We start from the raw sequence: 144179 nt of genomic DNA, 5'->3' as shown, positions 1-144179 counted from the left end.
TACTGTAATGATAACATTTTGGATGCTACTAGGCAAATACTATGATATGTATGTATATGAAGGTGGACTGTTTTGAAATAAAAGAGAAACAAGTCATTCACAAAGACACAACACAGTAGAGTTGTTAGAGATGTTAACTAGCTTTGTGTCCTTGGGCTAGTTATTTACCCATTGTGTTTTAATCTTTTTTAATTTTTTTGTTTTAATGTTTATTTATTTATTTATTTGAGAGAAAGAGAGAGATACAGAATGTGAGCAGAGAGGGGCAGAGAGAGAAGGAGACACAGAATCCTAAGGAGGCTCCAGGCTCTGAGCTCTCAGCACAGAGCCTGACGTGGGGCTTGAACTCACGAACTGCGAAATCATGACCTGAGCCGAACTCGGAGGCCTAACTGACTGAGCCACCCTTTTGGCCCTTTAATCTTCTCATACATTGGTAAACAGGGATAAGCATGCTTACCTCAAAAGGTTGTTCTGAATCTTAGCACATGTAAAATCCTAAGAGAGCACCTGGAAGGTAGTAATTTCTGGCTAAATGCTAGCTATTATTATTTGAATTTTTGCTAATGTTGAAATTATTTTTGTGAAAGATCAAGACTTCCAAATGATATTTGGGAGTGCTTGCTGGAATATTGTATAGAGCCTTCAAAATCAATGGGTTCAGCATTAACACTCTTTCTCTTCATGTTGACTTTCAAATCCTCTCACCTAACTAACATCCAGGAAAACTTTTGATCAAGCAAAGCTGTTTATTACACCTAATGCAGTAATAGAACACTGCCTTGGCAGAATCTCTATGAGATTTCAGAATGGACAGTTTGGAGGAAGATATTGACTAAAAGGTGGGAAACTGATCAAAGCTGGATAAAGTTAATGGCATGATGGTTTAGTATTGATGGATGCATATGGAGGTGGGAATGTTTCAAATGAACCATGATAAACTACTGCCTGGTAAGCAAGCTCTTTGCCCAGGTGAGCAATCTATTCAAAAAAGGGAGCTGTTGGCTCAGATGAAAAACTGTTTCTAAAAATTAATTTTCAGAAATGTTATGCAGCAGTGAAATTGTTTATGGGTTGTAGGTTCAAATACCTGGCCAAGAGTTTCATGGATCAAGTGGTTAAGCCATTTTGACAAAAGTAGTGATATTAATTCTCATGCCTCAAATTCTGTATTAAATTAAGGATAGGTCCATCTTCTAGGTGACAAAGACGGAAGCAGATTATATCCCCAAGTTTTCCTCTTGTCCTCATTCACATGCTTTAATTTTCATTAGCTATTGGCCACGTGTTTCTTGAACACTTATCTCTTAACAATGTTTTCAGATAGCATTCCTGGACTGCCAGAGTATCCCATAAAGTCCATTTAGTGTCAGAACCTCATAGTCCCTAGGAGTGAGTGACTGGTGGATAAATTTACTCAAGAGTGGAAGGAAGAAAAGGAAGACAATGAGGATGGGACAGAGAGGCAAAGGAAGGAACATGTAGCTCTAAGTGCCAAATGAATCTGATCATCTAATTTTAACAAGTTGCATTGGTAAGAGTCTTTTCTGCTTGTGGAATGGGGGAATTGATATTATACCTTATGGTGATATCCCGATGTCTGGCTAGGAGTTAGAATGGCACAGTCACCTTCATAGATGAAAGCCTAGAAGATGATGGTCTTTCTCTTCTTTAGTATATCTCATAAGAAATGATAACTCACGTCAAATTGAATATAGCAAACTTCAACTTTAAGAAGGTAAAGTGATTTTTGTGACTCTTTACTCTTCCTCATAGGGAGGACAAAAGTGACATGAAGTGGCCTCTGTGTGTGTGTGTGTGTGTGTGTGTGTGTTAAACTTAGAGTTTTATTTCTCATCAGTTATTAAGTTTGGCTATTATTCTCTATCTCCTAGGAAGCACCACGTTTTTCACTATATTACACTTGAGGTCACCTGTAAAGTGAAGCAATAACTAATGTGATGCTTTCCTTGGATTTCCTCTTGCTGAGATAAAAAATTGCCCTCTGTAGTTCTGCATAGGAACTTGAGGTTGGAATCAAAGTGAGATGAGTTCTTTAATAGGATCAAATTAATATGGGTTTACCAGGGGTCCTCTAAGTGTGCTGTCCCACCAGCAATGCCAGCTGCTAGATGTTTATTAAAAATGAAAATTTGTAGGCTCCACTTTAGACCTATCAACCTGACTCTCGTGTTGAGGACCAGCCTATGTGTTTCATTATGCCCTTGAGGTGGTGGTGATGACTACCAACATTTGAGAACCAGTGGACTCTTGGATCTATATCATCGTGCTATCCATGGAGAGAGGGTTGGAGTTGGCAAAGTAACATTCTCTGCATCATCTCTTAGGAGAAATGGAGTAGGATACTTAAGTCTCAAACCACATAGTATGTGATGTAATAAAATCCATTATGATCCTTCTAATAAACTCTCACTCCAGTAATTCTTTATCCTTTCACCAGTTCCTCCCTCCGTTTCCCTCTCTTTCTGGTGCATACGTGATTCCACATAAGTAGACCATCGGACCTTGAAATATCAGTTTATGGGAGTTTTCATCTAGTAAGTGAATCTTCCCCTGAAGAGGTGCTGAGCATGAGAATTTCATAGTAGCTTCTGAAATAATTAGTTTTTCTCTAGATAGCTACACAACCATTTCAAATCAGCCACATCAGAATGTTGGAAGAATCTTTAGTAATATTGCAAAGCAGAGATGGTGGAGGAGGGCAAAAGACATGTGATAATAGCATGGTAAGGGGCATGGAAGAGGAGAGGGATTTAGGAGATGGATTGACTTTGGTAGAAAAAAATCTTAGGCACAGCTAGAACCTGGGCATGTTAGGCAAATCTGCTTTGCAAATTGGTTTTCATCTCACTTTCTTGAGGAGCATTTATGAAAGTTGTAAATCTAGGGACCACCTTGTAGATAGCCATCCCTACCACGTCAAGGGGTGTTCAGAAGGTAACGAATCCACCCATTTCGAATAATGAAAAGAAACTGACGATCTGGGGACCAAATGCCCCCTGAAATTTTCTACTTCTAGACAAAAGTCTGTGGTGTTTCCTAGACTGTGTAGCCCTTTGTAGGAACTTCCATCATCGACTGTCATTACCTGCTTCAAGGGAATTCATGTTTCCCTTTCACTTGGTGATAAAATGGGCAGTATGTGTGTGTGTGTGTGTGTGCACAATAGATAGGATAGAAATGGGGAATGGGTACAAAACTGGATCACTAGGATTTGACCTGGAAAACTGGATGGTTAACCCTGCCTTTTACAGAATAAGATGAAAATAACAAAGCATAGCTCATCTATTCATGTCAGTCTTACAAATCTTGGACAATTTAAGATAAGGTGGTACTGATTATTATAGCTAAGATTATTCATATCCTTCTAAATTAGGATGCATGTGCAATTTGCTTGAAATGTATCCAGTGTATAATAAATTGAAAGAATCCTTGCATTGCCATTAAATCCTATATGAGAATGTGTAATGACTGTCAGCTTTATCACTTTTCCTTTTTTTAATAACCATTTTTCTCATGAGTACCAACCTAGGGAAAAGAAGGTCATTCATTTGACTCTTGAAAACCACCTAAATGTGAGATGGGTAGACTTTGGGTTTCACGGCCTGTAATAGGACCATGCTAATGATTTGTAGTGGTTTGAACTTTGTGTTGAGTTCTTATCATCCTTGTCTGACTATTTCTGAGTCTTTAATACAGGACAGTTTAGAGCCATATTAGGTAACACTGGTTTGAAATATGGACAAAAGAGGAATCATTCTAAGTTTGGGTCGTTGCATATTTAAAGCCATGCAATGATGTTTAATAATGCAGACATACTAGAGTTAAGATGTTGAAAATAGTGCTCCCAGTATAGCTGTAAACTTGATGACGCTGCACACACAGCAAATGTCTATGATTTAGGAAGCCAACTCTATATGAAATAACTATATATAAATTGTTATTAGAGACATTTTTATGGGAATTATAATTCTAAAATTCGGTGCTTGGATACATATAAATTCTCAACCATAATATTTTTTTTGTGAACTTCTTCCATTTAAACTCATGGAAAGGAGAAATAATTTTTCTCTGTATCTAATGAAGTCCTCCAAATTATAAAGTTTTGATTTTAATACCGGGATAGAAAACAGGGGTGGACTTTGCACATTTAAAGATTTTAATAATGAGACAAGAGGTCAATCAACCAATCGAGGCAGCAAAATATAAAATACATTATTCATACTGACTTGCTATAAAAGTACTTTCATTTTGGGGGATTGTGAAAGCATGGAGTCTTCTACTGATTCCTGATGCAACTATTCATGTAGGGAAACTATGGTATGAATGTTACAGTTCACTTTTCCAAAGTGGTGTGGAGTAAAGTAGTGGGAAGTGGCTTTAAAACTGATGCAACAGAAGATGTACAAAGAGTGCTATTAAATCTCATAAAATGCACTTCAGAAGGCTCTCTCTGATTCCAATATGTGGTGTTGCTTTGGCCATCTTAGCCATTTCTGCAATTAGGCATGCAATCATTTTCAGAGTCAGCAACAGAACTTTTACGTTCCTTATTTTACTCAACATTTTCAGATTAAAACAGTAGATCTTAATTTCAGAAAATTTAGAGCATCCAGAGAAGCATAAAGAAATATTAAAAACTACTTACAAAATGTGCTTTGATGAATGGAGATAATATCTGTCAACATATTCATGTATTTCCCACGAGTATATTTTGCTAGCTACTTTTATTAATAGATCGTATATAATATTATATATGTGGGTATATGTGTGTTCATAGGTATAAGTGTGTGTATGTATATAACACTTAGGTCGTAGTACACATATATCCTGCTCATATTAACATTTTAAACATCTTTTTTTTAATGACTTCGTAATCCAATATAAGGCCATTTATAACCAGACTCGTTGATTGATTCTAAAATTTTTCTAGTGCAAAACATGGCTGTGTAGTCTTAAACATTCATTTTTGTATATATTTCTTATTTCCTTCAGATATTATCTCTGAGGGAAATTTAGGAGCGAAGTAGCATTAACTTTCTGTACGTCTCCTAAAACATAATACCACATGGTGTTTTGAAGGTTGCACTAAACTCTGCTGAGTGATAACCCAAGACCTGTTCTCAGCTATCTTACATTAAACAAGGATACAATGATTGCAGATATGACAAGTATCAGAAGGCCATCAGGGAGACCTACGTGAGCTGTAAAGTGGCCAGTCTTGACAACAGGGGCATCTGAAAGATCTCTAACAGAAATCATCTGACACACGATGAGAGAAAAAGAACCCCCCTACCTCTTGTAACTGTCTTTTAAGGGGCCTCTTTTCCTACCTTTTACCTTCTCATTTATTAGACAACTGAAATTATTTGTAACTCTTACAAAGATGCTTAGTAGGGGCAAATGATTTTTATTATTTGATGTGAAATAATAAACCTTATTTGGTATTAAGGCTAATGAATACTAGCAACTCTCATGTTAGAGAAAAGAACTTGGTTTGAAAGGTAGGCATAATTTTTCAATGGAAAAGACATGTTCTCCCAATACCCTCTAAACCACTTAGAAGTATTTTTGAAATAGAAGTTCCAGAAGTGTTTACGTTAGACTCCTAAAGCTAGCTGCTCTTTGGATAACCTTTCTCAGTTGGGATTTTAAATTCCAGGGAGGTACTGAGAGAGAGACAGATGGAGAATGACAGATATAGAAAGAGAGAGATAGAGATAGAGGGAGAGAGACAGACAGAGACAGAGACTGAGTCAGGCTCACACAGAGAGACTGAAGGTAAAGGACCATATTTTTAGTGATTCTGAAGATGTTATTGAAAAATAGTTTAGTTTTTCCGTATCACCTCACATGATCTTTACTGCTGTGAATCATTTTCAAAGTCATGTTTCTCTTCTTAGGAGAGGAACATTCTCCCTTACCTTAGCCTATCAACTCGCATAAGCCAGATAAATCCTTGACTCCAACAATTCACAAATGTACCGAGACCCAAAGTTTTCAAATTTAATTTTTTTGATGTTTATTTATTTATTTTTGACAGAGAAACAGAGAGAGAGAGAGAGAGAGAGAGAGAGACAGAGACAGAGAGACAGAGACAGAGACAGAGACAGCAAGGGAGGGGCAGAGAGAGATGGAGATAACGGAATTTGAAGCAGGCTCCAGGCTCTGCGCTGTCATCATGGAACCCCACACAGGCTCGAATGCATGAACCGGGAGATCATGACCTGAGCCTAAGTTGGACACTTAACCAACTGAGCCACCTGGGAGTCCTTCATATTTAAAATAAGGGAGAATTTGCTTCTTTTGCTGCTATTGAAACACGCTCTATTCTAAATGATTTCCTGTCCTAAATTCTAGCTATCATAAGACACTGATGCCATTCATCTGGAAAATGTAGAGAACCATATAACTGAGGGACAAGGCAGAAGAGCTGACGTAAACATAAATCAGGCACAGATTTGTGCATCAGCACTTTTCTGTATTTAGATAGAAAACACTGGGAGTGCAAACTATTCCATAATGTGTAAACTCTTCATCTGAGCAATATTTTAGTTTTATTCAAAGAACAAGTCCATATGAATGTCCTTCGTGCAAATTATTACACACTCGTCTTGGGATCAAGTCCAATTTCAACGTGGATTTACAATATCACTGCAGCCTCAAATCTCCTCCCTGGTGTTTTGTGTGCATCTGTCACAAAATATAACAAAATGTAACAGGTCTCTGTCCATCTAGATTCTTTTTAAATTCTAAACTCTCCTAACAGCATGGCTTCTTGAAAAGCCAAACAAGTTCTCAAATCACCTCTTTCTTTCTCTTGTGTACGTCATTTTCTTATTTCTGAGTTTACCTGTCTTTTCCAGAAATGTCTTAGCTTCATTAACACAACAGTGATGTCGCTTACACTCCTCATTTTCTCTCCTGTGCCACCTAAAAAGAAGTCATTCAGCAAATATTTTATGAATCTATTTATGGGTTAATTAATTTAGAAATTGACAAACACTGAGAATTCCAACAGTCATGTAAATATGTTAATAGCAAGAGACCATTTTCCCCTAACTTACAGTCTAATTTTAATCCCTCACATCAAATACTATAAATTTTGTATTACATTTTTGGGAGCTATTTCATACATATGCATTTATAGATGCATGGAGATGACATTTATCTATTTACTTTTCTTAAATTTAGCAACACTATGTTTGTGTAACAATATATAATCCACTTCAATTTTTAAAGTGCTTTATAATGTTCTATCATATGAAGGAACTGTAATTTCTTTAAGTACGTGCCTTATTAATGTACATGTAAGTAATTTCCACCTGTTGCTACTCTATGTGATTTTTCAACGAGCACTCCTACATATGCATCTTTGCTTAACTTAAGGTAATAACTCTAAAGGTCAAAAGGAAAGTGCATTTTAAATTTTGATAAGTATTACTTAGTCTTGCTTCATTCTAGGAAGCTTATAACTCTTTATTCTTTCATTGCAGTGTCTGGGAGTGTTTGTTTTCCAATATCCTTTCTAACATGCTCTTTATTTTACTTACTAATCTTTATATTTTATTAACCATATGTAAAAACAAACTCTTGATCCTCAAAGTCATTCTTGTGTTGGTAATGGCAACTTAACTTGTGCCATGGTTCTTCAGAGGCACAGCTTCTATGTTGCAATCTTGAGGCAGAATTCTTGTCCTTGTTGTTAAAGATTTCAACTGATTGGATGAGGCCCACACACACATTATGGTGGGTAATCTGCTTTACATAACGTCCACAGAATTAAATGTCGATCCCACCTGCAAAGTGGCTCTCAGTAACATCTAGGCTGGTGTTTTGCCAAATAATTAGATATCCTGGCCTAGTCAACTTGATGCATAAAATTAACCATCACAGCGATCTATACCCATTGCTCATAATTAGACTTGATTGTGGCAATACAGTCTCCACTCTAAAAATTTATAGATTTATTGGTTCGTTTGCAAAAGTTGTTTAATTTAAATGCCTCTTTTTTGAATGAATGCTAATGTATGGTAGGCTCATGCTCAACTAATTAAACAAAATATTTTTATTTCATACTTCCAAATACTTTGATGTGTATCTTTAATCTCCCTTGTATAAGTAGGAGGGCAGAATCAAATAATTTAACTCTTTGACTGTTACACAGCTAATAAGAGATAAAACTGTATTCAGATGCTGGGTTTTGTGACTCAAAGACTGTAATAAAAAAAAAAGATTCGTTTTGAGTAAAATAATGCTACATTTATAAAATAATGCTTTTATCCAAAGGTGTCAGAGGAAATTCACATACACACACAAATTCTAAAGTGTGCATTTTATAACTGTGTTTAAAATATGTAAAATCATCTGGACTATATACCCTGAAAATGATAGGACAATCCTAAAAGCCCTCTGGAAGATAGAAGAAAGTGTAGGGAACTCATAATTTGAGGGATGATGTGGCGGTGAGTTTCTTGGGCTTACTTTTATCCCTGTATTTCTGAGTGGGTTCCAGAAAGCTCTGTAAACTGCAACTGCCAATGGGCATAAACAAAAAAGCAGATAAAGAAAAAAAAAAGTCAATTCCATTCTCTCTGACCAAAGAAGTGCTAAAGGAGGAGGAGCCCTGTAGAGATTTAGTGGGGTAGTCCATGCCCAGTGGCAGTGGTGACCCAATCTGCCTGGTGCTCAATTGGCACCATAACCTGGAGAGAATAAGGCATCTTTTGTGTCATGCCCAGTGGTGATGAGACATTCTGCCTCCAATGGTGATGCAATGGAAACAGCGACAGTTGCCAAAATCCACATTCTATACCTACAGAGGCTGACAGCCAGTTAAAACTGGCTGAGATTTAAATAGGATCAAGAGTGTCCTAATGTAATATCCAATATATGTAGGACCTATTCAACTATCACTGATCAGATCAAAGGCCAGGAAAATCTCATATGAGTAAAAACCAGCTTATCCAGTCCTGGGATAAAATAGATATTGGAGGTACCTGGCGAAGATTTCAAAGACGCTATTATAATATTGATTCAGTAGATAATTACAAATGCCATGAAAGCAAGTAGAACATGAGAGACATCAAGAAAGAAATAAAAATTATTTAAAAAAACCAAATGGGAATGATGGAACAGCCACATTCAATAACCAAAATAAAAATTCATTGGTATGCCTCAATAGTACAGTGAATATGACAGAAGTTGGAGTGATGGACTTGTGAATAGACAATTCGAATTTACTCAGTCCGAAAAACAGAGGTATCAGAGTAAACCTAAAATGAACAAAGCCTCTGTGACCTCTGTCGTATTCACAGAAGATCTAAAATTCATGTCCCTGGAGTCCCAGGAGGAGAGGAGAAAGGGTGTGGGAATGAAAAAGTACAGATCTTCTTCAACTTACAATACCGTACAGATAAACCCATCGTAAGTGATAATATTGTAAGCCAAAAATGCCTTTAATGCACTTAACCTATGGAAGGTCAGAGCTTAGCCTAGGCTACCTTAAGCGTGCTCGGGACATTTACATGAGCCGACAGTTGGGCAAAATCATCTAACACAAAGCCTATTTGTAATGAAGAGTTAATTATTTCATGTAATTTATTTTATACTGTACTGAAAGTGGAAAACATAATGTTTGTGTGAGTACAGAATGGTTGGTGTAAGTGTATCGGCTGTTAGCAGCTGGGGGCTGCCCTGCTAGGCATCTCGAGAGAGGAGTGTGGTGCATATCACTGGCCTGGAAAAAGCTCAAACTTCAAATTTCAAAGTATGGTTTCTACCGAATGCCTGTCACTTCCACACCACTGTAGGTGAAAAAAATGCAAGTCGAACCACAGACTATCTGTAGTCAAAGAAATAATAGAGGAAAACTTCACAGTTTTGGCTACACAACTAAATCTACAACTTCTAGAAGCTATGTAAACTCCAAATAGGATAACTCAAAGAAATCTATGCCAAGATACGTCATAATTAGACCTCTAAAGACTGAAGACAAAAAAATCTTAAAAGCAACCAGAGTGACATGATATTATCTACAAAGGGACAGTAATTCAAATGACAGCTTTTCTCTCATCTGAAACCATAAAGGTAAGAGGAAGGGGCACAATATTTTTCAAGTACTGAAAAAAACATTTCAATCATCAATCATCAATTCTATATTCAGCAAAATATTCTCTGGGAATTAATGGCAGAAAAAAAAAAGCATCTGAAGGAAAATTAAGAGAATTTTTCTGTTATTTTTCTAAAGAAATATTTCCTAGAGGAAATTTTCCAGACAAAAAGAAAATAACAGAAGAATTGGAATTTCATAAAGGAAAAAACAAAAGAATGCATAACATTTTAGGGAAATATACTGGGTTATACTTTTCATGAATTTCTTAAATTGTATTTGATGGGTGAAGCAAAAATAAAACAGCTGTTGTGATAATCAAAGTCTGCATAGAAAATACTTGAGATAATTATAGTTTAAAAATTGTGGAAGTTAAAGGAGCCAAATATGTAAGTAAGTTCTCAATGCTTCTCTTGTAGTGGTAAAATGTTGACACCAATGAGCTGTGATGAATGACTTTGCTATAATATATTACAGTAAACACAAATTAAACTATACAAAATGATATACTCAAAAGAAGTATAATTAGAACAAAATGGGAAAAAAATGTTCAAGTAATTCTAGGAAGACAAAAGAGAAACAAGAAGAAAAAAAGAAACCCAGGAAACAAATGTAAAATAAATACTAAAGTGAAAGACTTAAGCTGTTATATATCAATAATTACATTAAATGAAACGTGATAAGTATACTAATTAAAAGAGATTGTAAGAAGCGGGTGCATGGTGGCTTCGTCGGTTAAGTGCCCACTTCGGCTCAGGTCATGGTTTCCTGGTTCAGTTTGTGAGTTCGAGCCCCGCTTACGGCTGTGCTGACAGCTCAGAGCCTGGAGCCTGCTTGAGATTCTCTGTCCCCCTCTCTCTTTGCCCTTCCCCCACTCCCACTCTGTCTCTGTCTCTCTCTGAAGAATAAATCAACATTAAAAATTAAAAAAAAAGATTATAAGAGTGGATGATTAAAAATCTGACTCAACATTACACTATAGTAAGCACATTTCCAACACAATGGTGTGGATAGTGGACTAAAAGTAAAAGGACAAAAAAAGGTATTTTATGCTAGCATTAAGAAAAAACAGGATGGTTGTATTAATGTCAGATAAAGTAGACTGCGAAGCAAAGAAAATAACAAGGCCAAAGAAGAAAACTATATAATAATAAAAATTTCCATCCTCCAAGATGACATAAAGATTTTAAATTTGTATGCACAAAACAAATTTTAAAATACCTTAAGTGAAAAAAAATATAGCTGAAGGTGGAAATAGAGAATACATTTATTAGTGGGGACTTCTCTACCTCTCTCTTAGCAAAGGAGTGAACTATTGGACAGTAGATCAGCAAATACAGAGAAGATCTGATGAACACAGCTAAAGGATCTGTCACTAGAATCTAATAGACATGTATAGACCACTTCACCCCAAACTACAGTGTGTATATATATATATATATATATATACACACACACACACATATATACATATATACATGTATATACATATATATATGTATACATATACATATATATATGCATATACAGACACATACATATATATACATATACATATATACATATACATATATACATGTACATATATGTATATATACATATATACGTATATATGTATATATGTATGTGTATATACATATATATATATGCTGTAGTTTGGGGTGAAGTGGTCTATACATGTCTATTAGATTCTAGTGACATATATAGTGTCTATATATATATATATATATATATATAGTGTATATATATATGTATATATATGTGTGTGTGTGTGTGTGTGTGTATATATATATATATATATATATATATATATATGCATCCCTTTTTGCACACATGGTCCATTTACCATGATATACCATATCCTGGGTCATAAAAACAAAACAAATGAAAAACCCTACAGCTAATATGGGAAAAGAAGGGATACCTTCTTCTATAATCAGGAACAAGGCAATGATGTGTTCTCTCACCATTCCTATTTAACATTGTGTTGGAAGTCCTCACTAGTGGACTATGGCAAGAAAATAAAATTAAAAAAACAAACAAACACATAGATTGGTATGGAGTAGTAAAGCTGATGACACTTCTGTCTACATTGGAAATCCCAAGGAATTTACCTCTTATAACTATTATTGAGTTCAATAAGGTCATACGATACAAGATCACCAAACAAAAATAAGTCTCATTCTATATACTAACAATAACCTTGTGGAAAATAAAACTTAAACTTGCATTTGCCTCGAAGAAAATGAAAAATTCTTAGGTACGATTATGCTTAAAATTGATGCTATAAATTATAATATACTAATAAAATAAACCAAAGAAAACCTATATAAATGGAATGGTTTATGATGTTTATAGAAAGGAAGATTCACTATGGGAAAGTTGCCAATACTCCCCAAATTGATACATAGTTTTAATGCAATTCTTATAAAAATTCCAGCAAGTTTTTTGTGGATCTAGTCATGCTTATTCTAAAATTTATGTGAAAAGGCACAAGCCCTAAAATAGCTAACAAAGTAAGACAAGTTAGCCTACCCAATATTGTGTCGTAATATATGACACAGTTATTAGGACAGTGTAGTCCTGGCCAAGGTTTAGACTATAGATCAAAGGAAAGGAATAGAAATCTTACAAAGACTTCTCACATAAATACGCCAATCTCATTTTTGGCAAAGGTGAAAAGGCAATTCAGATGTCTTATAGCAGGTGAATGATTAATCAAAGTGGTGCATACCATCATGGAGTACTGCTGAAAATAAAAGAACTGATACACTCAATGATTTGGATGAAACTCTGGCAAATTCTGTTAAGGAAAGGAATCCAAATCCAAAATGTTACATCTTTTGTTAATTCATTTATGTAAAAGTCTACGGAAGTGGGTAACATATTAGTGGCCACCAGAGATTCTTAATAAAGGGTGAGGGGTGAAAGACGATTTAATCCTAAGAGGGCTACATGGGGAATTCTTGGACTGATGATACTGTTTTGAATCTTGAATGCTGCTGAAGTCACACAAATTCAAGTATGTTTTAAATTTAAATAGAACTAAATACACACACATGTAAGCAAGCTCATGAAGTCTGAATAAGTTGGATGGACTCTATCAATGTAAATTTCCTGACTGGGATAGTGGACTATATCATACCAGAAGTTGCCTTTGGAGGAAACTGGTTGAAGGATATGTGGGATCTCTGCATTCATATTTTAACTCTGTGTGAATTTTGATTATCTCAAAATAAAAAATATTAAAAAATAAAATTGGAGCTGTCTGTGTGTTCCTCAACAATCCAATTCTTATCCCTCATGACCCTCTTGGTCTTAATCAGTTTTCTGAATTGAGTACTTAACAGTTCGTGCACTTATATGTTTTCTACGTTAAACTGTAAACGTTAACAATGCATAGTATTGACTTGTATCCTTTTCAGCTTTATATAAAGAAAAACACAGTATAATGAAGCCTTCATCTTCAGTTTTGCTGAACATTATGTTTACTATATTCATGGATTTGTTTGTATGTAATTCAATTATAGATTAATTCAATTATGTGAATACACATTTGATGTATCCATTTAGTTTTTTGGTGAATTTTTAAATATTACAAATAATGCTACAAAAATCTGGATATTATCCATATAAGTCTTGATCTCCCAAAGTGAGAAAAATTATGTTTATGGGGTTACGGTTAATTTTGTGTAATGTCCATGACTATCTTAGCCCCAGAATTCTTAGTATAAATTCTATATCTGTGATTATAATCCTTGACCATCCTTTACATCTACTATATTGTAGAACACTGACATCTTACAAATTTATTCAACAGAAAAGTAGAGGCTGGCTCCTGTGTCTCAACATCTAAAACAGAATTTTACTTAAAAGCACAAAGGTACGATACTTTGATTTCAGAGTCAGCCAGGGTAACACCTGGACTGCTAAATTGTAAGAATTTAATATTGCAGTTGTTGAAGCCCGTGTCATAGGAGAACAGATTTAATCATTTCTGGTGAGCCCAGTTTTTCTCAAGAGACCAGCATGCAGGAAATACCCACTTATTCAAGGGAAGAGACTATTGAGGTAAAGTACTCAGAGAGTGATTCTTATAAAAGTGTATATCCCAGTAAGTATAGCTCTTGGCCTTAAACAGTCCTGAAATAAGGAAAAAGAAGGCACCAGCTTGACTACATTCTCTGGCATTATTAGGTAAGTTGAGGTTAAATTAATATCATTCAAAGTAGTCTTTACTATTCATCTGTCTCCTGTGCAGGAGAAGGAATCTTTGTCCATGTCGTTTTCTTCTCACCCTAGGTAGGAGAGCTAATTTAAGAGCAAAGAAGGGAGAGTCCCATTGAATGTGAACCTGAGGCCGGCTTCAGAGAAAGTGAATCAGTAGTATCTTCTCTCTTTTGTTAAAGGGATACTTGCTTTCTCAAGGGAAAGTACATATTTACCCCTGGGATATCAAACTATTGACTGGAGATGACGGCGAGAGATTCTAGGTCAATGAAAACTCAGCTCTAGTATTAGGCATTCAAATTGAATTTATCTAGAATTTCTTTCCAACCCTGGAAACTATTAGCTATCATTTCCTCTGGTGTTTGAAAGTTCAGAAACAAAAGAAAACAGACTTACCAAATATTCATATCCTTCTTCATGTAGCATCTAAGAAATCAAGCTCTTCCACATCTAATGAACTCTTCTCCGTACGTCACGCCAACTATAGTTCCCAAACTATTTTTCATGAAATGTTTATGAGGATTTAGAAGACCTGCTTTGTTAAAATACATTTTAGAAAGAGTGTTGCATTAGATAGGTCAGGGCCTGATATGCTGTTACAACAAATAAACGCAGACACTTAGTTACTTAATGTCTACAAGTTAATTTGCCACATATACGTATTCCCCTGAGTACAAAGTTCACTTGCAATTGATGAATTAGGCTGATGCTGTCATGGCCTTTTAAAGATTTGGCATAGAGGTTAAAGAGAACTGGAAGAATGTGCATAGAACTTTAAATACTTCAGCCTGGAAGTAACATGGGATACTATTGTCAATAGACACAGTCATAGGAAATCATGTGGCATTTTCTAAATTAAGGGGACTGAGAAATGTGATTTTTCTATGTGCCTATGATGGAGAGAAGAGCTGGATGTTGTGAAGGCAATAGCAATCCCAACTATTTTGTGAACTTCATCTATTGGGCTCACGTTTTCCCCCTACACACAGGAAGAGCACATAAGCATGCCCTCTACAAGGAAGACACCTTAAAGCTTCATCTAATCCACTGTGCCAGCTCATGGTCTAAATTCCCTGAGTCACTTACTGTATGTAGCCTTCCATTAAATCTGAATATAACAACTCCTGGTGTTCATACTTATGAGTTAAAAAGACAAGACGTGTCCCTTAGGTATATACCCAGGCATACACACTAGTGTTGTTAAGTGGGACAGGTAACCAATGAAATTCTCTCCTTTGAACAGAAGAAATAAAGAAAACAAGGAAGTTGCTTGCACAAAGCAATTCTGAAATCTCACAGGGCAGAGAATTGGAAGGCTTTCCACCCTCAGGGCAGTTGGCCCTAATTCTAATTTGTCTTGTCCTCTCCTCAATCTGGGAGGTCTCTTTTTCCCCTTTTTCTTTGGCCAACATTTCTGTGAAATTGGTGAATATATACAAATTTTTTAGCCCTGTTCTCCCTTGAGTAAGGTTGGGGTACATTTTTGTTTTGATTCTTGATCAAAGTACTTTTGAGATTTCAACAGGTAAATACATTTGTATCAAATGAATAATAGATGGCTTCCCTATTTGTCTCTAGTAAACTCCATGTGACAGTAAATACATCAAAATTCATTTTAGATAAATGTATCTGCTTATTTCTTTGTTTTCTTGTTCCTTTTCTCCCCCTATATCTTAGTGTTGGCTGTTTCATAAGTATGGAGCACGAAGTGGGAAGATGTATCTTTGATCTGATCCTTACTCCAAGTTATTTTATCAACCATGGAGTTTCTGATGAACACCAATTTTTTTTTTTAATATATGAAATTTATCGTCAGATTGGTTTCCATACAACACCCAGTGCTCATCCCAAAAGGTGCCCTCCTCAATACCCATCACCCACCCTGCCCTCCCTCCCACCCCCCATCAACCCTCAGTTTGTTCTCAGTTTTTAAGAGTCTCTTATGCTTTGGCTCTCTCCCACTCTAACCTCTTTTTTTTTTTTTGTTTCCTTCCCCTCCCCCATGGGTTTCTGTTAAGTTTCTCAGGATCCACATAAGAGTGAAACCATATGGTATCTGTCTTTCTCTGGATGGCTTATTTCACTTAGCATCACACTCTCCAGTTCCATCCACGTTGCTACAAAGGGCCATATTTCCTTCTTTCTCATCGCCACGTAGTATTCCATTGTGTATATAAACCACAATTTCTTTATCCATTCATCAGTTGATGGACATTTAGGCTCTTTCCATAATTTGGCTATTGTTGAGAGTGCTGCTATAAACATTGGGGTACAAGTGCCCCTATGCATCAGTACTCCTGTATCCCTTGGATAAATTCCTAGCAGTGCTATTGCTGGGTCATAGGGTAGGTCTATTTTTAATTTTTTGAGGAACCTCCACACTGTCTTCCAGAGCGGCTGCACCAATTTGCATTCCCACCAACAGTGCAAGAGGGTTCCCGTTTCTCCACATCCTCTCCAGCATCTATAGTCTCCTGATTTGTTCATTTTGGCCACTCTGACTGGCGTGAGGTGATATCTGAGTGTGGTTTTGATTTGTATTTCCCTGATAAGGAGCGACATTGAACATCTTTTCATGTGCCTGTTGGCCATCCGGATGTCTTCTTTAGAGAAGTGTCTATTCATGTTTTCTGCCCATTTCTTCACTGGGTTATTTGTTTTTCAGGTGTGGAGTTTGGTGAGCTCTTTATAGATTTTGGATACTAGCCCTTTGTCCGATATGTCATTTGCAAATATCTTTTCCCATTCCGTTGGTTGCCTTTTAGTTTTGTTGGTTGTTTCCTTTGCTGTGCAGAAGCTTTTTATCTTCATAAGGTCCCAGTAATTCACTTTTGCTTTTAATTCCCTTGCCTTTGGGGATGTGTCAAGTAAGAGATTGCTACGGCTGAGGTCAGAGAGGTCTTTTCCTACTTTCTCCTCTAAGGTTTTGATGGTTTCCTGTTTCACATTCAGGTCCTTTATCCATTTTGAGTTTATTTTTGAACACCAAATTTTTAATCTGGCTTTTTGTTCAGTTTCAACCAAATGAAATGTTTTGTTAGTTTTTAACACGCGTGATATTTAAAAATCCCATCTGTACTCATTGGAAGCTAAGACCTCTTGCAAGACCCTGAAATTCTAGTTTATATCTTATACACTACGTACTTTGTAGCTGTTTTTAAGTTAGGTCTGATAAAGGTTAATCCATCAGGACAGAACCAATCAACAACTACTAAGGATATAATAAAACATTTTTTGTCACTGTGTGGATGACTAGACTGGATGAAACTAAAGGTCTTTGAGAACTGATGTTTGCTATTAGATTATATTTGGACATTTACATAATAAGAAATTCAGAATTTCAGTTTTCTGTTGAATACAGATTTAAAATTTCAAATAATTAATTCAAAATTAAACTTAAACCTACATTTGAAGAACCGACCCACAGGCAAAGTAATTTTTTTCTTTGGATTACTATTCAGTTTCCTTTTTTATAACCGTCGGTGTTTATATCACCAAGCATATAGGCATATTGATGGTGTTGCTTTGCTTTTATGTAGTGATTGGATGCTGCTATTTCCTGAATGTCTGCTTAGGGCACTCTAGCACTCGAAATATTTTCACACATAGATAACTTTTCTAATATATTTTGCAAGAAACAGGCATTGATTTCAGTGAACTATTTATCAGCTTATTAAAGAAACAAGAGTTTAAATATGCATATACCCTTGTGATTACTCTGTGTGTATTCAAATTAAAAAAAATTCAAAATACTTCAATGGCAATGTGTGTCATTGGTTACTTAGGCCCTAGTAATGTGGCCCTTTTCTGGGAAAATGTTTTCCCATTATCTTTCTCAGTCACAGAAACTAATATGTTCATTCTCTTCACCTCTAACCCTCCTCACTTGCTATTGCTGTAAAATATTGTTGATAAGCAATACTTGGAATCTTTATTTTTTTTTACATCAGCGAATTGAAACATAATCAGTGAAGCCAATATATTCTGCTGTTCTCAAAAAAATATAAAAGCTCAAATCACACAGATATATTCATCAGTATCAGTTGACTTAATATTTCAAATCTATGTACTTAAGCAGAAACCAAGCTGTCAAGAGGCATTCCCTTGTTACATGTACTTGACTTCTCTATTTTTAAAGCAATTTATCAGTAATAATGCTGCCTGTTACCATTATTTTTAAACTCAATAAGCATTATATAAATAATATGCATTATACAAATAATATAGACGTTTATGTAATTCTCAGTCAAAATAAAATTTTAGTTTATTTATTTGAGAGAGAAAGAGAGAGCAAGCATGGGTGTGTGTGTGTGTGTGGGGGGGTGGTATTAAGAGAGGGAGAGAGAGAATCCCATGTAGGTTCTGCACTGTCAGCACAGACTCATAAACCCTGAGATCGTGACCTGAGCCCAAACCAAGCATTGGATGTTTAACCAACTGACCCACCCAGAAGCCCCCCCAAAAATGATTTTTAAGGACTTGAGGATAATAATTGACAGAGAGTAATAATCAGCTTGATTTCCACTCAGATTTGGCAAAAAGAATTATTAATAGGTCTCGGGGATTTTCCCCAGCTTGATCTCCATTTGCTGGTCACACCAGGAATGAAAAAGGGACCAAACGCATGCTGCTGCTGCTTTAAGACCCTTGTCACTAAATGAACTCTCTGTGAGCAAGCCGGACTGAGATTCAAGAAACTGTTTATTCGGCAAAAACAAGTTGTACAGGCGCAGATCTCTGAATATGATTTTGGTCAATAGAGTTTAATTGCCTGTGTTTAAAGTATTAGTGATTGATTTGTTCACATGTATTCAAATGTCCCCTGGCAGGGAGCGCGCTGAATGGGGGGAGATTGATGGAGACCAGAGGACACAGTTGAGCAAAGTGAGCGATACTGAAATGTACTTCTGTGGCAACAGGGCTGTGAAATTGTGCCCCATGCATTGTTTGAAATGTTTCAACATAAAAATAATTTGAGATTCTCTGGGCGGGGGGAGAATTGCAAAGATCAGGGAATATAATATGGTGGAGTTTAGCTTTCTTTTTATAGCAAGGCATAAAGAGAAAAAAATAAAAAATTTTGTAGATAATTTAATAAATCCTTTAATTTTACTAGAAATTAAGAGTTGTCATGGACTGAAATTTGTCTTTACCAAAATTCATATGTGGAAGCCCTTACTCCTAGTTATCTTAGAATGTGACTCTGTTTGGGGAAGGGATCTCTAAAGCGGTAATTAAAGTTAATGAGGTTGTGTGAGTAAAGCCTAAATCTGAAATGACTAGTGACCTTATAACAGGAGCAAGAGACACCAGGGATGCTCAAGGACATAGGAGATGACAGTGTGCAGGCCAGAGAGGTCTCAGGAGTTACAGACCCCTACTGGCATTTAAATCTTGGACTTCAGTCCCCTTTTATGAAAAAATACATTTCTGTTCCTAAAGCGACCCAATCTATGACATTTCATTATGGCACCCCAAACAGACTAACACAAGGGGCCTCACGTTTCCCTAAAATGTCTAACATTTGGCTTTATTGGTAATATCCATTTACCCTATATGGACATGTTTTCAGACTGTCAGGGATCCTATAAACATTTAATAATTCTTTCCACAAAATACGTGACTCTTCACATCATGGTATGTTTTTCTTCACTTAGTGAGGCGATGACTTTTTATTAGACTAACTTCAGTTTCCACACTCCAAAGCTGTTTATATACAGCAAGTTATACTTTTATGTATGAAAAATACCTTGTCAGTACCCTTCCCCAAGGTTACCTTCAGGTTTCTTAATGAAGGGGAGGATTTCAATTCTTTTCTTTGCTGTGCTTCATAGATTTCAATTAGGTGGAATAGTGGTGTTGACAGAAATACTGGCATTTATTTATTTTTTTGTGAACATGAGTGTAATTTTTAATAAACATCTTTTGTTGAATGTGTTAACATTAGATCTTATTGCCATCATTACAATGAAGGACATTATGATCAAGGCACCTGAATGAAGTATTTTATATTTTGCATCCCTTACTGGAGGGGATTTAAAGAAAGACAGCACACATAGAAAGCATTAATACAAAGAACTGATTTTTTTTAAGGTTTATATTTGATAGGTTGCTAAAGATCTCCTTGCCAGAAAGCGAAAACCAGTTAAGGTTGGTTATTATGTTTTTAATCAGAGATTTTCTAATGTTCAATATGTTGAGATTAGGTGAAAGCAGATTTATTATTCTCTTTGAAAATAACTTATTAAAAATGTTTCAAGATATGCATATATTTGCATACGTATATATACACAATAAATTGTTCTTTGTGTCTCTAAAAACCTTGAACTGATTTTGTACAAGTTATTCATATAATTCTTATCTATGTTGTTTGTTCAGTATACATAAAAAGGAGAAAAAGAATAACAGAAAATAATTTTGCCTAATTTCACTTTACATTTAGAGTAATCCATCCACTATAAAAATTATTTACTGATTGGTTCATGTCACCTGTAATAATGCAGAAATAAAACTCTAAGAAAATATCAGCTAAACCTTATTGATATCACTTATATCACACTTTCAAAATAAATTTCTTTTAATGATTAATTGAAGCAAATAATATTCCTTCATTGGCATTCCAAATATCCCTTCATTCTTTCATATCAAGTTCATAAAATTTTCCTTTTAACTAAATTCAGTATTAATACAACAGATGAAATGTATAAAATTTCAAGGCAAACATCAGAGAAGCAATTGGTTAAGAAAGTATTATTTTTTGTCACACCATTATTAATGTGAATCATAGTTGGGACATGTCTGTTCCTTAATATATAGCTATTGTGGGCATTTTTGTGTTCTATAGAATATATATATATATCATTAAAATTTGACAGTTCCCTTGAAACTGATATTTTCATTGCCTTAGTGGCCTCAACTTCCTGCCTCCGTTATTTTCTGGTTGTTATACCTCTTTCTACACTGGCTTGATCTGTTACAAATATGGTATTTATATTTCACTTCCTTGGGTTATGAAGTTTTTCCCTTAAGAAGAGAAGATTCCTGTGATAAGAGAGTTTCTTAGGTTGCTTTTAAGAGACAATGGAGTCTTAAGACACAATTATTTGTCACCTAATTGCATTAAATTTAAATCCTCATTTTGAGTCTAAGGAGTTTAAAAGGTTTTCTACCTCTTCATTTATTTTTTTTATATATCCTTTCCACATATATGTGTATGTTTGTGTGTCTGTGCGTGTGCATGCGCGTGTGTGTATTTCTCATGTTTCTGTATTCCTCAACCTTATCCTAACCATGCTATCACAAATCTCATAGTTAAGCTGCTGTCCATGACTGTGCTAAACCCTTTTTTTTTTTTGATAATGAAATTCCTCAGAGCAGCTCTAAAGAAAGGTGAGACTTTTCAAGATTTTGTTCTTGTTGTTAGCACATGTAAGAACTTATTCCTCCAGAAGACTGAAATTCTGTGCCTGTTGAGAGATTTGACTCTAGAATTTCAGTAGTCCCCGCAAAACAAAGTAATTTAGGCCTAGAAATACGAGTTTCCAAATATTTTTTAGTCCGGTCCATTCTGTATGGAAAGAACAAACCCATCAAATTTTCTTCTACTTGCTGAGACAAAAGAGAAGTGCAAAGTAATCACGGCAAGCTTGTTTGGAAGCAACAATAGTGATAATTATAATAACATCTTCCTTTTGTATATAGGAAGTATTTTTTCCAAGAATTATTTAAAATAATTTTAATGATCATAGTAATTTTATCAAAGGTTTAAATAATACTATACACTGATGACTATGGAAATGAAATATTTTCTAGTTATTTTTTGCATGATCAAAATATTATTTCTTTCAAATTCATGTATTGTATCCACAGATGCTTCACATTTGCATTTCTAATTTATAGAGCTACATTTTGTTAAAAGTAGACGTTTTCATTGTGATGGTTGTCTTTGAAGGGAAAATATCTACTTTTAAGATCTACTTTTCTATTTATTTTGATGTATTTTGTTCCGAAAAAGCTTATCATATACTTGATAAAACACAAGCTAGTAAAATGAAAATCATCTTTCAGAAAAGAAAAAACTTAAGTATATTTGATGATCACACTTTTTTTCTTACCAAGAAATTTGTATCTCTTCTATGAACTTTAAGAAACCTGTCAGATTTACATTGTTCTAAAATGATATAAAGAAGATTTTCTATCAGTTCTTTGAATATGCCATAAATATGCTTTATTTCTTTAAATTCTTAAGTGATGATTTGTAGAATACCAACTCAGTCTAAGACTAGAATTGTCATATTTTCTAACTACATGGTCATAAAGAAGCAATAAAAAATTTTATGAAAATCTGACTCATATAACCCAATACCAAATAAAAATCTAAGCCAAGCCAACAAGTATTTGGAAATTACCTAGTGGAGAGCCAGCGTTGCGCTGAACTTGAATTAACAAAGAGATTGGATTCTTAATTTAAGGAATCAATAATCAGGGAGATATGTGTATATTTAATTAATTATCTAGAAAATATATATAATCAATTATATAACAACACATAATGATATTAGATGTAAATATCAAAATAAATTGGTATAATTTTATTTAGTATGCTTTGAAAGAACATAGGACAAGAGAGAGAGGAAAGAAAGATGAAAAGACAAAACTAGAAAGGAAGGATTGAAGCAGGAGCATAGGAAGAGTAGAAGGTCATCAAATTGAAGTCTAACAATAAACAAATGAAAACAAAGATGACTGGGATTGAGGGAAAAGTGGTTGATAAAAACATTAACATGGGAATGTTGGCCGGGTTTGATTTATCTTCTGTTTCTCCAAATTCCTTCTCCACCTTATATGTCCTTCTCTTCTCTCCTGTCTGTCCTGGGAGACTGACTTCTGCAGGTTGCGTGACCTGTTTCAGGTCCCTCTGCAACTCTGGTGTGCAGTGTGGTAGTGACAAAGGACCAACAACAGGAGACAGGAGGGCAGGAAGGACAATCATTGGGATATACGACTTCCTACTTTCCCCTTGCTGGTTCGTGGTTTGGAAGTGCCTGCATTTCTCCACAAATGGCCTCCGCTGCTGTGAGGCCACAAAATTACAGTGATAAGTGGTTTCTAATAGCACTGCTCTCTCTCTAAGCACCTACAGACCCAGGTGGCTCTCTATTTTTGCTACTTTCTTAAAGCTGTACCACTCCTTCTTAATTTCCTTAATCTTGTCCATACTTTGTAAGCTGTCCCTTTATGAATTATTTGAATTATCCTTTTAGATGTTGTTTTAGATGTTGTTATTAATATATTCATATATTTTTGAATATATATATACACATATACCCTAAAATTAATGTAGTGGCTGGTGGTAGAGTGGCCCCAAGGGAAAAAATCACAAAATTAGATGATGAGATACAAACTCATTTTATGAATCCTCAGAAACCCTCCATGCTAAAAGATACTGGGAAGTAGTAAAATGTGGCACAGAGTGATGTGTCACAGTGACACCCATTATCACCGATGATACCAGGGATGGAGTGCAAGTGAAGACTAAGGCATTGGGAAACAAGTGTTAACTTTTGCTTGATGGCTATGGTAAAAGTGTTGATTATTGTTGTTGATTGTACTAGAGGGTATATATGGAGAGCGGAAACAAGAGAAAGCTCTGAATTTCTTATCTCAAGACACAGGTTGACCTCTATCAGGCTACCTTTGTGGTAGATATAACCTTGGGGCATACATGGCTGAAGGTTGATGACAAGCATTAATTGTAAGAGTTGCAGACTTGGGAGCCAAATAAGTACTCAGCAGGGCACTGATTGAGAAGAAATGGAGGGTCTCCCAGGAGCAATACATATAAAGGACTGAAGAAGCAGGATACACATAGGGAGAAAATGAACTGCAGTGCTTTGTTACAGAGATTTCAACAGATCTTATGGGGAGTTCTGAAGCTAGGGTGATCTTTCAGAGGCTCTGAATTGAGGAAAAGGAGCCAGGTTTGTTATCCCAACATCAACCAGCTATTGGACTTAAGGTCCCCCTGGAAGGGGTTGTTTTTCAGTTAATATATTTCTGAATAACAAACCAGCCACAAGTTTATAAGCTTAAATAAAAATAATTTAATGCTTTTCATCATTCTGTCCATTTCCTGGTGATTCTTCTTTTAGTCTCACTTGATGTCACGTATGTAGTTGCATCCAAATGGTGGTTTCATTGTGGCCATTTGTTGTCGGGACTAATTTGGCTACCAGCTTTGGTGGATGGCCAAGATTTCAAAAGCAAAGGTCAATGTTAATATATGCTAGGTTACAAGTTCTAGAGTCCAAGGGTGTATGGACATAGTCATTGCTTTATTGAACTATTACTTTAATCACTTCTGTTTATTTATTTATTTTTAAATGTCTATTTATTTTGAGAGAGAGCGAGAGAGAGAGAGAACACGTGCACAAGCAGGGGAGGAGCAGAGAGAGGGAGGGAGAGAGAAAGAGAGAGTGGGAGGGAGGGAGTTTGAGGGAGGGAAGGACAGAGAGATAGGGAGAGAGAGAATCCTAAGCAGGCGTGGAGCCCAGTGCAGGGCTCAATCCTACGAACCGTGAGATCATGACCTGAGCCAAAATCAAGAGTCATACGCTTAACTAACTGAGCCACCGAGGTACCCCTTAACTCTATTTTTTTGTTCACTGCGTCCATAAGATAGCAATGAAAGGTATCATTATATTTGCCATGGCAGTTGGTTCCAATTACTAAGGGGAGTTTGGATCACTGCTATTTAATGGATGTAGTTCGGGAGACTTCTGGGAGTGTCCTTTAGATTTTTCCTATTCAATAATAATACCCAATGAGAAAATTTGCAGATACAGCACTGCTAATAGCTGAGAATATTTTGGTTTGATTAAAACCATAAAAATAAGAAAATAAAATAGCTGTGTTTCTGGAAAGTGTTCAAAGGAAAATGAGATGGGTGTTATCCAATCTGGCCTTTTTCACATATGTGTATGGATGGATTCTGGCAGCTACCGCATGTTAATTATTTGTATACCAGCCTCTCCTTTTTCAAATACCTTATGTGAAGAGGGCTAGAGTATGTTTTATAATTGCTAGAAGGATTTGTGTATTTTTAGTGCTTCAAATTCGACATATTCAAGCTTTGAGAATTGTAATTGTAATTTAAATTAAAATTGGCTGATTTATTTTACATTTGTGATTTTGTACTGAGCCACATGAGAAAAAAAATGTTCTATTTGTAACAATTAAAACCTGTTCAAGTGAGTTGGGCTTTATATTAATAATTTTAATTTACTGAATTTGAAAGTCCTACTTAATATATTTTAGAATATTTTGCTGATAAACCTTAAAGCTTGACCAGTAGGTTCCAAAGAGCTTTAAATGGCTGTTGAATATCTTATGTTTAAAAATTCTTTTGGGGGGTTCCGGAAGATGGCGGCGTAGGAGGACGCGGGGCTCACAGCGCGTCCTGCCGATCACTTAGATTCCACCTACACCTGCCTAAAGAACCCAGAAAACCGCCAGAGGATTAGCAGAAGGGAGTCTCCGGAGTCAAGCGCAGACCAGAGGCCCACGGAAGAGGGGAGGAAGGGCGGCGAGGCGGTGCGCGCTCCACGGACCGGCGGGAGGGAGCCGGGGCGGAGGGGCGGCTCGCCGGCCAAGCGGAGCCCCCGAGTCTGGCTGGCAAAAGCGGAGGGGCCGGACGGACTGTGTTCCGACAGCAAGCGCGACTTAGCGTCTGGGAGGTCAGAAGTGAACAGCTCTGCGCGGAAAGCGGGAAGGCCGGAGGACAAAGGGAGGGAGCGCTGCCGAGCCCCCGGACGGCAGAGCGCAGCTTGGCGGGGAACAAAGGCGCCAGCGCCATCTCCCCCGCCCATCCCCCAGCCAAAATCCCAAAGGGAACCTGTTCCCGCCAGGGAACTTGCTCGCTCCGCGCAAACACCCAACTCTGTGCTTCTGCGGAGCCAAACCTCCGGCAGCGGATCTGACTCCCTCCCGCTGCCACAGGGCTCCTCCTGAAGTCGATCACCTAAGGAGAAGCGAGCTAAGCCTGCCCCTCCACCCCCCGTGCCCCTTGCCTACCCACCCCAGCTAATACGCCAGATCCCCAGCAACACAAGTCTGGCAGTGTGCAAGTAGCCCAGATGGGACACGCCACCCCACAGTGAATCCCGCCCCTAGGAGAGGGGAAGAGAAGGCACACACCAGTCTGACTGTGGCCCCAGCGGTGGGCTGGGGGCAGACATTGGGTCGGACTGCGGCCCCGCCCACTAACTCCAGTTATACACCACAGCACAGGGGAAGTGCACTGCAGGTCCTCACCACGCCAGGGACTCTCCAAAATGACCAAACGGAAGAATTCCCCTCAGAAGAATCTCCAGGAAATAACAACAGCTAATGAACTGATCAAAAAGGATTTAAAAAATATAACAGAAAGTGAATTTAGAATAATAGTCATAAAATTAATCGCTGGGCTTGAAAACAGTATACAGGACAGCAGAGAATCTCTTGCCACAAAGATCGAGGGACTAAGGAACAGTCACGAGGAGTTGAAAAACGCTTTAAACGAAATGCAAAACAAAATGGAAACCACGATGGCTCGGCTTGAAGAGGCAGAGGAGAGAATAGGTGAACTAGAAGATAAAGTTATGGAGAAAGAGGAAGCTGAAAGAAAGAGAGATAAAAAAATCCAGGAGTATGAGGGGAAAATTAGAGAACTAAGTGATACACTAAAAAGAAATAATATACGCATAATTGGTATCCCAGAGGAGGAAGAGAGAGGGAAAGGTGCTGAAGGGGTACTTGAACAAATTATAGCTGAGAACTTCCCTGAACTGGGGAAGGAAAAAGGCATTGAAATCCAAGAGGCACAGAGAACTCCCTTCAGACGTAACTTGAATCGATCTTCTGCACGACATATCATAGTGAAACTGGCAAAATACAAGGATAAAGAGAGAATTCTGAAAGCAGCAAGGGATAAACGTGCCCTCACATATAAAGGGAGACCTATAAGACTCGTGACTGATCTCTCCTTTGAAACTTGGCAGGCCAGAAAGGCTTGGCACGATATCTACAGTGTGCTAAACAGAAAAAATATGCAGCCGAGAATCCTTTATCCAGCAAGTCTGTCATTTAGAATAGAAGGAGAGATAAAGGTCTTCCCAAACAAACAAAAACTGAGGGAATTTGTCACCACGAAACCAGCCCTACAAGAGATCCTAAGGGGGATCCTGTGAGACAAAGTACCAGAGACATCACTACAAGCATAAAACATACAGACATCACAATGACTCTAAACCCATATCTTTCTATAATAACACTGAATGTAAATGGATTAAATGCTCCAACTAAAAGACATAGGGTATCAGAATGGATAAAAAAACAAGACCCATCTATTTGCTGTCTACAAGAGACTCATTTTAGATCTGAGGACACCTTTAGATTGAGAGTGAGGGGATGGAGAACTATTTATCATGCTCCTGGAAGCCAAAAGAAAGCTGGAGTAGCCATACTTATATCAGACAAACTAGACTTTAAATTAAAGGCTGTAACAAGAGATGAAGAAGGGCATTATATAATAATCACAGGGTCTATCCACCAGGAAGAGCTAACTATTATAAATGTCTATGCGCCAAATACCCGAGCCCCCAGATATATAAAACAATTACTCATAAACATAAGCAACCTTATTGATAAGAATGTGGTCATTGCAGGGGACTTTAACACCCCACTTACAGAAATGGATAGATCATCTAGACACACAGTCAATAAAGAAACAAGGGCCCTGAATGATACATTGGATCAGATGGACTTGACAGATATATTTAGAACTCTGCATCCCAAAGCAACAGAATATACTTTCTTCTCGAGTGCACATGGAACATTCTCCAAGATAGATCATATACTGGGTCACAAAACAGCCCTTCATAAGTTTACAAGAATTGAAATTATACCATGCATACTTTCAGACCACAATGCTATGAAGCTTGAAATCAACCACAGGAAAAAGTCTGGAAAACCTCCAAAAGCATGGAGGTTAAAGAACACCCTACTAACGAATGAGTGGGTCAACCAGGCAATTAGAGAAGAAATTAAAATATATATGGAAACAAACGAAAATGAAAATACAACAATCCAAACGCTTTGGGATGCAGCGAAGGCAGTCCTGAGAGGAAAATACATTGCAATCCAGGCCTATCTCAAGAAACAAGAAAAATCCCAAATACAAAATCTAACAGCACACCTAAAGGAAATAGAAGCAGAACAGCAAAGGCAGCCTAAACCCAGCAGAAGAAGAGAAATAATAAAGATCAGAGCAGAAATAAACAATATAGAATCTAAAAAAACTGTAGAGCAGATCAACGAAACCAAGAGTTGGTTTTTTGAAAAAATAAACAAAATTGACAAACCTCTAGCCAGGCTTCTCAAAAAGAAAAGGGAGATGACCCAAATAGATAAAATCATGAATGAAAATGGAATGATTACAACCAATCCCTCAGAGATACAAACAATTATCAGGGAATACTATGAAAAATTATATGCCAGCAAATTGGACAACCTGGAAGAAATGGACAAATTCCTAAACACCCACACTCTTCCAAAACTCAATCAGGAGGAAATAGAAAGCTTGAACAGACCCATAACCAGCGAAGAAATTGAATCGGTTATCAAAAATCTCCCAACAAATAAGAGTCCAGGACCAGATGGCTTCCCAGGGGAGTTCTACCAGACATTTAAAGCAGAGATCATACCTATCCTTCTCAAGCTATTCCAAGAAATAGAAAGGGAAGGAAAACTTCCAGACTCATTCTATGAAGCCAGTATTACTTTGATTCCTAAACCAGACAGAGACCCAGTAAAAAAAGAGAACTACAGGCCAATATCCCTGATGAATATGGATGCAAAAATTCTTAATAAGATACTAGCAAATCAAATTCAACAGCATATAAAAAGAATTATTCACCATGATCAAGTGGGATTCATTCCTGGGATGCAGGGCTGGTTCAACATTCGCAAATCGATCAACGTGATACATCACATTAACAAAAAAAAAGAGAAGAACCATATGATCCTGTCAATCGATGCAGAAAAGGCCTTTGACAAAATCCAGCACGCTTTCTTAATAAAAACCCTTGAGAAAGTCGGGATAGAAGGAACATACTTAAAGATCATAAAGGCCATTTATGAAAAGCCCACAGCTAACATCATCCTCAACAGGGAAAAACTGAGAGCTTTTTCCCTGAGATCAGGAACACGACAGGGATGCCCACTGTCACCGCTGTTGTTCAATATAGTGCTGGAAGTTCTAGCATCAGCAATCAGACAACAAAAGGAAATCAAAGGCATCAAAATTGGCAAAGATGAAGTCAAGCTTTCGCTTTTTGCAGATGACATGATATTATACATGGAAAATCCGATGGACTCCACCAAAAGTCTGCTAGAACTGATACATGAATTCAGCAAAGTTGCAGGATACAAAATCAATGTGCAGAAATCAGTTGCATTCTTATACACTAACAATGAAGCAACAGAAAGACAAATGAAGAAACTGATCCCATTCACAATTGCACCAAGAAGCATAAAATACCTAGGAATAAATCTAACCAAAGATGTAAAAGATCTGTATGCTGAAAACTATAGAAAGCTTATGCAGGTAATTGAAGAAGATATAAAGAAATGGAAAGACATTCCCTGCTCATGGATTGGAAGAATAAATATTGTCAAAATGTCAATACTACCCAAAGCTATCTACACATTCAATGCAATCCCAATCAAAATTGCACCAGCATTCTTCTCGAAACTAGAACAAGCAATCCTAAAATTCATATGGAACCACAAAAGGCCCCGAATAGCCAAAGTAATTTTGAAGAAGAAGACCAAAGCAGGAGGCATCACAATCCCAGACTTTAGCCTCTACTACAAAGCTGTCATCATCAAGACAGCATGGTATTGGCATAAAAACAGACACATAGACCAATGGAATAGAATAGAAACCCCAGAACTAGACCCACAAACGTATGGCCAACTCATCTTTGACAAAGCAGGAAAGAACATCCAATGGAAAAAAGACAGTCTCTTTAACAAATGGTGCTGGGAGAACTGGACAGCAACATGCAGAAGGTTGAAACTAGACCACTTTCTCACACCGTTCACAAAAATAAACTCAAAATGGATCAAGGACCTGAATGTGAGACAGGAAACCATCAAAACCTTAGAGGAGAAAGCAGGAAAAGACCTCTCTGACCTCAGCCGTAGCAATCTCTTACTCGGCACATCCCCAAAGGCAAGGGAATTAAAAGCAAAAGTGAATTACTGGGACCTTATGAAGATAAAAAGCTTCTGCACAGCAAAGGAAACAACCAACAAAACTAAAAGGCAACCAACGGAATGGGAAAAGATATTTGCAAATGACACATCGGACAAAGGGCTAGTATCCAAAATCTATAAAGAGCTCATCAAACTCCACACCCGAAAAACAAATAACCCAGTGAAGAAATGGGCAGAAAACATGAATAGACACTTCTCTAAAGAAGACATCCGGATGGCCAACAGGCACATGAAAAGATGTTCAACGTCGCTCCTTATCAGGGAAATACAAATCAAAACCACACTCAGATACCACCTCACGCCAGTCAGAGTGGCCAAAATGAAGAAATCAGGAGACTATAGATGCTGGAGAGGATGTGGAGAAACAGGAACCCTCTTGCACTGTTGGTGGGAATGCAAATTGGTGCAGCCGCTCTGGAAAGCAGTGTGGAGGTTCCTCAGAAAATTAAAAATAGACCTACCCTATGACCCAGCAATAGCACTGCTAGGAATTTATCCAAGGGATACAGGAGTACTGATGCATAGGGGCACCTGTACCCCAATGTTTATAGCGGCACTCTCAACAATAGCCAAATTATGGAAAGAGCCTAAATGTCCATCAACTGATGAATGGATAAAGAAATTGTGGTGTATATACACAATGGAATACTACGTGGCAATGAGAAAAAATGAAATATGGCCTTTTGTAGCAACATGGATGGAACTGGAGAGTGTGATGCTAAGTGAAATAAGCCATCCAGAGAAAGACAGATACCATATGGTTTCACTCTTATGTGGATCCTGAGAAACATAACAGAAACCCATGGGGGAGGGAAAAAAAAAAAAAAAAAAAAAAGAGGTTAGAGTGGGAGAGAGCCAAAGCATAAGAGACTGTTAAAAACTGAGAACAAACTGAGGGTTGATGGGGGGTGGGAGGGAGGGCAGGGTGGGAGGGAGGGCAGGGTGGGTGATGGGTATTGAGGAGGGCACCTTTTGGGATGAGCACTGGGTGTTGTATGGAAACCAATTTGACAGTAAATTTCATATATTAAAAAATAAAAAAAAAAATTCTTTTAAAAATGATTAATGAAATTACATTAAGTCTTAAATGTGAGTGGAAACTGAGAAAGTTCCATCAGAGTATATAGAACATTAATCAAATTTCCTGAGAAAATGTCCTAGAATTATAAATAGAATAAAGTAACTTGTATGCCAAGTGCAAATAGATTTTAAAACTTGTTATTACAATAAATTAACTTGAATTTTACACCAAAGACACAAATAATGGTCATTCTGTGTACAAAAAAAAGTTCCTGGTATTAAAATATAATATCAATTCTTCAGAGAGCCCAAAACATTTTTTTTTTCTTCTTGCAGAAGAAAACTGAGGCTCATTACCATAGCCTAAAAGACCGCATGATGCAAGGTTGACTATATTTCTGCAATTAGGTCTCTTAGTTGCTTCGTCTCTTGACTTCTAACCCGAGGGTCTTGTTATCTTGGCTCAGTTGCTGGCAGTTTGCTCTTCCTGGTGGGTGTTATCCTCACATCTTCATAGGACTTGCCCCTTTCTTTTATTTAGGCCTCAACCTGAAAGTTGTCTTTTCCTGACCCCAATGTTTCAAAGCACTTTCTCTCTCTGTCATGTTGTTTCCCCCCTCCATACGAATGCCAGCCACTAGGTGGTCTTCTCTGTTTGGTTTTGGTTTATTGTATTCATCTGTCCATTGGAAGATCAATTGTGGGAGGGTTATGTTGCCGTCTCCCTATTTCAGGGCTGCATTTCTAAAAGTCCTTTGATCACAATATATACACAGTTAATATTTGTTAACTAAGGTTCACCTCCCCTCTCATTCCTTTTTATTAATATATCTTCTGACTCCAGAGTTTGAAGGTAACAAGATATGCTATATGTTGTTTTAAATTATACATATTAGTTGATAATGTTAAACAATATAATTTTATAAACCCAGGAAGTTCAATTTTAGTCCACAAAAGAAAAGAACTATCCAGGTGATCAAGACCTAGAAATAAAAAAACCTTAACATCCTCCTTGCCTCTATAGGAAGACTGACTTTGAACTACCATCAAAGTACTGAGCATCTAGCTCTGTTTGCATTTGTGAGTCTACCAATGTACTTAATATCAGATTTTTACTATTTAATCTATAAGATACCACTAATTAAGTTTTAAACAGTGTTTTGGCACTGTACACAACACAATAAAGTATGTAGGTTTATTTTTTGATCTCCAACAGTATTATTTGATTATTATACATGCATTGTAAGAAAAAAGTTTATACTCTCCTCATGTTTGTATTCATTTTTGTGACTTTAGTGATAGGTTATACATAACTTAATTCTATAAAACTTAGTTCCACAAAAGAATCCCAGCCAAATAGAATTTACATTGGCCATAAGATCCAGAAAGCCATGAAGAAATAATCTCAGCAATGAGCAAATGCCTTGTTCCATGTCATCCCTTGTCTACTTAAACCCTTATTGTACTGGGAGTTTCTACAAGGTTCTTTTCACAGAAACTTTCATGGAGTAATTTTCCCTCATTTCATATGATGGTTGTGTTTGGTATAAGACTAAACTATGAGCCAAATAACACTTCCAAAACTATATGGTTACTCATTTTCTAGTAAGAAATGGTGGAAGTCTTGAAAATTAAATCTGCACCCCTTCTTCCTTTAAGAACTTAAGCCATTTTGGAGAGCACATGGTCTGTGGTCTGCTTCGGTAATGAGATAGGGTAATCCGTGGTGAATCCTGTTGGAAGATGCATCTCAGTTCTGAATCTCACAGACAGCTCATCCTTTCCTACTTTCTCTGCCTCAACCAGACTTAGGGCCTGTTGAGAAGAAACCAGAGCATTTCTACAATCTGTGGCTTATATATTTGTAGCCTGATCATATTTTGTGGAGCACAGGGGAGATGTGTGGTGTGTAAGTGTGATACGTTTGAGTGGATGAAAAACCAATAAATAAACTTGGGACAAGTCAGAACAGTCTTCACAATTTGATAGTTTCAGCTGCCGAGGAAGACCCAATGATGTCAGGTTTTCCCCAAATTTTCAATCAGGTGAGAAGTATAGGTTGGAGGAAGGAACCAGATGAGTTACTTCAGTACATGTTCACATTATCAGTAGAATGGATTCCATTAATTGGGAAAAAAAAAAAACCCACAACTTTCCCATAGTGATGTAGCAACATCTATCTGTTTTTCACAAGGACTGGCCTAAATTGTTAAATGCAAAAAAAACAAAAACAAAAACAAACCAAAAAAATAAAAATAAAACAAACAAACAACAACAACAACAAAAACAAGCACACTTTCTTTAACACCAAACATGATAGAACAAAATGTCAAATGTGGAAACTTGTTGTTGATGGATGTAGGAAGCCTCAAACAGTGAATATGTATGTTCTGCATTTCCAGGTGAAAAACATAGTGGACAGAATACATGATTTTCATGAGTACTGGCTGGAAGATCCTTGGTTTTGTGTCAATAGAAAGTTCTTTCTTCAAGTATATTGCATGGTTATTTTGTTTTTGTTGCTGTTATGTGGTTTTTATTTTCCCCTATAAACATGTGGGTTTATAAATGATTGGTAGTATTGATAAAATTAAACATTTGAGTGATAGATTTTTTTAAGTGAGTGTCAATGGCATGTTGAAGCATCATTTGTGTCAAATCATGTCATCTAGTACAAATCATTAACAGTTTTGCTTATCAGGAAAGATTTGGAAACTTGTGGAAATGTCAAATATCAAAAAAATGTTCACTGCCAAGCAAAAGCTTAATTATGTGAGCATTGAAACACTTCTCAGTCTTGTGTATATGGTGGGCTTTGCTTTGTTGTTAGAAAGGATATTTACAGATAATATGACATGCCTTTCCATACGGGTTTGAAGTGACCTATGCTATACTTCCTAAAATACTAAGCTCGGAGAGAGGAAAATGTAATTCATTTAAAAAATCATCGTGCTGCTAACTTCTTAAGATTTGGGTCAGAGAATGGGTGCCAACTACTTTAAGAACTTTAAATCATATTTTTGTGTTTAAATATTTCTTGTTTTGTTTTTGAGAGAGAGGAAAGAGAAGACGCTATTTAAAACAATTATTTGACATAAGGAGTTTATTCATGGCTTCCTTCCTTGTTGGATATTTTTAGCTACATAAATGAGAAAAATATTTCAAGGCTCAGCAGGTACCATCAGGTATTTCACTTGGGGAAAGCAAACAAAACTCTAAATCGCACTTTGGTCAAAGGGCACTCTTTAAAAGGGTAAAGTCAGAGGATGAAGTAAACTTTCCAATACCTAGAGGATGAGCTGCTGCAGGCCCAAGTCAATAGTGATAAATCCTTGGAAATTTCTAGGCAGACTTATGATTGCAGGTATTGGAAATTACCACAGGATGTGTTCTTAAGGTCATTTTTTGTTTAATGTTACGTTTTACGTCTTCAGTGCTTCATTTTATTCTGCCTTTTGTTTATATGAGCCATGTTTTATTTGCTTACCTTGTGTGTGCATGTTTCAGTTCTGGTAGAATAAAAAAAAAGCCATCGCATCTGTTTTTAGTCATTGTATTGTTTACCTTTATGCCTTGAGGAAATAAATGAAGGTCAACCAAATGAGGAAAGTAAAGGCTATTCTGAACTTGCTACAGCAAGAGAGTTACCCATTGTCACTCTTGTTTTGGCAGAAACTCAAAGGCAGGCAGAAGAGTTGGGAAAACTTTCTAGTGGAAACCAGGGGAGGCTTCTTTGTGCCCTACTTGGGGCTGCGGGCATGGAGGAGACGGAGGCTGGCTAAGTGGGAGCAGGATATCCTATGTGTTTGTTTAGGGGGCACATTAGGCTTTTTCTGGTTAATCCTAAATTTGAAATGGGGAACAAAAAATGGGGAAACTGTCAGTTATTAACCATGTCCTGCCCATTTTGGCCAATTGTTACAGAGGACATATTTTGGCTTCCTGGACTGTCATTAGAGATAGCAATCCAGCTCCTAGGCAAGTTGCTGTAGGCATGGGTCAGAGTTCTAGCCTCATATACAGCCTGGCCATTGTCCACTCCATCTCTCAACTCTCATGGTATGTCTTCAAACCAAGGAGATCCTCTGTTCTCTGATCTTTGGTGATTCCTGCAGACTCACCTCTGTGCTGTTTTCCTTATTCACCCTGCCTGAGATGTGACAGCTTCCCTCACCTCAGGCCTTTGCATTTTTTGTTTTCCTTTAGAACCTTTTATTGCCAAAATATGTACATGGCTCTGTTGCATTCTTTATTCTGGTCTCTGCTCAAATATTACTTCCTCAGTAAGACTTTCCCTGATCATCCTACACAAACCACACCCAACTCAACTCAGTCTACTCAATTCACTTGAGTCCCCTTCTTGGAGATAACTTTACTATGAATTTTTTGGTTAATGTCTGTCTCTCTTTCTAGAATATAAACTATATGGCATCATGGATATTGCCTTTTGCTCACTGCTATATTCCTTTTCTTAATAGTAAAATGTACAAAGTAATTGGCCATGTATTTTCAGCTGAATGAATAAAGCCTGTATTCTTTGATTTAACAAATTTAGAAATAATTTGTCATCACGTTAACCATGAAAATCTTAGCATGTTGTTTCTCTACTTTCCCCTTTCTATTTCTCATAATTTGTATTTGTTTTATCACCTTGGGTTTTTTCTAGATGCCAAGTTTCTATCTCACAATTATCCTGAATTTGATGTTAAGAAAAATTCAATAACATACTATCATTTTAAAAGTCAGGGATGAAAAAAAAAACACTGGTGGCAGCCTTTTATAGCTCATTTGGTCTAAGTCTCTGTGCCTGTTTCTCTGTTTTAGGAAAGTCAGCTACATATCCTGTCATTGAGGGTAATGGCCTTATAAAGAAGTGGTCCTGTAGTGCCCTCGTGTGTAGTGTTTCTGGTTCCCCAGGACATGGTGCTTCCAGGAGTGTCTCTAATGTGTGCTGCATGTGCTCTGCTGCTTTGTCCTGGCTGCTTTGTCCTTCAGGCCAGTTGTATGAAGAGGTTCTCTGCCTGTTGTGAGCAAATTTTGGTCCCTGGCCTGAATGTGGCATGTTTTAACTAAATGTGCTCTGGTATGTTTGTGAAATGCGACCTGTCACCACCACCACCAGAACCAAGCCTTTGCAAAACTCCCATATCAGGAGACATGGTGTAAGTAGGAGTCTGGGCTGGTCTTCTTGGGGTAGGAGAAGGACTTGCTGGGACCGAGGCAAGTGTGACTAGGGGTGTTGGTTCCACCTGATTATAGGGGCATGGGGCATGGGGCATGTGAGGAAGTTAGGCATTAGTGTTGGCATTGTGCTTGTTCCCACAGGTTGCCCTGTGCTTATGCTGAAGGGTTGGAGAAGGAAATGGCCCCAGCCAGTTCCTTTGCTTCCAGAAGGGTCTCATGGTGAATGCTGCCCCTCTGGAATGCACTCCAAAATGAGCCAGTAACATCCCTGCTGTGTGCCCCAGGCATTCTTCAGGTCACTGTTTTCATGCTGCATGTCTGCACGTTGTTTGCCTTCTCTCCAAGAACAACACAGTGCCCTCTGACCTTTAAAATTCCAAATGTTAACCCCTGCTGGTTACAAGAACTCATGAAATTCAGACTGAATGGTTTTCAAAGTCAGTTGTGATGCAGACTCATTTTCCCCATATGCTCCAATATGTGCTACTCTGTCTCTTGTCTTTCTCTGTCACCTCAGCTCCTTCCCCACTGCAGCAGCCACAATCCATTTCTCTCCCAAATGGCACTTTTGCATTTCCTACCTTCTCTTCAGTGTGGCCTCTTCTTTACTTTTAGTTGTGGAGTTTGTTCGGCTGGCCTTCAGATCAATTTCTGGGGTGTTTAGGATGATTTGATAGTTATCTAGCTGTATTTGTGGGTCAAGGTGAGCCTAAGGTCCTCCTACTGCACTGCAATCTTCCAAACTCTAAAACACACATTCGAAAATTTATATAAAATTGACAAATTCTAAAAACTGACACAAGAAGAAATAGGAAATCTGAATTGCTGTATCTATGGGATAGAAACTGAATTTTATGTTAAAAGTCAAGTTTTAAAGCTTTCAATATTCAAGTCTTGTTCAAAGTGTTTTACATTTGTACATAATTGGAAATAGTATTTTTTCCATTTTTTATTATCTTCTATTTATAGAAGTACATTTTTTGCTTATTGATCTTGTATTCTGACTTCTTAAAGTCTTCATTTATTCTAGAAGATTTTTTTTTTGTAATTCTGTAAGATGTTGTATTCACAGAAGCGCATACTCATATTTGGGGAAAAAAGGGTTTATTTCTTGCTCTACAAATAGTGTGACTTTTATTTCATTTGGTTTCTGCATGACTTTGAACTCTTGGCATAATCTCTAATTGGTCATGATGGTTTTTATTTCATGTATGTTGCTGGATTTTATTGTTTAATATTTTGTTAAGAATTTTTTTCCCCATTGGGGCACCTGGCGAGCCCAATCAGGAGAGCATGCAACTCTTGATCTTAGGGTCATGAGTTCCAGTCCCCATGAAGCCTACTTTAAAAATTAATTAAAGAGCACCTGGGTGGCTCTGTCAGTTGAGCATCTGACTTCAGCTCAGTTCATGATCTCACGGTTTGTGAGTTCAAGCCCCACTTCGGGCTCTGTGCTGAAAACTCAGAGCCTGGAGCCTGCTTTGGATTCTGTCTCTCTCTCTCTCTCTCTCTCTCTCTCTCTCTCTCTCTCCCTCTCTGTGCCCCTCCCCCACTCATACTCTGTCTCACTCTCTCTTTCTCAAAAATAAATAAACATTAATTTTTTAAATTAATTTAATACAGCTATTAAAAAACTTAAAAAATTATTTTTCCCATTCATGTTCATGCAAATATTCATCTGTAGTTCTATTTTCTTTTAGTATATTTATTTCATTTTGGTCAAGGTAATTCAGACCTCATAGAGGAGTAAAAGGTATTCTCTTTGTTTCCCTAAGGAGTTACTTTGCTAGATGACATTTCCCTGTGGATTGTTCATTTAATTTATGCAGGTCACTAATGAAGTTCTAATGAGAAATAACATCCTTAACCACCCAATATAACAGAATTTCCTATATCAATGTCTGTTCCCATATCTGACATATTATACTTATATTTATTTATTTTACTAATTGTCTTCTGTCCTTAAAATTCACTAGAACAGAGGCACGCGTGTGTGTGTGTGTGTTTTCATTACTGCATATACCTAGAGAAATCCCAGGCACATACTAATTGTTTAATAAATATATGTTGAATGAATCAATGAATGATCTCCTCCCAATTTGGCAATCTGACCTTAAGATTGAAAAATAATAGTCATTGCAATATTATTGGACTTAGCAAATTATTGGCATAATCTTACGCCCTGGAACATGAAATATTTTAGTAAACTTTTGGCATAGGCACATAAACATATCATACACATTGAAATATTTAATGGTATTATGAAATTAGGTCAAATAATGTTATCTATGTTGTACCTATAATATGACTGAAACTGCAAAAGTACATTGGGATGAAATGGAACACAAATATCACTAGGATCATGGAGAAGTAGGTGACAAATTTCTCCTTTAAACATTCCTAATATAAAAATATCATGTTTTTGAAATAATTAGTAAGTCAACACTATTAATTAAATTGATCTGCAGGTAAATAAATGTGTTTTTTGTTGTTTTGTTTTGTTTCTAATCAAACATATATCTAATTCTCTCAAGGTTCTATTTTCTATGCCCTTTTGAAATTATTTTACGACCATAGACAGTGTTTTTATGCTTAATTATACACCTCACATATGTTCTTTTAGTTATGAGAGAAATTAAATTCTAAACTATGGATGAAAACAGCTTAATTCTATCAGCGCGGTCACATCAAAATTCATTGTAGGAATTCAATACATATCTTAGGTTTCAGACCTTAGGTTTTACCGAAAACACCACATCTCCACTTGTTTTCGGCATAAAGCTAATTCACAAAATGATTTACTGGAAATATATCTGAAATATACCAAATGTGGTTCATAGAGTCACAAGTAAGTTGTGTTTTGAGTACTCTGTGTTTATCTCAAGTTAAGAAACCTATCATATATAAATTTATGCCTGTTACCCAGACGAGATTTGAAATTATACGATTTTCTTGCTTCGCAGCACAGAAAAGGCAGTGTGGTGCAGTAGATTGACACATGACCTCTGCAGCCAGATGCTTGAGACTGAACCCTGGCATTACTATGGCCAGTGATGTCCCCTCCTGTGTCTCAGTGGCTTCATTTTTATAATAGGAGATAAGAATAGTAACTATCACCTGGGGTTTTGTGATATTTAAAACTGTAAGTTATGTGTGTAAAGATCTTAGAGCAGTATCTAACATCACATTATAGTTTGTTAGTTTTATTCATGGTTTAATTCAGTCTTTCTGACTTACTGCTTGGTCCTTCAGATTTTCCTATTCTACTTACTCCTCGTCAAGATGTCTAACAGATAAAAATAATGTTACTTATCTGTCACTGGGATGAGGGAGGCTCCAGGGCCCATGCTGGTCCTGGGATGTGTCCTGCCTCCTGTCCTCTGAATTGTAACCAGCAGTTAGCCACCTATGCATCCCACTGCCATGGTGGGCTGATTTCTGCAATTGGTAGCTTGTTGGCACTAAGTGTTTCCTGGAACCATATCCTTTGTGTGACACTAGCCTTGGCTGGACTTTCACCTTGTCACCACCCACTTTTCATCATCTGTTATGGACTGAATGTGTCTCCCCCTGGCCCAATTCATATGCTGAAATTCTAACTCCTAATGTGATGGTATGAGAAGGTGGGGACTTAGGGAGGTGATTAGGTCATGAGAGTGGAGTCTTTATGATCAGGATTAGTGTCCTTAAAAAAAAGAGATGCCAGAGAGATACCCCATCCCTTCTGTCACATGAAGACACAGCAAGAGGATGATCATTTATGAACCAGGAATTGGGCTCTCCCCAGACACCGGATCTGCAGGTCCCTTGATCTTGGACTTTCGAGCCTCTAGAACAAACAAATGTTTGATGTTTAGGCCACTCGGTCTACGGCAGTTTGTTATAGCAGCCTGAAGTGACTAAGGACATCATTTATATCCCAATATGAAGAGGGAATAAAAGAAGTTATTTTGTATTTACTATTCTTTGCCCTCTCCCAATGCAACTATTCTGCAACCACATTCTTTGAAACCTGGAGAGAGAGATTGGGACACACACCTCCAGCAGTCTTAGCATCCCCATAATATACAGGCGCAGAAGAGAAAGTGTTCCCGTATCTTCTACTCTGAGGACCTTGTACTTTCCTTGAAAGTTTAATAGTAGATATATGAGAGGGTGTGAAGAGAGAGAAGCTATCATACGAATAAAATGAATACATAAGAATATACTGTAGGCACAGCATATCTGTTATGCATGCATTCATATTGCACAGAAAATCACTCCTCTGTCTTCCTTTATGCTACTAAAGCTGATATCTATCAACACTTTGCACACATGTCAAGCAAAATTATCAAATCTATGTGTATGCAAGCTGTCCCTTAGCTAAGACCCTTAACTCATTGACAAATTCATATATACATTGTGCTATGAAAATACAATGTTAATTTAAATGTCAGTTATCAATGCTCCGATCAAAATTTCCCTGTTCTCAGGGAAGGGTCCCCTGCTTATGCCTACCAGATAAGGATGTCCTTAAGATTCTGGAAAAGAACAGCAGAATTTGCATGTATTGTTCTTTATTAGTGCTTCTCTCATTCAGTAGTGATGTCTCTTTAAGTCATATATTTGCACTTTATTGCTCAGGCAGTTAGGTATACTTTGCACATATTCTAAAAATGGTACACGAATGTTTGTGTAGTGAATTGATTGAATCCAATTCCTATCCTTGAATTTAGTAGGAACCCACCCTCTCTACCAAATTTTTGTAGGAAGAATGAATTTTGTTAATACTTCTGATTGTCACCGTGTTAGAAAAATAAATACAACTTTGCCGGTCATGATGCTATTTGAAGCTTACACGTGAACACATGGTAGAAACGTGGGATCAATAACATCCCACTGTTTGCCTGGAAATAAGTCTGTAAACATGCCCTTTCTGCTTTTAATATAGCCTCTAGAGATTTAGTCCCAGGAATAAAAAATTACCAAGTACAGTAGACCCTTTTCTGTGGGCTGTACCTATTGCAAAACACTTCCCATTGCAAATGACACTGACATACCATTTCTGTTTGTTATGAGATTTATTTCTTCATGCTTGGCAATTATGAATAACCTTTGAAGGGAAAAGAAAACACTTATAGCTTGGCAAGTCATGTGTACAGTTTCAGAAATTCTCCCTAAATTCAAAGAACAAGTAAATATCACTGACACCTACAGACTTAAAATTGTCTCCCAAAAAATAAATGATAAAAGGAATCTTCTTCTGTTTTCATATCACAGATTGCTTTATATAAGGTGTGTCCTAAGGAGAATGGGAGAATTTATGGCCTCAAATTGCCTTAATTTCTTAGAAATTTGAGAGTTCTTCCATCAATTTCATTTCTTGCTGCAGTACTTGTTCAAATGTTTTAAACTGATCGAATCACTTTGATAAAAAGAAAACCATCCTTCTGATATGACTAAAGCTAATGGTGATGCTTTAGGTCACCGGGAAATGGAAAAATGCAATTCACAAAGATAATCCAAAGCCCAAAAGACTGTTCTGTTCTTTCTGGGGCATTAATTACACAGAAGCTGAAAAGGACATTAAGAGTAAACATATTCTGTAAATTACTTAAAGTACATTCAATATTCTTATAACTCAGAATAAGTATATAGAAAAACCTTATTTTTCCCAAGCTCAACATTGAGTGGAAATGACACATTTAACAGATAAGGCGAAGGAAAAAATCTGATATGTCGGAAACGAAAATATTTTTAGAAATTTGACAGAGTACCAAAATAAAGACCCATAATAGAAGTGTATCCATCAAATATAAAATATAGAGAGAAATCCATTCCACTGACTTTCCAATTTTGTTCTCTATCAGGCTTATCCTCAGGCTTACTCGGGCACAGTGCAGTGTATCTTCCTCAGGAGCTCCTGTACAACCCCTAGTTAAGGATACAAAGAGGTAAATCAGAAGCTGTAAAAACAGACTGTATTCCTTACAAAAGAAGAGATTTCAGTTATTTCAGCTCCAAATAGAGAAGATATAAGGTGCTTATAATCCTGATGACAGACAGATATTTATGTGACTGGAATTTTCAATTTCAAACCATTAGGTCTGAAGCCAGGTTATAAACTTTGTGCTTGTCAGTATGGTTAGAACATCATGCACAACCTAGCATGTGGTTTGTCAGCCAATATACTGTGATTTAGGAAATGCAACAAAGAAAAATAGTCTATTAAAAAAAGCATGGTGCCATATATGCATGCAAATTTGTAATAGTACAACGCATATGTCCAGATTTTATCTGTTTGCTTGAGCAACTGATTCTATATTTCTTTGTTGCTATGGGTATTTTCTTTCAAGCATCTTAAATATGTCGTCAGAGGGTGACAAAAATGCAGCCTCCACAAATAACTTATTAAAATATAAAGATAATTTCCTGTATGTTGACTTGAGTTTTTTAATCTACCTTATTCTTTTTTAAGGTTTATTTATTTATTTTGAGAAAGAGAGAGAGAGAGTATATTAGCAGGAGAGGGGCAGAAAGGGAGGGAGAGAGAGAATCTGTCAGCATGGAGCCTAATCAGGCATGCGTTGATCCCATGAACTGTGCGATTATGACCTGAGACTAAATCAAGAATCTCATGCTTAAATGACTGAGCCACTCAGGCATCCCAAACCTACCCTTATTCTTAATAAAATATAATCTTGAATATGCTATCTAAGAATATACTATTGGCATATATTGGAACAATGAGTTTATGCATAGCTCCATAATATTTGCTCTGTGTGTGTGTGTGTGTGTGTGTGTGTGTGTCAGAGAGAGGTAGAGAGAAGGAGATATGTATCAATATTTCCATGTCTTAGTGGTTTATACAATAAAAGTTATATTCAGGGAATTGTAACAGACAAGTAAGTCACTAAGGAAGTATTTCACATCCCTTACTATAATATTTATAAAATATTAATTTCTTTGACCAGTGAATTACTTTCATAAATCATATTCATCTTCATGTATTTTCATGCGTATTACATATATGTAAATAACAATACTAAATACAAAAAGTTTTAAGGTGTATCAGATCACACTTATTCACCACTTATTTCCATGTGTATGTACTCACTAATGTCATACTAATATAATGATAAAAAGCATGGGATTTGCAGCCAGATGCTTGAGTTCAAATATGAATTTTGCCATGCATCACCTCTGTGGGGTGAATTACCAAATCTCTCTGTTTTCTTGAGTGTGAAATGGGTTAATAGCAATATCCATCTCTTAAGTTTGTTATGAGAATGAAATGTGTCAATATATGCAAAGTACTTAAAAGATGGTTTTTCTTAGAGTAAGTGTTAGTTATAAGACCAATAATTATATGTAACATTTTGTATTCATTTTAATAGTAATTCTTAATATTGATCTCAGGTTTAAAAGTTGCATCAATTGAGAATTTACTTTGCCACGTTAATATATGTGATCAATGTGAAAGAACTAACATTGTTGGAAGTTTTCTAGTGCTAACAGCATATGGAATTGCATGGGATATAGCTTTCATCACTAAAATGCCATGTGAATTCATATACTTATTTGCCATTTGCTCTTCTCACCAGAAATTTTGTCATGAAGTTACTTCCAGTTCACCAAACTCTATGGTGAACATACGCCACTTAGTTACCCAGTTGCATTTGTTACATCTGAGTGTGGGGGTTCCTTAGGGGCTGTCCGCAGATCGCTACTCTTGTGGGTCTTACGATTCAAACCCCATTGGCTTTCAAAGGTAGATGGTGTGGGGGCTCATCTCTCAGTTGCTGGTCCTAAAAGGTAAGGTTCTCAATGTCAGGTGCTAACCCTCTGCTTCTCAGGGAGAAGCTCTGGGTTTTGAGTTCCCTCCTGGTCGTGGGTTGATGTACCAGGGGAGGGGCTTATGGCAAGATTATGTCCCAGCTTCTTCTTCTACTTGGACATGGTTTTCTTCTCACTTGTTTATTGTGTAGTTTTCACTCAGTCAGCCTTTAGTTGTTATTTTTTTAAGCAGAAAATTGTTCCATATATAGCTCTAAGCTTGTGTGTCTGTAAAAATGAGTTCAGGATCATCCTATGTTACTTTCATCAAGAATAGATGGTGCTGGGAAAATAGGGCAGTTACATGCAAAAGAATGAAGTTTGACCACTATTTTTTTTGACCACTATTTTAAGCCATACTCAAAAATTAACTCAAAATGTATTAATGGTTTGAACATAGGCCTGAAACCATAAAACTCCCAGAAGAAAACATAGGAAGTTATCCAACTGACATAGGCCTTGGCAATGATGTTTTAATCTAACCACCAAAAGCAAAAACAACAATAGCAAAAATAAATAAGTGTGACTATATCATGCAAAAATGTTTCTGTGCAACAAAGGAAACCATCCACAAAATGAAAAGTCAATCTACTGAAAGGGGGAAAATGTTTGAAAATTGTGTATTTGGTAAGGGCTAGTATCCCAAGTATATAAACAACTTATACAATTCAATTGCAAAAAACATCTGATTAAAAAATGGGCAGAATACTTGTGGCAAGTATATGTTAGTAAAACCACTTTGGAAAAATTGGCAACGTTTAGCAAATTTGAAGACTAACATAACTATACGTTAACTAACATAACTATAACTAACATAAGCATACGTCCCAATTATCTCAAATGGTCTAAGTTTAAACATTTCCAATGTTTTACAAATTTGTCAATGGTGGTTATTACTTTTCTTGTTTGTTTGCTAGTTTTGTCAATCTTAGTGAGTGTAGTGGTTGCCTTTGTGGTTTAAATTTACATATACCTGAATAAAGACTTTGAGCACCTTTAAAAAAATTGGCAAAGATCTAAATAGATATTTTTCCAATCAAGACATGTAGATGGAAACAAGTATATAAGAAGATGTTCAACATCATTAATCATCAGGGAAATGCAAATAAAAGACAATGAGATATTACCTCACACCCATTGCAATGACTATTACCAAAAAGACAAGAAATAATAAGAATTGGTAAGGATGTGGAGAAAACGTTGTGCACTGTTGGTAGGAATATAAATGGGTAAACAACCAATGTAGAAAACAGTGTAAAGGTTTCTAAAAAGATTAAAAATGCAACTAGCGTATGATCCATCAATTCCACTTTGGGGTATTTATTCAAAGAAAATGAAAACATTAACTCAAAAATACATATTGCTATTTACAATAGCCAAGATATGGAAACAACCTAAGTGTTCATTGATGGATGAATGGATAAAGAAATTGTTACACACACACACTCACACACACTATGAAATATTACTCAGCCATAAAAAAAAGAATAAAATCTTGTCATTTGTAACAACATGGATGGACCTCAAGAACATTATTTAAGTGAAATAAGTTAGAGAAAGACAAATACTGTGTGACCTTTCTCACACGTGGAATTTAAACAAACAAAAGAAAACTCATAGATACAGGAATAATTTAGTGGAGAGGTGTGTTGTTCAGGGTGGGAAACATGGATGAAAATGGTAGAAAAAATTCAGCTACCATTGAAGAGTTAAATAAGAAAAAGCTTATAATTTATTAAGATTAGAACATTATACCCTGTTCATATATATATATATATATATATATATATACACACATATATATACATATGTATATATATATACACACATATATAATATGTGTATATATACTCATAAATATACCTTGATTAATTATTAACACAATATTGCAATAAACATACTATAAGCATGAAAAAAATACCCTAGAGTCTTGAATAAGATACTGGAAATACAAAAAAAGAGACAAACAATAGAATCAATAATATAACACTGTCTAATAAATCAAGAATAGAATGATAATTATCCAGTAGAAAAATAACGGGTAAATGACATGAGAAAGCATTTCAAAACGGAGAAAATACACATAGCCAAAACATCAGGAAAATGCTTAAACTCATTTACAGGCTAATTCCAATTAGGACCACACTGATTCAGTTGGTAAACACTAAGAAATGTGACAACAGAGTATATATAGTATAGTAACGTATACTGCAGGTAGGGGGTTAGCACAATGCAATCTTTTTGTGAAATTGTTTGGCATTACATTGTGAAGACCAAAGTTCACATATGCTGTGATTCCGTAAATCCTCACCCATGTCTATACCCCAGAGAATCTCTAGCACCTGCACCTCAAGAGAAAGCTACAAAGATACCTAAATTGGCACTGCCCTAGATATTAAAAAACAGGGGTGGGAGATCAACTAAAATCTTGACTGATAGGGAGAATGAATAAACAGCACCTTGCCATAGAATAATTATCTGCCTTATTGAGATAATTGAGCCATAACTATCCCTAGCAATATGGATGAACTGCCTTAATGCTGAGTTGGAACAACAACAACAACAACAAGCCAATTACAGAAGAATATACACACTATGGTACTATTTTTGTGGACTTCAACAATGTGTGCCTGTGTGTGTGTGTGTGTGTGTGTGTGTGTACATATACATTATATTAAGTGCATGTGTAAATCATAAGATACATTAAGAAGTGAGGAAGTGATATAATTTCATGGAAGGGGCAGTGAAGGAGACATGTGAGTTAGGATGGCAGGGTTGGTTAATGGACTTGAGGGTGTACGTTATACTATGGGCAGCATACATAAATGTCACTGTCTATAATTCAAGTTGTATCTCTTTCAATATCAATTAATAAAGCATTCTGCATGTTACTGGTTGCCTCTTTTTGTCTCTTTTCTATTTCTTGCAACATCTAGAATCTGACTTTTCTAAACTGCAATGCAAAGCTGGAATAGACTTTAGTTCTTGACATGGTAAGAGAAAATCCTGTAGGGAGGAACAAAGAAACAGGACTACTTTTGTTACAAAAGAAAAAGAAAAGAGAGAGAGAGAGAGAGAGAGAGAAAGAAAGAAGGAAAGAAAGAAAAAAGAGAAAGAAAGAAGAAATAAATATTTTAGTACTCTTTGTCCCACAAAAAAATTTGCCAAAATTTCCTCAGAGAATCCAGCATTCTGTTGGGAAAATCCAGTTCTTCTTCTCCCCCTCCTCCTCCCCCCCTCCTCCCCACCTCCTGCTCCTCCTTCTTTTTTTCTTCTCTTTCTTCTTCTCCTTCTCCTCCTCTTCCTCTTCCTCTTCTTCTTTCTTCTTTCTTCTTTCTTCTTTCTTCTTTCTTCTTTCTTCTTTCTTCTTTCTTCTTCTTTCCTTTTTCTAAATGAGTAGGTTATGCTCCTTTCCATTCAGGGAGAAAGTAAGTGAAATCCTGATGAAATAGTCCTCAGAAAGTGTTACTTTATATTTAGGTATAACAAGGAATTCCTAACATGTAAATATAAATTAGAAAATGATGCAGTGTCAAATGTGCTGTAAATGAGTTTAGACTTAGCAAGTAACTGTCATTTGGGATTTTTTTTTTCTGACTTTTGAGGGACATTTTACCAAGTAGCTAAACAATCAGACCTTAGATTCAGTACTAGACTCTATGTTTGAAATCTAAGAGCTGCTACTTACAAGCTCTGTGATCCAAAGCAAATTGTATACCTGTGTGTGCCTCAGTATCCTCAACCATAAAATGGAGACAGTAATACTCCATAAATCCCTTGGTTGTTTAAGGATTAAATTAATTAATGATGTAGACCACTTAAAACAATTTCTGACAACCTAGTGTATACTATTCAATCATTTGCTATTTTTTTCTTCATAACAAATATTTTTTCACCCACTCAAAATTGTATATTAAATAATTTATAAGTGTTATGTGTCTTGGTGAATGCCAGATCCAGTGTGATGCAAAATTGATACTAGTCTCTCTACATGGAGATTAACTAGTAATGAAGGTACTTTGACCAGCAAGCAGCAACAACAAAAGATAGACAACAAAAAATGAGAGATGATGGAATGTGTGAATTAATTTAGTTTGAGATGTGAGGTGAAGTTACTTTGAGCAAATAATATTTTAGGTTGCATCTAAAAAGTGAAATAGAGTAAGCACCTGGGCAAGGTATTTCCAATCACAGTAACTCAATGAGCAGACACCCTGATGGAGAGAGGGAAACACAGGAAAGTTGAAATTTGGGGGAAGAGGAATTCCTTTAGGAATAAAGAGAGGAAGTTGTCCTTCATCTGGCATTCTTTGCATTATTTTATAATTTCTTCAAGACTTGGGAAGAGAAGGATGTTATTTAGTGGCCCTCCTCAGAATTTCCTCCAAAGAACCTGAATGTATCTTGATTATTATCCATCAACTGAAAATCTGAAAATAAAACATGTACCTTCTAATGGTTTCAAAAACTTCATCAAGAATTTTCTAGTAGTGATTGGAAGGAAAGGAAAGTGAAGGGTGTAGATAAAGTTAGCTGATTCAAATATAAATAATTACATAATACTGATTATGGAACAAAAGGATGGGAAAATTTCCTTATCATGGAAAATATTACTGATAAGATACTTGAAAACTTTGCTCTATGAAAAAGGAGACATTTTACAGTACACGGGTTTGAGGCATTAAAGATAATAAAATATGAACAACACGAGCTAAAATAACATTTAGAATAAGTTGAAGGTACACTGGTACAATAAAAAAAAGAGCAAAGAGACAACAATAAAATGAAGAGATTTGATATTTGATATATTTACAGAAAAGAAAATTAAATCCTGCAAAATGGATTCTTCAGATAAAGTGGCAACAAGGAGAAACAATGAAGGCAAATGTGAGAATATTCCAGAGCAGTGACTGTAAGTTCAAGATTATTCTTTTGGATACATGCACTACAGCTACAAAATGGACGTAACTGATGTGTTTGAAAATGGATGTGTAGAACAGGAAAATTATATAGAAAGTATTCAGAATAAATACAAGAACTTTTCCTAAAAGAAAGAAAAAGTAGAAGTTCAAAATACTCACCGTATTTCAATGGCTCGAAAACCATTGACAAAGATCAAAAAGACTGAGAGATTTTCTGATAAACTCATTGATCTTCCAGGTTGAAGAAGAAAACCTGCAACTATTCAGGGAAAAGAAACAGGAGCCACTTTAAAAGGAAAATAAGATGATTTTAGATTTCTCAGCAACTTTAGGTGGCAAATTACAACAGAGAAATCTCTGGAATGATACTGGTGAAAAATGTCCATTTCAGCAGAATGATGTCTAATGAAGCATGGAAAACAGAAATATAAAATGTAATGCAAAAGCTATAATTTTTTAAAGATCCTTAATATGAATAATAATTTAACCCTAATACGCTGATTCAAAATGTATGTAGATATTTTACCCATCTATTTAGACAATAAAATGACTAAGTAATTGTGAACATATACTTATTCAAATATTCCTAAATTTAAAAAAAATGCACTGAATGTCTACAATGTCTGGTACTTCTTTAGATGCTGAGAATACTGAAGTGAAGAAAACCAAGAATTTCTTCCTAACGGAGCTTACATTCTAGAGGAATGAACATATATTTTAAAAATTAGGTAAATATATAATATGTTAGATGACAGTAAATGCTACATAAAAAACACAAGTAAAAAAGAAGCATAGGGAGTGATGAATAAAATGGAGGTTGCAGTTTTAAACTGGGTTGTCAGTGAATATCTAAGTAAAGTGTTACTTGGGCAGATGGGTGTGCATGACCTTCAGAATCCCTCGGGATCAGGATACCCAGATCCCAGCCTTACTCGTCATTATTTAAGTAGCTGAGGTTGGGGTGCAGAGGAAGAGGTGACTGGAGGGCATGGAGGGGGACAGCAGCCCCATGGAGGAAGCAACTTTTTGCATTTACTTTCAGTTCTGAATAGCTTCCCATTGGTGCAACTGTTTGTTAACTTGGGACAAATTTAAGCAGCGTAAAGCAAAGAGTATGGCACTTCATTGTCATGCCATGTACACTTCACCTCCTGCACTGGCACTTAGCTGTTGACCCTGAGCAGGAGAAGAGGAGAAGGTGGAGGGCTGGCTTATTTCTATGCAATGAGGAGTTCTTGATATATTAAGGCATTAAGCAAAACCTAGATAATAAGAGATAAGAACTGGTGAACACGTGTTTCTTCCTTCCACCTCCCAACAGGCTATCCCAACCATCATTTATACATTTTCTTAGAAGAGGGTCTTGAAAGATTAAGCAACCCATAGTGCTTGATACTAAGTGACGACCACTTGCATTGTTTTTCTCTTTTCCTTTGTCTCCCTCCCTCCTTCCATGTCTTTTTCATATTGGGAGTGCACTCCCTGAAATATAGTAGAATATGAGCCTATGCCACAGAATGTGCATTTGGGGAGACTCAGGGAAAAACACTCTTGATAACTTTACAAATTGTAACAAATATAAATTCGAGAGTCACAACTAGTTTGTGGAGCATGCTTTTCCACATTGGCATCATACATAACTCCCTAAGGAGTCGAAACTGACCCTTTATTTTTCTGGGAGACTAAGTGTATATAGATCTATTAGACAATGGGTTATGTCATAAAGAAATGTCCTGGCGATAAGGGTGTTAGGATCTTAGCAGACATTCTGAGACAATCACCTGCATCTCACAAAACTGGATGGTTTATGAATGATGGACTGTCCCTGTTTGCATCCTGGATGGAAGCTGCTTATTTTCTCTCAGGAATTAAGATGTCTCCCTTTGCTTCTTTTTGGTTCATGTGGTTCCACTTACGTTTCTTCATCTGGAGAAAAGAAAAATAACAAAAACAAACCAACAGTAAAAAAACCAAATTGCCATGTATTTACTTAGAATGTTTTTTGTATCTATAGACTTTCTTTTCCAGAGTGGGTGTCTCATGTATTAGGTAGAGGGGAAGGTAGTGTAGACTTAGGAAAATGTAGTTGACACTGAGGTCTGAAAGAGGGTAATAAATGTAGACACACACACACACACACACACACACACACACACACACACACATGCTCCTACAAAAAAAAATGATATAAATACCATTGTTATGGGTAGGGAAGTGGTGATCCAGATGAGACTGTACTGTATGTCTCATCTTCTCAGAATAACTCTGATGTCAACTGCTGTTGTAGGGGACAATTTTTGTGAAAGATCAGCCTGTGCTGATGGCATCCTGTCACATGCTACCTTATGAGTCTTATGACTTTCTACTCCAGAGCCCTTCCAAGGTATTTTCTAATACTTGCACATGTGACCCTGGAATGTAAAAAAGCTTATATCCAGGGTCATCCTTTATCCTTATGGATAAATGCTCCAGCTACTCTGTATTTCAGGAGGAACATTTTGAAAGGCAATTTATACACTTCCTGGGAGATGTTAGCAGAATCAAGTCCAGTTGCCTGCAGTTATGATCTGGGCACTCCCTTCATTGGCTTTTCCACCTTCTGTGTCTCTGTCTTTTGGCTCTCTCCCTCATTCCTGCAGTCGTCTTCCCAGTAAATACCTCCACCTACATCATGGATTCAAGCTTTGCTTGGAAGGGAAGTTCTTTTTTTACGTTTATTTATTTTTGAGAAAGAGAGAGACAGAGCATGAGCAGGGGAGGGGCAGAGAGAGAGGGAGACAGAATCTGAAGCAGGCTCCAGGCTCTAAGCTGTCAGCACAGAGCCCAACACGGGGCTCAAATTCACGGGCCATGAGATCATGACCTGAGCCAAACTCGGACACTTTGAGCCACCCAGGAACCCCTGGAAGGGAAGTTCTAATGAAATAAGGTTTCTATTTCTTAGGGGGAGCCTCACTTTTTCAGGTTATGACCTTTATGTTGCAGAGAAAGGGAAGATCTGACGGTAAGGAAGCAATTAGAAGAAATGAAATGTTTTGCAAGGGAAGAGGATAGCAAATAAACCACTAAAGGCAAGCGTCAGCTTCTACATAGTTTTATGAAAGGATGGCCTTATTTACGAGATTCAGACTCATAGATATTTCAAGTTGTTTCTCTAATTGCACATTAGTTTTCATGACATAGATGATCAAAATTTCTTTCTATATGCTGAATAAAAGTCACTCTTTGGGGACAAATTTACTAACCCTTTAGACAATGTGATATGTTTAGGTAACTGAAGGTAAACACCCCCTACTACCTACCGTGCAACCACCACTTCCACCATGGACTGGAATAAGGAAAGTAAAAGTTTATACAAAGGGCTTCAGAATAACGGAAATTAGTGGCAAGACAATTTTCTTCACAAAATTATTTTATGATCTAAGGGCACCCAGGGGAGCAAGATTTTAATATCGTCAGACTGAAGGTATTGCACACAAAGAAAAAGCAATCCCCGAAGTCCACTCAGTAAGAAAACTTAGAGAAGGAATCCCAGACACAAACCCCAAGGGCGGAAAACCAAGTCTCACTTACAGTTTTAATCATATTATGAAAATGGATACATCAGAATATTCTCTAACTCCTTTTATTTTTACGTCATGCTTAAAACATAGCTATAGCCTTGGGATTCAAGTGTGAGAGTAAACTGAGAAAAGAACCAATTTTCTGTCATGAATCAGCAGACAGGAGATATTGTGTTACTAGAGGGAAATGTGGAAAAATGTCCATAAATTCAACAATATAAATTTGTCAGACTTAGGTTGTGGTTTAATCTGTTTGAAAAAACAGAATTTTTATCCTTTTAGATATGAATGTGAGATATTGCATAACAAAAAGCAGAATTATAGGCTAAAAATTAGTTGTGTTTAAGGGAATCATAGTTTATAAAGATCATAGATTTAGGAACCTCTTTTTCCTTTAATTTTTAATTTCAAGCTAAAACTCAAGTTTATATAAAATAGTCGATCACTTTATAGTCTTTGATTCATGTTCACATGTATACATTTCTCATAAGTAAATTAGTTCTACTTTTATGCTTAATTTATGATCTTCCTTTAAGCATTTTAAACTATTTATTAATTTACAAGTCTTGATTTTATTTTAAAGAATTAATTGCTTCTGGATTGAACACATTTATAAATTCATAAAAATCTCTGCATACTTAAACAACATATGTCAATCTAGTAAGTTAAATATATAAAAATAGTAAAAATAGTTTCCTAAAAATCAAAACCCCTTATGCATCAATTAAAAATGTCTTATATCTTTCAAATTAAATTCAAAAGTCTAAAATCAGTTTCATTCTCTAAGATTGAGATCATAGGTCTGACTTACTGTTTTTTTTTAATAAGCTAAAATTTTTCAAAGGTAAGAAGTACTTCAAATAATAACCAGATTATGCCTAATTTAACAAAAAAAAAATGTTAGTGTGATATATTTAATCTTCTTATTCACCTCTGTATTTATTTCCCTGTTTAAACAAACCTGGAAACTCATTTATCCCCTTGGGTAATCAGATTTTTCCATATCAAATAGTTATGAGTTATCAGGTCAAATATTTAGGACCACATGATATTCAAGATGTGGTGAATATATGTTGAAGTAAGGCCCTGTAAGCTGCATTTCTTAGGGATAATCATTTCCTATTACACATGAACTCGCTGGGGGAATTTTGTCATTTGATGACAGAAGGAATATCCATTGCTAATGGCTCCATCACTACATTGAGATTGATTTCAAATATTCATTTTTCAGTTCAAATTACTTCCATACGTAATATGTTCATCTGATTAGGTTAGATGTAAATTTGCACACACTGTTGCAGATAACTAGCTTTACAACTTATTCAGATTATTTATTACATGAGAATTTAATATATTTTTCAACATTTAAAAAAATTTAATGACATTCTCTTGAATTCTAAAAACCCAATAACTTTATCTGACTGTCTGTTAATAATTTGAATGTCAGGCAAATGAAATAAAAAACAGAAATAGAATTGGAAAATCAAATTATCTCTCTGGGTCCAATAAAGCTGTATCAAACCATCTCTCAATCATTTTAGACAAGCTATATCTATGTTCTCTTAGTAAAATTAAAATAATAATTTGTATTCTCATGTAGCCTTCAAAAGGAAAAGAATAGTGGTATTATCATTGTCATAAAGACGTTAGAATGGCAATTCACTTTATATACTTCAACTTACTGTGTCTTGTGCAGAATTTCCAAATATTTTAAGCAGATGAATTATATGGTCATAATTGCATATCTGAAAGAAAATCCTTGAGGCTATCTGGAGAGAAATGGAAGGTGTGTTGGCCCTGGAAGCAGGAAGATTGCTTAGGAGGCTCCTGCAGAGGAATAGGCATAAATAATGCACTTAAGTGGGTTTGGAACCCATTTGGCAGATATTTAGGAGACAGAATTATTGGGAAATGTTTGAAAAATGGTCGTCGTCCAGCATAGCCGTGAGATTTTGGTTTGAGTTGTGGGGATATTGTCAAAGAGAGTCATTTTAATTTTGTATTTCTTGTGACAAATGCGACTTCTACTTCTCAAAAGTGTTTGGTGAAGGGAAGGAAGGAAGGAAGGAAAGAAAGGAGGACAGAAGGATGAAACATGGAGAGAGGGAAAGAGTGTGGAAGAGAGGGAAGGAAGGAAATGAAGGAGAGTCAAACTCTAGATAGAGTAACATGGACATTATTCTGTAAACCACCAGTAAGAACGATTGAAGAAGCTATAAACTGTGACTTTTGAGCTCAGAGGCCAGCTCTCAACTAAAGAGGATAATTTAGGAATCACCAGCTATGGGTATAGATGTAATTTCCAGAGATAACTCATGGATTATAAAGAGAATACAGAAAATAGGCAGGGGAAGGGAAAATAACCATCATGAGTGGTAGAAACATCTGTGGTAGAAACAGAGAGAGGAATACTTCTCACACCAACACGGTTGCACTAATAGACTTCTTTTTCCGTTCCACAAAAACACTGAATGGATGCCTTCTTTCAAAATGCCCATAGCCTCTCTGTTGACACCACACATTAATGCTGTTGTGGCTGCTGCTGCATCATAGTTCACACAAAAAATAAAGGCAAGGTGTAATATACCTATTTCTCTCATCAGCAAATCTGCAAATCACTCTGTATTTGTCCTCTTTTCTTTTTGCCTCCTTTTGTAGTGAAGAAATCACTGTTCATGTACTTTGCCTTCTACGTTTTCAACTCCTTGTTGTCCAGGAGGTTGAGCCTCTTGTAACTTTATCTGTTTTGGATCATCATTCTCTCCCTTTCTGTTGGTTGAATATATATCCCTTAAATGCCCCCAAGACAAATAACCCAATTCCAAATGAGCAGAAGACATGAATAGACATTTCTCCAAAGACATACAGATGGCCAACAGACACATGAAAATAATCTCATCATCACTTACTATCAGGAAATGCAAATCAAAACTGCAGTGAGGTATCACCTCACACTCGTCAGAATGGCTGAAATCTACAACACAAGAAACAACAAGTGTTGGGAGGATGTGGAGAAAAAGGAACCTTGCACTTTTGGTGGGAATGAAAACTGGTGTCATCACTCTTTCAAACAATATAGAGTTTCCTTAAAAAGTTAAAAATAGAACTACCCTATGAACCAGTAATTGCACTACTACGTATTTGTCTAAAGAAGAGAAAAATACTGATTCAAAGGGACACATGTACCCCTGTGTTTATGGCAGCATTATCAACAATAGCCAAATTATGGAAAGAGCCCAAATGTCCATTGACGGATGGCTAAAGCAGATGTCGGTGTATATTTAAATATATATTACATATATATGTAATACATATGTAATAGATATTTAAATATTAAATAAATTTAATACATATGTAATATATATTTAAACATATAATAAATATATAATAAATATTAAATATATTTAAATATATATTGAGTATGTATATATTTAAATATATATCTAAATATATTTAAATAAATACGCATATATTTAAATATATAAATTAATATTAAATATTAATACATTGTAATAAATATTTAAATATATTAAATATATATTTAAATACATACATATATACATATATGTAATACATATGTAATATATATTTAAATATATATGTGTTATATATAATATACAATATAATATATATAATGCTAAGGGAAATAAATCAGTCAAAAAAGACAAATACCATATGATTTCACTCATGTGGAAATTTTAGAAATGGAACAGAGAAATATAGGGAAAAAAAGAAACAGACTCTTAACTATAGAGAACAAACTGATGGCTACCAGAGGAGAAGTAGGTGGGGAGATGAGTGAATTAGGTGATGGGGACTAAAGACAAGATGAAAAAAAGAAAAAATTTCAATGCCAGAATGTATCCTACCTTAATAGGATTTTTCCTATTGGTGACAAAATCCAAGACTTAGAGTAAGTTAGAAAACAGTGTATTTTTCCAGAAATCAAGAGGACTGGAGACGGACTATTGCTGCAAGGTTCCATGGTTACACAATGCCTGGGCCATTGTCTCTGAAATTGTTTTGGACACTCCTTAATTCTGGATCTCTGTGATCCCAAGATGCATCACACAGCACAGAAACCATTTTTATGTATAAGGCATGACAAAGAGCAAAGGTTGGATTCAGAAAGCTGCCGTCGCCATTGGAGCTGTTGTGAGGATTTGAGGTATACAATTTATAAAGCTCTTGGAACCGTGTCTGGCTTATCATAAATACCATTCAGAAAAGTGAATAAATTAAAACAATCAAACAAACATAGAAATAGTCTCTATTCCACTCTATTCCACTTGAATAGCTTTTAAAATTATTTCTATGACTCATTTTCTGATCCCTTATGGACTAACATCAAAAATAATTGCATAATAATTTGCATTTCGTCACCCCCCTTTTCTCTGTGCATTTCATTCCAATTGGCCTTCTATCCTAATCATTCAAAAATGTCCTTATCGAGAACTGATGGACACATTTCCCTCATCATTTTTCTCAGTCCTTCATTACTAACATTTGACTGAGGTGATAAAACCCTCTCCTTTCACACATATGCTTCTTGGCTTCCTTGATAGTACACTTTCCTTCTGCCTCAAAAGTCTCTCCTCTTCAGTCTCCTGCACTGTTATATTTGACCACTAATTATAGATACTCTTTGGACTCGTCCTATGAGGGTTCAGTCCTTCTACAACTTCCTATGTATCTCCAAAATCTCAAATCTAAATAATTCTCTATTTCCCCAGTCTATTTCATACACTAATATTGATCAGAATTTGAACTCACCCTCTTTATTGACCTACCCTGTGCTAAATGTGGACACAGTGACCTCCTTTATGCTCTCTAAACATGATTGAGTCCTTATCAGTTAGGGCCTCCTCTCTTTGCAGGGCAGCTTCTTCTTCTTACTAGACCTTAACTTAAATGTGCTTTATAAAGCATCTGCCCTTTCTTCATTTTGGGGTTAGCAACCTAATTGTTTCCTCCATAGTCTATGTCACCATTTTTTATTTGTGTATTTTTCCTCTGTAGACCATATGTTCCCTGGGCTTATTATTGCTTAAATTCTAACTTACCTTAAACATGAAGTTCAGAAGTTATTTTTCTGGACTTACAATACTAGTTAATGGAAGACGAACACTAAGTTAAGGGTCCCTAACACCCAGTTTGTCATTCTCTCTCTCCTTTTTCTGTACCCACAGGTACTTAATAATTAAGGAAGTGGACACTGTAAAGATTTATAATGGATTATTCTAACTCTTTTAAATTTGATATTAAATTATTTAGATTTCCACAGGTGGACTTATTTGTAAGTCCAACATATCATTGCACTGTAGACAATGATATCGTACTCAAGAAACATACAAATGTTTCTCATTTTTCTCCACTGTTTTCAAACTTCCCTGTATTGCACTTCCATTTCATTTCATTTGTATGTGACATCCCAACACCTCTCAGAAATTAACTTTCAACCATGATTACATTGTAAATATGATTTTGATTTTCACAAATCAAATTGGAATGGAACCTCAAGTCTCTGCAAAGAGGAGCGCTTCCTAAACAAGTTATTGTATGCAGGTAAAACTTTCACACTATAGATCTTATGGTCAGAGATATTGTTTATGTTCTACAATTGTATTTTGTATAAGAAAGAGAAAAGCTAATGTAAATATTTAAGGATAACAATACTGGAAAATAAACAAAGCTATTACTTCTTAGTTTTATACTTTTATTATTTTGTATATTGATTTAGAAAAATAAAACCCAAATTTTCATTTAAATATGTGAACATAAATTAGATGATGTGACCATTAAGGAGGTAATACAAAGAGTTGTTTATCTGGTTTTCCAAGAAAGTATAGTTTCTTTTTTCTGCTTGTCTACTTTGGCTATAATGTTCCATTAGGAGTCTCTGAGGATTAAAATGTTAGGTTTTATTAATTCTTTAGAGACTAGCATTTGAATTTCCAGATTATTTAATGGGAATTTAAATTTAAATTTCCATGTTAAATACTTCCAAGATTAAGACAACTGATTTAAAAAAGTCATGAGAAACTTTTTTTTTTCAAATAGAGATTAGTACTAAATTCACGACTGCTTATTTGGAACTAAACTCACCATATAGTCGTGCAGCTCGATATGCATGGAATATTGTCGACTCTGAGATTAGAGGCTTGACTTTTGGCACAAAACTAGCAGTGCAATCTCCCAGAGAAGAGAACTATTTATCATGAACCTTGTGCTTTGGATATCGTCTATGCTCTCAAAGATATTAGGTTGAATTTGATCAAAACTAAACACAAGATTGTGTTTAGTACCAAAGAGATAATGCACTATTGGTATCCTCATCATTTGAGCCTCTGTACCTGGCCCTCACCATGGGTATTTTTTACGTGCGTCGTTTTTTTGCCATTTGTCTTTTACCGTTTTGCTAGATACAGATTGGGTCAGGTATCTTGTAGCATGTAAACAACATCAACATGTACGAGTTTTGTAGGACATTGTGTTATGCTAGGCAGGAGCCTTTTTCTGAATTGTATTTTGAATTTGGGAAGAGGAATGTATGTACTGGGCAGCTGACGTGCACAAACGGAGCACAGACTAAGATTCCCCAATGTACGCCAGAATCTCAGTCCAGCACATCAGTGTCTATGATATGCCTTCACAAAATTTCTAGATGAATCTTCTTTTATTCTTTACGCTAACATTATTACTTGCACAAATTTTCTTCTTACTGAGTTAATGTTGAATTTCTGTTCTTGCCAACCAAAAGACCCTTGACGAATTCAAATAGGTTGGTAAATATTTTCACCAGATATCCTGTGCCTGTCTCAGCTCATCCATAACTCCTGTTGTGGTTGGATCTGCCTTTGTGGTTCTTCTTATTAATTATTAATGCAAGATACCCTCAGCAATAATCATCAGCAAACTTTGAAAAAAAAGATTTATTGCTTACAAGTCCTGAAAATTACATGGCACACCAGAAATGTCACAAGGAGACAGAGAGGGCACAGGCCTGGGGTTCTGCCTTTTTGGGGTTGAGGATGGGGCCCACGGTTTTGAGGGCTCACTATTGCCGAATTTAAACCGTTAGAGTGAATACCATTGATTTCACTCATATGTGGAATCTAAAAAACAAAACAAATGAATAAACAAACAAAAAGCAAAATCAGACCTGTGAGTACAGAGAACAAAATGATGGTTGCCAGAGGGGAGGAGAAGGGGATGGGCACAATGGGTGAAGGGGAGAGTGAGGTACAGGCTTCCAGTGGTGGATGAGTAAGTCAGGGGAATAAAAAATACAGCATAGGGCATATAGCCAATGATATCATAATGACAATGTATGACAAGAGATGAAAGGTACACCCGAGGTGGGCATAGTGTCCGTAACCTGTGGGGAATGCAAATCGCCACCTGCACGCTTGAAAGGAACGTGATGCTGCAGGTCAACTATATTCAACTTTTTTTTTAATTAAAAAAATTTTTTTTAATATTTATTTTTGAGAGAGAGAGAGAGAGAGAGCGAGCTGGGGAGGGGCAGAGAGAGAGAGGGAGACACAGAATGTGAAGCAGGCTCCAGGCTCTGAGCTGTCAGCACAGAGCCCAACATGGGGCTGGAACTCACAAACTTTGAGATCCTGACCTGAGCCGAAGTCAGACCCTCAACCAACTGAGCCACCCAGGGGCTCCAATTATATTCAACTTAAAAAAAAAAAACACACAAAATAAAACATAAGAGAGGGAGTTACAGCATAAGAAAGAGAAAAGAAAACAAAACAAAAAACCAAAAAAAAAAACAACAGGTGGCCCCAAATCAACCATGATTTCTAAAACAAAGGAGCCTCAGGTTGGGGAGGCAGCCTGGCTTTTTATCAAGTCCTGCAGCTGGGAGTGTGCTTCCTGGAGACAAACCTCTTTGAAGAGTATGACTCAGCGATGGAAGCTTAAATCAGGCACTTGCCTTACCAGAAAAGGGAAACCGACTGGCGGGGCTTACACTACACGGGGGCATTTGTAAAAGTCCTTGTAAATGAATGACATATGAATAATTACCTTTATGGAGAAATGGATAAAAACAAGAATTAGGAAAATCATGGCTATAAAGTAAAACAATAAAATAAGATACACAAAGTGTATTTCCATCAAATCAGAAATACATAATAAAATATCTCTGCAGATGCTTATAATGGAAGTTGTGTTGATTCAAGCTAAAAAAAGACCAAGTTTTTAGACCCTATAGTATAAAAGTATGTGATTGTGATCTCAGGACACAGTCTGCTATTTGGAACAATAGTATTTTAAGGCCATATATGCTAATATAATCTAACTTTCTTCCTTGACAAATAATGAAATTAAAATTCTGTAATGTGACATGACTATTACTAGAATTATTTTGTTTTATTTTATTAATTTATTTTTTAAATGATTATTTATTTCGAGAGAGAGCAAGCATGTGCTCGCGTGTGAGTTGGGGAGGGGCAGAGAGAGAAGGAGAGAGAGAATCCCAAGCAGGCTCTATGCTGTCAGTTGCTGGCACAGAACCCAGTGTGGGGCTAGATCTCAGAACCATGAGATCATGACCTGAGCTGAAATCATGAGTCAGACACTTAACCAACTGAGCCACCCAGGCACCCCTACTTATTTTAGACAAACCAATATTTAGGGTCAAATACTGGACTTTCATAAATATACGTTCTTTTGGAGAAAACCCAATTAGTTTTCATTGATACAATGACCACCACATCCCACTCCCATAATAAATTCGATATGAGGAGTGAACATACCTATGACAAAGGGGCATCTAACAAAGATGTTTCCAGATGACCATTAAATTATTTAAAACAGAGGGTCATATAAATTTTCAGTGTTTGTCACATCATTCCAGCTACAAATAGTAAGTGAGAAATTATCAGGTAAGTAGTTGATGCACAATAAATTACATCTGCAAGATCTATGTGTCACTTTTCAGACAGAAAATGGAAACTAGGCACTGATGCTACTTTCATTTTTTGGCTTTGTTTTGTCATAATACAGAAGAGAGACTTCTTAAATATTAATGATAGTTTCTCCTCCAAACCTATTTTGACATGATCTTGAGAGACTATAATGCCTTAAATTCTTTTAGGCAGTAGATAATATCTCAATTATTCATATATCTATTATACTGCACAGATGAATGCACAGGACACAAAAACAGTTTTAATAATGCCAACTAGAAATATGTTTCTTATAATTGAAGATTTACATAAAAATATTTAACAGGTAGCTGATATTTTTATGATACTTAAGTACATAATTTCTATTTACACTTTTGTTTCCTAGTGTGTATTTTAATGTCTTTGTTTCACTATGAATTTAAAGTACATTGTTGAAATTTCTTAGAAGTCTACACAGGCACTTGTGTCTTAGTTAATATGTAAAATGAAACTTCAACTTATGAGTTGTATTTCAAATGAATATTCATTATGAGGATACTGTTTGCAAATCTCAAAGACCTTGGGGTATTTCAATGATGCATTAGATAACACAATAGAAAATTATCTCAACCAAGAATACTCCTCAATATTGCTGAGATTTTCTGCATATTTTCAGTCATTGAGATGTGGATTGCTGGATGATAGAAGCAAGATAGGAGGGCAGGTATGTCTGTCCTGATGTGAAAAGAGTCTTCTAATTTGGAAGACTAAGTGAACTACGTGTGTTTTCATTTATTAACGATGATTAAAGTTTATTGTCACATGAGGCATCGATGATGGTTCTTCTGCAGAGACGGCTTGGTATGCACTGGCCGCCAAACCCAGATCGCTGTATTGACGTTGCTGCTGTTCTGTCTGGTTTCAGTTCCTGCCTCTGCCACTCAGACATGGATAAGTTACTCCAACCGTGTTCTCTAAGATGGCGACCACTGCTTATATTACAGTATTGTATGTTAATATCTGAGCTGATATACAGCAGTAACATTATTTTCATTACATAAAATGCGTAATATGATTTGTCCTTTATTTTCAGAGTCAGAGATTTGCATTTTGTTTTTCAATTTAATTTTATTTATATTATTTTCTTCTCTACATAGCTTACTCTTGATTCAGCTGATTTGTTGTCGAAACAGCAACTCTTGCCTTATTATGCCTTTAAGTTTCTCTTAAGTTATTTTAAATTAAACCAAATGGGAGTGGATCAGGACATATATAGAATACCATGAGTGTTGTTTCAATTTTACTCTTATTAAGAGATTGGGAATGTTTATATTGCCACATATGTCATGCCTGATTGTCTAGTTACCTAAATTATGCTATATAAAAAATAATAACTTCCTTCTCTTGAGTTCTGAAATCTGTGCTCCTATAAACCTGTTAACTCAGAGATGATTGTGGTGATAATGATTGAGGGTATGGTTTGCAGGCAAGAAAATGCCATTCTTTTTTATTATTTCTAACTACAAATGCAAATTAACCCACTTCATTTTTATTAGATTTAATAACACCGTTATTATTGCTTACATATTTATACTTCAACCCAATCTATTAAATTTAAATAAGTACTCTACAGACCTGGGTTTATAGAATCATCTGTAGAATGTTAAAATTCTCTAATGTTATTTTTTCTTCCTAATGTTACTTTTGAAGCTAGTTCGCAAACCCCAATTTCCTACTTAAATTCTTATAAACCAGTATTCATGAATCATATAAATTTATTTTTTGACAAAGACTGAGTTAATAAAGTGTATCTATCAGAAACTATCTATGAGTGACACTTGGGTGGCTCCGTCGATTAGGCATCCAACTCTTGATCTTGGCTCAGGTCATGATCTCACAGTTCATGAATTCAAGCCCTGCATCTGGATCTGCGCTGATGATGCGGAACCTGTTTGGGATTCTGTCTGTCCTTCTCTCTGTCCCTCACCTGTGTGCTCTCTCTCTCTCAAAATAAGTAAATAAGTTTTTTAAAAAAGAAACTATGGAAAAATTTTACAGGCAGATGGCTCCATAACTGTTAGTTCTGAAAGAAATCTCAAACCATCAACCCCAAATCACTATATACTTCTAGTACCTACCTGTGCTCATCTTATAAGGGTATTATGTGTGTGTGTGCATGTGACAAATAGGAATTATCTAAAACTTTCAGTGCCCTTTGGTTTCCAAATATTGACACTTATTTGATGAAAAACATGAAGGTGATTTTATTCTTTTATTTTAATTTTTTTAATCTAAAATTTTTTTCAGTTTATTTATTTTTGAGAGAGCATGCAAGTAGGGTAGGGGGAGAGAGAGAGAGGGAGAGAGAATCCCAAGCAGGCTCCGCACTGTCAACACAGAGCCCAATGTGGGGCTCAAACTCACAAACTGTGAGATCAAGACCTGAGTCGAAACCAAGAGTCAGAGTCTTAACCGACTGTGCCACCCAGGTGCCCCCACAATAGTAATTTTAAATAGTATAATAATTTCTCAAAAGTTGGATATTCACTTATAACATCTAAGTTATAGAGGTGTTTCTCATGCCTATGCACTAAGTTTTATAAATGTTATTATGTCATTAATATTATTTTGCATAACAAAAATAATGCTATCACTCTTCTGAGAAGATTAAGGGACTCAAAAATATTAAATGAAGTGAACGAAGTTAAATGCTACCTCATATGGACATTTTTGTTTTTTAGCAGAAATTGCTTTAATCTAAGGAGTGAAGTCTTCTATGGGGAGGACCTTGGGGTCTCAGTCTACCACCCACATGCCCTGAGGTTCTATAGGGAGGACCTAGGGGTCTCAGTCTACCCCCCCCCCACATGCCCTGAGGGCCCTCTGGAAGGAGCAGCTGAGCAGCAAATTCTGGAAGAGGCCAGGGAATGGAAATAGGGGAACCCAAGGCAAGGGGCAGGGCACTGGCAGGTGGAAGTGAAGCTAAACAGGGCAGGAGCAGCTGTGCACATACAGTTCTAAAACTCAGACTAGCTGGGGTGGTTGTGCTTCAGGCAGAGTGGCCCCAGGTGAGCTGAGGTAGAAGTGGCCGCCTGGGATGGGGCTGGGGGTGGGGGGGAGAGGAGGCAGGGGGAGGACACCTTAGGAGATGAGGCGACCATGAAGCTGGTGCAGCTGCTCCTGGGTCAGCACCAGGTGGTGTCACTGTCCAAGACCAACTGCGCCCAAGAAGGTCACTTGGCCCATGTAGACGGTGTCGCTCTGATGCTCCTCCTTGGCCCTGAGGAAGTACTACATCTAAAATCTTGAACATCTTATTTTCTGACTATATTGACGAATCCAGCCCCCATTCTCAACTTTATACTATTTGGCCATCCAATCAATCTCTCTCTTTTCTCTCTCCTATTCCCACTTACATCTCTGTCCAACTTAAATTTCATGGTCTATTATTTGTATTGCCATTTCCAGAAAGAATCTTTGTCACTTCCTTCTGACAAAACTATAACTGTAGGAAACCATGTTACCTAAATTTCTATACAAGCAGCTAAGAGTTGGAGATGAGAATCATATAGGGACTGCCTGCTGCTACTGTCCCCCCCCCCGCCCGCCCCCGCCCAAGATACATCCCATACTCTTTGGATTTCAAAGTTGATAGATAATGCCTTTTGGGGGTTATTCTCTATTTGTGCTAATGAAATCATTTTCTGTTTTTCTGTGCCATGCTCTGCTCTGCTTCCATGGAGACTGACTCTGTGGCTCTACAACCCAAACCACTTTCCCCTTGAGTTTGCAGTTGGCTTTGGAAAATGACAGGAGTTACTCACAGCATGTCAGAGACAGAAGAAGGAGAGAGAGTTTGTAGCGTTTAAGCCACAGTGACTTCCTACTACACCAGTCTTGACAATGGCTCTGTGCATTTCTTAAGTGTACAGATCCTGGCTGATTATACTCCTCCTGAGATATAATTCTTGCTTCATTCAAAGAGTCCTACTTTCTATACCCACTATAGCCACTTCAAGGCTAAGATGTTGGAGACTTATTGTTGCTAGACCCTGAGTGTTTCACCAACCTTTATCTGTCGTCTTTACTGGGATCTCCTCTCTGCAAACAGTTTTCCATATTAATCACTCTCAAGTTAGTTCTTTTAAGGACACTACTGTTTAATGTTTAATGTCACAACTTTGAACACAAAATATCCTTTTTTTTCTGCTTCAGTTGTTTGAGCAAGAATTAAGGAATGACATGTTATATTTAAAGCTATGTTTTTCATTTGAGAGATATCAAAACTGCTGAAAGTTTTGCAGATAATGTTTTTAGGAACATGTATATTTCCAGGGCCTTAAAAATATGTTTTTCTTTGGATAACATTGATGGGGTAAAAATTATATGCTCCCAATTAAAGATTGTTTTCAGAGAATTTGGAATTCTGTTAATAATGTGCCTCATTGAATCAAAGATATCCAGTGCAATGCCTGAAGCCTCTCAGTAGTTCTATGTACAACCCAATCTTAGTAATCATGGCTTTATTGACATGTAATTTGTATACCATATAATTCACTTAGGTAATATGTCCAACTCAATGTTTTTTAGAAAAATCACCACTATGTGTAAGCATCATCACAGTTTATATCAGAAGAGTTTTATTAGCTCATAAAGAAACCCTGTACCCTTTAGTTACCACCTTCTTAAATCCCTGGGCCCTCAGCCCTAATCAACCAGTAAACTACTCTTTCTGTTACCATATATTCTTTTATTCTGGACATTTAATAAAGATGGAACATGTAATACATGGTCTTTTGTGACTATTTTTTAAAATGTTAATTTATTTATTTTGAGAGAGACAGAGAGGCAGAGAGAGTAGAGAGAGAGAGAATCCCAAGAACACGAGTGTGGAGCCTGACTCAGGGCTCGACCTCACAACTGCGAGATCATGACTGGAGCCAAAATCAAGAGTCAGACGCTCAACCGACTGAGCCAACTAGGCGCCCCTCTTTTGTAACTATTTTTATGAAGCATGAAATTTTCAGCATTCAACCATGTTGTGTATATCAGTATCCAATTCCTTTCTATGGCCAAATAATATTGCATTGTATGTGTATACCACATTTTGTTTATCCATTCATCAATTGATAGATGTTAGACTATTTCCACCTTTTGGCTATTATGAATAATTCCACCATAAACAAAAACATACAAATATTACACAAGTTTTTGCATGGATTTCAGTTTTCATTTCTCTTGGAAATACACCTAGGTCTTATGGTAACTCTGCATTTACCGTCTGAGGAACTGAGCAACTACCAGACTGTTTTCCAAAGTAGCTGCACCATTTTACATCCCCACATGCAGTGTCTGAGAGTTTCTCCACATCCTAGCCAATACTTGTTGTCTCATTTTATAATTATAATTATGTAATATAATTTTATAATTGTATCAGTTATACAAAACCATCCTAGTCACACACACACATGCACAGTAGGTATAAAGTGGTATGTTATCATGATTTTGATTTGTATCCTCTTGAAGAGTAATGGCATGCAGCATTGTTATATGCTTATTGGCCATTTATATATCTTTTACATTTAAAAAAAATTTTAATGTTTATTTTGAGAGAGAGGAGGGGGAAGGGGTGGACAGGGAAAGAGACAGAAAATCTGAAGCAGGCTTCTCTGCACTGTCAGCGCAAAGCCTGACATGGGACCAGAACCCACCAACCTTGAGAATATGATCTGAGCCGAAGTCAGTGGCTTAACTGACTGAGCCACCCAGGGGTCCCCATTTGTATATCTAATTAGATAGTTTGCTCATTTTAAAAATTGGTTTAATTTTAGGGGCTCCTGGATGACTCGGTCAGTCAAGTGTCAGACTCTTGATTTCTACTCAGGTGAGATCATGACCTCACAGTCGTGAGATGGAGCCCCAAGTCAGGCTTCATGCTGAGCATGGACCCTACTTAAGATTTTCTCTCTTTCTCCCTCTGTTCCACCTCCCCACTCGTGCTGTCTCTCTCCTTCTAAAATAAAGAAAAAATGTTTAAAAACTGAGTTTATTTTTATTGAGTTGTAGATTCTTTAAATAGACACAGATCCCTTGTAAGATATATGATTTGCAGCTATTTTCTTCCCTTTGTGGGGTCACTTTCTTGATAGTGTTCCATATAGTCCCATATACATATTTGGGTCAGCTACAATTTCTACAAAGGAACAAGTTGAGACTCTGATAGGGATTGTGTTGAATCTGTAAATTAATTTGGGGAATATTGCCATTTTAATAATATTATGTCTTCTGATCCATGAATATCAGACTTTTTCCATTTATTTAGATTTTTAAAAATTTCTTTCAACAACGTTTTGTAGTTTTCAGAGTGTAAGTATTGCATTTTTATTGAATTTATTCCTGAATATGTTATTTTTGATGCTATTTCAAATGGACATTTCATTTCATTTCCGTATTGATCACTGCAATGTGCGGAATTACAACTGATTATTTTATATTAATCTTTTCTCTTGCATTCGTGCTGAACTTGTTTATTAGTGATAATAGTTTTTAATGGATTCTGTAGGATATTTTTATATACAAGGTCATACCATCAGTGACTAAGATAGTTTTACTTCTTCCTTTTCAATATGCAGTTTTTAATTTTGTTTTCTTGCCTAATTGCCTCAGCCAGAACTTCTAACACAATGTTGAGTAGAAGTGGCAAGACCAAATATCCTTGTTTTGTTCCTGATTTCAGAGGCAAAGCATCCAGGCTTTCACCACTAGGTGTGATGTTAGCTGTGGATTTTTCATAGCTGCCTTTTGTGATGATTACACCTTTTAATAAAGCATTCTTCTGTAATTTCATATGATAACACGCAGGACATGAAATTGCCCAGTTTGAAAGGTTAGCTTTTCTATTCCATTTTCTCTGAGGCCGCTGTTGAGTAAATAAGTCAATCAAGATTTTCTCAGTAGAACTGGTCATTTTATCTAGAGAAAGAGAAAGACAAAAAAAAAAATAACAAATACTTACAGACCTAGGCTACCTTCTCCATTGCAACACTTATTGGATCTCTAAATTGGACAGAGGAGAAGGGCTCATGTATTTTCCCAACCATGTAAGTACTAAATTGTTCCCCTTTGCATATTGTTTCTTATGGAGATACTTTCAGTCAAGAACAGGTGGCCAAAGTGTGAATAGTGAGATTTATCATTATAGCGAAAAAAAAAAATGAACAAATCGATAGCAACAACAAATTCAAAAACCTCATATCAGCCATTAAAGAGCAAATATTTTGAATATTTTTGTGTTTAAGAAACTATAGAATTTGAATGTGCTTTGGTTTTGTCTGTATATATCCAAGAAGCCAGAGGATTTCTGAACTTCACTTTTTTTTTTACATTATAATGATAAAATTTGATTTGCACATATTTTGTCCCACAGTGAAAGGAATTATATACCAAGTGGAGTAATGATTTCCATTTAATTTACGAACAATCTTTTATTCTTTCAAAATTTTTATCAGGGTTTTACAAGTTACAAAAGTTTACATTTAAGTAGTTTTAGCAAAAAATTTGTGGTTTTTTTGTCCTTTTTAAAAAATATGACACACATGAAAAATAAAACACATAAGGCAGATTCAATTTTACTGCTTGAGGGGAGAATTTTATACTCTGTCACTTTCTACAGAGTCAAAGAAGAGAATCACGATCATAGTAGGAAGTGAAAGTATTCTTAGAAATTTTATGGGTACTAAGGAGGGCACTTGTGATGAGAATTGGGTGTTACATGTAAGTGATGAATCACTAAATTCTACTTCTGAAACTAATGTCACTCTATATGTTTTCTAACTAGAATTTCAATAAAAACTTGAAACATTAAACAAATTGTTAAAAAAAGAAATTTTATCCGAAATATTTGAAGGAGGACATGATGTCTGAATAAATATTTTATCATATTTCTCATTAAAGCACACTTGTATTCATTGGATTATTCTAATTAAATTTTGTTTCCATTTGGGTAGATGCAATGCTATTATCAATAATGTGTATGGTCTCTAGGGATAGCAGAAGAATGAAAGATAATGATTCACTACTGTTAGGTGAATCAGCACAGTGTGGAAACCAGATTGCTTGTGTGCGAGGCACATTTCCTTATGAGAAATGATACATTTCTCATAGCAATAAACTTTCCTTTCTCTTTCCCACACCCACGTTATTCTCAGCTTCCCAAATGTAATTTCAATTTTAACGTTGTATTTTCAACCTGGTAGGAAAAAATATATTTCAAAAGAAATTCTTTTTTCTAACCTTTACATTTTTAAAATATAATATGACTCACATTCTGTTATTTATACCTCAAATAATAATTCAGAATGATTTGGAGCACTGCAATTTATTTTTAAAAACTTGTCTCCCATTGAAGCTCAGTTGTCATGGTTTAATTGCCACATCACCGGGCTTAACCAACTGTTCTTTAACATGTTAATTGGAGGCCATGTACATCTTACCATCCCAAGATCTCTTGAATTGAATTAAAGTTATTGGCATCAGGGACACCTGGGTGGCTTAGTCAGTTAAGCGTCTGACTTCGGCTCAGGTCATGATCTCACGGTTTGTGAGTTCCAGCCCCGTGTCGGGCTCTGTGCTGACAGCTCAAAGTCTGGAGCCTGCTTTGGATTCTGTGTCTCCCTCTCTCTCTGCCCCTCCCCGACTAGTGCTCTGCCTCTCTCTATCTCTCAAAAATAAATAAATGTATAAAAAAAAGTTATTGGCATCATCCACCAGAATGAAAATTTGGGGTGATTAATTATCACCTTACTAAATTCTCTTTTGACAAAAGACAAGGGCTCAACAAAAATTCATTAAAATTTACTGAATAGGACTACACCAAAAGTTTATTTCATATTTTTGCATGAATCTTAATTCTTATAATTTTGCCCAAAGGAAATGAATAAAAGTATAAGAAAAGCCTTAAGCAATACAAATAAAAATTAAATATAAAATAACTACTAATATTTTTCTATTTTATTTATCCTTCTCAGTTTTTCCAAAGCCAAGTTGGTGATCTAAATTTGGCAATGGGCGTTACTTACAAGCAGTACAGCTTGGATGTAGGCATGTTTAGACCTTTTTTTTTTTTTTCCCCTAAAGGGAGTAGGGTTTACATAGAGATTTTCCTCTTAACGTGGCCTCAGAGATATGAATGTTTAGCTTTGAATTTTACCTAAATGGTACCATAGACATTCTTTGGTGCCTTTTTTCTAATTAATATGTTTGTTAAATGTATTTATGTTCTTGCATAAATACATCTGTCAATGTTCATTGCTACATAACACTGCATTATACGAATACACTGCATAATATTTTTTTCATTCCTAAGTGGAATGTCATTTATGTTGCTATCAGGTTTAGGATGTTATAAATATATCTGTACTTTGCTATGATAAACATGAAGACAATCCATCTAGAACTCTCTTCGAGGAAGAGCTTTTTTTTTTTTTAAAGGATATTTTAATGTTTATTTATTTTTGAGACAGAGAGAGACAGAGCATGAACGGGGGAGAGTCAGAGAGAGGGAGACACAGAATCTGAAACAGGCTTCAGGCTCTGAGCTGTCAGCACAGAGCCCAGCGCGGGGCTCGAACTCACGGACCGCGAGATCATGACCTGAGCTGAAGTCGGCCGCTTAACTGACTGAGCCACCCAGGCACCCCTTCAAGGAAGAGCTTTATGTCAGGCTTCAGGGAGTCCATGGACAGTCTTCAGCATCAGCTCCCTTGGGGGCAGCCTCAGGTGTAGAGAGCCAGCCTGCCCCAGGCTATAATAGCTTGGTGAATTTGTTCCCATGTGGGGCAAAGATCAAGGACAGGTTTAAGCCATTGCCTCTTGGGTCGACAGAGGCGTTTTTTGGTTCTGCCCTGTAACCCAGGCGCTTTTACTTCATTCCCATTCTCTTTGCTGATGTCGAGGTTTAAAAAACAAAACAAAACATCTTGCACTCTGACTCATTGCCTTCGGCAGAAAAACCATTTGTTTCTGAGGACAATTTGGTTTCTCACAGGGGAAGATAACTCATGAAACATGTAAACCTCTGGCACTTACTCTATCCCTAGGAGAATTGAAAGACGATTTCTCCGTGGAATACCTTAAGAATTAGAGGAACACCTCTTAATTCTTATATTTTGCCTCCAAACAATTGAAGTGCCTGTAACAATTAACTGATCACAACTTTCCTTTTCCATTCTTGATCCTATTGATTAGTAAATGAATCCAGTGTCAACCTATGTGCTTTTTTTCTTAGAAATTTTCGATATGATCCTTTTCCATTCATAAAAATAAACTTGGCAGAATTCACAGGTGATTCACTTGCCTTTTAATTTCTATTTCACAAAATACTCCTGGCTCCAGGCAATAAATAATTTGGATGATCATTTAAGTTACATAGTAGATGAAACTGTTAAGTTCTGGGTTTTTTAAATTATTATTTACAAAGTGGTCGGTGGTTAAATCTTTGATTCAGACGACTTCTTCTTTGTTATCCCAGTGTAGACAGCCTTAGAGCTATTGGTCAATGTGCTTGTCTGTAACTAATAATGCAGATTCCAGTGATGATTGTACTAGTTTATCAGCTGAGATTAAATGGACCCAATAGGAAACTCTATCCTTGAGCCTAATGAACCTAACGAAGTCTGTGATGCTTTGAATATTTTTGTAAAATCAAGTGCGTGTGTATCTGTGCACTTGACTGATCAAAAGGGTCTCTGAACCTCAAAATGCAAAGAATCCTGTTAATACAAGATATAATTTGAGAACACAAAAGCAAAACCTTGTTACCAAATTTCAGGTTGAGCATTTTAAAATGTTAGTTCTTGTCGGGATCCGATGAGAAGAGAGGGCTCAAGGCAGTTGGGGGCTTATATTTTACAGGAAGAAAACCATCATCCTACACACGTGTGTGCACACACACACACCCCATGACGACCGTACTGTGGATTCTGGAGTTGTACTGGTGGGAGGGATTTGAGCCACACAACTCCAGGGTGTGTGCACGTACAGTCTACTCATCTCTTTCCCAAATGACCATGGTCCTGAAATGGGAAACCTGTTACCAATTAGGGAAATGCGGTAATTACTGTTTTGTAAAGATTGGTATATGTGGGGGGAAATGTGAATATCAAACTAAAAGTGTACCACGAAGTCTGCAATGTCAAAAAGAATCAGAGAAGAAATAAGACATGATGATTTCCCGTGTCCTTAAGAGAAAAATATTTTCATTCGACGCTAATATTTGCGGTACGATCGTGAGGTGGAATTTATGACTCAAAGGAAGAAAAAGAAAAACAGCAAGACAACCTTTTGATATATATACCTGCCCATACAAATCATAAATGCATATACTTCCATGTGGTAGTATTTAGTATTTATAAGGCCCTCAATCTATATTCCATAATGGATTTTTTTTTCTTTTTATTGCAATGTGGTGGTAAAGGCAGGAGAAGAAATTATTTATTGTCCATGAAGTTTGACAAGTTTAGATGAATACTTTTTGGGCAATGAAGAAATACATCCAAAGTAGTAATTCAGAATTTAAAGACATCCTAATGACAACCAACACCACTAACATACCACAGATGTTGATTGTGCCACTTTGTTAAATCACCAGCTGGAAAGAGGCACACTTAATGCAGTGACTTAAATGTCCAAACAAAATATGAAGAAAACTGCAAAACCCTTAATTGTTACAGAGTTTGAGCCCTGCATCCAGCTCTGTGCTGACAGCTCAGAGCCTGGAGCCTGTTTCGAATTCTGTGTCTCCCTCTCTCTCTGCCCCTTCCCTGGCCGCTCTCTGTTTGTCTCTCTCTCTCTCAAAACTAAATAAATATTAAAAAAATTTAAATAAAAAAAGAAAAAGGTGATTTACTCAAAAGTATGGCAAAGTTCTTATACATGGCCTTTTCCCCCTGCACAGGAAGTTAACTATGCTGTATGTAAATCATGTGATTCCTAAGCTTTCCTCTAAGAGAGATAGACTTAGTAGTGAGATCTTAGGTAATTAGTAACTCTTTGAATATTGTTGGAACCAAAACTATAAGACCTCTTTTAATATCAAGGAGATCCACACAGACAGACCGCATGTTCTTGCAGGACACTTTTATTCCTACACACAAGAGACATATTGTAAGAGAATGATATTTTGTTTCTCTTCCCTATCACTTATGTGGATTGGAATGAACTACTATTCATCATTCTATTGTTACCATCATCCTCTGAATCCTTTTGTTGAAAATCGACTGTGATTTGTCCAGTTTGAGTTTTTAAATGTTAGTCTATTTGTTGTTATACCCTGCTTACTAAAATTCAATGAGCGGTAAGCCAGAAGTATTTTGAATTAAGAACATATTTGCCACATTACTCCATAGAAAATAAATCATCCTGACACAGAGGACATGTAAATCTCATGAATACCAGTTAATTATAAATTGTTATTTTGCAAAGTGGAAAGACTATGTATATATAGTCGGTAATACTCTGTGATGATTATAAATTTCAGGTTGGTTTATGCTAATTTTTATTATCTGAAAATACTCATGATAAATTCAGTTAGAATTCTACCCAGTAACTTCTATGAGTCACTATTCTCATGAGATGTGAGTTAGAATCTAAATGTACATTTCCAGGCTTATCTACAACTGGAATTCTCATAGGTCATACAAATTTGCTACAAATAATAGGTAGTCCATACTGAGTGTTTTTTTCTGCTTCAGTGAATTTCCTCAGAACTTACTTATGTGATGAAAAATACAGTTTTGAGCTCTCTTGAAATGGTTCATGCTCTTCCCATTCACAATCACTGATAAAACAGTTATCAAGACCACCGACCAATTTTGATGCACAGAAAAATTCGAATGGCTTAAAATTTTTATTTGCTGACAGAAGATGTAAATAGCACAAGCCTTATTTCTCTTCAATTGGACCTTGCGCTTGGAGGGATAATAAATAGAAACCACAATCAAAAGTCGTTTTTTTAATACACTTAAATATTGGAGACAATTTTTGATACAAAATTTACTTAATTTTCCAAAATAGGTCTTGTTGCATCCAATGGTGCAATTCCCAATTCATAAGACCAAACACAAGTTAGCTGTGGTCTAGTAAATAATTTGTAAATTTCTTCTTTATAGGCAATGATGTATCTTAGAGGAATATGAGACATTTAGTTTTATATCTTGTTAAAATTTAATATCAACATAATATCAACAACTGTCTCAAAACAATCCTAAAAGGGGTAAGCTGTTACCTCCAACTCCAGTTTTTATGCATAAATAGTACATACAATAACAGTACACATAAGAATTTTACTCATGATCAAAGAATTGATTCAAATCCTACCTTATCCACAATGGATCTTAAATGTAAGGAACACCCAGGATATCTGTCCTGTATCCTTGTAGGATTTAAAAACCTGCCGAGTTCCATATAGAAAAAAAAAATGATGAACACTTACTGATTGATAAGCAGTCATAATTACAGAGTTTCCATCTGTAATGGAACTATAACCATGAAGTATAGTTAGGCTCTTATTTTGTGATACTTCTTTTTGATGTTAATGTTGAAGAAATATTGTTCTTATCAGGATCTATTGCAATGTTTACTTACGGTAATGTTAGGGGTGCTTCTGCATTGAAAAAAAATTTCTGAGGATGCCTGGGTGGCTCAGTCGGTTAAGTGTCTGACTCAGGCTCAGGTCACGATCTTATGGGTCATGAGTTCGAGCCCCATATTGAGCTTTTTGCTGACAGTGAGGAGCCTGCTTGGGATTCTCACTCTTGCCTTTCTCTCTGCCCCTCCCCTGCTCACACATCCCCCTCTCTCAAAATAAAAATATAAAAATCTTTTAAAAAAAAGAAAAATATTTTTCTTCTACATTTGGAAAATCAATCCAACCTAATATAATTTAAACACTGAAAACAAAAATAAGGGTGCCTGGGTGGCTGAGTCGGTTGAGAGCCCACTTCAGCTTAGGTCATGATCTCCCTGTTCATGGGTTCAAGACCCACACTGCACTCTGTGCAGACAGCTCAGAGCCTGGAGCCTGCTTCACATTTTGTGGTTCCTTCTCTCTCTTCTCCTCCCCTACTCCCACTCTGTCCCTCTCTCTAAAAAATAAATAAACATTAAAACATTTTTAAAAAACGAAAATAAATTTATTAGAAATGTATGCAAGTTTACATAGCAAAACCATTTATGGTTAAGTAATTATAACTAGATTAATGGAGCAATGAGTTCTACATTTAAATGTACAAATAAATTTTCTCTAACTCAATCGGTTTTACTGCAGATATATACTCGCCCCTGACAAATGGAGAGGCCCATACCACATGTCAAAATTTTAAAGTTGTGAATTGTGAATACACAATCGTGAATATACAAATATATGAATAGAATACACGTCTCTTCCTGCCTTGGCAAACAAATATTCATAATGTCCAAATTGAAAAATGTATGTAAAGCGATTTGTGTTTAAGAATTTAAGAGTGCTGGTCAACCACATTTAAGGATGATTGAACTTAAATAGTATTGCCCTTGTCAGTCATTCTACTCTTTGACCAACGAGGATATAACTGATAGATCACATTGTATTTATTAATAGATTATATTTTTCTTATATTCTATTCCTTTCAGCATAAGCACTAATTAGATTGCTAAATCAAGTCTATTTTCATATAGCTTTAATTCTATTTATAGCATTAATCTAAGTGATCGAAAATATAATTGCATAAAGGTGTATATAATTAATTTTTATCCAAAATATAAATTGAAAAAATATTAAAAATTAACATTATTTTATGTGTATTTTCATAAAACCTAATGTTAGTATAAATATTCTTAATTAACACTGAAATACAGTCAACTAAAGCAGGTTTTTTAAAGAAATTTAAATACCACTAAATATTTTTTCTAAATGAATCCCAGTTGCTTAAATTTTGAAGTTTTTGAAGCAATCTATTTAAAGAAATATGTTAATGTTATGTGCATATTTAATTATAAAGAAAATAAATGTGGGATAACTACATATCAATTACTTCTTTAACTTGATATGTTAGAGTATTAGCAAATTAATATGTGCAAATTAGCCTTTTAACATGATCTCTGTTTTACAAACACTTCATGGGCATATCATTGACTGTACATGCAGGTCAAATATGAATGGTATAACGCCAAAATTTCCAGTCAACATTATCACTTAGCAGAGAGTAAGCAAGTATAAACATAGGTTTAAGGAGGAGATTTCTAGCAAAATATATATGAGGAGACAAATGATGACAAGTGATAACTAGCCAGAGGTTCAGTTGCACTGGAAGGTATGATCCATGAGGATAGCTGAAAAAATTCTGCTGTTATCTTCTACAAGATCAAATTTATGAGAATATTTTAAACACATTGTTCTAAGATTGTTCACAGGCATCACACTCTTTTTTCTCTGAAAGTAACTATTTTGTGACTTTCAAATATAATAAAAACCCATCATACATGTTAAAAAAATTATGTCAACGTTTGTAATGTCTCCATAATTTAGTAAGCTACCATTTTACAAATGGCCCAGGCATGATTTTTGTAAAATAATGTGTGGCTAAAACATTCATTCAATGTACAAGAAAGGACATATCATTTTAACAGAGTTTACTAATATGATTTAAGATTCTGCTTTCAATTAATCTGTTAAAAACTTCCATTTGTTGAGTTTTAACATAATATCAAAGAATATCCACAATTACCTAAAAGGGCTATTAAAATACCTGTTCATCTTCCAACTAAAGGTCACTGTTCTTCCCATACTTCAACCAAAAGAACATATCACAACAGAAAGGCTTCAAAAGAAGATATGAAATCCAAGTTATCTTTTATTAAGCCAGATCTTAAGAAGATTTCCAAAAAGTAAATCAATGCAACTTTTTTTTTTACTATTTTTTTGTTTTTCCATTAAAAATGTCATGTATGTTCAAGCATGTAATAAGTTTGTAATACCTTTTTAAAAAAATAAATATTTTAAAAGAAAAAAGGAAATCAAATATGATTTTGTACTCCACTCCTCTATGAAATAGTTAGATAATTTCTGCATTTGGTTGCTTCTTTATACATTTTTTTTTTTGGTCAGTGTATTAGAAGCAGTGAAGCTAATAGTAGATAAGTAGATATCTAGATTGTTTTGAATTGAATTGAATCCTCTACTTTGACATAATTTTAAAATATCAAAGCCCTGCCTAAAAAATAAAATAAGTAAAATAAAATAAAGTAAAATAAAATAAAATATCAAAGCCAGATATAGAAAGCTATTAAAATTTTAACAATTTATTATAATCTGATGATTTCAGCTAATTAGGGCAGAAATTATGCTTATTCTGTTTTTGTAATTTGAAAATATAAGATAATGTCTACTAACCCTTAAATGACTTGTACATAGAGAACAAATAAAAAACAAGCAAATAGCAAAAAATAATTAATACATTATCTTCTATTGAGATAGTAGTTTTTTCCAAATTTTATTAATTTGACAAAGCATTTTTTTAAGTTTATTTATTTACTTTGAAGGAAAGAGAGAGTCCATGAGTGGGAGAGGGGCAGAGAGAGAGAGAGAGAGAGAGAGAGAGAGAGAATCCCAAGCAGGCCCCACACACCAGTGCATAGCCCGATGTGGGGTTCAAACTCATCATGAGATCATGACCCGAGCCAGCCAAAGTGGGATGGTTAACTGACTGAATCACCGAGGCACCCAACAGAGAATTTCAAATAAAAGCTCATTAAGATATTGAAACAGGATTTCTTGAGAGAAAAAATAAAAATGGTGCTGCACCTCTTCCGTTTCAGTGTCTGAGACCTACTGTAAAGGAATTATTTCTTCTAGTAAATTATCTATTCTAGGAATATTAATATTGCGAGAGTATAGAGTATTTTCTCTTAAAGAAGCATGAAATGTAACTAAACTTTCAACATTTAACTTTATTTAATATTTAATGCAAAATCCTAATCAAAGGCTGTATTCAAATTAAAGTCTATATTAAGTAATAACATATTGAACAGGAAAATCAATAGTAACATAATATACTATGAAACATTTGCTCCTAATATATAACAGGCATGTAATATTTTTCATTTTTAAAAAATGCATGTGAATAGTTTCAGTCACTATGATGCAAATTTGTCTTATGAGACAATATAAGTGAGACATAGATGATGTTAAAATTTCTTAATTAATTATGCACATCTTTTAGAGCTATAGTTATGAAACCGGAGTAAGATATGAAAATGAATGAATATGCAGAAACAGGTTAGAAAGCTGCCACAGGAATTGAAGGCACATAGTTTTCCCATGGTATGTGTAAAGCAGATTTAAAAAGATCAGGAGATAGGGAGGATATCCCAGAGAAAAATGTGACAAGACCTAATGACTGACTACGAGACAAATAGAAAAGTGTGTAAATCCAAGTAACCTCCAGGTTTCTGACCTAGACAATTGGATTGTTGGTGGTATCATTCACTTGGGAATGTGGTGTGCAGGTGGAAGCCTGAATGCTTTTCACATGGGGTAGCACAGTCTAATTTTTAACAAAATTTATTTAAAAAAATGGTTTAACATTGTAATAGCATATGCGACCTATAAGGAAGTATCGAATGGAAATGCTGGAAACACAGAACAAAATAAAAGAAATAATCATTCCTTCTGCCTTCTCATTAGTGGATTTCACATGACTATAGTGAATATATTAACTTGAAAATGAGGTTAGAAAATACCCGAATGTAACACAAAGCAAAACAAGGGTGAAAATTATAAGAGAACAAAGAATAGAGCATCCAAGAATTGTGCAACAATTTTAAGCTCTCTGATCTCTATGTATAGTAATTTGAATTCAAGAAGAAGTGAGAAAGAGAACAGGGCATTAAAATAGTTCAGTCAATATGGGCCAAGAAGGTTCCAAAAGTAAAACCAGATACTAAAACAATGATCCAAAACTGACAACACAATGCAGTCTAAGTTCCAAATGAAACCAAAACATCCTGAGAAAAAACCTATCGGAGGCATCACACGTCCTGATTTCAAACTGTATTTATGAAGCTCTAGTCATCATAACAATATGGTTCTGGCATAAAAATAGACACATAAACCCATGAAGAGCCTAGAAATAAATACCCACATACATGGCCAAGTAATAGCCAAGAACATCCAATGTGGAAACCACAGTCCCTTCAATAGATGGTGTTGGGAAAACTGGATAACCATATGCAGAAAATGGAATTGGAGCCCTCTCTTATTCCACTTACAAAATTAACTCTAAGTAGATTAAAAAAAAAAAAAAAACAAAGAAAAGAAAAGAAACCTTAATCTAAGGCCTGAAACTATAACACTCCTAGAATAAAATATAGGGCAAAAAAAAATCTCCTTGACATTGATCTTAGCCATGATTTTTTTTATATGATCCCCAAAGCACAAGAAACAAAAGCAAAAATCAACAAGGGAAATCACATCAAAACCAAAACTTCTGCACAGTAAAAGAAACAATTACCAAAATGAAAAGGTAGTCTATGCAATGGAAGAAAATATTTGAAAAACGTCTAGCTAATAAGGAGTGAACATTCTAAAATATATAGGGAATTCATACAACTTAGCAACAACAACAAAAAGCCTTCTAAAATCTAATTAAAAATGGACAGAGAACCTGAACAAACTTTTTTTTTCTTTTAACAAGACATACAATGGCCCACAGGTACATGAAAAGACGCTCAACATCACTAATCATCAGGAAAATGCAAATCAAAACTACAGTGAGATATCACCTAACACCTGTTAGAATGACCGTGATCAAAAAGACAAAAATTAACAAGTGTTGGCGAGGATGTAGAGAAAAGGGAACCCTGGTGTACTGTTGATGGGAGTTTGAATAGCTACTATGAAAAAAAACAGTATGTAGTTGCTTCAAAACCATTAAAAATAGAACTAACATATGATCTAGCAATCCCACTTCTGGGTATATATCAAAAGGAAATAAAATCATTTATTACAACAAAAGGAAATAAAATCTCTATTTCAATGAAATACCTGTGCGCCTGGGTGGTTCAGTATGTAGAGCGTATGACTTTGACTTAGGTCATGATCTCAAAGTTTGTGAAGTACAACCCCGCCTCGGGCTCCCTGCTGTCAGGGCAAGGCCGGCTTCTCATCCTCTATCTCACTCTCTCTCTCTTCCCCTGCCCTGCTCTTTGTGTCAAAAATAAGTAAACATTAAAAAACGAGAGAGAGAAATACCGGCGTTCCCATGTCCATGGTGGCATTGTTTACAGTAGTCAAAATGTAGAAATAACCTAAGTGTTGACTGAGGGATGAAAGAATAAAGAAAATGTGATGTATATTTTATGTTATACTCAGTGTGTATTTGTATAGATATGCATGTGTGAGTGTAATGTGTATGTATGTGTGTGCATATGTACACAATGTGGTGTAACTATACATTATATATACATATAGTATATATAGTAGACTATATATTATATATATTATATATTATATATAGTAGAATATACAATGAGCAAGAAGGAAATACTGCCATTTGTGGCATTTGTGACAACCTTGAAAGCATTATGTCAAGAGAGACAGAAAAAGATAATTACTATGTAATTTCACATATGTGGAATCTAAAAGCTGAGCTAATAGAAACAGAGTAGAATAATAGTTGCCAGTGGCTGGGGTGGTGGGAGGGGGAAATGTGAAGATGTTGGTCAAAGGTGACAAATTCCCAGGTACAAGAGCAACAAACTCTGAGGATCCAATGTACAATGTATAGTTAACAATCTGGTGTTATCACATACTTGAAGGTTACTAAAGCTGTGAGTAAGAAATGTTTTCACCACAAGGGCACCTGAGTGGCTCCATCAGCTGAGTGTCTGACTCTTGATTTCGGCTCAGGCCATGATCCCAGGGTCGTGGGATCGAGCCCTGCATAGGGCTCTGCGCTGACAGTGTGGAGCCTGCTTGGGATTCCCTCTCACTCTCCTTTGCCCTTTCCCTGCTTGCTCTCTCCCTCTCTCCCTCTCTCTCTCAACATAAATAAACACTTAAAATAAATAAATAAATGCTTTCACCACAAACACACACAAAGGTAATTGTGTGTGGTGATGGAAACGTTAACTACTGTTTGAATCATTTCACAATATATACATTATCAAATCATCACATCGGATGCCGTGGAACTTACACAGTGTCATATATCTTATCTCAGTAAAGCTGGGTGAGGGGAAGCTTAAACTTTTATTTCAAACTTGTTTTCTTGAATATATACATTTCTTTTAAGTAAGCCATGATCTAGGCACAATTATAACATTTTAAACTTATCTAATTTTCACTTCACAAGGTGAAAGAAAACTCAGATTTTAATTTTCAGGGAAACATTGTATTAAATACAAATAAATCTTCATTCACCCTGTGGTCTAATTTATCCTTATCATTGTAAAAACTTATGTTTTCCAATAACCTCCACCAGATCATGGAAAAATTAAAAACTGCAAAAAGAAATTAGGAAATTTCAGAAAACATTAAAAGTTGCAGTATATTCCTGTGACTAAAAAAATCCCATTTTGTTCCATTTTCTCCTGATTTTCCAAGAAATTAAGTGAATTTAATTAGGAAAAATATCTTATTAAATAGTCATCATCTTCTTGGGACGCCTGGGTGGCTCAGTCGGTTAAGCGACCAACTTTGGCTCAGGCCATGATCTCGCGGTTTCAAACCCTGCATCGGGCCCTGTGCTGACAGCTCAGAGCCTGGAGCCTGCTTTGGATTCTGTGTCTCCCTCTTTCTCTCTGCCCCTCCCCCGCTTGTGCTCTGTCTCTCTCTCTCTCTCTCTCTCTCTCTCTCAAAAATAAATAAGATTAAAAAAAAATGTAAATAGCCATGTTCTTTCATAAACATGCCTTGAGAGATTTATTTCCCCAACAGCAAGAACATGACTAATACAATTTAAGAACTGATGATTGATATTTCTACTTTTATTCTAATTAATTATTAAACTTAATTTGTATCAATGTTTCCCATTTTTAATTGTTATATATATGTTTGTGCTTTTGAATTCTCTTTAAGTTTGCTTTCTTAAAAGTAGTCAATAATTAAACACAATAAATTGATGACATCTTTGAGCATAGCATAAATGAACATAAAATACCAAAATTGGTTGCCTAAAAGACTGTTTAGTTTAGAAACAATATCACCATGCTGTAGATAAAATATTTCTGTGGGATAGCTATGCTATTATTATAAATGTCTTTATCTTGTTACATTTTGCTTATGTATCTAGGTATTAGATAATCCACCAATGCCCGTGTTGTATGAATTTGTAAAAAGTAGCATAAGCTCCCAAATACATATTGTCATGTATCTGTGCTTAGTGACAATTTATCTTGAAACCATTTCTTTCACTCATAGATTGTTAAGACCGTTTTACTTGAAGAAGATTCTTTTCTGTACTTTGGAATCTCCCATACAAATTAATCAACTGTGATTAACTAAATGATAATGACAGTCTGGTGGACGTCCTGCTTTGTCTTGACTCCAAGAGAAATCTGTAATTAATGAGGACAAACTTTTAACAATCATTACAAAGATAAGCAGCATATGCTGAAGTGCAGACAGAAAGGCACAGATTTTAGATTTCTCTGTCTTAATCCTGACAGTCAGATACTCTAACCTGATCTCAGTACTTCTCTCCTGTGAAGCTCCCCATCAAGTCTTTTGTCAGTCTGTCATTCTATTCAACACCTTCTTCTACGTTTTCTAAAGGTCTGTGTAAACTCTCTATTGTCTATATTGCTCACCTGAGATTTCTTCTAGACCTGATTTGAGTTCCCATTAATCCCCATTTGTCTTCATTTGCAACAGGCAGAGAAATATACCTTCGAAATACTGAGTCTAAATAAATAGTTTTCTGAGAGATGTTTGCTTGGATATATGATATTTGCCATAGATTTGCTTCTGAATTTATAGAGAAGTATAGTTTGAATTAAAAATAAGGGTACGGATAATGTATTTGGTTGACAGACGATATTGATAAATCAACATTTATTTGACATGTGTTATTATACTTGTAACTATAAGTGATTCAAAATATAACTGTTCAGTCCTTCCTTGCAGAGCTCATTTTCTAGATAGAAAGACAATGTATACCTTTACAGAAGCAGCAATTATGTTACCAGTTTATACATATAAGTATCAAATTAACATGTGATTTTTAAGTGCTACAGATCTAAATAAGGAAGAAGCTACTATACATTTTTAATTCATTATTAAATTAACACATATTTATGATTATCACATTACCATTTACAGAGGAATAGAAGACACTTCCAAATTCCAGGCTTTAAAATTGATTTTGTATTTTATTTTTTACAAACTCCTTTAAAACACTGTCCAGTAGTGTGTAAAATTTCTAAAAATTTAAGTAATGAATGACCAAAACAGAGCTCTTAAGACAAGAGGAAAGAAAGACCACACAGGAGTGGTGATTTCTAATTGCTCTTCCGGTGTTAAGTTTGATGCTTGCAAATATGCTCCCAGGGACATATCACAATCAGTAACGATAATCTTGTACAAATAAGATTGGGAATAATAAGAACTAAATTTACTATGTTTTCTTATTTTCATATTAAAAAGTAACTTCAGACTATTGTAGTGATTTAGAGCACTAGTTATGCAGCTAGACCACTGAGTTCAAAACTGAGCACGTACTGCCTGTGTGACTTTGAGTGAATCAGCTAACCTCTCTGTATCATGGTTTCCTCATGTTTAGACGGTGTTAATAATAATGCCAATCTCCTAAGCTTCTTGTGAAGTTTAATGAGTTAATACATGGCAAACACTTAGAAGATTTTGTGGCTGACCATGAATGTTCCATTAGTTCTAACAGTAGTAGTAGCAGTAATAATAATAATAATAATAATAATAACAATAATATAGCTTTCATAATCTGTGACATTGACAAACATTTGGGAGTATTTATTGTGGCTTGGGTTTAGAAAGTTAAATGGATTACTGTTTTTTTCTGTTAGCATGGTTGGAACTTTTCTAATGCTAAATACATAGTGAATAATGTGGAATTTTTATTTCTTTAGCAAAAGGCCATATTAATTCACAGATTGATTTGACATTCACTTTTCTCACTGGAAGTTATATCATGAAGTTATTTCACTGAAGTATGTAGTGCGCATACTGTATTTAGTATTAATTCCCAATATTGGTCATATTAAGGTGTTTCCAATATTGCAAATAATGTTTCAATAAATAACCACTTATATATGACATATGTAAATATTCTCTATTATTTTCTTTTTAAAAACTCATGGAAAATTGCTATAGAGCACCATTTTTTTTTACTTTTTGAAAGAAAGAGAATGCACACACCTGAGCAGGGGAGGGGCAGAGGGAGAGAGAAAGAATCTCAAGCAGGCTCCAGGCTCAGCACTGAGTCCAACTCAGCCTTGATCCCATGACCCTAGGATCATCACCTGAGACGAAATCAGGAGTCAGATTCTCAACCAACTGAGCCACCCAGGTACTCTGAGCACCATTTTATAATTCATATAGGTGGTTAAATCATCCCCCAGAGACTGTGTATCATCTTTTGTTATTTTCTTACTTTCTTTCCTTCTCCTCCCCCTCCTCCTTCTTCTCCCTCAATTTCTCTTTCAGTTTCCCTTTCTTTCTCTTTCTCGAGAAAAAGAGAGATTGAGAATTAGTCACTGTATAAAAATTGAATGTTTGCCAGATTCTTACTAACTGGAATGTACTTAATCTACCTAGAGTTCAGTTTTGCTCTTATGCAAAAGGGTAAGGATAAAAGCTTTTCTAGAGAGTAACGTGTATGAAAACTGCAATCATTATTAGACTGGGCAACTCTTTTAGGGAAATGGTCTGAAAAGTAAAAATACTAGCATATAAAAGATTTAATGATTTTGGGTAAAGGAGAAAATGTTTCTCACAAGAATTTTCCAGAAGCAATGAAAAGTAAACCAAGAACTCTTCCATATTAAAAAGGTTCCAAAAATCCAAAAGTAATTCCTCTGGGCAATACATCACACATAGTATATTTTGACACAAAAATCAATAAGAGAAAAATGAACATAAATTCCTTATGGCTTTAGAATACTATGTCAAAATTTATATATAGTTTATCACACACAAATTAAAGAATCACCAGCACCTCCAAATGTCTTTCAAAATATCATAATAAATGCACTATAGTTCAGATGCTTAATACATTTTAGAATGACATAATTTACCTTTAATATGTGTAACAAAAGTAGTAATTTTTGACAAAGTAGACAATGATGAGGTCATATATCGAATTGAATATAACGGGTAGCCTATGTTATGGACAGTGAAGTACTCAAATGCCTAGAAAAGGATTCTCCAATTGACAATGAGAATTGATAAAATGACACTTGGATATAATTTTCCAAGAATTAAATAGAAGCTGAGGTGGAGTCTCATTACATAAAAAAAAAACATGTGTGTCTTGATAAGCAGTGTAATAAGTCAGTAGTTGGGAGTCTCAGAAAGAACACTGGAGAACTTGCAGGGGAAAATTCAAGAGATAATACCCGTAACTCTAATGTGTCCAATGTCTTCACCTGGAAATCGAACACAATACGTGGAATGACATATGCTCCCAATTTCAGTTTTATTTATTTTGAGCAATATGTAGGTATTAATGTTAGTTATCTTGAGTATACCATGGTTTTCAAAATATAGCAAAAGTGATAAAGGTCTGGTGAATAAAGAAAATGAGCCATGAAAAAGTAATAATTAAAAAACAACAAATAATAAGATCTATCAGTAAATTGCTCCCCTGCCCCGGATAATATAGCTTTAATTACTGAATGGGAGCGAGTATGTTCATTTATATTTATTTCCAACACCACAACCACAGGGATATTTTGGAACAATGTTTTTGCATGGAATTTGCAGCTTCTTTATATCTGAAATAGACAGTAAGTGTGTGTGTGTGTGTATGTGTGTGTGTGTGTGTGTGTGTGAATTTAGATTCCTCCAGGAAAAGAGTGCTACTAAGTTTGAAGAAAGGTTCTGTCAAGGAGAGCAAAATTGTTAACAAAAAGTATGACAAAGGAGAAAAAAAGAAAAAAAAAGGCAGCCATAGGTAAAAATTTCAAAAGAGCTTTATTAGGAAACATGAAGAAACAGGGTTTTAAGAATTGTGGAATAATTTCCAAAGTCCCATTAAAGCCTTAATTAGCCTTTAGGGGATATACTTACTACATACTTACTATAATGATATACTTACTACATTAAGAGTCACTTTGGGGAGCCTGGGTGGCTCAGTTGGTTAAGTGTCAGACTTCAGCTCGGGTCATGATCTCACAGTTCGTGACTTCGAGCCCTGTGTCAGGCTCTGTGCTCACAGCTCAGAGCCTGGAGCCTGCTTCAGATCTCTGTCTCTCTGCCCCACCCCTCCTCTCTCGTGCTCTCTCTCTCTCTCTCTCAAAAATAAATAGACATTAAAAAAAAGAGTCACCTTAATATTTTAATGAAACTAGTATGTAATTGTGGTAACTAAAGGCAGGCCATCGGGGCTTGAAATATATATTCAAGGCAATATTATATATTGCCTTAGAGTAAATAATGATGAAATACATTTCATTTAAAAAAATCCATGAGATTTATAGGTTATATGAAATATAGCTAGTTATATCAAATTGACAAAATAATCTATTCATGTAAAAATATTTAGTGATTTTAGCTTTCAGTGTTGCATAATTTTTACTTTGAAAAAGAAGCTCTACATTAGAATTTTGAGGAGGATTTGAATTAAATAGTGATTCACAAATAAGTGGGTTTTTTCAAAGATATTCTAAAATGCATTAGGGGAAAAACCCTAAAACATATAGGGATAAGAGAGAAATATTACTTACCCATCTAAGACACATCACTTGATGTTAGCAAACTTTTCACTTTAGAACCCACAAATATGAAATCTGACTAATAAGACTAAATATCTGCTGATTGCTTTGAGGAACCTCTTTATTTCATCATTATTAATTAATTAATTAATTAATTAATTTAGAGAAAGAGCACAAGAGGGGAGGAGCAGAGGGAGAGGTAGAAAGAAAATCTCAAGCAGGCTCCATGCCGAACACAGAGCCCAACACGGTGCTCAGTCTTACAACCCTGAGATCATGACCTGAGCCAAAATCCCGAGTCAGACGTTTAACCAACTGAGCCACCTGGGTGACCCAGAGGTACCTATTTTATTGGCCACATAAAGGAAAATGAAAACACTCTATGGTACAGATGAAATGAGTTTGCTTCTGTAATTCTGGGGCATTCTCAACATGTAGCAAACACACAGTAAGTATTTGTTCTTCTAATTAATGTTTTATTATAATAAACATTATATTTTAGAAAAATAGTTTACAGCATGGATTCCTTGAGTTGTTTGTAGTATTTTGTAAGTTAATAATTCTAGTACCTGGTAAGTGAATCAAATTCAACTGATCTCCTTACTACATTACTACAAGCTTCCTATATATATATATATATATATATAGAGAGAGAGAGAGAGAGAGAGAGAGAGAGAATATATATATATATATATATATATATATATAGTATAGTATATATATAGTGTGTGACACTATATATATATATATATATATATATATACTTATTTGAAGCCAGGTATACACTATTTTTTTTACTCTGAAAATCTGTTGATATATAATGCAACATACACTCTTCATTGTATACTTAGAGTGCATTCCTAACTATGTAAGTGCTTGTTATTAATCTCTGTGATCTTTTTAAAAACCTTTGAAACAAACGTTTAACTAAACAGTCTATATTCCTTAGCATTGCAAAGGTAAAAAAATTTAAGTTATAACCCTGATGCAATCACTTTAATTCTCAACCAGTATAAACTAGAGGCTATATATACTTTGTCATTTTTAACTTGAAAGGAAATGATTCATAATAGCTCTTTCAGTTTTTGGAAGCTCAGTTTTCTTAAAGCCAAAACCAAATGAATTAAATAGCAATTCATTTTCATGAATATTGAGAGTTTTCAAAAGAATGATCAAGCTATGGATAAGGAAAAGTCTTTAAAATAAACCAGACGATGATCTAGATCTAATTTCTGGGCTTAAAGAGTGTATGGTATCTCACCATCACTGTTCACATTAGAATAAGTCACTTAGAAAGGTATATTTGAGCCACTAAAAATTATGTAATCAGTCCAGGAAACTACTTTAATTTTTTAACTCAATTTCTTTGTCTGTAAGCACTTTAATTAGGACAGATTTTTTAAATCAATTTCAATAGGTTAAGGAAGCCATTATCTGATTATAAAAGATTAACTACTTTTCTAAAAAGTATACTGTATCACATAATGTGATTATTGAATTGAATGTGAATATCACAGGGATATACACAGTTGATTTGTTGTATCTTCAGTTTTTAACCAGCTTCTTATCTTTATAATGCAATGTCATATTAAATACAACCAGATATTTTTCTAAGCAAGGAATAAGAAAATCAACAGTAGTATTTTGAAAAAAAAAATTAAATGATAGTCTGACTCATTCTCATCAATACCTGTCTGCAATTCAAAATTATTTTAAAAGCAACATACAATTTTGTTGTCTGTATCAATAATTAGGCATTCAATAGAGCTGCTGCTTAGTTTTTGTTTCTAAATTTCCAAAATTGAATTAGGAAAACACAAGTGATTTTGTTCTGTTTTGTGTTTGTAAATGTTTGTGGTATTGTAAATATTAAATAGAACATGGGGAAGCTCTTAAAATACTTGCTCTGTTTTTCATACCCTAATAATTTCTTGTGATTCTGTCTTCAGTAGTCTTGCAAACATATGTAAATCTATAATATCAAGGTCAAGAAGAAGAAATATGGTAACTGTATCACATTAGATGAGGAAAATTTATATTCTTTTCATTCTTGATTTAAGAACATCTAGTACCCAAAACATGATAGGTGTTAAATTGCTTGGTGAGTCTATAAGCAAAAGAATGAATCAATGAAACATAATTTTTTTCTGATTATTTGAACAAAGTAGTGTTGTATCCTTATTCATTTATGTTTCTGATTATACCTGCTTTATGTGTACATCTTTAATATATGTTAAATACCATCAGTCTTTTTTCTAAAACACTAAATAGTCAGGATGTGGGTTGTGCTGGGCTTATAAACTATGAGATCCCTTAAAATCATATCACATCCTGATTTTTCTCACAAGGAGCACGGCCACATCACACGACTATACATCAAGCCATGATGTTGTGTCAGCAAAACCACTTATTTTATTAAAAAGACATTCAATGTCTTCACAAAAATTGAAACTCTTAAAGGGCAATGGAAAATATAGATTTTTAATATTTTTTGTCTTGAGTAAGAGAAGTGTGAAAAGATTTTATATTTTGTTTCTCTTAACAGATGCTTTGGATTAGCTGATAAAGTAATTAATTTTTTTGAAGCACCTCCGTGTATTTCCATCTTATAAACTACTCTCTGAGGTTAAAAAATATCAACTTCAGTGCATGTCTCATGACTCTAAGGAGTATTTTATGTTCCTTAACTAGACACTGTAGATTCCATGATGTACCATTACAAGTAATGGCTCGATCATGCATTATAGACTTTCAGCTTAATGTCCTCATTCAACACTGGTCTGAGGAAATATCCACTCTGGTTTGATACACTTGTGTTGGCCTTTTCCATGTTTGAGAATTTCTCTCAGTCTGATAGATTCATGGTCATGGACTAGAGTGGGGAATTGCACACTGCCAAACAGTCTTGCTATTTCACTTTAAAACTTCACTAAGTTTTCTCCAACTTCACAGCACAATATATTTCCACTTGACGGATGGTTCTGCCACTCAGACCACATAGAAAAGAAAAAAGTGTGCAAATGCCCTGGGCTATTTCTTAGTCTCCATTGTGATGGGTTTGTATGGTTGCCGTGAAACTTCATGTGGCCAGAGGAATTCTGAGGTTGAGTTTGGAATTGAGGGCACAGGGTAGTGCTGTCCTCTGAACCCATAGCTTTGGGTTCCAATCCATCTGTTTCCAGGCCAGCTTGACCAGTGAGATCTGTAGTTTGAGGTGTAGATTTTCTCCCATTGACACCTAATGCTTGATTCCCATCACATCCACCACTTTGTCTATGGTTGGAACTTGCTTGAAAGGAGAGGGGGATTTTACTGAACAGTTATCAAAATAATTACAAATCATTGTCAAATCCCTTTTAAAATGCTGCAAAGGCCAAAAGGTAAGAGCTTCTGGAAAATCTTAAATCCCCTTTATGATCTTCAAGTACTTACATACATTATTATATGCGTTGGAATAAATCAACCCTTGAAATGGATCACTGCACAGAGATGCTTCCTTTTGTTTTTTGTTCTTTTTTTTTCTTTTTCTGTATCATTTTCTTGCTCACATTTGGAAGTAGGAAATATTTTACATGTGAGACTGTTTTCAAGAAGCCAGACAGGCTATTGACGAAGTGTTAGGTGGTCATTGTGAGGCTAAGTCTTAGAGACTCTCTTATGATGAGTATATATGAAGATGGGGCCAAAAAATCCTATATATTCCAGGTTGAAAAAAATATATAAAATGTGTAAGAAAATTTCTTAAAACAAACTCTGGTGGACCTGAAAAATCTGGGTCTCTTTACTGCTTTTGCATTTTTCTTGGAAAACAGATAAATCACCTGTAATTGTTTATTTCTAATTTGAAGGGAACAAAATCAAGGCCTTTTGAATCCCCATTTTTAAGGGTTCATTAGTGGCTTACTTGGAAAACCCATTCAGTATTATATAAAATGAAAAACACCCTCAAACCTCATTTGATATTGGTGCCAGTATAATTTTTTCTCAAGTACCAAACAATTACATAGGAGTTTGAAAAGTTCCTGCTCCCTAAGAATCACAGTGAAAGTGTTTGAGGGGTAAAATGGGCTGGGATCAAAGCAAGGAGTTCTCAGCAGAGTGGAGACATCATGGGGAGGGGTTTACTCACCATCTTGGAGGTTCTGTTTAAGGTCCCAAATAACATTTGAATATCTCAATGGGTCAAGTCATTGTGAGGTTCTGGGTATGAGAAAATTCTTTAGAACAAGTACTGTTTCTACATCAGTGAATCACTGGTTGTAATAAGGACTGGATTCCACATGTAGCACATGATGTAAACCTCTGCTTTTCAGTGTCAGGGCACCAGAAGCTTGTCTGAGCACTGATGGTTATATGTTTTAATCTTGGATCTATCCATAATGCACCCGACACACATCCTCCCATAACATTTTATCTACTTCCATACAATGTGATTTTACATATATTCCTTTCTCATTTTAAAATTTGCACTTTTGAAATAACATCTGGTTGTATGGCATATTGAATTTATCCATATCAAGTCTAAAATTAGATTTAGAATATTTACACGTTGACTGTTTTATGATTTATCTGTAATTTTATATAATACCAAAAATATTTAAGTACCAATATTTGCATACCAATAAACTGCCAAGGATACTCTATTATTTCCCTAAAATTAGTTTATTAGATGATAATAATATGACACAAATTTTCAAGTATTCATTTTAAGATATATGCATCATAATACATGATAGAGTTACTTCTTTAATTGAAACTTACAAAGATCCTTTCTTAAACTACTCATATTTCTTGTTTTTTGTGATTCTACACTCTCTTGGTTCTCATTCAGTTTCTTTTTTTTTTCTTACCATTCTTTTCTATTTCAATTTTCTCTTCCTGACCCAAAATATATTAGAGAAAAAGTTTAGTTCTGAACCCAGATCTACACTTTGTATCCTGTAATTCAAAAACCTCATTCACTCTGATGGCTTTGTCTTACTGCTTCAGATTTATATGTCTATATCTGGCCTCTCTCCTGAGTTCCATTAGCTCAGCCTGCTTGGGAGATGTCTCCATTTGGATGCCCTTCTGTCAATTTAAATCCGTCTTTGTTCTCAAAGCTGTTATTCTTCTGGACTTTTCAATTTTCAGTTTTGAAATGATTATTTTCCCATATCTCAAGTTTAAATTTCTCTGGCCATCCTTGACTCTTTCTACTTCGTATTTTTACGTTCACGTATCTACTTACCATCCTCTCTGAGACTAGTCCCATGTAGGGTCCTCATAACCTTGCATCTGCTTATTCCATTATTCTTCGAAAGGCCTTCTTGTCCCTTTCTGTTGCAAAGAAATTTCAGAAACATATTACTAACGGATGGTGCTTTTGTGCATTTAGGTCTCTAAGCTCCTACTACCAAACATTCAAGAATGGCTTAGTAAATGTTTGATATCTATTGGGCTTGGTGTCAGTTGAGAGTTTGTCCTCTCAGAGCTCTGCCAATTTCCAATTCCAAGGAATTATCAAGGAATTCTTGAGACTCCTTTGTTCATCTGAAAGTTGATAACAAACCTCTATAAAAGATTAACAAACAACTTTCCTAATACTTTCTCCTTCATTCTAGCAATTTAACTTTAATCTGTACTCTCTGAAGGGATCAATGGGGGTCCATTTAATCTTTGCAATCCATGATTAAGTTATTTTCTTTTTTAAACAAATATTCTTTATCGTACAATGATATGCATGAGGATAAACAACAGTAAATAAAGAACAGGTCCTTTTTCTATGTTCTTCAAACTCTCTTTGCTTGGCATTGTATACTTCTTATCCTACCATAAGATCTTTCTTATTCTCTTCAGAATAAAATTTCTTTCAATCGATTTATTTTTTATGTCACTAAAGTCTGAAGTCAATCCCCTCCAGTTTACTGAATTTATTTACTCATATATCATCAGTAACCATTAAAGCTGATGTCATGTTCTCAAATAAACCTTGATTAATACTCATGTTCAAATTATGGTCACATCTATTACTCATTTTATTCTGAATACAATACTGAATATATAAAATGATAAAATACTATTCTACCCATTTTACATACGGAGAATATGAGCAATAAGATTTCTTTTTTCTCTGGTATTTTTACCATTCTTATTCTTGTGTTTCGGTCTATGTGTGTACATTTGTGGATGTACATAATGATCTGCTAATTGCTATAAAATTTTGACTCTTATAACGATGATTTTTTTCCAACCGCCTGACCAAATAAACTTTTTTTTTCCTTTTACCCAGAAAAAAAAGCACAATAACTGCAAAAGATTTTTCATCTCAAGACACTGTTTTTTTTCTTCTGTGATTGAGAAAAGGTTTAATCTCAGCACCTTGAATATCAGATATGTAAATTAAATTTATTCATATTATTTTTAAAATATACATTTGAAATTCATGCTGAACTAAGAGATGAAAATTAAAATACTGTGGATTAGCTGACAAAGATAACCTTAGTTAAAGACACAATGTGTGACTTTCTGTCCCACTGAAATTAAACAATTCAAAACTCACTTCTAAATTAAATGTCAATTCTGTGTTGTCAAAGAAAGATAATAATTCTGTGAAAGTTTGATATCACAAATATTTAAGAACTCTAGCAGCAATTACAAGATCTGTGAAAAAGCGATAAAAAATAGAGTATTTTTTTGAAAACTTCAATGGGCATAAACATATTTGTTTTGAAATAATCTCTGTCACTTCAGACTGACTGGCTTACAAACAACAGAAATGTATTTCTTACAGATATGGAAAGTTGAAGTCCAAGATGGGGACTTGGATGCATGATTACATTCTTGTGAGAGCCCTCTTCTGGTTTTCAGGTTGCCGGCTTCTCACTGTATCTTCTCCTGGCTAGAGAGGCAAAGCAAGTTCTTTCATGACTAATAAAGATGCTAATTGCATTCATGGGGGCTTCATCTTCATGACTTTACCTAATCCTAATTCCTACCACTATCACATTGGGGAATAACATAGGAGTTTGGGGAGGGCACAAACATGCAATCAGGAACAATCACGACAGAGTTGGTCTTCCTACTTTGTTTAGCTGATGATTAGATATTTAAAAAGTTTTAGAGCAGTCGGTTGAGCGTCCGACTTCGGCTCAGGTCATGATCTCACAGTTTGTGGGTTCAAGCCCCGCATCAGGCTCTGTGCTGACCACTTGCTCAGAGCCTGGAGCCTGCTTCAGATTCTGTGTCTCCTTCTCTCTCTGCCCCTCCCTCACTCATGCTTTGTCTCACTCTGTTTCTCAAAAATAAATAAATGTAAAAAAAATTTTAAAAAGTTTAGTAAGCATTGGCTGTGATTGTCAAATGGACAACATGTGTGTATTTTCTCTGCCAACTCTCCTTTTTGGGAAATGTCCTTCAATCCCATACATCAACCCTGTTTTATCTCCTTCTTTCTCTTAGAAATGAATAAAGTGAGTTGTCTTTTTCATGTCATTGAGAATCAAAACATTCATTGTTTAGTTGAGACATATTTGAGTAATGTTCAAACTTGGAAAGACATTTAAAAGGTAATAAACCCATTCAAATAAATATAAAGCTATTGCATAGAATGGCAGGAGTATGATGGATGACGTTACCCGGAGCCTCGAACCACGTGTCCTCTCAAGTGATAGTGATAGCTACATACCTCACTACCTACTTGGATGGGAGTTTTCCTTGGAATGTTTCATCATAAGTATGAGTACAACTACATCTTGTCAGTCATTTGAGTCAGGAATTGTGCATTCTTTGTCAAATGAGTATCTTGAAAACACCCTACTCATTGAATCTTATTTGTATTCTAAAGAGAAAATCAAATTGAATGCTGTCTGTGAAGAAAGGTTTTGCAGACACCCTTTGCCGATTTTGATGTACCAGATCAACATTTGCAACCTCAGTCTCCTTTCGGTTTCTGGGGGGTCGCTTAATGCACACATGTAGAAGACTGGTCATCTCTTTTCCATTTTCCATCTGTTTGCTGCCCTGTGTATTCTTGTGTGTTCCTGGATCCCATTTCAATGTGTTTGTGTATATGTGGAAGATTATTACCTCCACATACAACAAGCAATCCTCAGAGACCAACTGGGTGTCCCAGAATCCAACTCAATTCTGACATTACTAGATTCCACAGGGAGAGGGCCCAGTCCTACAAGGCTGCCCATCTTACCTCCACCCATCAGATGCCAGTTGCAACTCCAGACTGTCACCTGTGTTTCTGACCAACTGGTTATACACATCAAAGATTCCTATGAGTCTGTCCTTGGGTTTGATTACTTTGCTAGAGGAGTTTACATAACTCAGAGAATTTTACTTACTACACCACTTTTTTTTTTTTTTTTTTTTTTTTTAATATAAAAGGCTATAACTCAGGAACAGCCAGATGAAAGAGATGCAAGGTATGGAGAAAGGACTTGGTGCTTTAGTGCCGTCTCTCAGTCACCACTCTCTGGGAGTCTCTATGTGTGTTCACCAACCTGGAAGCTCTCTGACCTACATCATTTTGGGTTCCAGAGCCTTCGTTACACAGGCATGATTAATTAAATCATTGGCCATTGGCAAGTGATTCAACCTGCAATCCCTCACCCATCCCAGGATGTCAAGTGGCTGATGGAAAGTTCCAACCCTCTAATCCCAAGGTTATGGTTAGCCCCCATCCTGAGACAGAGTCCAAAAGTTATCTCTTTAACATAACAAAAGACACCTTTATTGCTCTCATCACTTAGGAAATTCCAAAGATTTTAGGAGCTCTATGCCAGAAAAGAGCAGAAGGCCAATCCCAATATCACACACATGGACATGTTTAAAGCTAATGGTGTTATCCTTTAACAAGCATGAGAGAAAGACCAAGTAATAGCTCTACATTGAACACTGTTAAACTAGTGAGTCATCGGCTTCCACTGCCTCTGTCTATATATTTACAGGAGACAAATCATCACTTATTTAAGTTGCTGTTAATTGCTTTTTAAAAATATTTGCAGGGGTGGCTCAGTCAGTTAAATGTCTGACTTTGGCTCAGGTCATGATCTCACGGTTTGTGGGTTTGAGCCCCGCATCGGACTCTGTGCTGATAGCTCAGAGCCTGGAGCTGGCTTTGGATTCTGTTTCTTCCTCTCTCTCTCTCTGCCCCTCCTCTGCTTGTGCTCTATCTATCTCTATCTATCTCTCTGTCTCTCTCTCTCAAAAATAAATAAACATTAACAAAATGAAAAAAACAAACATTTAAGGGGCGCCTGGGTGGCTCAGTCGGTTAGGCATCCGACTTCGGCTCAGGTCATGATCTCGCGGTCTGTGGGTTCGAGCCCCGCATCGGGCTTTGTGCTGACAGCTCAGAGCCTGGAGCCCGTTTCAGATTCTGTGTCTCACTCTCTCTCTGCCCCTCCCCTGTTCATGCTCTGTCTCTCTCTGTCTCATAAATAAATGTTAAAAAAATTTTTAATAAATAAATAAAACATTTAAAAATGAAAATATTTGCAGTAATAAACATTCATAGCAGATATTGAAGTGTGCTACTGTATATAGAAAATTGTTATTGTTTTCCATCAAAAATAACATATGGGGGCGCCTGGGTGGCTCCGTCGGTTGAGCGTCCGGCTTCGCTCGGGTCATGATCTCGCGGTCTGCGGGTTCGAGCCCCGCGTGGGGCTCTGTGCTGATAGCTCGGGGCCTGGGGCCTGCTTCGGGTTCTGTGTCCCCCTCTCTCTCTTCCCCTCCCCCACTCGTGCTCTGTCTCTCTCTGTCAGAAATAAACATTAAAAAAAATTTTAAAAAAATAACGTATGGGTTCAGCTAAAAATATTATAAGAGATAATATAGACATAGCAGATAATTAATTTTAGATCTACAGCAGTCACATATTTTGTGACATGTATTCCTTATAAATAAAATATATAATTAATTGTACATATTTGTATTTACCAATAAAATTAACTGTAAAGTAAGATAATATTAGCCACGGTGAGGTTGGAGTTACTGTTTTTGTTTAACATTTGGATTTTTTCCTTAAAAAAAAACTCAGAAAATAAGAATTCAACCTTTCTGTACATTCTTACTCAAAATATCATATAAGGGGGACATAATTCTGGTAAACTATATCTAGGTAACCTAGTGACATATGACTAGCTATTCATAGTCTAAACTTCATACAGAGGTACAGTCATCGTAGAGAATTTAGGGACCTACTAGATAAAGGCATCACCTCTCATTTGCTGTAATTGGTTTTATTTGATATGACAGCAAAGACAAATCATTCATGATTGACAGACAGGGAAATAGCATTTATTTTAAACATCAGAAAGGGAATATAATAAACCTGGCATAGGGGAAACTGAAAGAGGAAAATTCTGTGATTTTCTTTACAAGATACAAAAAATAATAATAAAACAAGCTGAACTCCAATAAATAACAATAAGGTAGTTTAGAAATATAAAGATAATGTCAATATAAACTTTTGTTGAAAAAAAAGTTTGCGAGACATGGATTTTTTCCCCAAATATATGGAAAAATTTTGTAACTAGAGATTTCTTTGTTACCATTAATAATGATACATTTGTAATTTATGAGCACATCTTCAAATGGATCAAGTTTAACAAAAGAAAATGGACATGTGGACACACATCTCCAGAGAGTATTTACAAAGACTTAACTGAAAATATAAGTTAACTAATTTCACTGTTAAGCATTCATTTAGAAAATGTGTAGAGTATGTGAATACTTAAATTTATAAACTGTTGAAAACATGTGACAGTTACTGGTATTGTATGATTTTAATAAAGAACTGTGGAATGACTGCTTCTTTCTCCCAAATACAAAGTGAAAGTTTGATAAAACAGAAAAAATAAAACAAACAAACAAAACAAACAAAGAACCCCCAAAACACTTGAAGGCATTGGACAGCAAGGATCAATAAATGTTAAAATTTCAGGCATTAGCCTTCTGTTTTTCTCCTTGGGGCATTTGCCAATTCATTATTGGCAATTGTATGGGTCTGAGGAGACAAAGGTTAAGAGTCTGAAGCTGCCAAGTAGTTGAGAAACGCTGAGATATCTAGAAAAAGACAATCTCGGGGAAGTGAGCCCCAAATTCCATACATAATTTACTCCCGGGCTACTCCGTGGATGCAAAGATGTGAGACTCCTAGGAATCAAACAGAAAAGAGCAGAAAAGAATCTAAAGAAAAGAACACAGTAGAGACAGCAGCAGGTATATAACACAGGGAAGGCAGAGGTTGGAGATCATGATAAATACTAATGGAGTGAAGCTCTACTGAAGGGCTTCAACTGAGAACACAGACGGTTCAAACCGCTGGAGTAAAGGCACAACTGAAATAGCCTTTAAAATACTTGTATAATTTTTTATGCATGATGTCCAGTATTCAGTGAAAATTTTTGTGCAAAGCAAGTAGAGAAACACAGAAAAAGTAAATCACAGACATCAGGGGCACAGATAAGATTTCTAACATATATTAACTTGAGTTTAAAAAGGATAGAGAAGATGATGGAAGCAATATTTTAAGAGTGCTAACGGATAATTTTCTAAGACTGATAAAAGTTATTAAGCTAAAAGCAAGGTTAAAAATAACTCCCCGGGATCAGAACAACAACAGCAAAAACATAAATCTTAGAAAATGAGAGGGGAACCTTCAAAAAAAAGAAAAGAAAGAGAAAAACATTTTTAAAAAGACAGAGATACAAGGGCACCTGGGTGGCTCCATCGATTAAACGGCTGACTTCCCCTCAGGTCATGATCTCACAGTCCATGGGTTCGAGCCCCGCATCAGACTCTGTGATGACAGCTTAGAGCCTGGAGCCTGCTTCCAATTCTCTGTCTCCCTCTCTTTCTCCCTCTCTCCCACTCATGCTCTATCTCTCTCACTCTCAAAAATAAATAAACATAAAAAAAAAGACAGAAGTACAATCCAGATTACTCTTAAGGGATCAGTGATAAGGTAGTCAAGTTCTCAAGAGGAATGATAAAACCTTGTTGATGAGAGAAGACAGTAGAATGACGTTCTTAAAGTGCTGAAATACAATAACTTCTAGGCCATAATTTTATACCCACTAATATATCTTTCAAAAATGAATTCAAAATTGATACATATTCATAATGGAAATTTGTGAGATTCACTTGTCCACATTGTTATACTGAGAGAACTACTACAGAGAATTCTTTGGGTTGAAAATACATCATCACAGATGGAATCATGGAGCAAGAAAAAATAAAATATTATAATGGTAAATACATGGATAAATGTAAATGAGTATTAACTAGTAATATATGGGGGCGCTAAATATATGTAGAATTATAATACATTAAAATAATAGTAAAAAATGAAATCAAATGAGATACCACCTCACACCCATTAGGTATCTATTACTGAAGGAAAGAGGGGTGCCTGGGTGGCTCAGTTGGTTGAGCATCTGACTTTGGCTCAGGTCATGATCTTGTGGTTTATAAGTTCAAGACCTGCATTGGGCTCTGTGCTGACAGCTCAGAGCCTGGAGCCTGCTTCAGATTCTGTGTCTTCCTCTCTCTCTCTCTGTCCCTCCCCTGCTTTTGCATGCTAACTCTCTCTCTTTCAGAAATAATAAATGAATAAACTTAAAAGAAGGAAAGAAGGAAAGAAAGAGAAATAACTAGAAAACAAAATAAACAGTACATTAAACCCAAATATCATATTTACATTATATATAAATGGAATAAACTTGTGATTAAAATACAATTATCAGATGATTCATAAACAAAAGACAACAGTATCATATAAGAAAGGATGATATCAAAGTGATAAAAAAGAGATATAGTTACACAAACACTAACAAAACAGATAAATATGTTACTTTTTTAACAACAGAAAATGTACGTTAAGATATTTTAAGAGACCTAGAGAGGGATTTATCACAGTAGTAATAAATCTAAGTTCAAGAGAGCATGACAATGTAAAAAGAGCTCGTCCAGGTCTCCCATGTTGTGGAAACCTGACACCCTAGCTGCTCTGCCTCAGGGCTCAAACCATGGAAATGCTCAGATCTGGACCACACTAAACACTATCGGCCAGGTGGACCAGACATCAGCAGGTGGTTAATAGCAGCAGATCAGAGCCTCAATGGGTGGCAGGTGTGTGAACCACTATAAGTATCCTGGCCCTATATCTATATGTAGGGCCAGGATACTTATAGGAACCCTATATATATATATATATATATATATATATATATACACCCTATATATATATATATATATCCTGGCCCTATATGTGTGTATAGTTCTATATACAGACTATATATATATATATATATATATATATATATATCAGAACTATATATATATATATAGAAATATATATTATATAATAATACATAATATACTATATATTATAATATATATATAACTATATATATAACTATATATAGTTCTTGGCCCACTAGACTTTGATATTGGAGGAGAGAAATGGTAGAACAAGGACCACATACTGCCCACTACCTTTTGGCATGATTTATTGGCCACTTATGGAAATCCTGTGCAAGTAACATGAAAATGTTCCTGTCAAGTTCCCTCTACTCCTGGATCTTTTAAAAGGATACTTATATTGCAACATCTATGCCGTAGATGTAAAGGTGTTGCTGACATATGATAAAATAGAGTTATAAGATCACAGGTCTTCTAAATGCCCTTAACAACAAAACAGCATGGAAAAGAAATGTCTCTGGGAATAACATTTAGATAGTGGAGCTGTTGGACCACCTCTAGAAATGAATCGGAAACGACACATCCAATATACTCATTTTTTGGAGGTGGAGAGAAAGCACGAGAAAGAGAAGAAGGTGCTATGCCAGATAGGCAATATTTAGAAGATAATTCATATGACAACCAATGTTTTGTGTGTACATTTATTTCTTGCTTCTGTATATATTGACAATGCTACGTCCTAAATGCCCAAAGAATTTTAAAAGTAGAGGTAATAATATGACCTCTCTATAAATCTCTCTCTCTCTCTCTCTCTCTCTCTCTCTCTTTTAGTTTAGTTTATTAGGAGGGACTATTTTCAGGGAATGACCTGTGTTAATTCTCCTCTCGGAGCCAGACTCATTTCTGTACTTAGTCATGGGATAGTGAAGGAGGAAGTGGAGAATGAGTGTAAGGCAAGGCTTTCTATGTGCATTTTTAAAAATAAAGTGCTTGCATTTATTGTGACAAAGTTCATTCTTTATTTTGCAACTTTTAAGCTTTTTAAGTATCTTGAGTTAACAGCATGTGCTGAAATGTAGAGCTGGTAAATAAACCAACTCGTAATTAATTAATTTTTAATTTATAGAAAAAAAATGACCTTGGATATAGCATTTTTGAATTACTTCTGAGTAGTATACATCAAGACTTGTTCACTGAGTTTCCAGAAGAGGGAGAAAAAGAAGTGTAAGAGAGAGAATCCATGCTGACCTGTTCATATTTACTTTTTGATTTTAACCATAGTTGTACGTGGCTTTATGATATGAATACATTGTTCAATAATTCACCTGAAACATGTTTTTGCTAATACTTAATTATATATATTTGATAGTGAATTCTCTGGGAAGCTTTATACTTATTGCATTCTAGTTCTTTATGAGCCGTTTAAAATTGAGAATTATTATAGGCAGTATTTTATTACAACTCTGCCAATATTCTTGTTCAGAGACTTGTTGCTGTTCCAAGATTTTTTTTTCCCATAAAAGGCATAATGACATCTTTTCCTGATTGTGTTGATGTACCATAATTTTAGTTATCAGAATACTCATGGGTTTCAGAGTTTAAATAGGTAAATATTTTTGATGTATGGAAAAGGAATGATATACTTTCCCATCTTAACCACATAAAAATGAATGCTCAGTTACTGGTGTCTCTATACATACAAGGACTTAGCCAGATAAACTGTTATGATAATAGATTATTTTTTCTTGTTTGTCCCTACAATGCACATATTACCTTCTGTGGAAGATCTTTTTTAAAAAAAATTCATTGTTTATTTTGAGAGAGACAGAGTCAGCACGAGTTGGGGAGGGACAGAGAGAAAGAGAGACAGAGAATTCCAAGTAGGCTCTACAAGATCAGCACTGAGCCCAGTGCAGGGCTCGAACTCACAAAAGCATGAGATCAGGACCTGAGCTGAAACCAAGAGTCAGTTGTGTAACAGACTAAGCCACCCAGGCACCCCATATTAACTTAAAATTTTTTTTAATGTTTATTTATTTTTGAGAGAGAGAGAAACAGAGCACAAATGGGGGAAGGGAAGAGAGAGAGAGAGACCACGACCTGAAGTGAAGTCAGACACAACTGACTGAACCACCCAGGTGCCTCTGTTTATTTTAGTTTTCAGAGACAGAGAGAGAGAGAGAGAGAGAGAGAGAGAGAGAGAGAGAGAGGAAGCAGGGGAGGGGCAGAGAGAGAGGGAGACACAGAATCCGAAGCAGTCTCCACTGATGCAGGTTTCAAACTTATGAACCATGAAATTATGACCTGAGCTTAAGTCAGACGCTTCACTGACTGAGCCATCCAGGCACCCCAATATTAACTTTTTAAAGTTTGAAATAAAGTTATAAAAATAAAAGGTTTATCAAAATTCTGTAACATTCCTTAATTTATATAAACTCCATAATGTAACCTTGAAATGCACAAAGAAGTGGGGCACCTGGGTGGCTCAGTAGGTTAAGCCTCTGACTTCAGCTCAGGTCATGGTCTCACTGCTCGTAGGTTCGAGCCCCACGTCAGGCTCTGTGCTGACAGCTCAGAGCCTGGAGCCTGCTTCGGATTCTGTGTCTCCCTCTCTCTCTGTTCCTCCCCCACTCATGCTCTGTCTCTCTCTGTCTCTCACAAATAAATAAATGTTAAAAAAAATTTTTTAAAACAATGTACAAAGAAGAACCTAAAAAGTAAGAGGAGAAATAGACAAATCCCTAAATGTCACTGAAAATGAAATGCAGGACACCTTTCTGAATATACGCAAGACAGTAGACAAATACAGCCAATAGCAATGGAGTCAGTAGACGGAATAAAGAAGATCGCCCTTCCTGGCTTGGTGGATGCTATTCAATCTGTTGAGGGCCTAAAGAGAGCAAAATGACGAAGAAAGAACACATTTTCTCTCTCTACTTGAACTGAGATATCCATCTTCTGCCCTCAGACTTTAGCACTTCTGGTTCTTGTGTCTTGAACTGGCTTTCCAGGGTCTCCAATTGCACGCAGTAGATCATGAGACTTCTCAGCTTCCATTGTCACATGAGCCATCCCTGGTAATACATTTCTCTTATATGTGTTTGTGTGGAGAGCCCTAATGCACATCCCATTAACAGACGCATTTTGCTTTCAGACTCAGCTGTACCCTCCCCATTTGTAAAATTTATTATTATTATTACTATTACTATTATTATTATTTTGGCTTACATCTGTCACTTCTACACCTTATTTCTTAAATTTGTTCAAAAGACCGGTGTGGACAACTATGCTTACAGTGACTCATAACATAGGAAGTAGAATTTGCAGACTACATGACCATATAGAGACTCTTTTTGCAGGACCATCATGTACATGCCTTGGTCTTTGAGGTGCAGTCAAGTGTTTAGACTTTGGTGGTTTGTGAAGAATTATGCTATGTCGGCAGGACCTTACCTTGGTGAAGTTGCCTTGTTACTGCTCAAACCTTACAATAGGTCTTCAGCCTTATTAGGGTACACAATATTTAGACTTTGGCTGGAGGACAGCAGCTTGTGGCAATCTGATCGTTGTTACCAGCATCAGTCATCAGGAGTAGTATATCTCCATCCAGTCCCTTCCTTTATATCTGGAACATATCCCCCCCTCCACTCATAGGTAATAGAAGAAGGAAATGAGAGTAATAGATGGTAAAATATCAGAGAAGTCAAAGTAATGCAGAAATAATGGGTTTGAGGTTGAAAGTCAAGAAGAGAATGATGTGTCTACTTGAATTATGTGTACCCGACTGTTTTGATCACTACAGCTTTATAGTATGCCTTGAAATATGGAATTGTAATACCTCCAACTTTGTTCTTTTTCCTCAGAATAGTTTTGTCTATTTGTGGTCTTTTGTGGTTCATATAAATTTTAGTATTATTTGTTCTAGTTTTGCAAAAAAAAAGGTTGTTTGTATTTTGATAGGAATTGCATTGACTTTGCAGATTGCCTTGGTTAGTGTGGACATTTTGATTATATTAATTCTTCAATCCATGAACATGGAATGTCTTCCCATTTGTTTGTGTCAACTTCAATTTCTCTTATCAGTGTTTTATAATATTCACAGTATAGGTCTTTCATTTCTTTGGTTAAGTTTATTTTTAGGTATTGTATTCTTTTTGGTACAGTTGTAAATGCAGTTGATTTCTCTTTCATGTTCTTATAAACTTCATTGTTAGTGTACAGAAACACTACTTATTTCTAGGCATTTTGTATCCATCTACTCTGAATATGTGTATTACTCTTAAGTTGTTTTTTTGTTTTTGGTGGAATCTTTAGGATTTTCTAGGTATAGTATGCTGTCTGTAAATAGTGACAGTTTAACTTATTTACCAATATGGATGCCTCTTATTTCTTTTTCTTGTCTGCAAAATGAGTGAAGGGGACAGGGAGATATAGGCTTCCAGTTATGGAATGAGGAAGTCATGGGAATAAAAAAAAAAAAAGCAGAGCATAATGAATATAGTCCCTGAGATTGTAGTAATTGTGTAATGGGAGAGATGGTAGTGGTCCTTCACTGGTGGTGAACACAGCATAATGTGTAAATTTATCAAATTTGTCAAATCATGACGTTGTAAACCTGGAAATAAGTAACATTGTGTGTCAACTATACTCAAATTAACAAAAAAAATTAACAAAAAAAGAAGAGGACAATGAATAAAATGAGAAGTAGAAAAATGAAGGATGAAAAAAATGAAGTATCTAACATTAAGTATCTTATGAGGGGGCATCTGGGTGGCTCAGTCAGTTAAGCGTCAAACACTTGATCTCGGCTCAGGCCATGATCTCACCATCGTGAGATCGAGCCCCCGACATGGGGCTTTGCCCTGAACATGGAGTCTGCTTGGGATTTTGCTCTCCCTCTCCCTCTCTCTCTGCCCCTCCCTTGCACATGTATGCGCTCTCTCTCTCTCTCTCTCTCTCTCTCTCTCTCACCTCAAAATAAATAAACATTAAAAAATAAATATCTTATGAGTCTCAGGTGTACTCATAGTATCAGCTATGAGTATCCTTGCTATAAGGCTGCCATGCTAACCTCTAAATGATTTCATAGGAAAACGTGAACCAAATCATTTACTTGCAAACACAGCAGTATGAAATAGGGACACAAGCAGAGATACAACACTTCTACCTGTTTGATAAACATGGGGTTTATATTTCTCAGATGTGCTTTTCTTGGAAATGAATTGGCATCAAGATTTTTCTATCGCTTGTGATGTAGACTTTTCATCTTCTACAAGCCTATGTTTTTCATTATTATGAAAACAGATCTTTGCCATAATATGTTATGCTATTCTTAACATGTTGCTGTTGATGATTCCCTTTTCCACCTTTTTTTGTTCCCCTCAACCTTAGTGAGACCTAAAGTTAGAACAGAGACAGAGCAGCAACTTCTACAAAATACTGTTTTACTTTTGTAGTAACAAATGTGAGTTAGTTTGATGCAGTGGGGAAACTTTGAGGCAGGTGTAGACTGCTGTTTAATACCTTAACAATGCTTTAAATTCTGATCTTTTATTTTATTCCTGGGGGAGGGTTGTGGAAATAAGAAACTGTACATTTGGATGGTAACTTTGAAATCTTAAATTCCATTTTTAAATATATAATTCAATCAGAATCTTGTGTATCATCTTTCTACCTTTTATAAGGGGTACCCTTTGGAGTCACACTCAGTATTAAAATATACATTGTGACAAAATGGAAACCAATAGATACAAAAAGTGCAAGGTGGAGGTTTTGCAAGTTGACTTTGATTTCATGATTATCTCCTTGTATCTTAAGACAATGCACTGTGGATTTTCCAGTGGAGAATTGATGTGAAAGGTCAAACTGGAAATTGCGCTGATAATATTCCTTCTGCAAGAATGAAACCCACATATATGTATTACCGTCTGTGCATTTATAGTCTGTCTAGGAAAGGTGTTTGAGAAGAGATTTTAGGAGGAAAACAAGATAAGGGCCACCTTCATCAGAAGCCTGAGAACCTCTAGTAAGTGATTAAATCACAACATCGAGAAGTCTTGAACAAATCAGTGAATCTTATCAGGTATATGTGTGTGAGGGCTTCTTGTAATTGTTTTAATAAGACCACGTGTCTTAAATTTATGAGATGGGCATGCTGCTGATAATGACAATGATTCTGTAACATTTAATATGTTCCAGCCACTGTTAGAATCAGTTAACAGATTTAATCTTTAAAAGTCCCCTTCTTTTAAACACAAATAATGAGAGGCAGAGAAGTTCGGAAATGTGTCCGAAGTTACAAGACTAGGACATTTTGTGTCCTGGTTTCGAGTCTAGTAAATATCCTATTTACCTCTCATGTTCTGATAAATGAGGATCCACAGTAAGAACACACAGTCAGTGCTTTCTATGTAAAATTTATCTGTTCTGGTTCAGTGGGTTACTCGTATTTTTTTCACTTTTCACTTTTTCTGACCCACATATTTTAAGCTATCTATTGAGAAATCATGAACCAATATAGTTAAATTAAAGCTGTGAATATATGAATATTTCATTATGAAATTATAGGAGGAAGAACTTAATGGGGCTTAGCAGACATCACATGTGGGTTTGGCAGAAACTCAGAAGAGGACATTCTAGATATATGGTAATCATTTACATATTAAACTATTGACATTGGAAGAGAATTGAAAGCCTTGAGTCAGCTCCACATTGAAGGTACAGATGGATATTAGATACCATCGTTAAGGTGGAGTTGATGTATAAACAGAAAAATAATGTTGAAGATCAGCCTTTACATGTATCATAAATTCTTCAGAAATATCAAAATCTGATCTTCTCCAATTGAGCAAAACTTGTTGTAGCAAGGAGATACCAAATGTCTTCTTTCAAAAAGTAGAATTTGGGCTGCATGTTCTGTCTGCCTAGTAAGGAATAACATGAGATGCGTTATCTGGGCCAAGTAGAACTCTCAGGCTCTTAGCTGTTTGAATCAGTCACCACTGGGTTTGGAGTGAATTAAATATCTTCTCGAACGGGGGTCTCTTCCATCTGGTCTTTTTTCCAACTGTTTATGATTAGTAAGGTTCAGGAACCAATGATCGTGGCCTGAATAGAACAGTGAATGGAGCATAAGCAGGTCTAAATAGGAGACTATGACCCAGAGAACATTAACATGCTGCCATTGAATGTTGGTTTATTGCTTAAAATTTTTTTTGACACATCCAGGATATTGTGAGACACCACCTGTACTATGCAGATGCCCTGTAGGCATACTGAGAAAAAAAAGGTGTGAATACATACAGGAGACTGTTTCGCTTTCTTATTAACCATTCAGGAATTTTGTAAAAATGTTATAATCAGCAGTATGGCAAATGGGCTGATTGAATTGTTAGTTAAAATAATAATGATAGCATATTGTACACAGAAGAGAAAGAGAATAAAATTTTTAAAAATACCTCTATGACCACAGACTATTACAGATGTTAACATGCTTTGTGTCTGAATTAGTGTTTTTAATGAGAAGTTTACAGATTTAATGGAGCATTGTTTTCTTCCGCTCTCTCTTTCCCTCCCAAGAGGTAATCATAACCTTTAAATGTAAGGTGAAATGTATCCTTTAAATGTATCCTTGGGGTGCCTGGGTGGCTCAGTCAGTTAAGCGTCGGACTTCGACTCAGGTCATGATCTCACAGTTTGTGAGTTCGAGCCCCGCATCGGGCTCTGTGCTGACAGCTCAGAGCCTGGAGCCTGCTTCAGATTCTGTGTCTCCCTCTCTCTTTGCCCTTCCTCTGCTCATGCTCTGTCTCTCTGTTTCTCAAAAATAAATAAACATTAAAAAAAATTTTTAAGAATGTATATATATCTTCATGTGTATATTTGTTCTATAATTTTCTTTTGTTTCATTGCAAGTGACATTGAACATCTTTTCTTATGTTTATTGCCTATTTAAGTTTCCTTTCCTTTGAGTTAACTGCTCATTTCTCTTTTATTGTGTTGCCTAAATTTACTTATGGGTTTAGAGTGTTTTTTCTATATCCTACATACCAATCCTTGGTCACCAAATGCTTGCAAATGTAGTTTTGCACTCTGTAACTAATCTTTTAACTTTGTAGAATATTGTTTTATAACACACAATTTTATAAAGTGTGCATTTTATTCAAATCTATTTTGCTTTTCCATTCTTGTTTGAGTAGTTTGTAACATGTTATTATTCAACTGCAACACGATAACCAGATTATCCTGTACTCATTCTAAACATTGTGTTCTTTGTATTTAGGTCCTTTTACCCATGTGAACTGCATTTTTGTTCATGGTGTATATAGAAATATAACCCTTCTAAGTATATGACTATGTACACACACACACATACACTTTTCCTCAATGGAGAGAACCTGTACTAGGACCACACTTTGACTAGCCCATTTCTTCTCCACTGATCTTTAGAGCCACTTCTATTGCAAAGCAATATTCATACAATCATATATTGATAATGTAGACCTCTAGTTAATTCCAATTTCGACATGTTTCCCTTGGATACAACAAAGGAGTAAGCAACAACAAATTTCAGTACCTTAAAATATCCTTATGATAAGGTACAATTTTATATATGAATCTGAAATAGACACAGCAAAGGATCAGTTATCAATGTTTCATGAAGAAGCCCTTCTAATTGAATAGATCCAGTCAAACCACCCCATTTAAAATATTGAAAAAAAATATTGGTATGAACCTGAATGTGAGTGAATATTTGGAAAAATGCTCCAACTCACTGATCAGGAAATTACAGATTTTATCCAAACAAGATATAATGAGTGTGGACAAATTAGGACAACTCAAGTATTTTGACTGGAGTGCAACTTTGTATAGCCATGTTGAAGAGAAATTGAGTGTTTACGGTAAAATAGAAATCTGCATGCTTAATACCCTAGCACTTCTAATTCTTGATAAATACCAAAGAGAAAGATGTGCATGTGAATGCAAGCAGCATGCACAAGGATGCAGGCCCAACAATGATTCCTCAATGGAAAACTCAAAACACCTTAATTGTTCATCTATACCATATAAATAGTTAGCAAGAATGTTATACAGAATGGCTTCCTTTCTGTTTTTCCCTCAAAACGTTTTGCAGGAAACTCTCAGCCTTGGGGCACCTGGATGGCTCAGTTGGTTAAGCGTCCAACTTCAGCTCAGGTCATGATTTCACAGTTTGTGAGTTCAAGCCCTGTGTCAGGCTCTGTGCTGACAGCTCAGAGCCTGGAGCCTGGTTCACATTCTGTGTCTTCGTTTTTTCTCTTCCCCTTCCCCACTCACACTCGTCTGTCTGTCTCTCTCAAAAATAAATAAACACTAAAAGAAATTTAAAAACAATTCTCAACCTGGTTTCCCCCACCCCTACTCCTCCCCTTCCACACCACTTCTTCACTTGCTTCTCTTTCTGGGAAATGACTTCAACGTCCATGACTCCACATTTCGCCAAGATGACTTAACCTTCCTTTATCTTTTGTGCTTCCCTTTCTTACAACAACCAGGTCAGTGAGGCTGGCTGCATTCTTACACGCAGTGCACAGAAAACATTTCTCAGAGTTTGCTTTGAAGATATGAATCTCTACAAGAGAGAGCCAAAGTGTGTATTTTATCATAGATCTGATACCTGTGCCCCAATTTTGCCAGAGAATTGTTTATTGTTATTTTTCAAGCATCTGAGTCTTAAAATACATTAACGTCTTATTTTCCTTTTACCAGTTTCCTGACTTTATACACAATACCATGAGAATATGTCCAAAGGTATGACTCTAAGTTCAGTTTGATTTACCCGTTCATTTTCAAGGAAATAATTAAAAGTAGTATCATTCAAGTGTTACCTGCAGATAACAATCCTCCATGTTTTTTCTGGTCCAAGACAGTTCCTTTCCTCGATATGCTTGTATGTGTTCTGTTTAGGAATATTTTTTTAAATTCTTTTTAAAAAATTATTTATTTATTTTTGAGAGAGAAAGAGAGAGTGCATGCGAGCGGAGATGGGTAGAGAGACAGGGAAAGAGAGAATCCTAAGCAGGCTTGATGTGGGGCTCTAACTCACAGACTGTGATGAGATCATGACCTGAGCCTGAATCAAGAATCAGATGGATGCTTAACTGACTGAACCACACAGGTGTCCCTGGGAATATTCTTGGGTTCTTACTTTTCTAGCATCATTATCATTCTGCGAGATATTTTCTTCTCTTTACTGTGAGTGTGGGGGAAGGACGGCACAGAAGGCAAAATACAATGAGGGATTTTGCCAATATTCTGGAACCCCCACCCCTTTCCAGTTAAATGACATTATTGTCCTTTCTGGCTATCTTTGTGGTTAGGTTGAGTTGTGTATTCAGTTCTGCCTAATAATCTGGGAGTGAAAGTGAAATGTGTCACTTCTGGGCTGGTGTATTTTGTGCTGATGCAAGACCTTCTAAAGGTCCCTGTTTTATAAAGAATTTTCCAGGTTATTGGTTACTCCATCAACCTGGGTCTTGAAGTGACATCAACAACAACATGGGGGACAAGTTCTCAAATTATCTTTGAAGGATATGGCGTTAATGAGAAATAAGCTTTAGTTGTTGAAGCTACCTTATTTTTGGTTTAGTGTATTACTACAGTATCACCTAGCATATATATTTTGATTGACACACAGTGGCTGTGCTTTGAGTTCACTACCTCTTGCCTTTAAGTTAGAGTATACCTCAAAAAAGTCACCCTCCCCTTGGATGTCTTATGAAAAACAATTTCCCAAATTTCTAGATGTTGAGGCAATTTGTGACCAGGTTTTCTCTGATATTCTTTCAAGTCTTGGACTTCAATTTCATATCACTTTGGGACAGACAGGAGTCTATCTGACCTACTAAGCCCTCTCTGTAACTAAAACAAATGGAAAAAAAATGCCAATCCTGTGACTACCTGCACCTGGGCTTGGAAATAAATATAAGAAAGGACATAGAAAGGGCATCTTAGTATGGCTTCCTTTCTGCCAGGTTTTCATCTTGTAAATGACAAATGTATTCTTTCTTTTTTTCAATCTTCAAACATATCTGCTTGAAACATGTTTATCAATTATGTCAAATTACAATTAGCATTCATGCACAGCTTCTATAAATGATAGCTACGAACAAGAGTGCATTAATTCTTCAAAGGACTGTGTGTAGAGAACTAAGGAACTCTGATAAAAGATCAACAGGAAATGCCCATAATTAAGAAAAACTCTAATCAATACAGTACATTTAGTAGAACAAGGTGTTATGTTTCTAAATTAAAAAAACCCTTTTAATGTAAAAGTTATATTCATTAAATTTCTTCTCCCCCCGCTGTGTGTGTGTGTGTGTGTGTGTGTGTGTGTGTGTGTGTGTGTGTATTTTTCACTCGCTCCCTCTCCCCACTCCCTCTCCTCCCTCTCTCCTTCTCCTATTCTCTCTCTGTCTCTTTCTTGGATCAATGCATTAACTGCTTTGTTAGACCCTCACATTTGATCCGTTGATCCATTGCTATCTAACCAGACCCCAAGGCAATGGAACCAAATCATTTTCACCACCTTTATTATCAAAACCAGTGCAGTCAATATGCTGCTACAGTCTTGATCATTAGGTTAGTTGAAATAATGATCTTACTCTTGACACAGATCTGTGTCATAGCAACAGAAGAGTATGTAGAGAGAGGATAGAAAACTATGCTTATAGAGATGCCTGGATATTCCATGATTTATGTGTCAATTGTCATCAACCATAAATATTTTAATTGAAATAATTACTTCTTGTTCATGCTTTCAGTCACTATAAGGACTGATTTATAGAAAACAATAAAAAAACCAAGTTATTGAATTTAAAAATAATGAATAATGAGTAGGAATAGTGAAATCAGGGGTGCCTGGGTGGCTCAGTCATTTAAGCGTCAGACTCGATTTTGGCTCAGGTCATGATCTCAGTATTCCTGGGAACGAGCCCCACCTTGGGCTCTGTGCTGTCAGCCTGCTTGGGATTCTCTCTCTCCCACTCTCTCTGCCCCTACCCCACACATTCTCTTTCTTTCTCTCTCTCTGTCTCTCAAAATAAATAAATTAATTAAATAAAAATAATTAAATAATATGGAGGCATTAAATATCTCCTACAGCTTGAATACAACTTTCTATTCCTACTTTGAGATGAGGAATTGGTTTTATTTTTAAGGTTAATGATAATAGGTTTGTAGTATTATATTGAAATAATGGAAGTGATTTTGCATATTCATATTAAATCACTTCAGGCTAAGTGATGTAAATTCATTTATTACCCTCCATAGTGGTAATAATTGGATTTGGGGAAAACAGTGCATTTTGGGACCAAACTTTTTCTAAGAATGTTTCTAAAATTATATGATTCTTCTACAGCAAACATGAAAATACCTTTAATAGGTCACATAATATAAAGAATGTCATCCATACATAAAATTTTCAGTTTTTATTAATTTTCTATATTGATTCTTCATGAAAATAACAACTACACTTGATGTATAGGTTGGGATTTTACATACTGATTTTTTTTTAACATAGGAAATGATCCAATTGGTTTATTTAAACCTACAGACACAGTAATTTCTTTGGAAATAGAACAAAATACTTTAATGGTAAACTGGAGTGAATCTTTTCTGGAGTGATTCCCTCGAAATATAGTAATCACAGTTTGATATTTCTGTTAACCTTCTCAACAGGATATGACAGGAGTTCAATAGAAATAAAATATATTTTCTTAGGCCGTTCTTAGTGAGTTAGAAGACGTAACGGTCCCCAAAGTTCTTGAGGAAAGCAAATATCTATGATTGAGCAAAAACTATTTTTAAAGCCCTCAAGGCAAAACCAGTATGTGCTCACAGTTAAACCATGGAGACCTGTCAGAGACTGTTTAATGAATGGCAAAGTAGACTGTAAGTCTTGGTCAGAGGGCATCTATTCTTTTCTTTTAAGTTTATGATATCTTGTGCTGTGGCTTTGTTTAGTTTTAGGAGATCTTTATCATAAAAAATAGAGTCGTTGATGATTTTTTTGGAGTCAGTGTATTAAGAATCATAGGGACTCCAACAGGGAGAATTAGGAATACAAAGAGTTTGAAAAATTTATAATATCTAAAAACACATTCCAGAAATGCTGTATAAAAGTGTTGTCTAGGGGCGCCTGGGTGGCTCAGTCGGTTGAACAACCGACTTTGGCTCAGGTCATGATCTCACGGTTTGTGAGTTCAAGCCCCGCATTGGGCTTTGTGCTGACAGATCAGGGCCTGGAGCCTACTTCGGATTCTGTGTCTCCCTCTCTCTCTGTCCTTCCCCCACTCATGCTCTGTCTCTCTCTCAGAAATAAATATACATTAAAAAAAAGTGTTGTCTAGATGATGAAAATTTATGGGTAAAAGGATTCATGCTTTCCAGTGTTAAGCACCTTCTAGACTTAACAGCGAAAACTTTAATTTTCCCAAAAAGTTTTCTTTTCTTTTCTTTCTGTTTTTTTTAATGTTTTCCTCTTTTGAACACCATGGATGATGCCTGAGAGCCTGGACAGGGTGGGTGGAGTGTGGCATTTCCTAGGAAGGCAATCAGGGCACAGTAGGTGCCCACAGGCTGTGTTATGTGGCTTTGGTTCCATGTGGGGAATAAATGCAGGGCCTGCTGGCCATGCAGGGACGGGATGGGGCTGAGATGGACTAAGTGTCAGGGGCATCTCAGAGAACGTGGATTGGGCCCCAAGGCACTGCTGGCTGAGGCATTCTTCCAAGAGGAAGACCCATCTTATGGGATCTGGAAAGTTCTATGAACTAGCAGGGAAATCTTGGTATGAGAGATACCTGGGTGCCCCACATAAGGGAGTCCCCTTTTCCTAGACTCTTCTGTAAGGAAGCCGTCAATAGGATACATCGTGTGATTAGAATGTAATAAACATAGACCTTTCAGCACAGGAAGCAAGTGTAGTAAGCATAAGGCACTATGTTGTGCAACACACCTATAGACCTTATTTATCTTGCTCCTGAAACTTTATACCCATTGGAAAACTCCCGATTTTCCCCTCTCTCCAGTCCCTAGCAACCACCATTCCACTGTTTCCGTGAGTTTGACTGTTTTAGATATCTGCGTGGAATCATGAAGTTCTTATCTTTCTGTGACTGGATTGTTTCACTCTAGCTTAATGTCGTGAAGATTCCTTTGTGCTATAACATAGACAAGATTTCCCTATTTCTGAAGACTGAATAATATCCCATTGTGTGTATGTATCACATTTTTGAAATCCATCTGTGGTTGAAGACTTGGGTTGATTCCCTATGACAGCTACTTGTATAATGCTACAGCGAACGTGGGGCGTAGATATCTCTTTGAGGTCATGATTTTAATTATTTTGGATACATATCCAAAGGTGGAACTGCTGGATAAGATTATAGTTGTATTTTCCAGTTTGTGAGGAACCTTTTTACTCCTTTCTGTACGGTCTGCACCACTTTGCACTCCCACCAAGATAATTCTTTTCCATCTCTTCACAATGCTTATCCTTTTCTGGAGTGGAGGTGAGATGCAAACAGGACAGCAGTGGGGTAAAGGACCCCCTCTGCCACCGAGCACTGATTAGACTCACACAACATCCGTCCTCACCCAAGTGGATACTGGTGGCACTTTGGTACTGGATGATGCTGTGCTTTTGCTTCTGTGCTCGGGACTTCTTTGTTGTCACTGCGGTGTGGGCTTCCGAGAAAGCCTATTCAGCACCCACCTATGTGAAATCAATACAGTTAATGCCCTCTTGGGTGAACTCTTAGACAATAAGGAGCCAGGGCTGACGGGGAAATACTTCCCCAATTCTGTCTCCCAGTGCTGGATCCAGCCAGTATTCAACCAGAGCAGTGGCTGGCTTGATAATGCTTCCTTTATTATACCCAGTCCCTCCTTGAATCTCTCCTCCTTCGCCTCTGCTTCTGAGATCACATTCCTAGAAAAAAAAAAAAAAAAAAAAGATTTCTAAAGAAGGTTTTGACTCAATACTGCTTTCTTTTGATCCTAGACTGAGAGGTTAAATGATTTATTTTTTCCCAGGATATAAAGATCACTTATCTAGATTACTTCTATATATAAACAAGGGAGATCAATATTTCTAAGGAAATTGTGTCCAGACCAGAATGTATTGCATTATACAGTAAATCCTTTTAAATGATGCCATCTTTAGTTAGTTACAAAATAAATAATTAATTGCAATTGCATTATATTTTCTTAGACCTTTAGCTTTGGCAGTGTTTTCCATCTAATCCCCCTTATTACTTTATGACTTTTAACTACTCCTACATTGTTACAAATCTTCCCTATGTAATATACTTAAGCATTTTATTTTGCACATGCTTTGGAGTCAATTTCATATTTCCTGGCATCAAATTTCTCCTATGTTTTTTTACAATGATGAGTCCCATTCAAACTCCACTTCAGTTTATCTTTATTGACAGCACTAACGTTGTCATTTTTCCCTCACGAATTGTAATTCCTTATTAATTGTACTGGTTTTGTCTGACTGAAATTTAATTATACTGCACAATTAAAACAAACACGAAACAAAGAAGATAAAGAACAACTTTACTGAAGAGTGCTTATAGCTGGTTAAAATTCACGGATAGGCATCTCCTTTATATTGATACATGTCCAAATAACCCATTTGTATCTTGTTTAAATAGCAGAATTCTCTTCTAAAGCTATTTATTGCTTTTGTGTTATTTCTGTATTTTTCTATCATCCTTGTATGCATAGTCTGCCTTGGAGTGTCAGTTTATTGTTAACAATTTTCTAGATGACTGACTGAGAACTTTAGATAGATTTGAAGTTGCTTCACCCTTTTCATGCAGTTGACTACCACCCAATGATTTCCATGTTCTGCTGACACAAGATATTTCTTGCTATTAGTCTATTTTTTCTCTGTAGCCATATACCGGGCTTTGCATAGATCATCTGCTTAAGTCCATCAAATAGAATGTAAAATGTGGCATCTCAATAACTTTTCCAGCCTTCATAAAGTGGCATCATCCATCACACATAACAGCATCCTTTCAAGCAGTCAAACACGACATGTTTAAACAATAAATACATGAATCAAAACAGGAAGTTACTTAAAAACACTCTCCATTAAGAGCACACAGTTAAAATGGTTGGCACTATTACATAGTTATAACCCTTTACTGAAATAAATGATCAGCAATAACAAATTACATTTAGTTTTCACACTTACACTTATTCTTAGGTTTTGAAATATTATGCTAGACTTTGGTCATATCTTTTGTCTTTAATGTTGAGAATGGCACAGACCTAGTCATCGAAAACTATCTTTGTCTGCCCACACTCTTTCTACGATACTTTTAAAGTGTTCCCATGTTTACTTTCTAAATGACTTTACTGGAATTAGCACGTGGCTGCAGGTTGACCTAGAGATTGAATTTTTATGTCTTTAATATAATTATAGGATTAGGGACCTGAACACTTACAAAAGCTAGAAATTCACATGTATAGTCTGTAAAAAAATTCTCAATATAAAAAAAATAAAGTCAAGAAAATCAAACAGAAAATTAGTGCATGTTTCAAGTATACCAAAAGAAAATAAGACATGTCACTACATGAAATAATAAGAAAGTATATTAGATGAAAACTGATAAAATAAATCACATAAATCAAAACATACTTATTACAATTAAAATATTAATAAATGGAATAAATTCTCATCTGAAAAAAACATTAAAGAATGTTAAAATTGTTCTGAGAATTCTCAAAGAACATGGCTGAGATCTCAGAAAGTTTAAAATATGTAAAAAATATTAAGGCAAATGGAAGATACATTTAACGGCTCACAAAAAACATGTCATGGGATCCCTAGAATGAGACACATGGGAAAATAGTGAAGCAGCACAATTTGAAGGGATAATTACAGAGAATTATCCAGATGTAAAGAAAAATCATGAATCCTAAAATAAATAAATAAATAAATATATATATATATATATGTGTGTGTATGTATATATATATGTATGTGTATATATATATATATATATATATATATATATATATTAGATGTGAATACAAAGAAAAACTTTAAAAAATCCATATGTAGATGCAGAAGTAAAACTGCAGAACTTTAAGAATTAAGAGGTTTGTTAAGGATATCAGAGAAAAGTACCAGACTGTCAAAACAAACAAACAAACGAAAAGAATGACAATTAAACTGAGGTAGAATTAATGTCAGGGTCATCTTCACAGTGCTTGAGGCGAAGCTTTGCCATTCCAGATTTTCCTGCTCAGCGAAGCAATCACTTAATGTTGACAGTTGAATACATATATATTTCAATACGAGAAAAACTAAAAATCTTATCACCCTCATTAAAATATTATCCATACATCAAAAATCACACGCACACACAGACACACACACACACACCTGGAAAGCCTGTATAAACAAAATTGTGATCTAAGGAATGAATGTATTTGTGTAAACACGTGCCTATACATATTGATTGAAGTGAGGTAATTGTACGTATTATTTTAAAAGCGATACATGAATATTGTGTTTGGGTTCTGAAGATGAAATTTATCTCTAGGTGACAATAAATTGTAATATAACTATGGATACTTACAGGTTCCTAAATTCCTTTTATTGTTTTCATGGTTACCGAGTTTGAAAACTTTAAAATGAATATATGAAATATCACAAAATCATGACCTTAAAACCAATAAAATAATCAAAAAATTATAGCATGATATTTATCAAGAGTAAATTGGCAAATAAAAATAATTAAATTCAGAATTAATTCATGAATAACAACAACAACAAAAATGCTCTTCTAGAAAGCCAAGAAGGGAGCTGAACCCGTGTGAACTGGTAAAATATTTTTATCAAACTTTTAGTCACTCTTTTCCCATGGAGTAATTTCCCAATAAGCTCAGGAACAAAACAAGTATGTCTTCCGTAATTCAGTTCAGCACAGTACATTTGGTTTAATTTCAATGCCATAACCTAGAGAAATAAAGTAAAATCATAGGGAGTGGAGAAAAGTAGTAGCATCATATTTATTCAGAGATAATATGATTATGTACTGAAAAAAAATTAAAAGTCTGTATAGGTCAACTAGCAATTTATAGTTGATTGTGGTGATTACATTCCAGATCAACATATAAAAAAACCTATAGTTCTTAAGCACAGATTTGAAATAGGACTGAGTATACAATCTATTCAAAATACCAGAGAATATAAAGGGCATACATGAATCCATGTAAATATATGTGTGGTGTACTTATTTGAGTAAAAATAAAACACCTTAAATTACATAGAATACTTGAATAAATGTAGATATATACAATAATCATGTGTAGGGAGATGACGTAAAAGAAGGATATCAATTTTCTCCAAATTAACCTGTAATGTTTTGCCAAAACAGCAGAACTTCACAGAAACTTTGACATGTTGTTCCTAAAACTTACAAGGAAAAATAAAGAGTTAATAAATGTCAATATAACTGTAAAGAAAATAGTTTGTGGTAAAGAGATATCAAAATTAAATATAATGCTATATTAACTAGAAGGATATAGGACTAATAAAAGTACAGAAAAAGAGGTCAAAGAACAGAGATCAGAGACATAGACCATAAAGAGACTTGTAAAGAAACATAATATATTATTATGATGACGGCAGAAGATAGAATGTCTAGATGGACTTCCAAATACATGAGGTAGAGCCAATTGCTTGTCATCTGAAGGAAAAAAGACATAAAACACTACCTTATCCTGTACACTCCAAAGAGTAAATACAAAGTTTAGATTTTTAATTCTATTTTAATTAATTTTTTGTTTTCGTTTTTACCAATCAGAGTCCATTCAAGAAAACATAATCCATGCCTGGTAGCTTAGTAGATGGCATTTAATATAGCAACTGGTTACAAAAGTGATAGAAAACAGGACACACGAGCGAGGGTGAGACAACCTAGATATCAGTAAGAGCAAATCAGGGTTGGAGGAGAGAACTGAGGCGTTGATTATCTCAGATGTGACCATGTGGAGTTACAGTGGGGCTTCCCAGTGGGAAGTATGACCAGGGAGGGAACAGCCACCTGAGGGAAGGGGGTAAGGGGCTACTGTACTGGAGAGGTCACCGCCCATTATCCAAATTTCTTATTTATGAAGAAATCAGGTGATCTGGACCAGCCCAGAAGCCAGACAATTTGTTGGGGGAATATCAACCCTCTGTAAAACAAAACAAAACCGGAAAAAGGCGGTAATGAATATGATATCAAGATGACCCAAAAACAAAATATCAGAATATATTCATTAGAAGTAAAAAGTGACAGACATATTTAAAAGAAAGGCTAAATCAAATACTTAGCAATGGACTACATTTATTTTTTGGAAGTTTTTATTGAAGTATAATATTCTTAAGGTCAAAATATTCTTAAATATACAATGCATTTCAAGATATTCATCATGTCTAGCACCATAAAAATTCAACTGAGTATATTTATGAACTCAACAAAATTATGCCTTATGTTTATTTTGCCTAATTTAATAAATAAAAATGCAAGTCCAATGTAGTTCATTTTAGGTAAATGTTTTCACTAAAATATGGGGGAATAAATTGGGGAATTACTCTCCTCAAAAACTACCTCATTTGCTGAAATGAACAATGGAGCAGTGCAGTTTAAAATGCAAAAATACAGGAAACTTTGGCAAAAAGAGAAGAGTACACACCTGTGACCACTGAGTTGTGTGAAGGTTTCATCTCCCGAAGTAAGATTCTAAAGCATTGGCTTTTGTCCAAAGAGCAAAACCAGCCAGATTTCACAAAAATTACATTCAGTTCTCCAGAGCTTCATGTCAGGCACTCCACACAACTTTTTTTTATTTTCTAGTTAAGTAAAGTTTGTAGTAAAAGTTGGAAAATGTTTTTGATGTATCTTTCTGCAATTTTTAAAAATATAATTTATTGTCAAATTGGCTTCCATACAACACTCAGTGCTCATCCCAACAATTGCCCTCCTCAATGCCCATCACCCACTTTCCCCTCTCCCTTACCCCATATCAACCCTCAGTTTGTTCTCTGTATTTAAGAGTCTTTTATGGTTTGCCTCCCTCCCTCTCTGTTTGTAACTTTCCCCCTCTTCCTTTCCCCCATGGTCTACTGTTACGTTTCTCAAGATCCACACATGAGTGAAAACATATGGTATCTGTCTTTCTCTGACTGACTTATTTCATTTAGCATAACACCCTCCAGTTCCATCCATGTTGCTGCAAATGGCAGGATTTCATTCTTTCTCATTGCCAATAGTATTCCATTGTGTATATAAACCACATCTTCTCTATCCATTTGTCAGTTGATGGACATTTAGGCTCTTTCCATAGTTTGGCTATTATTTGAAAGCACTGCTATAAACATTGGGGTACATGTGCCCCTATGCCTCAACACTCCTATATCCCTTGGGTAAATCCCTAGTAGTGCTATTGCTGCATCATAGGGTAGTTCTATTTTTAATTTTTCGATGAACCTCCACTCTGACCTGTCTGAGGTGGTATCTCAGTGTGGCTTTGATTTGTATTTCCTTGATGATGAGTGATGTTGAGCATCATTTCGTGTGTTAGTCATCTGGATGTCTTCTTTGGAAAAGTGTCTATTCATGTCTTCTGCCCATTTCTTCACTAGATTATTTATTTTTCGAATGTGGAATTTGGTGAGTTCTTTATAGATTTTGGATACTAGCCCTTTATCCTATATGTCATTTACAAATATCTTTTCCCATTTCCTCTGTTGCCTTTAGTTTTGTTGATTGTTTCCTTTGTAGTGCAGAAGTTTTTTTTATCTTGATGAAGTGACTCCACCAACAATCTGTTCCAACTGATACATAAGTCTGCTAGAACTGATACATGAATTCAGCAAAGTCACAGGCTACAAAATCATTGTACAGAAATAGGTTGCATTTTTTTAAACAATTTTTTAATGTTTTATTTATTTTTGAGAGAGAGAGAGTGTGCACTAGTGGGAGAGGAGTAGAGAAAGGAGACACAGAATCTGAAGCAGGCGCCAGGCTCTGAGCTGTCAGCACAGAGTCTGATGTGGGGCTCGACCTCGGGAACAGCGAAATCATGACCTAGGCCAGAGTTGGACGCTTAACCAACTGAGCCACCCAGGTGCCCCAAATAGGTTGCATTTTTATACACCAATAATGAAGCAACACAAAGAGAAATAAAGAAACTGATCCTATTTACAATTGCACCAAGAACTATAAAATACCTTGGAATAAACCTAACCAAATATGTAAAAACTCTGTATGCTGAAAACTATAGAAAGCTTAAGAAGGAAATTGAAAAAGACAAAGAAATGGAAAAACATTCCATGCTCATGGATTAGAAGAATAAATATTGTTAAAATGTCAATATTACCTAAAGCAATCTACACATTCAATGCAGTATGGTACTGGCACAAAGACACATAAACCAATGGAATAGAATAGAGAACCCAGAATTAGACCCACAAATGTATGGCCAACTAATCTTTGACAAAGTAGGAAAGAGTATCCAATGGAAAAGACAGTCTCTTCAACAAATGGTTCTGGGAGAACTGGACAGCAACATGCAGAAGAATGAAACTAGACTGCTTTCTTACACCATACACAAAAATAAACTCATAATGGATGAAAGACCTGAATGTGAGACAGGAAACCATCAAAACCCGAGAGGAGAAAGCAGAAGACAACCTCTTTGACCTCAGCTGCAGCAATTTCTTACTCAACATCTTTCTGCAAATTTTGTAAGCTATTCCATTCAAGTCTGGAAACTACTCCTGTTGATATTGCCCAGTGGTTTTCAAAAGTATTTATGTTCATCTGTAAACATTACAAAGATTCTTAAATGTTTCCCCTCCCCTAGTGTTTTTTTGAAATTCAAATAGGAAGTCTTCTACTTATTTTTATTATTTTATTTTTGTTAATGTTTATTTATTTATTTTGGGGGGGGGGTAGAGGCAGAGAGTGAGGGAGAAAGAATCCCCAGCAGGCTCCACACTGTCAGTATGAGACCTATACAAGGCTCTGAATCACAAACCATGAGATCTTGACCTGAGCTGAGATCAGGAGTTGGAAGCTTAACCAACTGAGCCACCCAGGTGCCCCTATTTTTATTATTTTAAAGCAGACTCATGCAATCAGGAGTTGAAAGTATGACACTTAATATGACTTATAGCTAACAAATACGGTTATTTAACTTAATATTTTACAATGGGGATGTGTTACAATTTATCAAACTGGCCATCTCTCTTATGGGTGCTGATGATGTCTGAAAGTTGGTGTAACTCTTTACCCTACCTACTTCCTGCCTTACCTAACTAGCTTCATTATAGATATATACTTTTATTTAAGGAAGTTTAAGTTTTCTGGAAAGACCCGAATAAAGGACAAAAGGAGAAAGAAAGAAATGGATTATTTTATGTTTGGGGCATATTTTTAAATGTTTTAGTATATGTAACAGGGAAGTATGAAATATATTTATTGCTATGTCTTATGAGTTTATTGTTTTGTCATTTTGAAATGTTTATCTTTATGCTAATGTCTTTTATCTCTGTATATTTATTTTGGCTGCTTTTAAAGTAGCCACTAATGCCTTCTTATGCTCAATTCTTATCCATTATTTTACTTTTAACATATTGCATCTTTATTTTTAAAATTCATCTCCTATGGATAGCTTATGGTCTTGTTTTATTGTAAATCAAATGATAATCTCTGCCTCCTAACTGGTGTTTTTAACCTACATTTAATTTAGTTACTGCTATTTTGGGACTTAATACCTGATTCTGCAATTTTTCTCTCCTTCTGACTTATTTTTTACCCTTTGTTTCAAGTGTCTTGCCTTTTTTAGGGATGATTAATATTTTTAGTATTCCATTAAATTTTCTTACTAGCTTTTAGCTAAGCCTCTTGGCTCATTTTCTTGTTTGTTTGTTTATATTTTAGTTACTTTTCTGGGAATATAAAAAATCACCTTTAACTTATCATTGTCTCTTTAGAGCTAATGTATAGATAGCGCTTTATGCATATGTAAGAATCTTGTACTGCACAATTTCATTTGCCAGAACTCCATCATTTGTGATATTTTCTTATAATGTTACATCTACATGTGACTCAATACCCAGAGTAAAATATTACCATTTTTATACATTGTGCTATCTCATAAGTAAATTAATGAATGAATAAAAACAATATGCTTGGACTTCCATTGCTGGCAAAGATGGAGTAGTAGGGACCAGAATTCCCTTTCCAATTGGGATAAAAAACAAACAAATACAAGAACTTGAACAAAATAACTGTGAGCAGTTTTCTGTGTCCTCAACATCATACAGTGAAGGGCAGTGACCGTTAAGAGATGCAGAACAGGTGATGTTATCTGAAAGTGCCTCAGTTTACTGCCTTGAGACTTTCCAGACTGCAGCATTGGAGAAATAACGTAGACCCTCTTCTGCAGATTCCTGAGTTGAGGACACAGAACTGAGATTCTAGGAGAATCAAGGCAGCCAGATATAGGACAGAGTACCAGAGAACCTTTCAGATATATGGAGTCTCCTCCCCCAAAAGTATTAAACAGATAGATTCATGGAAGGAAACTGCCTGAAGGAAGTGAAGGGAAAAACATCCTCTAGGACTATACAGGGTCTGGAAAATTTCTTGTTTTTACCATCCAGACTGGAAAACTTGCTAAATCATGGACCACTTAGTAGAGTATTTAGAAGGTGCTTAGTAGAGTATTTAGAAGTATTTAGAGTATTTAGTAGAGTATTTAGAAGTATTTAGAAGGTGACCTCAGTAGCAAATTAAGTCCTAAATTAAACATTGTTCATGTATCATCCAACAAAATTTAAAGGCAATGGGAAAAGTGATCATGTCGCTTAAATTAATCCCAGAGAAGAGCTAAATCATATATATGCATATGTAATACATAGAGATATATTCTTTCTCTTTATAGAAAGTCATTCAGCACTCAAAAAAATAAAACTGATAATATGTGACAACCAATCAAAATTGAAAAAACATGCAAAGAAAGAAAAATATGACCCATGGTGATGGGAAAAAAAATCAATCTGTTGAAACAGTTCCAGAAATAACACAGATGTTAGAATCAGGAAACAAGGAAAATAAAGTTATTATAACTCCATTCCATATGCTCAGCTGTTAAATATAGATCTGTTCATTATAAATAAACCAGAGTCAAACTTCTAGAAATTAAAGTCACAATGTTGGAGATGAAAGTTAAACTGGATCAGACTAATGGAAGATTTAACATTGCAGAAGAAAAGGTTAGTGAGTATGAAGACACAGTGAAAAGCCATAAAACAAGAAATAAAAAAAAAATAACAAGCACAAAATCAATGATTGTGGGAAAACTTCATTAAATGTAATGAAGAATAATTGGCATACCCATGGGGAAGGGGAGGAAAAATAACTGGAGAAATATCAGCTAGAAATTTACCAAATTTGATGAAAATTATAAACTCTTAGATGCAAGCAGTTCAATGAAATTTAAGCACAAGGGGGAGGAAGAGGAGGAGGAGGGGGAGGAGAAAGAGGAGGAAGAAGAAGAAAATTACACCAAGCGTCATAATAATAAGATTTTCAAAACTAGTACTAAAAATGAAACCTTAAAAGAAGTCAACTATAAAAGGCATATAATGTACTGTGAAACAAAACTAAAGATGTCAGCAGATTACTCATCAAAAACAACGCAAGTGAAAAAGAAAATCTGGCAATATCTTTAACATGCTGAAAGGGAAAAAAAATATCTTTCATCCTAGATTTATATAGCCAGCAAAGGAAAAAAAAATTTCAAATGAGGACAAATAAAAGACTTTTTCAGACTTACAAAACCAGAAGGATTCACCACCAGTGGACTTACAGTACAAGGAACTTGTCCTTGAAGGAGGCGCATAAGCTAGAAGGAAAATGACACCAGATGAATATACATTTTCACAAAGAATCGAGAGTCCAGGAAAGAGAGCCACATGGATAAATATATACTTACACATTTTAATATTTAATATTTTAAATATTTCCAATTATTTAATATCTTTAAAAGCCAACTTACATCTTCAAACAAAAATAATAGCTTCTGTTATTTATTTGCTAATCATATCATTACAGCCTTAGGTAAACAGGACCTACCAATTTAAATTTATAGAAATACAACTTAGCATAGTTGTTATTCACATTAAAATATCATTAAAAAGATATTATACTTCTCAAACAAATGCAAAAAAATCCTTTAAGTAGAAATTTTGTTTTAAATTATCTTTAAACGTTTCCTTCCAATAAAGATGCTTAAAGACTGGAATGTCAAAGTACTAATTTCTGTTGCTATCAGCAATAAAGCCATGTATACAATCTGAAATTATTCTGAAAGTTCACATTTAAAATATGATCTTCATAAATATTTGATAAATGTTTTACTCTTCAGAGTTGTAACTCGATTACCAAGAAAATACACGTGTAGTTATCTTTGACTTTTTAATTTCCATCTACTTCTTTCTTTATCTCTACCACATTGACGGGCATTCTTCCCTTTACTGATTGTGCTATAAATTTCATAATTCAACTATACGGACAGTGATTCGCAAGTTTTTTTTTTCCTTCGAGACACCTAGAGCCCACATCCCATACACTTACTCTTTCCTCACCATTGTCTTCAGCATTTTCCTTTTAAAACATATTTTATTACATCATTTCTGTCCTCGGAAGTTTCTGTTGATTCCATATCCTAAGAACACATTACACCTGGTCCCAGTTTAATGAGTTGTCATCTGCAGAGCACATGGACAGCATCTGCACAGGGTAGGCGTTCAACACATGTTAGTCCCTTGAGTAACTGTAGCCCCCGGTGCTTCGCCTTCTGGATCGCTGATTCCAAACACAATTACCCGAATATAATTCAGGGCATCCCTCTTGACCATTCATTCCATGCTTTTGTAGCTGTTTTCCCCTCAGCTTCCAACACCTTTGTTCTCTCTTGACCCTTTAAAACAATCTTTTTAATGTTTATTCACTTTTGAGAGAGAGTTGGGGAGGGGCAGAGAGAGAGAGAGAGAGAGACAGAATCTGAAGCAGGCTCCAGGCTCTGAGCTGTCAGCACAGAGCCTGACGCAGGGCTTGAACTCACAAATGGCGAGATCGTGACCTGAACCGAAGTCAGACACTTAACCAACTCAGCCACCCAGGTGTCCCACTCCTCTTGACCCTTTTAATAGAGTCACAGGAAATATCCACCGCCTTCCTGATTTGGAATAGTTAACTACAGTCTCTGGACTCCTAAAGGCCTTTACTTGAATAATGTTAACACAGTGGTTTTATGGGTCTTGTTATTTGTATGTTTTCAACACCCATGAAAGCATTGCATGTGTTTAGTTAGGACTGTGAGTAATTTTTGAAATCATGGCATGGCATTAACACAGCAATTTATTTATGGAAGTGAGTAAATCCTGGCTAGGCTTCAGAAATGGTTTCCGTGGGCTCATTTATAAAACATAGTTTTACCCTTTAAATATTGACAGTCCTACAGCTGGCATGGTAAACAAGTCAACAAAGAGAAACACGGTATTGGAGGAGGAAAATAAATGACTTCAAGATGTGATTTTGATTGTCTACGGTAGACCCAGCTGACATGCAGCAGGCATTTAAAAAGTGTTTGCACTGAAATTTTACCAAAACTCTCAAATACCTTAGAAATGACTTTACACAGTGTTGTTCCAAAGACACTTCCCCCAGTGTGCATTAGAAATCGCGAGTGGATAATCCTCAATCCAGGTGACAGGCGAAGGACCTGAGGGGTCTCGAGACTGACAGGAGAGCAGATTTATGAAGAGGTACCTCAGGTGTCTGAACTGTAAACACTTCAGGAGTCTTAGGAGCCCTTTAATCCACCCTTCTCAGAGAACTTGGGGTGAACCCTGTGTCCTATTTTTAGCGTTGAGAAATGCAGCTTCCAGATGTGTTTTGGGTTATGCCAAAGTTTTGCAGGGAACATGTTCACAGGCCGTACAAAGTGCAGAAACGTGACTAACAATTTAAATGTCAAACTTAGAATTCTACCGTAATATGTACACTGTATTTTTAAAAATCACACAGTACTAAAAGTACGATATAAAGAGACCAGGTCTGTTTTGTAACCTGCATTTCCAGCGCTCCATTTGTCCATTGGAATTAATCACTTTTACTTCTTTATTTTGACCTCTATATTTTAAGGAATATGCTTATGATTTTTTTCTTACATGATCAGTTTTAGACAGTAGATATTGATTGGCCTTTAACCTATTGGTTAAAAGATTTCTCTTGTTTACACACCCATTTTCACCTCTATTTTTCTCATCCACCTAAAATGGTCTTTTGCATGATACCTGATTTTGCAATATTATCGTTTTACTTTAAGATCATTTTGAATATCATGTTCTGTGCCAGGCAAAGTGACCTCCTATGATTGTCAACTTTATTGTGCAGTGTTTATTTTTCCTTTAATGCATAATGACTTTGCTTGTATTTTTTTTCTTACTTTAACCTATAGTTGCTGCTAAAATCCTGAGAGAACTGTCAATCGCCTAGAAATTACTGTCCAAATATTGAAACATTTTATATCATCTGTCATTGTTTTCTTTTCTTTCTCTCTTTTTTTTTTTTTTTTGTCATTTGCAGCAACTGCCTCATCACGACAGTCACCCTTTTTATATTATACGCTCTCTGGATTCGGCATTGGCTGCCAGTCTCTTGAGCTGGATCTTCTGTTGGGTGGGTCACAAGTCTTCCTTGTTTTTGATTTGTTCCCTCTTTTTAGGGGTACATACTCTCCAGCTACTTCCTGTTGGCTGTGGTTATGGGTAAGACCAAGAATCTTGCGCCAGTTGTGATGGGCTACATCACACAGCAGTAGGCTATGACTTCCAAATATCAAGATTGAACAAAAAAGTGCTTTTTAACTTAGGCTGCCTTTCAAACATGGGGCAGGAGGGGGCGCTGCTCACCGTAGTCTACCGGGGACCCATTCTGCTGCAGGCTTTCCTGCAAACTTCCGTTTATCCACAGCAAAAGGGAACGGAAATGGGGTGTGGCCAATCCCACTGCCTTTAATGCCAAGTATGTCTCTATATTACCAAGTTAATGCGATCACTTGCTCCACTGTCTCGCCTGGGATCTGAATCGGATCGTGGGCGGGTTGAAGTTCTTTCTGTGAGCAGCTGCACTACATCTTATGAGCCTAACTTTCTGATTTGATGACGATTATTGGGGCCACTGAGCGTGCTTCCAATAATATCCCCAGATACCTGAAACATTATGGAAGCCTCCATCACCAGTGATAGCCATTTCCTTATGGAATCAATTTTCGATCTCATTACCAAGGTATTGATAAAAATGCCAAAAGGGTATTATAACTGTTGCTTCTTTCTGTGATTGACATTGTGCTATTAACTCCTCTTTAGCATAATCCTTCTATCATTTGAAAATCCACAAAGCTGCATCAGAGCCTAAATGATTTTTAACTTGATTGATGAGTAGATCATTTTAGACAGAATCAACAGCCTTTTTTACAGTTAATTTCACTGCCATATATTGATTCTTCTCAGTAGCATGGAACTGGAAGAAAGACGTTCACAATTTAATGCATACTGTGTGCAATGAATAATGCACATATGCCTGATGATTGATGATCTTTTTATCCCAAATTAGACATTTTGAAACATGCCCTTAATAGTACAGTCTAGAAAAATCTACTCGTATATGTTAGAAGACGGGATATAATTTTATTTCATGTTTAGTAAGTTTAAAATGCATTCAAATTCAAAAGCAAAAAAGGAAGAATATTTCACCTCAGTAAGACAGACTTAAAATATCACTTGTGGATTTTTAATAATGCAATTATAATTTAACCTTAAAACACCTAGCAACATGATACTTGCAAACTTTCATGAGCTTCAAACGCATAGGGATAAGGTTTTGGTTGCTATTTAAAGGCTGCATGATTGCTCATCAAAGCATATAGCATTGAAGATGGCTGAAACTTATAGCTTATTCCATTTTAACACATGCCTCTTTAAAGCTAATACTTCCTTTTTTTAGTTACAGATGATTGAGACTTTATATTTATTTTAAAAATAATTAGTTTATTTACTGAGGTTTCAGCCTCTAATAACTAGTCATGAAGAGAAAGACCTTGAAAGCCCAAAAGCCAATATTTATCATTAATTTATGTTAAAGTATTTCCAAGAACATATCACATTTTGGGTAGTAATGAAGAGGAGTGGATTTTTTTTCTTATTGTATCTTCATTTTGAGCAAGAATCATTTGTCTTTTCACCTCTTGATTTGTGTACGTCCCTCTAAGAGTTTTCAAGATCCCTGTGGCTTCAACAATAGGGCTGTTAGTGTGTTTATACCGCATATATAAATTGAGGCCCCACATTCAAATGTGTCAAAGCTTTATGTATTTTTCATCCATCCATTCATTTACTTGGAGATTCACTTTTCCATCCTGGAGCTTTGGATAATAGGGAAATAAACTTTCTTGGTCCTTCCCTTGGTCAGAAAGAAGAGTTTTCTAGTCTTTAATGAACACAGCCATTTTCTTCCCAATTTTTATTTTACAAAAGCTAAAGTCAATTCTCCTTAATCGTTTTGATTTTGTGCTTCATGTTTCTGTCGACGACTCTGCTGCTTAACCCACTCTCCACATCTAGGAAGTTAACCTGTTTTGAAGACCTCAAGGCTCTTACTTATCCCCTGCCTTCCTTTTGTATTTGGACAATGGAAAGTACTGTCAAGCGTTGAATGGAGAGTGGAGAACAAGGTCAGTGTGGTTGATTGTATCCCCGGCTCCCTCTTCACAAGGCTGCCTGCCGACATCTGTAGGAGACTATCTCACCACCAATAAGGTGGTTCTTTCTACAGAGTCTTCTCCATTTCTGGACACAGGTAACACAGCCTTTCCTTCCCTATGAGGCATAGGACTGCTAACAGTCCCACTCACCACCCTGTGTGAGTTGGTCAACCTCCATCTGTATTTATAAAATCAGTCTTTTTAATAAAATTGTCTCAGTCTCTTAATTTGGACATGCTGTATGTTTCCTGTTTAGACTTTAATTAATCCAAGAATCCTGATTCCTGGAATTGATCTTTAACGGGTGGAGTTTATTAAATATAAGAATGTGTTTGCTCTTGGTTTTCTTTTAACTGGTCAAGCATCCCCCTCCACAAACACACACTTGCATCTGTTTGTGTGTGTGTGTGTGTGTGTGTCTTAGAAGAGAATGAGGACCTTCCCTAGTGTGTTTTATAAGAGAAGGAGGACATTCTCTACCACACACACACAAATTTACTACCATTATATGCATCTGGATTCCTGAGTTCCCCTGGCAACGTAGGTGAGGCTTAGAAAGAAGAGGCTGTATTGTATTTTTCCTAACTATAAAGAATACAGAGCAGAGCCACAGCTTGACAATGGGCTATTTTAGGTAAATAAGAACGTGGCCAAATCTATCTTAAATTTTGAGGAATAAGCAATTACTTATTTGACTGATTTTGGCTTTCATTTTGAAGCAGGAAATGAAGCCTCTCAGAAAGTTTCTTATAGTTGCTTCTGTACAGGAATCTGGTTGAGATTGAAATATTTCAATTACCAAGGCCCAGGTAAATAAACTATTGATTCACAAATTTCTATATAAATTGTAATTCATGGAAAGAAGATGCATGGGGCCAGGGCGATAGTTGAGGCAAGATCAGTGAAGATGACCAATGAAAAGAAAAGGCAGGAAAATGAAACAGACAAACACTGATTGGGTGGGAGTAGCTCAAGTCGGCTCCTATGGTCCACCGCCTCTGTGGTACTACCCTGCAGTATATACGATACGTAGGTCCACAATTACACTCCAGATTTATACGAGTAACATCTACTAAACATCTTGAAGTCTAAATTTTCCTGAGACAGGGCAGAATGCCCTTCTGCAGACAGAAATAGTTTTGTCAATACCAGGTACAGAAAAACTAATCTCATTTTCCTAAACCCTGCTTTAACCCCAATATTATTCTTCCCATGTCAAAATAACTTTTATCTAGTTTCTCCCAGGAAAAGATTAACATAGCAGTGATTTTATTTACCTATGTAAAGATTTGCTATTTTTCTCCTTCAAGTAGGTTTTTTAAAAAAAATTGAGAACAGATTTCATTGAGGTAAATGTACAAAAGAATTATATACAGAGATTTCTTTAAGTTTCAGTACAACAGGCAAAGAAATATTGGCCCACAGTGGTAGCATTATCAATAGTGGCTTCTGATTCTCAGATGGAAAATAGAGAAACTTGAAAGATCTAATAATGCTTAGTAACAGGGTAGCCTGAAGTGGAAAGTATCAGTCTGCTCAGAGCTGTATATTAAAAATAATAGTAATTATAGCGGAAATAAACTGACTGCTTATAATGAGAGAGGCATTATTCAAAGACCTTTCTCCATAACAATACCAGCTTTGTTTCAGACATTTTTTCACTTCAGTGACATAACTAGCATAAATAGAGCACCATTTCTAAAAATTCAAAGTGGGTACAGACAAAATCCCCTTTTTTAATTTTAAGTTTTTATTGAACTATAGTTGATGCACAATGTTACATTAGTTTCAGGTGTACAACATAGTGATGTGACACGTCTATACATTATGCTGTGCTCTCCAAAGTGTAGCTACCATTGTCACCATGCAACGCCATGACCATACCGTTGACTCCACAGGATTCCCACTTCTTTTCATGGAGTTAGTGACTGCCATCCATTTGGCATACAATAATACAGCTATTTCAGCTATTTTCTGTGTCATATATACACACTTACATAGGTGTGAGCTATTGTAATATCTCATCAGGCAGGTACAGATACTTTTTTTTTTAAATTACGTTGGCTGTTGTTGATATTTTTAATTTCAAATTCCATAAAAATCCACCTGACATTTTCATCATCTGTTAATGTGTAGTATTAATTTATTTGGCTTTCCATTTTGTTTAGGGGGGAATAATAATTTTCACGTGAAGAACTTGAACAACAATTTTGCTTGTAAAAGAGAATGAGCACATCTTAGAAAGTCCTCTTTTAGTTTGAGACAGAATATCATATTGGTTTAGAATCTGGACTGGAAGAGCAAATGAAGACCTACATTCAGGTCTTAATTCTGCCCCTAATTGGGTGGTATGAATATGTTTAGGCCTCAGTAATTGCATTATGAAATGAGCACAAAGATGTCATCCAAATCAATCACTGCTTAAACATTATAACTCATTATGCAGTTAGATTAATAAGGGCTTGTAGACGTGAATATTTTTTATCACCATTTTGAGAAGAGTTCGTTTACATGACTTTTTATTTGGAATAAAATTATGTAAAGAATTGTCTGTATTAGATTACCGCTTAAACCTTCAAATAAAAATAGAGTACTTTCGGGGCGCCTGGGTGGCGCAGTCGGTTAAGCGTCCGACTTCAGCCAGGTCACGATCTCGCGGTCCGTGAGTTCGAGCCCCGCGTCAGGCTCTGGGCTGATGGCTCGGAGCCTGGAGCCTGTTTCCGACTCTGTGTCTCCCTCTCTCTCTGCCCCTCCCCCGTTCATGCTCTGTCTCTCTCTGTCCCAAAAATAAATAAAAAACGTTGGAAAAAAAAAATTAAAAAAAAAAAAAATAGAGTACTTTCCATTTTACTTTCTATTGTACTTTCTAAATATTCTGTGACCATTCAGAGATGCAGGGATGGCACTTTGCCATTGTGGAAGGATGCTTTATAAATAGACAAAGCAAGACACACTAAAGTAACAAAATCAAATTTTGAAAACAAAAAAAATGTATGATCAACCTGTTAAATAATGTAAACTGGAAAAGTATGTGAACTATATTTGTAAAAATAGTATTTAAAACCACAGATTCAGGATTCACGAGGCATTGAGAATAATTATACCATTATAGGATTAGACATATTTGTAGGGAATGTTTAAAAAATTCAACAGCGACAACAAAAGCAATCCAAGAACTTATAAAGTCCTCTGTCATTTGTACTGGATGTTGAAAAAATATTATACATGATGTGTGGCATCATTGTGATTCCTGAGATGCCATGCTAAAATGGATACGAAAATTTCACTTGGATAAGAAATATGTATTATACTTTAAGGAAGACAATGACTTTTATCTGAGAAATATAGCTCTTCTGAATAAGAAGGAGGTGGTATCTGTAAATTTCCTTATATTTGTAAGGTGGGTACAGTTGCTCCATATCCTTCAGATACGCTGTAGCTGGTTAACAAATAGGCTGCTCAGGGCTTGAGTGGCTCAATCAGTTAAGCTTCTGACTCTTGGTTTTGACTCAGGTCATGATCTTATTATGGTTCATGGGTTTGAGCCCCACATGAGGCTCTGCTCTGACAGCAACTGACCCTGCTTGGGATTATCTCTCTCTCTCTCTCTCTCTCTCTCTCTCTCTGCCCCTCCCCACTCATGCTCGCTCTGTGTGTGTGTGTGTGTGTGTGTGTGTGTGTGTGTCTCAAAATAAATAAATAAACTTTAAAAAGAAATAGGCTTCTCCAGGAATGGAAGATACACCTTATAAACGAGCAAGCTCATGATCCCTGTAAATGCTTGTGAAGAGTTTATTGTGAGATAAATCTGGAAAATTCCTAAAGTCTCACTTCATAATATGTATTTTTTTTTATTTTATGCCTATACCAATGACTTCTCACTGAAGATTATATGTTTAACTTGGATTTAACAAATAATCATGCTTTACAAAGTATGATTTTACAAACAGCTAAGCAGTGAATATAATCAGGGGTTAGTTAGGATAATTTTGGAAATAAGACACAAAAAACCCAACTCATATTCCTATGAAAAGCTAGGCTCATTCTGGGCTTATAAATTAATTTTTTATATGAAACAGATGTCAGAAAGGTTGCAAAGGGATCCCAGGGCCTTTCTGACTCTGCTTTTCTAGGCACTGTGCTATTTCCGTCCTGAGGTCTGTGTCTTCATGGTAGTGGGTGCTGTAATGATATGTAGGGCATCAGGCTCCCTCCTAAAGATTGTAATGATGTTTCTGGAAGTTCTCCCAGAAGAAACAAGGAAACTTTTTTCTCAGAAAATGCAAATGTGCCTCTCTTCACACATCATTGGCCCAAATGGACCACATATCTTTTCTTTAATCTTAAAAGAAAATTAATGTTTATTGATTTTGAGAAACAGAGAGAGAGAGTGGTGGGAGGGACACAGAAAGAGAGAGAGAGAGAATCCCAAGCAGGCTCCACACTCAGTGTGGAGCCTGATGTGGGGCTCTTTCCCAGGACCCTGAGACCATGACTTGAGCTGAAATCAAGAGTCGGATGTGTAACTGACTGAGCCACCCAGGTGCCCGTGGACCACATGTCTCTTTGAGTGAATAGTGAAACAAGGGTTATGAAACCAGGAAACCATCCTAGTGCAGTTTATGACAGTTCAGTCCTGGACATGGGTCTGGAACCATGTTATCTTAAAGTTCATGTGATAACATGGGAAGAGTGGATATCTGAATAAACCAAAGTTCTGTTTGGAGAAGGAGGAAGGGAAAGAGTTGATCTGGGGGACACAAAAAACAACTTATACAATTATACACCAAAAATGTTAGTTTGTTAAGATAATGCATTTGATGTAAGCAAACCATCTACTCCCCTTATGAGATCCTATTATTCTAGGAAATTTTAATATAAAATATCATAATGGAGAAAGACAAATACTATATGAGCTCACTTATACATGGAACAAAAATCTAACTCATAGATACAGAGAACTGTTTGGTGCTTGTCAGAAGTGTGGGGTGGGAAGTGGGAAATGGGTGAAGGTGGTCAAAAAATACAAACTTCCAGTTATGAGGTAAATAAGTTCTGAAAATATAATGTATAGCATGGTGACCCTATATATTTTAAAGTTGTTAAGAAAGTAGATCTTAGGGACTCCTGGGTGGCTCAGTAAGTTGAGCCACCAACTCTTGATTTTGGCTCAGGTCACAATCTCACAGTTTATGAGTTCAAGCCCTTCATTAGGCTCTGCACAGGCTCTGCACTGTCCATGCAGACCCTACTTGGAATTTTCTCTTTCCCTCTCTCTCTCTCTGCCCCTCCCCCACTTGCTCTTTGTCACCCTCTCTCTCTCTCTCTCTCTTTCTCTCTCTCTCAGAATAAATAAAAATAAAACTTAAAAAATAAGTAGATCCTAAAAGTTTTCATCACAAGAAACAAAAGTTGTAACTATATAAGGTGATGGATATTAACTAAATTTATTGTGGTGATCATTTTGTGATATATACATATGTCAAACCATTATGCTGTACACCTGAAACTCATATGTAGTTATGTCAATTATATGTCAATAAAATTGGAAAAAATCTAAAATGAAATCAATTCAGATTATATTAGTGTTATTCGTAAACATTAATATCAACTCCTTCAAAAATTTTCAAAATGGCTCTTTTTGGATAGCTAAATTAGTGGTGGCCATTTGAAACTCCTAATTATGATGATCTCTATACATCTCTACTAAATCTTCTAACATATTGTGCACACTACCTTAAATTATACAAAAAAACATATCCCTGCAAAACTGGAAGGCATGGAATCTTACGAAAGTTGAAAAATAAAAATTTATTTCTAACAGAAAAAAAAAAACCACTGTGGTCATGCTGCAAGTCTTTGTGGAGAGCTAGAGAATCAAAACAAACAAACAAGTCAGCAAATGAGCAAAAAGCTGTTTGGAGAGAAAGCAGTGAGGTTATAACTAGATGGACAGACACAAGTGGGACAGTCTTTGAAGGCAATGCTTCAGAAAGAGAAGCAGGTATGAAGGAAGCTGCAGGTGAATTCTGGAACTGGAAGATGAAAGAAAAGGAAACAAGATGGAGAAGTTCAACATCTTGAAGGACAAGATGTGGGCAAAGGCTGTCGGGTAGACATGAAGTGTACCTAATTGCAGATCTAAGATTCACAGAAGGCAGGGATAAAGGCGGGAAAATAATACATAAATGTTTTACATACTTTTCCAATAAATAATGCAACTGAAACAATAGTAGGGGCACAACGTGGGAGACAGGAAAGAAGATTAAACATATTACCTGCATAGGCTGTGGGTGGGAGTGAAAGAAATCTCTACCATTGGCACAGTGGTAATAAAAGATAAAATAAGGAAACGATGGTGAGGGCACCAAAAAGTATAAGCTTAAAGGTAACCACTAGAATGAAACTCTGGACCTTTTAAAATTCTAAAACAATTTATAAAGAACAAAGACAACACATGACACAGAGAAAGAGACACAGCAAACATGATATCCACAGGATAATAAGAGAACACACATCAAGCTGTCTATCTTATCAATTAATGCAAATGCTATTAACCCACTTGATTAAAAAACATGTTCAGTTTTACTTACACAGAAAGGCCTAGGTGTATGTTACATAGGATGCATGCACATTTAGCACAAGATAGTTCAAATGGCAAAAAAAAAAAAAAAAAAAAAAAAGAAGAAGAAAAAGAGTGGTCAATGTCATGCCAAATAAAAGAAAAAAAGGGCTTGTGATCTTAATATCAAACAAAGTACAATGCAAGACCAAAATCATTAAAGCAGCCAAAGAAAGACATGTTTTAATGTTAGAACCACAGTTTACAATAAAGTTATTTTTCTTTCCCAGAAACAACATCACTTTACAATAAAGTTATAAACTGGAATATGGAATCACCAGATAACAGAACATCTTTAAAAATTAGAAATTACAGTATATTCAAGGAGCTATAAAATAAAATATCCTAATAAAAATAATTTAAAAATATAAGATATTATGCCACCAGTGTCAGCATAGAGCAGATATACTCACAAAATCTTTAAAAAGATAGAAGACCGAAATGCAAATTGGTAAGGTAGATAATCGTCACATGTGTTAAACTGCACACCCCACTAATACAGCATATACCTTCTTTTCATGTGCACGTTGAATAATCACAAAACAATGATTATATATAAGGTTATAAAGAGACCATCAGAAAGTATCATGGAATAGAAATATTTTTAAATGTCATTAATAACAATGCATTAAAAATTAGACATCTAATATAATTGCAAAGCAAAAAAAGAGCCATTTAACTAGAAATGAAATTAATAATCTTCTCTTAAACATCTCATGCTTGAAATGGGATATACATGTTAAAAATACAGTGTTATAAATAATAATGGTGGAGACAAAACATCACTATTTATGGGGTATATTTAAAGCAGTGAAATGTATTTTAAGACTGAAACACAAATAAACAAAAATAAGAAATGATTAAAAAATGAATTCAAATCCAGTCTCAAAAACTGTAAAACAAAGGAAAGTACAAGGATGGCAATCATAAATATAAACCCAGAAAGTAATGAGACAGAAGATAGGAAAACAAGATCTAATTAATAAATCTGCCTTCTTTTTGATAAAAATAATAAAATAAGCAGTCCACTAACTAAACTAATTAATAGACAAGAAAAAAAATCTATTGAAATAAAATATACTAAAAATATGAGAACAGTGATGGGCTCAAACCCATGAATCTGAGATCATGGCCTGAGCCGAAATCAAGAGTCAGATGCTTAACCGACTGAGCCACCCAGGCGCCCCCAGAGTAATTTCTATATGCATTATCATTTTCAACACTATTGGATTCTTTTTACATTGTCTTTTCTAATTGGTTATGAAGGTCCAAAAGCAATGAGATTTTCTTTTTAAATGACTCTTGAATCTAGCAAACTTGAAACTGGTTAAGATATCACAGGTAAACTACTTTGTTGTCTTGGTGGTTTTCCCATGTAGACGTTCATATAATCACAGTTCAAGGTAACATCAGGAGGAGGCATTAAGCAAAATAAATATGTACTTCACAGTTGACCAGAGTTTCACAACTGGGACTATTTTCTGTTCCCCAGTTCCCCACAACAAACATTTAGCAATATCCTGAAACATTTTGGGGTCATATTTCTTTTTTGAGGTGCTACTGTAAGTAGTCTAGGGATGCTAGTAAACACAGAACAGATCCCCCAAAGAATTACCCAGGCTCAAATGTCAACAGTGCTAAGACTGAGAAACTATCATATTGTCCGTATTTAAACAGCATACATTGCACACCATGGCATGGAAAAGCTTTTCCCCAGTTTCTATATTACAAGGGAATTGCAAATATATATAAGAAAACTCACTTGATTTAGCCCTACTTTCTTCAAACTGCATTTTAAAGGATTGGCTTCAAGAAATTGAGTTAGTAATTAATCCTTCTATCAGCTTGACAAATTCTATGGTAATTCATTTCTACCAGGTGTTGCTAAAATAGAGCCCCACAAAATACTGAATTCTATAGGCAGAGATAGAGTTGAAAAATTAGGTAAGTAAAATAGCTTGACAATGCTTATTTTAACATGGCATACTATTATAAATGTATGCTGCAAATACGCAATATAAGCATTTAAAATATAAGACGCGCCTGGGTGGCTCAGTTGGTTAGGCGTCCAACTTTGGCTCAGGTCATGATCTCACCACTTGTGAGTTCCAGCCCCGCATCGGGCTCTGTGCCGACAGCTCAGAGCCTGGAGCCTGCTTCAGATTCTGTGTCTTTCTCTCTTTGCCTCTCTCCCACTCATGCTCTGTCTCTCTCCGCCTCTCAAAAGTGAATAAACATTAAAAAAATTAAAATTTAACTTAGAGTACACAAGGATTATATGTAGTCCTCAACTTCATACAACTATAATTCTAAATGTACTTTATTTCTTTTGAGCGCTTTAAGTAGAAAATATAAGAAAGTAGTGAAAAAGCTTTGTTTTTTAATTTAATAAATTATATCTTATCAGCTGTTCTTTTTCTTCCCTTTTTATGCATATATTATTTTGGTTTTCTATAAAAGAATACATACTAAAATATTAAGTGAATATTAGGATTTTAAATTTGAATATACATTTTTTTCTTAAAAGACTAATATCCTGGTCTGGTTATAATGTAAGGATTCCTCACAAAAACTCTTAATTGTAGTATGTCAAGTCAATTTCTATACTCTTTAGAATTTTTCATTTGTATAGATAAATGCATCTATCATCATTAGTTTAGGAAGTCAAAAAATCTGCAGGCAGCCAACACCAATAATTTTGAGAAGCACAAAGCTACTCAATTCAGTATACATTTCATGGGGTGGAAATAATTCCTTACTTACTAACCTGCGTATGTGAGAATAAAATGTTTCTATTCTCCAAACACACACAAAAAAGATCATTTGTTCTTTGGCCATCGTCCTGATCCCACGAACAAGTAGCTGCAAAAGCAGTATTAAATTGGTCCTGGCCCAATTAGTGAAGGTTCATCTCAGTTTGTCTCTGAGTCAGCCAGTCAGCGAGGAGCTAACAGGCACTGGTGAGTAGCTTCCGAGAGTGGGTCAGTGAGATTCACACCCCAGTCACGTCCTTCCACAGCTGAAAGTCAGCCAATTTATAAACACTCCAACTTGGTCAAGTCCACCGCTTCTTGAATTCTGTGTTCCCCCAGATCCCATAAGTACAGCACTTGCTATTTTCCAGGAGTCTGTATTTTGCAAGCACTGCTCTCCCATACTTAACGAAGCCATAAATTCAGCGTTTTGTTCGTCCGCTGCAAGCGAGTAACGAGTGCTTCCTTTGACATTCGAGATATAACTTTACTTGCTAAATAAAAGCCACAATTTGAAACGCATTTATTTTCTTAACAAAGAGAACTGTAAATACTAATAAAAAAAAAACTATAAGTGAAAGGAACTACATTATTAACTTATTTTAGATTCGTATAAAATGGAGGATAAAATAAAACAAATGTAGAATTTTCCATAAATGACCATTACAACTATTTTGCAAGTTAAAGCATCTGGTAATTCTGTCCCTGTTCCCAGCTCTTTGATAATTTCTATATTTGTTACACTAATTTTATCTCACGTAAGGTTTATCTTGAATTGTTCACATTTTTATCACTCACATGCCTTAGACATAATCATATCCCAATAGATATTTGTTGAATAACTTCTAATTAACAGTCATCTCTATCCAAGGCCTTATATGAATTCTTAACTACGCCAAAAATGGATTGGTCTAATTCCGGTTTCCAAACAGCCTAAATTCACTGACAGTATCCTGCCATCTGCACAACATACCCCATGTGGACACAGGGAACTATTGAATGTGCCTTATATTCTCCAAGCCCAGATCGGCTCCATAACTTTTTTATAAAAAGAATGAAATCTATCATTACATATATTGTAAAGCAGTTGACAAAAAAGATAAACTACTACTGTCAGATGTGATTGTTTTTGGTGATGGTTTTGACATGCCATTGATTGGTATGTCTCTTCTATTGAATCTTATCTCTCTTCCCAGATGGGTGACAGGAGAATATGACAGTCTCCTGCCGGACTACCATAGCACATGGATGCTAGGTTGTTTTTGACAGAAAAATGCAAGCTCTTCAAATGCTGACTAGAATTGTTCTGGAATACATTGTTACATGTTTATGTTAAACATGTATTGATAAGCTGAAAGTGACGGGACAGACGAAGATATTCCAGCCAAATGGTAACCTCAAGGGACTTGGGTGCTTGCACTTGTATCGGACAAACTAGATTTTAAGTAAAAAAACTATCATAAGAGACAAAAAAGATCATTACATAATTATAAGAGGATTAGGAAGACATAACTTACAATATCTTCTGAAGGAAGGAACAGCAATACAGTGATGGTGGGGGACTTCAGCACCCTACTTTCAATAATGGATAGAGAACATCCAGACAGAAAAGCATTAAGGAAACAGCAGGCATGAACAACACTAGAGACCAAATGGACCTAACACAAAACAAATCTTAACACATTTAAGGAAATGGAAACTGTACCAAATAACTTTTCTGATCGTAATCGAAGGAAACTAGAAATCAAACAGAAGGAAAACTGTTTGGAACACTCACAAAAGTTGTGGAAATTGAATAACACGCTTGGAACAACCAATGGATCAAAGAAGAAATCAGAAAAGAAATGAGACATGATGATATATTTATTCTCGAAGCCTTTTTTTTTTCCTTTTCCTATTTTCCTTTTATCCAAACGAGGATTATCAAATAGAATAAAATTATTTTCTGGGGGCACCTGGGTTGTTCAGTTCGTTAAGCATCTGACCCTTGATTTCGGCTCAAGTCATGATCTCATAGTTCTTGGGTTGGAGCCCCACGTGGGGCTCAGTGCTAACAGTGTGGAGCCTGTTTGGGATTTTCTCTCTCTTTCTCCCTCCCTCTCTCTTTCTCTCTCTCTCCCCTCTCTCTCTCAAGAAAATAATTAAACAAAAAATATTTTCTAATATAAGGGTTATTCATGATCAATAATCTTGATTTATCAAATGTAAGTTAATAGATAACTATTTAGAGCATCTAAATATCAAAGACTTTCATTAGGCTAATCTCAATGGGAAGTGCTGTTTTGCATTCTGTCGTTTTAATCCTTATACCACCCTATGACATATGCATTCCTATTTTAGTATTTCATTGCTAAGTCACAGAGGTTAAGTGATTTGTTCAACAACTATAGCTCACAAGGGGCAAAGCTCTCATTCGTGCCACAGTATCCCAGCCCATCAGCTGGCAAGTTTATGGAGGAAAACTTGCTGGTGCCCCCACATATCCGTTAACATCTTGTAAAATGGTAATGATTGAACAATAATCACTGTTTTGGATCATGGTGCTAAATATACTCTTTTTTTGCTACAGAAATAAAGCAAGCTTTTGAAATGAAAAAGTAATTTGGTTGCTTGTTAAAACATAGAACACTTTCAGAAACTCCACTTTTGTTTATGGTAACTACTAAATATTCAAGTGTTCTTAAGTCTTTGAAGGAAACTACAAGTATCATTTATGTAAGAATATTGTTTAAAATATAATAATATTCAAATGGAATCATAGTGTCATCTTATCCCTTCCGTTAGAGATTAAATTTACTTTCTAGATAAGCAAGTTTTATAAAACAGCTCCATATAATGAAAAGTAGAAATTGTTAGATTCAAAAATGTGATTAAAGGGAGAATGATTTTCGGTACTTACTCAGGGGAAGAACAGATACAGGTAGACAAAAAAAATATTCTATGTTGATGAAGCGAAACATAGTGCAACATAAAAAATTATTTGTATGCGCTTTTAATAAATTTTGAATTCATTCTTATGTTCTTTTGTTATATATTTAAATTATAACATTTATTAATGTTACTAACAATCTATTAGGTAAGGCAATGAAATGAATGATTATGGTTCATTCTGTAGTAAAGAGAGGTATACTAGGGTTTTGGGATCTATAGATCTGTTCTATAATCTATAAAAGCAAAAAAAAAAAAACTGCAGGTATTTGAGTGATCCATATAAGTAGACAACAGTGATTGAACTGAAAATTTAGTGTAATAGTGAATGATAAAAACCATCACTGAAAGAAGTCAGTGAATGTGGATGGGAGCAATGGTCACTCAGACAGTGACACCAAAGGGACCCCATTCCTTTATTTCTTTTCTGGTTTCTACTCTTGCTAAGACCGGTGCTCCACCCCATTCTACACATGTCATGTAATACCAAAAGCATTGTCTTCCTTATAAGGGACAAGGAGTTAATGACTAGAATAGAGAAGATCTAAGGAAAGACCCCGGATCTCCCAGATGGTCCAGATCCATCTGTATTTGCTTTCTCTATATCTTCAATAAACTCTGATTCCATCTCCTGCTGGCATCCTGTTTGAAGCCAACCACCCTCTTGGCTGGTCCTGCTGGACCCCTCGGGGCCCTTGACCCTGACCTCCCTGCATCACCTCCATTTCAGCATGTAGCTTACTTTGGTAAATAATATCCTTTC

The sequence above is a fragment of the Panthera tigris genome, chromosome A1, assembly GCF_018350195.1.
Source record: "Panthera tigris isolate Pti1 chromosome A1, P.tigris_Pti1_mat1.1, whole genome shotgun sequence".
NCBI classification, from domain to species: domain Eukaryota; kingdom Metazoa; phylum Chordata; class Mammalia; order Carnivora; family Felidae; genus Panthera; species Panthera tigris.
The sequence above is the reverse complement of the archived record's forward strand: the minus strand, read 5'-3'. Positions refer to the sequence as shown.